General features: G+C 46.6%; 3 protein-coding genes across 3 annotated transcripts; 2 read left to right on the top strand and 1 right to left on the bottom strand.

Annotated features, from left to right (window-relative positions):
- The first annotated feature begins 15,578 nt into the window (after positions 1-15,578).
- On the top strand, positions 15,579-57,896 carry LOC129707623 (chloride anion exchanger-like). The gene is made up of 18 exons (XM_055652753.1): positions 15,579-15,761; positions 19,723-19,862; positions 23,550-23,660; positions 23,748-23,911; positions 24,209-24,373; positions 26,792-26,944; positions 33,613-33,695; positions 34,938-35,085; positions 35,919-36,032; positions 39,299-39,376; positions 41,766-41,861; positions 43,197-43,303; positions 44,545-44,614; positions 44,695-44,787; positions 47,346-47,441; positions 51,177-51,413; positions 53,848-53,902; positions 55,550-57,896. The coding sequence occupies exons 1-18, from the start codon at positions 15,607-15,609 to the stop codon at positions 55,843-55,845; spliced, it is 2,361 nt and encodes a 786-aa protein (XP_055508728.1). The 5' UTR covers positions 15,579-15,606; the 3' UTR covers positions 55,846-57,896.
- A 15,320-nt stretch (positions 57,897-73,216) lies between these two features.
- LOC129707624 (E3 ubiquitin-protein ligase Hakai-like) lies at positions 73,217-88,232 on the bottom strand. Its single transcript, XM_055652754.1, is given in 7 exon segments — positions 73,217-74,758; positions 74,761-75,337; positions 82,624-82,697; positions 84,598-84,681; positions 84,969-85,069; positions 87,364-87,531; positions 88,158-88,232. Coding segments are annotated over 7 exon segments (1,470 nt in total). The 5' UTR covers positions 88,171-88,232; the 3' UTR covers positions 73,217-74,305.
- A 39,792-nt stretch (positions 88,233-128,024) lies between these two features.
- Positions 128,025-133,432, top strand: LOC129707625 (E3 ubiquitin-protein ligase TRIM39-like). The gene is given in 7 exon segments (XM_055652755.1): positions 128,025-128,523; positions 128,611-128,706; positions 130,768-130,804; positions 130,806-131,002; positions 132,138-132,160; positions 132,256-132,371; positions 132,688-133,432. Coding segments are annotated over 7 exon segments (1,416 nt in total). The 5' UTR covers positions 128,025-128,112; the 3' UTR covers positions 133,224-133,432.
- The last annotated feature ends 8,825 nt before the right edge of the window (positions 133,433-142,257 follow it).

Below are 142,257 nucleotides of genomic sequence, written 5' to 3' on the forward strand. Positions count from 1 at the left end.
GTAGATTCAAGAATGTTTACTGTCATATATAAGGTGTGTGAGTCAGTATGTGTGTGTTATTGTGTGTATGTGTGTGTATCTGTGTGTGAGTGAGTGTGTGTGTGTGAGTGAGTGTGTGTGTGTGTGTGTGTGTGTGTGATAGTCTGTGTGTGTGTGAGTGGGTGGAGGGTGTCTGTGTGTATGTGTGTGTGCGTGCATGTGTGTGTGAGTGCGTGTGTGTGTGTGTGTGTGTGTGTGTGTGTGTGTGTGTGTGTGTGTGTGTGTGTGTGTGTGTGTGTGTGTGTGTGTGTGTGTGTGTGTGTGTGTGTGTGTGTGTGTGTGTGTGTGTGTGTGTGCACTCTGCTTGAAATGGTATGAAATTGAAATTGCTGGCCTGCACTCTGCTTGAAATGCTGTGAAATTGAATTTGCTGGCCTGCACTGAATTATGACTTCTGTGGTAAATTCTCAGATTTTCTTTGTTAACATTTTGACTGCTCAATCTCTCTATATTAAAATTGTCTCATTTTTCATCAACAGCAAAGAGACATCAAGAGGCAGTGAGCAGCAGAACACAACAAGAGACACAACAAGAAAGAACTGAAGTTAATAAATCTCATCTTTAACATTTAAATTGTTGTTACATTTTAAGTAATTCACATTTTATTCTTTAATAAATCCTTTTTCCACTTGCCATGCCTGCGTGTTCTTCATCACAATGGGAACCTAATAGGCAGGAATGGCTGCGCTGTCGGAGAGCCACTAATAATGCATGGGGTGGAGGTTGAGGGAAGGAGCAGAGTGGGGGTTGAAGGGAGGGGTGACTGAGTGAACACCAACTGTGAGTGACTGGAATGCCAGCCCACCAGCCATGAGTAAGTAAACTGCCAGCCCACCAACTGTAAGTGACTGAAGTGCCAGCCCACCAACCATGACTTAGTGAACTGCCACCTACCAGCCATGACTCACTGAACTACGAGTCCTCTGGAAACCAGTTCCTTCAGCCCACAAGACCCATACTAGTGCTCCAGAGATCCTCGCAAGGATAGACTTTCCTCATTCATTGCTGTGATCTGTAAAAAAAGATGAAAATGTCTAAAAGTTTCTGACCCTCTCCCCAAGCTCTCTCACAGTCTGTCACCTGTTTTGGGCAGAATTGCTGGCAGTTTCTGAGCTGCAAGCCCGCCAGGCCTGAGATACTGACCAAGAATCCATTCGGCCCACAATGTCCATACTAGCCCTCTGGAAACCGGTCCCTTCAGCCCACAACACCCATGCTAGTGCTCCAGAATGTGCCCCAACCCCCTTCCCACCCACCCCCACCCCCCCTGACCAGCAATATTGGAATTGGTGAAGAGGTGCAATATTGCGTTGGCAGACCAGCCCTCCCGTGGGAAGCTGGGACCCAACTGGTCCCACTTAGTCTAGTATACTATTAAAAGTCTTGTCTTATTTCTATGTGTGTGTGTCTGTGTGATGGTGTTTTCACCCAAATGGTGCATGGTAGCGCTAAAATCTTTACAGAACCTTACTCACCTTTTTCCCATCATCGATCTAATCAAGTGTCCTTCAGATTTGATGTTATATTTCACAAGTTATTGATATTTAAAGATTTGGAAGTGCCAACTTTGAGAATAATAACTGACTGTGAGAGGGAGACATTTCTGGCAGCTTCCAGTGATGATGTCACAATGGCATCTCACGGTCCTCTAATCACAATGGGATCACATTTACACAAGCTGCCGTGAACATTGCAACAGCCGAGAATTACATCACAATGTGATCTCTGCTGCCAATACACAGGCTATGAGAGTGTTTTTACATCTTTGTAACGAGATGGCCGTAGTGGGGGAGATTTAAAAGTTGTAAAGTGACATTTAAAAATTGGATTTCTTCAAATCTGCACTGGCAGTTAGGTAGTTATAATCTCACAATGCCCTACTGGCACAATGTTGCTATTTCAGAACACTGAGTCCTTCACAGCAAATGTCCTTCAGGGAAAGAATCTGCCAGCCTAACCCAGCACAGCAAAGTTTAACGATTAGATTTGGATTACAAAAGATGGCCTTGTCGGTGTCACCTACATCACATTAAATCTTAGTGCAATTGCATTTTTTTTTAAAGTTTAAAATGAGGGTGGGTGAAAGAATGAGCCGACCTGCACAGTTGGGGGCTATGGGTGAGTGGTGGAATATTACATTGGGGGAATGAGTTATGTTGGGGGAATGGGTTAGAGGTGGAATCTTACATTGGAGGAACGGGTTGCATTGGGGAACGGGTGAGTGGTGGAATCTTGCGTTGGGGAATGGGTTGCGTTGGGGGGCCAGGCCTCCCGTGGGGGTTATGGGTGAGTGGTGGAATATTGCGTTGGGGGAACGGGTTATGTTGGGAGAACAGGTGAGTGGTGCATTATTGCATTGGGGACGGGGCCCAATGGGTCCCACTTGGTCTAGTACACCTTAGGATGTTCAGCAACTCCTCGACTGTAACACTGACTGTCCTCATATTTCGCTTGGGCAGCTTACAACCCAGCAGTATGAATATCAACTTCTCTAACTTCAAGTAATCCTTACTTTCCCTCTCTCTCCACCCTTCCTAGTTCTCTGACCAGTCTGACCTCCCCCTTGATTAAATGTTTATCTTTGTATGCTTCATTGTCAACTTTCCCTCGCTAACAATGATCTATTCTTCATCCCCTTTGATGTCCCTCTCCCCTGACTCAGTCTCGACCCGAAACGTTACATATTCCATATCTCCAGAGATGCTGCCTGTCCTGCTGAGTTGCTTCAGCATTTTTGGTTTATCTGTTCTCAAGATACTTCCATTGACTGCGCCAGGATCCCTGGACTTCATATCTTTCTCCATGGTAAAAACACTCATTGAGGACCTTGCCCATCTCCTACAGTACTTGTATCCTGGAACTTTGTTGCCAGACTTGTCCCTAGTTTGAAGAAGTGTCTAGACCCTGTCACCTATTCCTTCTCTCCAGAGATGCTACCTAATCCATTGAGTTACTCCAGCTTTTTGTGTCTGTCTTTGACTTTAACCAGCAACTGCAGTTCCTCCCTCTACAGACCTGTCCCTCTCTTGGTTGGGAACTGACTGTACTGAAAGCAGTTCAACCGGCATCTACAGTATGAAGAGACAGCTGAGTTCATGTTTGATGATGTTTCAGCCTGATGGGGCTGTCCCACTGTACGAGCTAATTCAAGAATCTCACCAGTTTCCCCTGATTCGAACTCGGAGAATTACGGTAATAGCCGGTACTCTGGGCTCTCGTGGACATTTTTCAACATGTTAACCATGTACATGTTGAAAAATCTTCACTAGTCTTCCCGAGCTAACCGTGTTTCCCGAGAACCTGCCGTTAGCGTTACGAGCCGCTAAGAGATGGCCCCAAGCTCCGACGTACCCGCTACATACATTCTACTTGCTTACCACGAGATTTGATTTTTTTTTTAAATTCGGGAGAGCTCTTGAATTAGCTCATACAGTGGGACAGCCCCATAAGACACAAAATGCTGGAGTAACTCAGCGGGTCAGGCAGCATCTCTGGAGAAAAGGAGTGGGTCACATTTCGGGTCGAGACCCTTCTTCAGACTGAGTCAGGGGAAAGGGAGATGAGTGATATAGATGGTGTTGTAGAGAGATAAAAAACAAATGAATTATGCCAAAAAGTAACGATGATATAGGAAACAGGCCATTGTTAGATGTGTGCCAGTTGAAAACCAGTTACAGACAATGAGAATCAACAAGATAATGTTGAAGCTAGTACGCCTTGGGTGGGGGAGGGATGAAGAAAGGGGGCTGCAGGGTTTACTTGAAGTTAGAGAAATCAATATAGAATATCTATTGACTACAGGGTGGTCACGGTGGAGCAGCAGTAGAGTTGCTGCCTTACAGCGAATGCAGTGCCGCAGACCCGGGTTTGATCCTGACTACGGGAGCTGCCTGTATGGAGTTTGTACATTTTCCCAGTGACCTGTATGGGTTTTCTCCGAGATCTTCGGTTTCCTCCCACACTCCAAAGACGTGCAAGTTTGTAGGTTAATTGGCTTGGTAAATGGAAACATTGTCCCTAGTGGGTGTTGGATAGTGTTAATGTACGGGGATCGCTGGTCGGCGCGGACCCGGTGGGCCGAAGGGCCTATTTCCGTGCTGCATCTCTAAACTAAACTAAACTTAACTAAACTAAACTAAACTAAACTAAACTAAACTAAACTAAACTAAAAAAAACTCAGATTGTAGAAGGGTCTCAACCCTAACCTTTACCCATTCCTTCTCTCCAGAGATGCTGTCTGTCCCGCTGAGTTACTCCAGCTTTGTGTGTCTATCTTCGGTTTACATCAGCATCTGCAGTTCCTTCTTATGCGTTTCAGCATAGGTTGTGATGCAAGTTTTTCTATTTGAAACATTCGTACTTCCTGTCTCCACAGATGCTGAGTGTGTCAGCATTTGCAGCTTTTATTTCAGATTTGGAGCTTTTGCAAATTTCTGAAGTGCAGTTGTTGGTTACTGTCATGTTGCCTTTTAAGTTTGTAGTGTTAGCGACTCCTGATGATGCCACGCAACATGAGTTGGTGGAAGCAGGAAGGCCCAGCACAGCAGGCTGGTCAAGGACATCCTTTCTAGTTGGAGGCAAAATGACCGTTGGAACCAAGACTTTAGACTTTAGAGATAGTCGAGCCAAGAGTGTTTTATTGTCAATCGACACAAAATGCTGGAGTAACTCAGCAGGACAGGCAGCACCTCTTCATAGAAGGAATGGGTGATTTATCAGGTCGAGACCCTTCTTCAGACTGTTTTATTGTCATATGTCCCAAATAGAACAATGAAATTCTTACTTGCTAGATCACAACAGAATATCAGGGCCGGATTTAGATGAAGAGAAGCCCTAGGCTATTCCACTTGAGGCCCCCCCAAATCCCCCACCCCCACGACGAAAGGAAGATGGAAGAGTCCACCAGATTGAAACCGATGTGCAGCCGAGAATGGCCAATGAGATAAGGGCTGGAAAGCTGCACTTTTTATTAATTGCCAGTGTTAGTGTCGAGTTATCGGCTTAAAACACTATTATTCTGAAATGGAGGGCAAGGAAAATTACTGAAGTGTTGTTTAGAGACTACAGTGCATTGTGACAGCGTATGTAAGAAAGGCCTATGACAGTTTCAAAAATATTATACACGAGGCCTTTCAAAAAAGGGGGGACATGGCAGGATTACAAAAAAATTATTTGAAATAAGTGCACGCAGCACCCGTTTAAGGGCCCACTAAATAAAACCTTTTTTTAGAAAATGTTTTGTGTGCTGGTTTGATTGCCTGCTACTGTTCGACTGTGTTAGTGTGTGCACATTAAAAATATGATGCAAAATGAGTCGCAAACTATGGAATACATATTTTTCAGTATTGTTAGCAAGGAAAAGAAAGCAGTTCCAATTGTTTGATATTATTCATCCGGAGGAGAAAATATTTGGTCACAAACACTCACATACATACATACACCGAAAATAAACAAATAATAATAGTGTAAAAAGTGTCAGTGCCCCTAAGTCTATGTGGTTCATAGCTTATTTGGAGGTTGTAGTGTTTAATAGTCTGATGGCTGTGGGGAAGAAGCTGTTCCTGAACCTGGATGTTACAGTTTTCAGGCTCCTGTACCTTTGAGTGTGTGGCCAGGGTAGTGTGAGTCTCTGATGATGCTGGCTGCCTTTTTGAGACAGCGATTCCTGTAAATCCCTTCGATGGTGTGGAGGTCAGAACCCGTGATGGTCAGTGTCCACAACTTTGGAAACCGGCGCGGGAAACAGGCCCTTCAGCCCACCGTGTCCACGTCAACCAGCGATCACCCCGTACACTAGCACTATCCTACACACTATGGCCGATTTACATTGGCAGGAGCCTATGAACCTACAAACCTGTACGTCTTTGGAGTGTGGGGGAGGAAAGTGGAGTACCCAGATAAAACCTACTTGGTCACGTACAGACTGTTCCCATTGTCAGGATTGAACTCGGGTCACTGGCGCAGTAAGACAGCAACTCTACCACTGCGCCACCGTGCAGCTGCGCCACCTAAGACTCCATTGCAAGGAGCACCTCTGCCATACCCTGCACTTGTTGCTTCTTCCTGTTCTTTGTCCTATGCTCTGCCTGCCATCATCCCAAGGCCTTGAATGGCCAACAACAGGGTCTGCTGCAGGCTGTAGCCCAGCAGAGGGTTCTCCCACAGCCCTGGTCACCTCAGGTGGCTGTGGACGACACACTCCTTGGCAAGGAGCTTGGCCTGCTCCATGCGCTCTCTTGCTTTGAGGGGCCTGTGTTCTCGTGCTCCCTTTCACCGGGGCCCTAGTGCCCGCATACACATTCACTGGTTTGAACTTGGGTCAGATTGATTTATACTACGGTGGCCACACGGTGGCTCACTCTGCAAGTATCCTACTCAGTACAGGACATGCGGCACAGTGGTGCAGCGGTAGAACTGCTGCCTTACAGCACCAGGCACCCGGGTGTGATGCTGACCACTGGTGCTGTCTGTACGGAGTTTGTACGTTCTCCTCGTGACCTGTGTGAGTTTTCTCCGGGAGCTTTGGTTTCCTCCCACACTCCAAAGACATGCAGGCTTGTAGGTTAATTAACTTCGATAAAATTATATATTGTCCCTGGTGTGTAAGATAGTGTTAGTGTGCGGGGATCGCTGGTCGGAGTGGACTCTGTGGGACAAAGGGCCTGTTTCTGTGCTGTATCTCTAAACTAACCTAAACTAAACTAAACTAATACGAATTCAACTAAATTATCGCAGAGGAGTGAAGAGCAGAACGCATCTCAAAGTGTATTTGGGTGAATCCCGTGTGAGCGGGTTCATCTCAATACTCGTACCCACAACTCCCTCCGTATTACCTCCTGGCCATCGACAAAGTTCCGCATGGTAGGCTGCTCTGGAAGGTTAGATCCGATGAGAACCAAGACGAGGTAGCTGAATGGATAGCAAATTGGTTTCATGGAAGGAAGCAGAGGGTGAAGGTGGAAGGTTGCTTCTCGGACTGGAGGCCTGTGTGCCACAGGGTTCGGTGCTGGGTCAGTTACTGTTTGTCATCTACATCAATGATTTGGAGGAGAACATACAAGGCAAGATTAGCAAGTTTGCAGATGACGCTAAAGTAGGTGGTGTTGTAGATAGTGAAGATGGTTGCCACAAATTGCAGCAGGTGGGCTGAAGAACTGTTGATGAAATTCAATATAGAGAAATGTAAGGTGTTGCACTTTGGGAAGTCTACCATGGGCAGGACCTACGCAGTGAATGGTGGAGGGATCTCGGGGAGCAGGTGTATAGTTTCTTGAAAGTGGCATCACAGGTAGACAGGGTGGTCAAGAAGGCTTTCGGCACATTGGTCTTCATCAGCCAGAGTATTGAGTATGAAGTCATTTTGCAGTTATATATTGAGGTCACAGTTAGAGTATTATGTTTAGATTAGGCCTGATCTAAAGGGACAAGTTGAGCATTCATTCATTTGTCTTTATTCATTGGAGGACAGGAGGATGAGGGGTGATCTTACAGAGATGTACAAAATCATCAGAGGAATAGATCGACGCACAGTCTCTTGCCCAGAGTTGGGGGATGGGTAACATGAGGGCATAGGTTTAAGGTGAGGGGTGGTACCTTTAATAGGAATCTGAGTAGTAACTTTTTTACACAAACTGGGTGGTGGGTGTATGTTTCTTAAACGTTGGGATGGGGTGGAAGATTGCAACCTTCACGTGGTCCGCCCTGTTTCGATTAATGCAATCAACTCGACGTGCACAAACGGAAGGTCAAATAGAACACGTTGTCCAACAACTTTAGGCTGTGCACGCCACACGAAATAAGAAGAAGAAGAAACGTTGGGATAGTCCCAGCCTCACCTGGAGTATTGCGTACAGTTTTGGTCTCCTAATCTGAGGAAAGACATTCTTGCCATAGAGGGAGTACAGAGAAGGTTCACCAGACTGATTCCTGGGATGTCAGGACTTTCATATGAAGAAAGGCTGGATAGATTCAGCTTGTACTCGCTAGAATTTAGAAGATTGAGGGGGGATCTTATAGAAACTTACAAAATTCTTAAGGGGTTGGACAAGCTAGATGTATGAAGATTGTTCCCGATGTTGGGGAAGTCCAGAACAAGGGGTCACAGTTTAAGGATAAGGGGGAAATCTTTTAGGAGAGTGGTGAATCTCTGGAATTCTCTGCCACAGAAGGTAGTTGAGGCCAAGTTCATTGGCTATATTTAAGAGGGAGTTAGATGTGGCCCTTGTGGCTAAAGGGATCAGGGTGTATGGAGAGAAGGCAGGTACAGGATATTGAGTTGGATGATCAGCCAAGTCAAGTCAAGTCAAGTCAAGTTTATTTGTCACATACACATACGAGATGTGCAGTGAAATGAAAGTGGCAATGCTCGCGGAACAACAAAACAACCAAACAAATTATAAACACAACCATAACACACATATTATTTTACATAATAAATAATAGAAGGAAAAAAAAAACGTTCTGTAGAGTTAGTCCCTGGTGAGGAAAGGCGTTTTACAGTCCGAATTGCCTCTGATCTAAAGAAACTCCTTCTCAACCTCTCCATTTCTCTTATTGCATGGCAACGGAGGCGTTTGCATGACCGTAGCGGCTGGAACAGTCCGTTGCAGGGGTGGAAGAGGTCTCTCATGATTTTGTTTGCTCTGGAGTTGCACCTCCTGGGTATAGTTCCTGCAGGGGGGTGAGTGAAGTTCCCATAGTGCTTTCGGCCGAATGCACTACTCTCTGCAGAGCCTTCTTGTTCTTGGCAGAGCAATTCCCGAACCAATGGTAGATTCCCGGACAAGTTGTCCAACAACTTTTCCTGTGCACGCCACACAAGAAATAAGAAGAAGAAGAAACGTTGGGATAGTCCCAGCCTCACCTGGAGTATTGCGTACAGTTTGTCTCCTAATCTGAGGAGTGATTGGACGGAGAACTCTGGATCCTCAAGTATTGCCTGAGGTGGTAAAGGGCGCTGCCTTGCCAAGGGAGTACAGAGAAGGTTCACCAGTGCAGGATTTTCATGAAGGCGTGTGACTCGGCTTGTACTCATGTCATACTCCTCATTCTTAAGAGGTTGGACAAGGAGATGTATGAAGATATTTCCCGATGTTGGGGAAGTCCAAACAGGGTCACCAGTTTAAGGATAAGGGGGAAATCCACAGAGAGTGATGGAATCCCATTCTCTTTAGTTGAGGCCAGTTCAATGGAGTGTATTTAAGAGGGAGGATGATGTGCCCTCCTAAAGTCCATGATCAGCTCCTTCGTTTTTTTGATGTTCAAGAGCCATGATCATATTGAATGACGGTGCAGGCTCGAAGGGCCCAATGGCCTACTCCTGCATCTATTTTCTATGTTTCTATGTTTCTAACTACCTCCTCTGGCAGCTTGTTCCATACACCCACCACCCTTTGTGTGAAAAGTTACCCCTTGCATTCCTATTAAATGTTTGCCCCTTCACCTTAAACCTATGTCCTCTGGTCCTTGATTCACCCACTCTGGGCAAAAGATTCTGTGCATCGACCCGATCGATTCCGCTGATGATTTTGTACATGATTCGTGTACATTAGGCAAAGTTGGAGATAATGTGCAGACTTTCTGCACTTGACTTTGCACTGTCTTTGCTGTTGACTGTTTGATGCTCAGGTGCAGCACATTGAGCTGGCCTTGGATCAAACCCAACCCTGCCTCACACTTGGTACAATTCCTTATTAGATTATTGGCTGAGACAATGGGAGAATTTGACAAACTAAAAATAACAATGCCAAGTTAAATTCTTTTCTTATCAGCAAGGTCTAAGTGCTGCTGATAAGAGTTGCTGATTCACCCGTTCCTCCTTCACTATCTTGTTTATCTTTCCTTCCCTCGCTCCTCTCCAATCAAAGCCATCTCATCATTCACCGTTTACCTCATCTCGTTTTTCCTGTCATAAAACAATGGCTGTTCCAGCAAGATTGATCAATAAGGGACAATGCAATCTCCCTCCCCCACCCCGCACACCTCCCTCCCCCACCCCGCCCACCCCCCTCCCTCCCCCACCCCCTCCACCCCCTCCCCCCACCCCGCACACCTCCCTCCCCCACCCCGCACACACCCCTTCCCCCACCCCCGCACACCTCCCTCCCCCCCCCACCCCGCACACCTCCCTCCCCCACCCCGCACACCTCCCTCCCCCACCCCGCACACCTCCCTCCCCCACCCCGCACACCTCCCTCCCCACCCCCACACTCCCTCCCCCCCACCCCGCACACCTCCCTCCCCCACCCCGCACACCTCCCTCCCCCACCCCCCACCACCCCCCCCACCCCCCCACACCCCCCCTCCCCCACCCCGCACACCTCCCTCCCCCACCCCGCACACCTCCCTCCCCCACCCCCACACCCTCCCCGCCCCCACCCCGCACCCTCCCTCCCCCCACCCCGCACACCTCCCTCCCCCACCCCGCACACCTCCCCCTCCCCCACCCCGCACACCTCCCTCCCCCACCCCGCACACCTCCCTCCCCCACCCCGCACACCTCCCTCCCCCCCACCCCGCACACCTCCCTCCCCCACCCCGCACACCTCCCCCCTCCCCCCCACCCCGCACACCTCCCTCCCCCACCCCGCACCCCTCCCTCCCCCCCCCCCGCACACCTCCCACCCCCCCCCCCCCCGCACACCTCCCTCCCCCCCCCCGCACCCTCCCCCCCCCCCCCCCACCCCCTCCCTCCCCCACCCCGCACACCTCCCTCCCCCACCCCGCACACCTCCCTCCCCCACCCCGCACACCTCCCTCCCCCACCCCGCACACCTCCTCCCTCCCCCCTATCAGACCTTGAAGACCCAATGTCAGTCATAATCAAAATCTGGTTATGGTTAATTATTACCATTGTAATGAAAAGCGGTTGTACCTAAATTGTATAAAAGAGCTCGGCTTATTTAATATTTAAACCGGTGTGTTTGGAAGGTATACTGAGGACGAGAGCGCAGGTAACATTTTTGTTACGTACATGTTGCTGTTACTTCAGATGGGAAATACTGCAGTGTTTTATTTGTGCATTGGAATTCTTTGAAGAGGTAAATAGCAGGGCAGACAAAGGAGAGTCAGTAGATGTTGTTTACTTAGATTTTCAGAAAGCCTTTGATAAGGTGCCACACGTGAGGCTGCTAAGGAAGCAGAGAGCCCGCGGTATCAACGGGCAGATACCAGCATGGATAGCAGGTTGGCTGGATGGCAGAAGACAAAGAGTGGCAAAAATGGGGGCTTTTTCTCGTTGGCTGCCAGTGACTAGCGGAGTTCCGCAGGGCTCGGTGCTGGGGCCGCTACTGTTCTCGTTGTATATTAATGATTGGATCAGGGGATTGAAGGCTTTGTAGCCAAGTTTGTGGATGATACAAAAATAGCTGGAGGGGCAGATGATGCAGAGTAAGCAGGGACTCTGCAGAAGGATTTGGATAGGTTGGGATAGTGGGCAGACAAGTGACAGATGGAATATAGTGTAGCAAAGTGTGGAGTCATGCATGTTGGTTATAGGAATAAAAGCGCAGACGATTTTTTTTAAATGGGGAGAGAATCCAGAAATTGGTGCAATGGGACTTGGAAGTGCTGATGCATGATTCCCAAAAGGTTAATCTGCAATTCAAATCGGTAGCAAAAAAGGCAAACACAATGCTAGCATTTATTTCAAGAGGGCTAGAATACAAAAACATGGATTTAATGCTGAGGCTCAATAAGGTGCTGCTGGTCAGGCAGCATCTGGAATATTGTGAACAATTTTGGGCACCATATCTGAGGATGTGCTGGCTGGAGAGGGCCCAGAGGAGGTTAATGAGAATGGTCCCAGGGTTACATACGATGGCCGTTTAAGGGCACTGGGCCTGTACTTGATGGATGAGGGGGGACCTCATTGAAATCTATAGAATAGTGAAAGGCCAGGATGGAGTGGATGTGGGGAGGATGTTCCCACTAGTGGGAGAATCTAGGACTAGAGGTCAACCTCAGAATTAAAGGATGTTCCTTTAGGAACGAGATAAGGAAGAATTTCTTCAGTCAAAAGGCGGTGTATCTGTGGAATTCACAGGTTGTGGAGGCCATGTCAGTGGATATTTTTACGGCATAGATAGGTAGATTCTTGATTAGTGCAGATGTCAGGGGTTATGGGGAGAAGGCAGGAGAATGGGGTTAGGAGGGAGAGATGGATCAGCCATGATTGAATGGCGGAGTAGAAGCTTGGCTGAATGGCCTAATCCTGCTCCCATCACTTATGAACTTATGCAAACTGGACTACTCGGCCTGACTCTTGGGATGAAACCCCTCATTCCCAGAACCATCCCAGTAAATCATTTTTGTGGCCACACTCGGAACTCCAGATCCCTCCTGGAGACAGACACAAAAAGCTGGAGTAACTCACCGGGTCAGGCAGCATCTCTGGAGAAAAGGAATAGGTGATGTTTTGGGCCGAGACCCTTCTTACTGGAGGTATGGGAAGCTCTTGACCTGAAATGTTGCCTATTCCTTTTCTCTCAACCCAAAACGTCACAGATTCCTTATCCCCTTCCCTGACTCGTAGGGAAACTATATTCAGTTGTACAAGATGTTGTTGACTTAGGGAAGAGTCTCGACCCAAAATGTCCTAGCAGGAGACTGGGGTCGAGAGGGTTAGATAGATCAACCATGATTGAATGGTGGAGTAGACTTGGTGGGCCGAATGGCCTAATTCTGCTCCTAGAACGTATCCCTTGCTTTTGTACTGATTACTTCTTTTTAAGAATCATGTGCTAAAATTGTATGGGTGTTAGTATCGCCATGTTCGGGGAAAGGGTGATATCACTGTAGGGTCGGCATCCCAGGGTAGGGAGCAGTTGATATTTGTATCCTCAGAATCCTTCAGGCTATGGAATGGCATGGTACGCCTGGCTTTAGAATCCCAGCTTTGGGAAACATGATGCTCCTGGTTAGGGAAGGATCTGATATTATGAATGCCAGGACAGAGAATGAGGAGATGGATACTTTTCTGCAGTGGAGCATTCTGCAAATATCACATTAAGAACAGGAAGAGTGGCACGGTAGCGCAGGAGTAGAGTTGCTGCCTCACAGCGCCAGAGACCCGGGTTCGATCCTGACCTTGGGTGCTGCCTGTACGGAGTTTGTACATTCTCCCTGTGGCCACATGGGTTTTCTCCAGGTACTTCTGGTTTCCTTCCACACTCCAAAGACGTACAGGCTAATTTGCTTTGGTAAATTGTGAAAATTGTCCCCAGTGTGTGTAGGTTAGTGTACAGGGTGGTCGCTGCTCGGCACGGGCACGGTGGGCCGAAGGGCCTGTTTCTGTTCTGTATCTGCAAAGCATAAAGTCTATAAGGTGGGTAGGTGTCAAATAGAACATAGGAACTAGTTGTGATCCCACAAGGTCCTAGAAGAATGGTCCTGACCAAAGGCGGACAAGTCACCAGGTCCCCACAGCCTTAACACCAGGTAGTAATATGGCTGCAGAGATAGTAGAGTTCCCAGCTGAAATTGTTGCAAAACTCACTCGTCCCGACAAGATACCATAGGATTGGAAAACTGCAGAGGTGACACTAGAGAGAGAAAAAAAACAAGAAACTATCGTCCATAACAAGTGACACGGGCAAGAAAATGGAATCAATAACCAAGGAAGAAATGGCTTAATGTAACCAAATTAAATTCTGTAAGGAGTTTGTACATGGCCTGTGTGGGTTTTCTCCGGGTGCTCCAGTTTCCTCCCACACTCCAAAAACGTACAGGTTTGTAGCTTAATTGGCTTTAGTGAAATTGTAAATGATTCCTGGTGTGTGTAGGATAGTGTTAGTGTACTAACATTTGGATACAGTGGACGTGGAGAGGATATTTCCACTAGTGGGAGAGTCTAGGACTGGACAATTAAAGGACGTTCATTTGGGAAGGAGATGAGGAGGAATTTCTTTAGTCAGAGGGTGGTGAACCTGTGGAATTCTTTGCCACAGAAGGCTGCGGAAGCCAAGTTAGTGGATATATTTAAGGTAGAGATAGATAGACTCTTGATTAGCAGGAGAATGGGGTTAGGAGGGAGAGATACTGTAGATCAGCCATGATTGAATGGCGTAGTAGACTTGATGGGCCGAGTAGCCTAATTCTGCTCCTATCACTAATGATCTTATGTACGGGGATTGCTGGTCGGTGAGGACTCGGTGGACCGAAGGGGTTGTTTATTAACTCATTATCATCTGTCCCACCACCAACAATGGACCATTGTGGGCTCTACATTCCCTTGATTATCATTGCTTTTTGCATATCTTGCATTCATTTGTCATGTTCATAAGTGATAGGAGAAGAATTAGGCCATTCGGCCCATAAAGTCCACTCCGCCATTCAATCATGGCTGATCTATCCTTCTCTCCTAACCCTAACCCTAATACCCATAATAATCAAGAAACTATCTACCACTGCCTAAAAATATCTATTGACTTGGCCTCTGTGGGAATGAATTCCACAATTCATCACCCTCTGCCTCAAGAAATTCCTCCTCGTCGCCTACTTAAAGGTACGTCCTTTAATTCTGAGGCTATGTACTAAGTATGGGTTATATCTCTTGTTTCCCTCTCCCCTGACTCTCAGTCTGAAGAAGTCTTGTCCCGAACTATTACCTGTTCCTTTTTTCCAGAGATGCTGCCTGACCCGCCCGCTGCTCTTTAGCTTAGTTGAGTTTAGTTTATTAGTTTAGTTTAGAGATATAGCACAGAAACAGGCCCTTCGGCCCACCGAGTCCGCACTGACCTGCGATCCCCGCACATTAACACTATCTTACACACACTAGGGACAATTTTACACATATACCAAAGCCAATTAGCCGACAAACCAGCATGTCTTTGGAGTGTGGGAGGAAACCAAAGATCTTGGCGAAAACACACGCAGATCACGGGGAGAACGTACAAACTCCGTACGGGCAGCACCCGTAGCCAGGATCGAACCCGGGTCTCTGGCGCTGCAAGCGCTGTAAGGCAGCAACTCTACTGCTGCGCCACCGTGTCTGCCCACCTTCTCCATAGTGGCTGAGGGATGGGCTGTGAATGCAGGCATTTCCCAGACAAAGGGGCGGGAGCAGTCAGCAGTGGGGTGCAGGTAGCGTGGGCCTGTGAGAAAGTGGTCAGGGCAACGTTGAGAATCATTGTTTTCAAACCACTCATTGAGAACAGGCCACTGCGCTGGTAACAATATGATATTATCCCCATCCTGAGCACCAGGAAACCATAGGTAGACAAAACTGCTGGAGAAACTGCAGATGTTGGAGAATTGAAGGTAGACAAAACTGCTGGAGAAACTCAGCGGGTGCGGCAGCATCTATGGAGCAAAGGAAATAGGCAACAAAACGTTGCTCCATAGATGCTGCCGCACCCGCTGAGTTTCTCCAGCAATTTTGTCTACCTTCAATTCTCCAACAACTGCAGTTCCTTCTTGACCACGGAAACCATGATCCATGTCGCCTGTCTGTTCACCGGGGCAACGACTGTGGTTTGCTGACGATACGATGGTTTCCTGCTGGTTGTTCACCTTGTAGTTTGGTTTGTGTAGGACTCTGGTCAACGGTGGTGAAGACAATTGGTGGTGATGGAGCCTGTTCCAGGGAAGGGAACCATGGATGGTGAGAAGGAGCAGTACATGATCACCCGAGCGGCCTACTCTGAGGTCAGCTTCAAGGCTCAACACCAACAAATTGAGAGGTATCACAAAACGCCCCTGGATCACCTGAGGATGTATTTCAGGTAAGCAATATGACACAACGGAACATTCCCAGAGAGTGGGAAGAAGGTCTTTAAAATGAGTCCTTAGTTGGTCGATTGGCTTGGGAAATAGTAAATTGTCCCTAGTGTGTGCAGGATAGTGAGAAGGTGCTGGGATCTCGGATCGGCGCAGACTTGGTGGGCCGAAGGGCCTTTCTGTACTGTATCTCCCAACTACACTAAACTAATCCAAACTACACCAAACAATAGACAATAGGTGCAGGTGTAGGCTATTCGGCCCTTCGAGCCAGCACTGCCATTCAATGTGATTGATCATGGCTGATCATCCACAATCAGTACCCCGTTCCGGCCTTCTCTCTATATCCCTTGACTCTGTTATCTTTGAACTCTATCTTGAAAGCATCCAGAAAACCGGCCTCCACCACCCTCTGAGGCAGAGAATTCCACAGACTCACAACTCTCTGTGTGAAAAAGTGTTTCCTCATCTCTATTCTAAATGGCTTACCCCTTATTCTTAAACTGTGGCCCCTGGTGCTGGACTCCCCCAACATCGGGAACATGTTACCTGCCTCTAGCGTGTCCAATCCCTTAATAATCTTATATGTTTCAATAAGAATCCCTCTCATCCTTCTAACTTCCAGAGTGTACAAGCCCAGCTGCTCCATTCTATCAACATATGACAGTCCCACCATCCCAGGAATTAACCTGGTGAATCTACACTGCACTTCCTTAATAGCAAGAATGTCCTTCCTCAAATTTGGAGACCAAAACGGCACACAATACTCCAGGTGTAGCCTCACTAGAGCCCTGTACAACTGCAGAAGTTGCTTCTATGCTCAACTCCTCTTGTTATGAAGGCCAACTACACTTTCGTTTTTGCTTTCTTCACTGCCTGCTGTACCTGCATGCTTACTCAGTGGCTGAAACTACACCAAACTAATCCAAACTGTACTAAATTGAAAAAAAAACCCCGAAAGGATATAAATTTAGGGGAGGGGGTAAAAGATGTAGAGGCGATCTGACGGGAATCTTTTTCACACTGAGAGTGGTGAGTATCTGGAACACAGTGCCAGGGAGAGAGGTGGATGCAGAGTCTCGACCACTGCTGGCAAATTCATTTCACGAATAAAACTTGACTTGACTTGACTTGACTTGGACAGCAATTAAAACTGGTCTAGACAAGTACTTGAATTGGCCAGGTATTAAAGCAAAGTTCTAGGAGATGGGATCAGTGGGTCAGGCAGCATCCCTGGAGAAAAGGAATAGGTGACATTTCAGGTCGAGACTCTTCTTCAGACTGAGAGTCAGGGGTAAGGGGATTGAGAGAATATAGATGGTACCAGAGAAATGAATGGGAGATATGCAAAAAGCAACGATAATCAAGGAAAAGTGGAGCACACAATGGTCCATTGTTGGCTGTGGAATAGTTAATAACGAGTTATACAGACAGAGGAACTCAACAGGGTGAAAGTGAAACCAGTACTATGTCTAGGGTGGGAGAGGGACGGACAGAGAGGGGATGCAAGGGTTACTGAAGTTAGATAAATCAATATTCATACCGCTGGGGTGTAAGGTGCCAAAACGAAATATGAGATGCTGTTCCTCCAGTTTGAGTTTGGCCTCACTCTGACAATGAAGGAGGCCCAGGGTAGAAAGGTCAGTGTGGGAGTGGGAGATCCCAGATCTACACTGGGAGACCTCCCTAACCTGACACTGGGAGATCCCAGACACTGAGAGATCCCAGACACCGGGAGATCCCAGACACCTGGAGATCTCAGACACTGAGAGATCCCAGACACTGAGAGATCCCAGACACTGAGAGATCCCAGACACTGAGAGATCCCAGACACTGAGAGATCCCTGGTATTTGGAGATCCCTGGCATTGGGAGATCTCAGACACCAGGAGATCCCAGATGATGGGAGATTCCAGGCATTAGGAGATCCCAGACACTGGGTGATCTCAGGCACTGGGAGATCTCAGACACTGGGAGATAGGAGATCCCAGACACTGGGAGATCCCAGACACTAGGAGATCCCAGACACTGGGAGATCCTAGACACTGGGAGATCCCAGACAGATCTCAGCGGGGGGGACTGCTGCCCAATGCAGGCAATAAACAGGAATGTTCGGCGAACTCTGGTAACTTTGTTGGCAGCAAAGACGTGGTGACTTGTGCATTGCCCAGGTGAGGTCTGGCATCCACATGATTTTACTGCGTTGTATACAAAACAAAGCATAATTGGATCATTGAATAGATGCCGCCTTCTTGTGGCAGAGCCTCTTGTAGTTGCTTTTAATGGACCAGGCTGAAGCCACCACTTTCTGCAGCTCTCGTGTGTTAATGTGTTGTTGTTGTTGTACCAGGCCCTGATGCAACCAGCCATGAGCTGGGGAGGAAAGGAGGTACTAGGGGCCATTAGGACGGAGACGAGGAAACACTTTTTCTCACAGAGGGTGGTGAGTCTGTGGAATTCTCTGCCTCTGGTGGAGGCAGGTTCTCTGCATGCTTTCAAGAGAGAGCTAGGGCTCTTAAAGATAGCAGAGTCAGGGGATATGGGGAGAAGGCAGGAACGGGGTACTGATTGGGGATGATCAGCCACGATCACATTGAATGACGGTGCTGGCTCGAAGGGCCAAATGTCCTACTCCTGCACCTATTGTCTATTGTCTATTGTCTATTGTCTATTAGCTTAGTCTAGTTCAGAGATGCAGCGCGGAAACATGCCCTTTGGCCCACCGAGTCCGCAGCGATCAGCAATCCCTACACATTGATACTATCCTACACACACGAGGGACAATTTACAATTATACCAAGCCAAATAACCTACAAACCGGTACGTCTTTGGAGTGTGGGATGAAATTGAAGATCTCGGATAAAACCCATGCAAGGGAGAACGTACAACTCCGTACAGGCAGCACCCATCATCGGGATCAAACCCGGGTCTCTGGCACTGTAAGGCAGCAACTCTACCGCTGCACCACTCTGCTGCCCAGTCCAGTGTCTGGAGTCACTGGGTGACATCAATGGGGTAGATGTCATGAAAGGGGTTAAATGGTCACAGGTGGGCAGGTGACCAGGGCCATGAGGGGCCACCGAGTCCGCGCCGACCAGCGATCCCCGTACACTAGCGCTAACCTACACACGTTATGGAGAATTTACAATGACACCAAGCCAATTCGCCTAGTCACTCCACAATGAGGATCAATTAGATAACTATCACATAACTCAATCTCAGCTAACACAAGAGGAACACTTAGCCATGGTCACTGCTTCCACAGCTGTTCAGGGTGTGGGCTTGCGAGACCAAGCGCAGACTGGCCGATCGTTTCGCTGAACACCTTCGCCCAGTCTGACTCAACCAACATGATCTCCCCGTTACCAAACACTTTTACTCCCCCTCCCATTCCCACTCTGACCTTTCTGTCCTGGGCCTCCTCCACTGTGAGAGTGAGGCCATATGCAAACTGGAGGAGCAGCACCTCATGTTTCTCCTGGGCAACTATGAATATTGATTTCTCTAACTTCAAGTAAATCTTGTTTTCTCTCTCTCTCTATCCCTCCCCGCCTTCGTTCTCCGACTATTTCTGCTGTTCTCCTAATTAACATGTCCTGATTGTACACGTCATTGTCACCTTCCCCTCAGCCAACAATGATCCATTCTACACTGCCTTGGACATTGTCCCCTTTGATTTGTGTTTTCACACTTTCCCCTTCTATATCTCTATGTCTCCCTCTCGACTGACTTTCAGTCTGAAGAAGGGTCTCGACCCGAAAAGTCACCCATTCTTTTTGTCCAGAGTTGTTGCCTGGCCCGCTGAGTTACTCCAGCAGCGTGTGTCTATATTTGGTGTAAACCAGCATCTGCAGTTAACTTCCTGCACATTTTGACCGCTTTAAAATCGGGCAGAACCACCTGATCGACGATACACGTAATCTGCCGGCTCATTTTCCAGGTGCTGTAGACTTGTTCTCTGTTTCAGTTGCTCCACTGCAAGAGCGAAGAGAATCGGCCTCTCGTTGCTGCCCATTGTCTCATGGCTGCCAGCGTACAACGTGAAAGAATGGATTGTCAGTGACATTGTGTCTGGTATCAGCACTGGCCTCGTCAGCGTGCTGCAAGGTATTCACCCACTTTAAATTTAGTTTAGTTCAGAGATACAACACGGAAGCAGGCCCTTCGGCCCACTGAGTCTGCGCCGACCAGCGATCTCCGCACATTAACACCACCAATTTTACCAAAGCCAATTCACCTACAAGCCTGTACGTCTTTGGAGTGTGGGAGGAAACCGGAGATCCCGGAGAAAACCCACACAGATCACGGGGAGAACGTGCAAACTCTGTACAGACAGCACCCATGGTCAGGATTGATCCTGTGTCTCTGGCGCTGTGAGGCAGGAACTCTACCACTGCACCACCGTGCCCATATTTTAGTTTAGTTTAGAGACACAGTGCCCTTCGGCCCACTAAGTCCGTGCCGACCAATGCTATGCTACACACTAGGAACAACTTACAACAATTTACTACAGACAACAGTAACAGGGAGAATGTCCAAAGAGTTAGATTGTCTGTAGATAAAGTCTGTTGAAATAGATAATGGGTTAAAGATTGCCACAATATACTGTCTAAATTTAGATATTTTAGTGTGATTGGCCTTGAAGAAGACACCAATTCCCTGTATGTTATCTCTTCAATATCAACGTTTCAAAGTTCACTCATGAATTTATGAAAAGCATCAAAACACGGGATAGGGGATGAAACTCATAAAGATCATTTGATACTCCACACCCTGAAGTATTTTTAGCTGGATGAGGGCTGGATTTCATTGATGATAACAATGTACAGATTAGTTCCTGGTGTCGGCTCGCTCCCAGGCACCAAGGCTGAACAATCAGTGACAATAATCCTCATTCCCGGCACTCATATCTTTTGTGGGAGCAATGATCCAACCGGTTTTAACTCTTCCACTCTTGCCGTGGGGCCCCACAAACGAATGAAAGGAAAGTCAATGAAGGATCATCAATCTAAACTCACAAACAGAAGGATGAAATCTGGCACATCCTTCCTACAGGTGTAGTGTGAAAGGTGCAATCGTTACAGAGTGTGGAGGGAGGGTGTCGCGGGCATAGTAAGGGCGCTCACTGTGTGACAAATAGTTCACACGTTATCGGAGTAGAATTAGGCCATTCGGCCCATCGAGTCTACTCCACCATACAATCCTGCCACATAATCCCATTTTCTTGCCTTCTCCCCATAACCCTTGACTCCCGTTCTAATCTTGTCTATCTCTGCCTTAAAAACATCCACTGACTTGGCCTCCAGAGCCCTCCATGGCAATGAATTCCACAGATTAACTACCCTCAGACTAAAGAAGCTCCTCTTCACCTTTTTAAAAGAGCCCCCCATTAATTCTGAGGCTATGGCCTCTGGTTCTAGACTCTCCCACCAGTGGAAACATCATTTCCACAGCCACTCTATCTATAACCATATAACCATATAACCATATAACAATTACAGCACGGAAACAGGCCATCTCGGCCCTATAAGTCCATGCCAAACAACTTTTTTTCCCTTAGTCCCACCTGCCTGCACTCATACCATAACCCTCCATTCCCTTCTCATCCATATGCCTATCCAATTTATTTTTAAATGATACCAATGAACCTGCCTCCACCACTTCCACTGGAAGCTCATTCCACACCGCTACCACTCTCTGAGTAAAGAAGTTCCCCCTCATATTACCTCTAAACTTCTGTCCCTTAATTCTGAAGTCATGTCCTCTTGTTTGAATCTTCCCTATTCTCAAAGGGAAAATGCTTTTCATTATTCTGTAAGTTTCAATGAGGTCCCCCTTCAACCTTCTAATCCCCAGCGAGTAGAGGCCCAGTGCTGTCAAATGCTCATCATATGCTAACTCATATCCCACTTGTTCCCGAGACCATTCTTGTAAACCTCCTCTGGACCCTCTCCAGAGCCAGCACATCCTTCCTCAGATATGGGGCCCAGATTTGCTCACAGTTCTCCATATGTGCCAGTGGGAATTTTGCGAATCCTGACCAGTGCCTTTTTGAGCCTCAGCATTACATCCCTGTTTTAGTATTCCAGTCCATCTTGAAATAGTTGAATTTGTCTTCCTTTGCCTTCCTTACTCCTGATTCAACTTGCAAATTAAAGTTTTGGGAATCCTGGACCAGCGCCCCCAACTCCCAAGTCCCATAGTGTGAGGGTAGAGAGTGTCGCTGGCAGTGTGAGCACAGTTGTGACAACTAGTGTGTGGGTAGTGCGTGTGTGACTAGTGTGTGGGTAGTGCGTGTGTGACTAGTGTGTGGGTAGTAGTGTGTGACTAGTGTGTGGGTAGTGAGTGTGTGACTAGTGTGTGGGTAGTGAGTGTGACATTCAATATGAGGGTAGATAGAGTGTGTCACACACTCACTCCCCTACAATACTGGGGACACACTCACTAATTGCACACTGCCGATAACGCACTCATTGCTCTCACACTAACAGAGATACACCTACTGCCCACACACTACTAGTGACACATTTGCTGCCTTACACTGCCAATGACACACTCCCTGCTCACACGCTTTCATTGGCAAGCCCACAGCTTTCACACTGCCTGTGACACACTCACTGGACACACTCTATACAGTGTCACTTATTAAACGGCCTGTGCATGGCTGGCAATATCACCGTGCCCATGTTGGCTCTGCTCCCGTTCACCACTTGGTCCTGCCATTGCTGTGTACTCTGCCAAGCAAGAGGCAGAGGAGAGGACTCTTCTCACTGGGCCACCCTCAGCTGCCGATGCTGATGCCACATCGCTCATGCTGCTGCTGGTGTGGTGTTGCCATGCTGGTGTAAGGCCAACCTCGTGCGGCACAGTGATGCAGCGGTAGAGCTCCAGCCTCACAGCGCCGGAGACCCGGGTTTGATCCTGACTACAGGTGCTGTCTGTACGGAGTTTGAACGTTCTCCCCGTGACCGAGTGGGTTTTCTCCAAGATTTTTGCTTTCCTCCCACACTCCAAAGACGTACAAGTTTGAAGGTTAATTGGCTTGGTGTATGTGTGAATTGTCCCTAGTGTGTGCAGGATAGTGTTAGTGTGCAGGGATCGCTGGTCAGTGCAGACTAAGCGGGCCGAAGAGCCTGTTTCCGCACTGTATTCTGGTTGAGCAGGCTGGGAATCTATTCTTTGGAGCGCAGGAGGATGAGGGGTGCTCTTATAAAGGTGTACAAAATCATTAGAGGAATAGATTGGGTAGATGTATTGTCTTTTACCCAGAGTAACATAGAAACATAGAAACATTGAAACATTGAAACATTGAAACATAGAAAATAGGTGCAGGAGGAGGCCATTCGGCCCTTCGAGCCAGCACCGCCATTCATTGTGATCATGGCTGATCATCCCCAATCAATAACCCGTGCCTGATAGAAGGGAAATCAAAATCCAGAGCTCATAGGTTTAGGGTGAGGGAGGGAAAGATTTACTAGGAACCTAGGGGACAAATTTTACACAAAGGGTGGTGGGTGCATGGAATGAGGTAGTAGGTAGTTGAGACAGGGGCTATTGCATCATTTAAAATACATTGGACAAGTACATGGAGAGGATAGGTTTAGAGAGATATGGACCAAATGCAGGCAGTTGGGACTAGCGTAGATGGGACATGTTGGTCGATGTGGGCAAGTTGGGCTGAAGGGCCTGTTTCCACAATGTAACACTCTATGACTCTATAAATGTATCCATCCCCACTACCTCTGGCATTAGTTGCTGATCCAGGTCTCTGCTTCTGCTCCTTGTGATTTGCAGGTTTAGCCTATGCCCTCTTGGTGTCAGTACCAGCTGGTTATGGACTCTACGCGGCCTTCTTCCCCATCCTGACCTACTTTTTCCTGGGAACATCAAGACACATATCAGTCGGTGAGAGATTCAAACCACTTGTGTGAGCTGCTATAAGAGTAGATTTATGGGATGCACCACCACATGACCCTTCCCTGTCTTCCCCAGGGCCGTTCCCGGTGGTCAGCCTGATGGTGGGCACCGTGGTGGAGAGGATTGTTACCGACGGCGATGCCGGGGCCAACTCCACCATTTTCCCCGCTGACATGAGCAGAGAGGATAGGCAAGTGTGGGTGGCTTCCTCTGTCACCTTCCTCGCCGGGATCTTCCAGGTGAGCTACAGGCGGCCATGGCAACAGACCAAGGCAACAGGCATTTGTGGAGCGGAGATTGACAGGTTCTTGATTAGTACGGGTGTCGGGGGTTATGGGGAGAAGGCAGGAGAATGGGGTTGAGAGGAAACAATAGATCAGCCATTATTGAATGGCGGAGTAGACTTGATGGTCTAATTCTGCTCCTGGAGCTTATGAAGTTGTACATGAAGTTATGAGTGCCATTATAGCCAGATGAAAAATATCCACCGGCAAAATAACATATTAAAACTCATCCCTTCCTCCCCTTCTTCTCAGCTGGCTCTTGGATTTCTCCAGGTGGGTTTCATCGTCATTTACCTGTCAGACCCGATGATCTCGGGCTTCACCACGGCCGCTGCCATCCACGTGCTGGTCTCGCAGCTCAAGTTTGTCTTCCAGCTGACGGTCCCCAGTTTCAGTGGGCCCCTGGCCCTGATATACGTGAGTCCAAACCACCTCTGATAGCTGTTAATATTTTCAATATCAATTGAGTATTAATATTCAATTGATATCAATATCAATATCAATTGTATATTAATGATATATGTAGGGTGTCAAACCTCTTGAAATTTGTGTTATTTGCAGATGACACTAATATTTTCTGTGATGGGGACAATTTGCAGCAGCTTTTGGAGGTGGTCACAGCAGAAATGAGTAAACTAAAAACATGGTTTGATTTGAATAAATTATCATTAAATTTAAACAAAACCAAACTTATGCTGTTTGGAAAATGCAAAATAAATACACAAGTAAAAGTAATGATAAATAATGTTGAAATAGAAAGAGTGTATGAAAATAAATTTCTGGGTGTGATTCTTGATCACAACATCTGCTGGAAACCCCATATAAAACATGTGAGAGCAAAAGTAGCACGGAGTATTGGAGTGATGGGGAAAGCAAGGCATGTTTTGAATGAGAGAGCACTGTATATTCTGTACAGCTCACTTGTGTTACCGTATTTAAATTACTGTGTGGAAGTATGGGGCACCACCTACAAAACCACCTTACAATCTCTAAGCACACTACAAAAAAGAGCTATTCATATAGTAAACAATGTAGGATATCATGAACACACCAATATACTGTATTTAAAATTACACACCTTAAAGATTAAGGATCTGGTAGAATTTTGACTGCACAAATCATTTATAAAGCAAAAAATAAACTGCTACCTGTAAACATACAAAAACTGTTCAAAGACAGAGAGGGGGGTTATAACTTTAGAGGGAAACTAAACTTGAAACAGCATTATGCTCGGACCAATTTAAAAAGCATGTGTATTTCCATTTGTGGGGTGGTGGTTTGACGAAACGTGGAAGTGGTATAATTGACGTAATATCGATTAAACAAAGTATGAGGAATATAATGTAAATCTCACAAAACATGTACAAAAAATATGGAGAAATCAGTTTGAGCAGCAAAGTACAGTAATAGGAGGAAGGCCGAAATGTCAAATCTCACATAGAGATGTTAATGGTGCTTGTGCAACCTTCTTCTTGTTCTTCTTAAACACTGTTAATGGTGCTTGTTCTTATTCTTTTCTTTTTTTGTTCTTTTTTCTTAATAGCTTGATTTGAGTAGTTTTATTTGAATTGTCTGTTTAGTTTATTTTATTGAATTTTGCATTTGTTAATGGTGAAGATTGGGGGTAGGACTTGACAAGCATAGGCTTCTTCCTATCCCTTTTCAAACGAGTCTAATGTGTATTATGTTGAAATTGGCTTGATTTTTTAAATTTATATATGTACATATATATGTTATGTATATGTGTATGTGTGTATATGTATGTATATGTATGTATGTATATATGTGTATGTATGTGTGTATGTATTTATGTATATATATATGTATATATATAATTTTCCTTTATTTAATCATTTTCATCTTTTCTATCCTTCTTTTTTTTAATCGTTCGAAATAAAGATAAAGATAAAGATAAAGATAAAACCTCATTGAAACGTACCGAATAGTGAAAAGCCTGGATAGAGTGGATGTGGAGAGGATGTTTCCACTAGTGGGAGAGTCTAGGACCAGAGGACCAGCATCTCTGGGGAAAAAGGATGGGTGGCGTTTCCGATCGGGACCCTCCTTCAGACTGAAAACAGAGGGGGAGAGGGAGGGGGGGGGGGAGGGGGGGGGGGAGGGGAGGGAACTGGGGGTTGGAAAAGACCAGAACAAAGCACAACCCTCCTGAGCCTAAACGATTACTGGCCCTACTTACAGCATCATTTGTTTTAGTAGCTGTTTTTCATTCAGTTGGACTTTACCCGAGGAATTATATATGCTCCTCGTAAATAAATGTAGGGTGGATTTAGTGTCGCTCATTAAACAGTGGAAGCTTTGGAGAGGGTGCAGATGAGGTGGAACAGAATGCTGAAGGTTGACACTAAGTGCTGGAGTAACTCAGCAGGTCAGGCAGCATCTCTGGAGAAGAAGGAAGGGTGACGTTTCGGGTCGGGACCCTTCTCCAGACTGAAAGGGAAGGGGGAAGAGGGTAGGAAAAGGCCAGGGCCGGCAACAGATGACCAAGGAAGGGTGGAGTCCACAATGGTCCATTGTGGGCTGGGGAAGAGGTGATCGTGAAGGCATACAAGGATGCGGACAGTGGAACTGGGAGGACAACTAGGGTGGGGGGGGGGGGGGGGGGGGGGGGGGGGAGAGAATGCAGGGGTTACTTTGTTAGATACAGGGATGCAAATATTGGAACTAGTGGGATGACTAGGGTGCGGGAAGTGGGGGGAGATAGAGAATTCAGGGGTTACTAGAAAGGAGATAAATCACCGTTGGTACTGCTGGGTTGTGAGCTGCCCCGGTTTACAAGTACAAGGTTATTGACATGTACATTGTGCGTTACTTCAGACGCTGAAACACATCTTCACGCACATCACGGAATCCAACGTGGCCGACATCATCATCTCACTCATCATTATGGGCGTTGTGTTCGTCGTGAAGGAAATTAATGATCGATTCAAGTCCAAGCTCCCTGTGCCAATACCCATTGAGGTTATCATGGTGAGTAGGGGCCGTCCACTTGTACGTTGCAACCTTCACAACTCACAACAGCTGTAGAGTGCCCCGGTCAAGCCAATAGGACGTCACGGTGGCGCAGCGGTAGAGTTGCTGCCTTACAGCGCCAGAGACTCGGGTTTGATCCTGACTACGGGTGCTGCCTGTGTGGAGTTTGTACGTTCTCCCCGTGACCTGTGTGGGGTTTTCCTGGTCTCTGGTTTCCCCCCACATTACAAAGACGTACAGGTTTGTAGGTTAATTGGCTTTTGTAAAAATTGTAAATTGTCCCAAGTATGTAGGCTAGTGTTAGTGTACAGGGATCGCTGGTCAGCACCAACCCGGTGGGCTGAAGGGCTGTTTCCGTGCTATAACTCTAATCTTTAAACATAGTTGATCTGTATTTAAGGTCTATATCTATCTTTGTTCCCTTGTCCCTTTTAAAATTCAGCTAACAATACTCGTGTTTTGACAATTTCACAATTCTACCTCGATAGCACTATGGGTGCTGAGTTTGGATTGTCTTATAAGCAGTCCCTGGCAATATCCCTGGCTTACTGTTCCCTCTCTCACAGTCATAATCATACAGCGTGGAAATAGGCCTTGATTTTATATACCTCCATAAGACAACCCATCACAGTCCAATATATCTTATCTTTTCAAACCGATCCTTTGTGACTCCCTCACTGCGGTATGGCGGCGCAGCAGTAGACTTGCTGCCTGACAGCGCTTTCAGCGCCAGAGACCCGGGTTCGATCCCAACTAAAAGTGCTGTCTGTACGGAGTTTGCATGTTCTCCCCTTGACCTTGTGAATTTTCTTCGAGATCTTTGGTTTCTTCCAACACTCCAAAGACGTACAGTTTGTAGGTGACTTGGCTTCGATCGGTCCGAGTAAGCATGGATTTACGATGGGGAAATCATGCCTGACTAAACTTCCGGAATTTTTTGAGGATGTAACTAGGAAAATGGACAAGGGAGAGCCAGTGGATGTAGTGATGTTCCTGGACTTCTAGAAAGCATTTGATAATGTAGTACATAGGAGATTAGTGGGTAGAATTAGGGCACATGATATTGGGGGTAGAGTGCTGACATGGATAGAAAATTGGTTGGCAGACAGGAAACAAAGAGTAAGGATTAACGGATCCCTTTCAGAATGGCAGGCAGTGACTTGTGGGGTACCGCAAGGCTCAGTGCTGGGACCGCAGCTATTTACAATATACATTAATGATCTAGATGAAGGGATTAAAAGTAACATTAGCAAATTAGATGACACAAAGTTGTGTGGCAGTGTGAACTGTGAAGAGGATGCTATGTGGATGCAGGGTGGGTGAGTGGGTAGATGAAGATGCATGGCAGATGCAGTTTAATGTGGATAAATGTGAGGTTATTCACTTTGGTGGTAAAAATAGGAAGGCAGATTATTATCTAAATGGTGTCAAGTTGGGAAAAGGGGAAGTTAAACGAGATCTGGGGGTCCTTGTTCAGCAGTCGCTGAAAGTAAGCATGCAGGTACAGCAGGCAGTGAAGAAAGCGAATGGCATGTTGGCCTTCATAACAAGAGGAGTTTAGTATAGGAGCAAAGAGGTCCTATTGCAATTGTACAGGGCCCTAGTGAGACCACACCTGGAGTATTGTGTGCCGTTTTCGTCTCCAAATTTGAGGAAGAACATTCTTGCTATAGACGGAGTGCCCCCCCCCCCTAGATTCCCTCTCCCCCCCTTACTCTGATAATTCTAGGTTGAGAGGGGCTTATTGAAACACTGACTAATGAGATGCTGGGACCCTCTCACATGGGGGGTCTGGTCCCCAAATTACTGTTAAAACGCAATGTTCCACCTTGACACATTTCCCCAACTGTGCATGCGCGGCTCATTTCCCTCTCATCCCTAGCACTCCCTCCCCCTCCTCTACGGCTGTCCCTCTTTTGGCCACTCTCCTCCCCTCCCCCAACCCCCCCGCTCTCCCTCCCTCTCCATTCCCCAACCCTCAGTCACTCCCTCCCTCCCTCCATCCATAAAAAACAGCACCTGCAGTTCCTTCCTCCACAGGTCATTCATTGTTAGCTGTGGTTTAGATCCCGTTGACATGACGATTGGACCAGTTTGCAGTGTGTGTGTGTGTGTGTGTGTGTGCGTGTGTGTGTGTGTGTGTGTGTGTGTGTGTGTGTGTGTGTGTGTGTGTGTGTGGGTGTGTGTGTGTGTGTGTGTGTGTGTGTGTGTGTGTGTGTGTGTCTCAAACTCTGCGCAAATTGTTCAGTCACCCTGGGGGGGACGGATAGACGGGACCGCCATTGCTGCAGAGGGCGGGCGGAGGAGAGGGGTGAGTGATGAGGGAGAGAGAGACGGGACCAAGGCCTCCACATGGCCTCCACTGAACCCCCACTGTGGCTGCCCCCGGTGGTGGGGGAGATGATAGACAAGTTACTGTGAGGAGGGGAGAGAGGAGTTTGTGAGTGAGGTGGGACAGGTCGCCACCTGTGGGGCAGGAAGGGGCGTCGCCATCTGTGTGGCGCTGACTGATGGAATCTGCACACGCGTGATTTGTTAAAGATTTTTAAACCTCGTTATCTTTCACCGATTGGAAGGAAACGTGTTGCACTCGCAGCACAGGAGAACGGTGAGTAACCTGCCGAAAATTCATAGCGCTATCGTGTACCATTTTTGCGCAAATAGAAAAACCCAGCAAACTGGAAGAGCACAAGATCAGAGTTTTAGTTATGTAGAGATAGATAGATATAAGATTATTAAGGGACTGGACACGCTAGAGGCAGGAAACATGTTCCCGATGTTGGGGGAGTCCAGAACCAAGGGCCACAGTTTAAGAATAAGGGGGAAGCCATGTAGAATAGAGATGAGGAAACACTTTTTCACCCAGAGAGTTGTGGGTCTGTGGAATTCTCTGCCTCGGGAGGCGATGGAGGCCTGTTCTCTGGATGCTTTCAAGAGAGAGTTAGATAGAACTCTTAAAGATAGAGGATATGGGGAGGAGGCAGGAACGGGGTACTGATTGTGGATGATCACATTGAATGGCGGTGCTGGCTCGAAGAGCCGAATGGCCTACTCCTGCACCTATTGTCTATTCTATAAATGTAAATTGTTAATGTGCGGGAATTACTGGTCGCCGTGGACTTGGCGGGCTGAAGGCAGCGGGTTGCCGCGCTGTATCTCTAAACTAAATAAACTAAACTGTGGTTTGTTGAGAGATTTATAGCGGGTGTTGGAGGCACCAACCAGGGTATAATGGTCACCAGAGAGCAGTTCGTCAATGTTGTAAATGCCTCAGATAGAATGACATTTATCTGCAGCAATTTCCTTATCACTGGAGATAAATTAGTTTGGCTTTGTAACTGACTTCCACACCAAGTGGTACAATTACAGCTATTGTTCATGGTAAAATCAATTATTTCGCAAGATTACAAAGAATGTGGAGGGTTAGAGTTGAAGGTGCTGTACATAGACGTACTATAGTATCTCATTTATTGCACCTTGTAATCTGCTGGGTCCGTATAAATTCCAGTTGGAAACGTCTGCCTTGGAATTGTTCCATAGTGTTTTTGTTAAATCGGTGGTTATATGTTACGCCAAAGCTGGTACTGAAGATGGCTTGGCAAGCCAGGGTGACACAGTGGCACAGCTGGTAGACCTGCTGTAGACCAGCTACAGAGACTGTTCAATCCTAACCTCTGGTGCAATCTGTGTGGAGTTTGCACGTTCTCCCACTGACTGCATGGGTTTCTTCCAGGTGCTTGTGTTTCCGCCCACATCCTAAACACGTGCAGGTCTGTGGGTTAAGTGGCCTCTGTAAATTGGTCCTAGTTTGCAGGGAGTGGATATGAAAGTGGAATAGCATGGAACTAGTCGGCACAGACTCGGTGGCTGCAGTGTCTGTTTCCATGCTGAATCTTTACACTAAACCAAACTAAATGAGTTGTGAGATGAGAGCATTGAGTATAGAAGCTGGGATGTAATGTTAAAATTGTACAAGGCATTGGTGAGACCAAATCTGGAGTATGGTGTACAATTTTGGTCGCCCAATTATAGGAAGGATGTCAACAAAATAGAGAGAGTACAGAGGAGATTTATTAGAATGTTGCCTGGGTTTCAACAACTAAGTTACAGAGAAAGGTTGAATAAGTTAGGTCTTTATTCTCTGGAGCGCAGAAGGTTAAGGGGGGACTTGATAGACGTCTTTAAAATGATGAGAGGGATAGACAGAGTTGATGTGGATCAGCTTTTCCCTTTGAGAATAGGGAAGATTCAAACAAGGGGACATGACGAGAATTAAGGGACAGAAGTTTAGGGGTAACATGAGGGGGAACTTCTTTACTCAGAGAGTGGTAGCGGTGTGGAATGAGCTTCCAGTGGAAGTGGTGGAGGCAGGTTCGTTGGTATCATTTAAAATAAAATTGGATAGGCATATGGATGAGAAGGAAATGGAGGGTTATGGTATGAGTGCAGGCAGGTGGGACTAAGGGAATAAAAGTTGTTCGGCACGGGCTTGTAGGGCCGAGTGGCCTGTTTCCGTGCTGTAATTGTTATATGGTTATATGGTTATATGCAGAGAGCAGAATTATCAGCCTTCTCTGTATGTTCCTTGGTGACACCAGTGACGGATTGAGCCCACAGTTTCCCAGTGACATAGTCACACAGCACGGAAAAGCCCCTTTGGTATAACTGGCCCATGCTGGCCTAGTCCCACTTGCTTGCATTTGGCCGATATCTCTTTAAATGTCTTATCCATGTACCTGTCGACATATCTTTTAAATGCTGTTATAGTACCTGCCTTAACAACCTGGTCTACACACCCTCCACCCTCTAAGTGAAAAGGTTTCCCTTCAGGTACTTATTAAATCTACCCCCTCGCACCTGAAAGCCGTGTCCCCTGATTCTTGATTCCTCTACTCTGGGGGAAAGACTATGCATTTATCCTATGTATTCCCCTCGTGATCTAGTACTATAAGATCACCCTTCAGCCTCCTGCGCTCCAAGGAATAGAGAGCTCGTCTTGATGCAAGTGGGGGGTGGAGAGACTGTGGAACAGCAAGTGGAATTAGACAGAAGAGTCCTTCTCCCAGGGAGGCAATGGCAAGGTAGAGGGTTACACAGTCTTTCCTTTTTTGTACCAAACATAATATTAATAAAATATTCAAGAATAATATGTACAATACAAAACAATACCAACAAACCCACCACCATAGTACAAAGTCAAATAGATATTCTTAACTAACAAATACACTCTGTATTAAACAGCTATGTTACAATCCTTGTTAAGGGTACATTCCATCCTCCGCGGTGCCCAGCATTCCCTCTCTAACACCACCCGGGTGCAGACATAACCCCGGGATAAGGGGCAGGTATCCGACTCGGGCAGAGCCCTCCACCGTCTGGCGCCTTGACTTGCGGATGGCCAGCTTGGCCAGGCCCAGGAGCAACCCAACCAGGACATCTTCACCCCTACCCTTTCCCCTACACACAGGGTGTCCAAAGATGAGGACGGTGGGTGTGAAGTGCGGACAGAAGGCAAGGAGCGGTCCCTTTAGATATTGGAATAGGGGCTGCAGCCTCGCACACTCCATGCAGACTTGGAACACAGACTCGTCCAGCCCGCAAATGTAGAGAGGAGATAGTCTTTCACCAAGGAATGCAACATCAAACAGGAGAAGGCACAGCTACTAGATGAGAGTATAAGTTGTGTACAGCAACCAGTGCCCTGGTGCAGATTCCCACTGAAGTCCCATTGAATGTGCCTCACCTCACGTTCTATGGAGCATAGGTACAGAGGAAGTTTATTGGTGAGCTGCGCGAGATAAACTAACAGTTGAATGCATGAAACTAGAAAAGGAAAAGCTGACCCGCTGAGTTACTCCAGCACTTTGTGACCATTTTTTGTTAACCAGCATCTGCAGTTTAGTTTAGTTTAGCTTAGAGATCCAGCGCAGAAACAGGCCCTTCGACCCATGAGTCCACGCCGACCAGCGATCCCCTCCCGCTAACACTATCCTACCACACTAGGGACAATTTACAATTTTCTTTACCAAACCAAATAACCTACAAAACCTGTACGTCTTTGGAGTGTGGAATCCGGAGATCCTGGAGAAAACCCACACAGTCACAGGGAGAACATGGAAACATAGACAATAGGTGCAGGAGTAGAGGCCATTCAGCCCTTCAAGCCTGCACCGCCATTCAATATGATCATGGCTGATCATCCAACTCGGTATCCCGTACCTGTCTTCTCTCCACACCCCCTGATCTCTTTAGCCACAAGGACCACATCTAACTCCCTCTTAAATATAGCCAATGAACTGGCCTCAACTACCTTCTGTGGCAGAGAATTCCACAGATTCACCACTGTGTGAATTTTTTTTTCTCATCCCGGTCCTAAAAGACTTCCCCCCTTTATCCTTAAACTGTGACCCCTTATTCTGGACTTCCCCGACATCGAGAACAATCTTCCTACATCTAGCCTGTCCAACCCCTTAAGAATTTTGTAAGTTTCTATACGATCCCCCCACAACGTACAAACTCGGTTACACACTGCACCTGTAGTCAGGATCGAACCCGGGTCTCTGGCGCTGTAAGGCAGCAACACTACTGCTGGATCACTGTGCCACCCTTGTATAGTTGCTTGTATCTACATCGGCAATTGTTGACTATTCTTCCTTACGTTACAGACAATAATCGCGACGGGTGTCTCCTACGGTTTTAACTTTGAAGAGACCTATAAAGTTGCCATTGTTGGAAAACTACCCAGTGGGTCAGTGCCTCAGTTATACGTTTCATAGAATTATACATTCATTGATCGCACAACGCAGAGAAATGTTCTTTCAGCCGAACTCATCCATGCTGACTGTCATGTCCGCCTGCACCAATCCCAAATGCCTGGATTAGGTCCATGTCATACGTTCAGGAGCAGAATTAGGCCATTTGGCCCATGAAGTCTACACCGCTATTCAATCAAGGCTGATCTATCTTTGCCTCTCAACCCCATTCTCCTGCCTTCTCCCCATAGTCCCTGACACCCGTACTCATCAAAAATCTGTCAATCTTTCTGCCTTCAAAATATCCATTGACTGCCTCCACAGCCGTCTGTGGCAATGAATTCCACAGATTCACCGCCCTCTGACTAACGAAACTCCTTCTCATCTCCTTCCTAAAGGAACATCCTTTTATTCTGAGTTTGTGCCCTCTGGTCCTAGACTCTCCCACTAGTGGAAACACTCTGTCCACATCCATTCCATCAAAATTGCTCACAAATGCTGCCTGACCAGCACGTTATGACGCCTCAGCATTATGTTCCTGATTATTTATCATTTATGATTTATTATTGTTATTGTGTCCAATGTGCCTGTAAAGCTTCAGCAGTGATTGAGTGATTAAAAGATCCAGTATGGAAAGAGGCCCTTCAGCCCACTGAGACCTGACTGACTGTCGGTCACCCGTCCACACTAGTTCCATGTTATCCCACTTCTGAAGTTATTCTCGACACACTGGGGAAATCGACAGGACAATTAATGTACAAACCTCCGGTTCATCGTTGAAGTTCCTATCCAGTGCATGTGACAAATGAATCTCTTGAAAGTCTTGAAAGTCTAACTGCTGTCCCTGAAACGATGGCCAGGCCTTTTTAACCTTGTGCAGCAGTAGAGTTGCTGCCTTACAGCGCCGGAGACCCGGGTTCGATCCTGACTACGGGTGCCGTCTGTATGGAGTTTGCACGTTCTCCCCGTGACCTGCGTGGGTTTTCTCCGAGACCTTCGGTTTCCTCCCACACTCCAAAGACGTACAGATTTGTAGGCTAATTGGCTTGGTAAAATTGTAAATTGTCCCTAGTGTGTGTTGGATAGTGTTAGTGTACGGGGATCGCTGGGCGGTGCGGAGTCGGTGGATCGAAGGGCATGTTTCCACTCTGTATCTCTAAACTAAACTAAAAACAACGGACGGAAGGGAAGGTCTGTGGTGATGTGGATGGTGATGACAATGATGATGTATGTTGCAGATATCAGACGCCTCTGGCCCCCAACACCGCCGTCCTACAGCAGAGCTTTGGAGACGCCTTCTCAATTGCTATTGTTGGCTTTGCTGTTGCATTCTCAGTGGCCAAGGTTTACTCCATCAAACACGATTACGTTATCGATGGAAATCAGGTAGGCAACTAGAAGAGAGACAATGGCATACAACTTGGGCAGCGTGCCGGAGAAGGCGTGTCCGTGGGTGCTGGGGCAGTGGAGGAGGAGGGAGGATTACAGGAAGGTAGCGGGAGGGACAAGGCATCAGGAGAGGAGAAAGGGGGTCGCAGTGGTCAGCCAGCCTGCATGTGGGGAGAGTGAGGCTGACAGTGGTGAGGGGAAGCTAGTGACAGGAGGAAGAGGAAGGGAAGAGGTGGTGAGGGGTGTTTGCGGGAGTGGTTGGTGTTAGGGAGGGGGAGTGGATATGGGGAGATGGTGGGGTGAGGGGTGGTGATGTCCGGATATGAAGGTTCCAGCTGAAGGGGAGAGGCTGGGGAGGGGTTGGGGAGAGCGAGGGGGGGGGGGGAGGTGGGGGAAGGGTTGGGGTTGGGCAGGGAGAGGAGAGGGGGAGGGGAGGTGGTAGGGATTGGGGGGGGGGGGGGGAAGGGTTGGGCATGGAGGGGGGAGAGGGAGCGGGTTGGGGAGGGGGAGAGGGTGTGGGAGGATTGGGGAGGGGAAGGTGGGGTAGGGTTCAGCAGGGCGAGGGGGAGATGCTGGGGAAGAGGTAGGGGTTGGGCATGGAGGCAGGAGAGGGATGGGTTGGGGAGGTTAGGGAGGGGTTGGGGAGGTTGGGGAGAGGTTAGGGAGGGGTTGGGGAGGGGTTGGGCAGGGAGTAGGAGAGGCGGGGAGGGTAAAGGGTTCAGGGTGGGAGTTGGTGACACTGACCAGTCCTTGTGTCATTGCTGTGGGAGGATGAGTTTGAGGTGGCAGATGGAGATGGCCATGAGTGTGTTTGTTACTTGGCTCGGCAGGAGCTGGTGGCATTCGGGATCAGCAATATGTTCTGTGGGGCGTTCCGTGGGTTTGCGGCCAGCACGGCCCTGTCCAGGACGGCAGTTCAGGAGAGCACCGGCGGCAAGACCCAGGTACCTCATTTACCCCACTCCCATCCTGCCCTCTCCTTGGCCCACACCTCCTCTCAGAGGGCAGAGCAACACTAGTGGGGAGAGGAACAAGGCCAGGGGGAGGGTGAGGAACACTTGATCACAAATGTGGGAAAGGGGGGGGGGGGGGGGGGGGGGGAGATAGGGGACAGGTTACAGTAGACACAGTAAAGTTGGGCGGATGAGGGAAGATGGGGAACAAAAGATCACAAGGATAGAGATGAAGCCAGATCATATGACAATTAACCATATAACAATTACAGCACGGAAACAGGCCATCTCGGCCCTTCTAGTCCGTGCCGAACACTTACTCTCACCTAGTCCCATCTACCTGCACTCAGACCATAACCCTCCATTCCTTTCCCGTCCATATAACTATCCAATTTATTTTTAAATGATAAAATCGAACCTGCCTTCACCACCTTCACTGGAAGCTCATTCCACACAGCTATCACTCTCTGAGTAAAGAAGTTCCCCCTCATGTTACCCCTAAACTTCTGTCCCTTAGTTCTCAAGTCATGTCCCCTTGTTTGAATCTTCACTACTCTCAGTGGGAAAAGCTTGTCCACGTCAACACTGTCTATCCCTCTCATTATTTTAAAGACCTCTATCAAGTCCCCCCTTAACCTTCTGCGCTCCAAAGAATAAAGACCTAATTTGTTCAACCTTTCTCTGTAACTTAGTTTCTGAAACCCAGGCAACATTCTAGTAAATCTCCTCTGTACTCTCTCTATTTTGTTGACATCCTTCCTATAATTAGACGACCAAAATTGTACACCATACTCCAGAATTGGCCTCACCAATGCCTTGTACAATTTTATCATTACATCCCAACTTCTATACTCAATGCTCTGATTTATAAAGGCCAGCACACCAAAAGCTTTCTTTACCACCCTATCTACATGAGATTCCACCTTCAGGGAACTATGCACAGTTATTCCTAGATCCCTCTGTTCAACTGCATTCCAGAATTCACTACCATTTACCATGTACGTCCTATTTTGATTTGTCCTGCCAAGATGTAGCACCTCACACTTAGCAGCATTAAACTCCATCTGCCATCTTTCAGCCCACTCTTCCAAATGGCCTAAATCTCTCTGTAGACTTTGAAAATCTACTTCATTATCCACAACACCACCTATCTTAGTATCATCTGCATACTTACTAATCCAATTTACCACACCATCATCCAGATCATTGATGTACATGACAAACAACAGTGGACCCAACACAGATCCCTGTGGCACCCCACTAGTCATTGGCGTCCAACCTGACAAACAGCCATCCACCATTACTCTCTGGCATTTCCCATTCAGCCATTGTTGAATCCATCTTGCTACTCCACCATTAATACCCAACAATTGAGCCTTCTTAATCAACCTTCCATGAGGAAACTTGTCAAAGGCCTTACTGAAGTCCATATAGACAACATCCACTGCTTTACTCTCATCAATTTCCAGAGTAACCTCTTCAAAAAATTCAAGAAGATTAGTCAAACATGACCTTCCAGGCACAAATCCATGTTGACTGTTCCTAATCAGACCCTGTTTATCCAGATGCTTATATATATTATCTCTAAGTATCCTTTCCATTAATTTGCCCACCACTGACGTCAAACTAACAGGTCTATAATTGCTAGGTTTACTCTCAGTTCAGTTGTTTTTTTGGGGGGGTCATGTTGCAGTTGGCGGAAGAACGGTTGATGGAATTTAATACAGAGAAATGTGAGGTGTTGTGTTTTGGGATGTCTAACAAGGGCAGGACCTACACAGTGAATGATAGGCCTCTGAGTAGTGTTGTAGAGCAGAGGGATCTAGGAGTACAGGTGAATGTATCATGAATCGCAGGTAGATAAGGTGGTCAAAAGGCTTTTGGCACATTGGCTTTCATCAGTATTGAGAAGAGAAATTGGGAGGTCATGTTGCAGTTGTATAAGACATTGGTGCATTTAGACTTTGTTCAGTTCTGGGCACCATGTTGCAGGAAAGATGTTGTCAAGCTGGAAAGGGTACTGAGAAGATTCACGAGGATGTTGCCAGGACTTGAGGGCCTGAGCTATAGGGGAGAGGTCGAGCAGGCTGGAGCACAGGAGGACGAGGGGTGATATTATAGAGGTGTACATAATCAAGAGAGGTATAGATCGGGTAGACGCAGACTCTCTTGCCCAGAGTGGGAAAATCGAGAACTAGAGGACATAGGTTTAATGTGAAGGGGGAAAGATTAGTAGGAACCTGGGGGTAACTTTTTCACCTCAACTGCAGACAGAGGAGGTAGTTGAGGTTAGGACTATCGCAATGTTTAAGAAACATTTGGACAAGTACATGGATAGGACAGGTTCAGCGGGATATGGGCTAAACGCAGGCTGGTGGGACAAGTGTAGATGGGACATGTTGGTCGGTGTGGGCAAGTTGGGCCCCGCTTTCCATGCGGTATCACTATGACTCTGTGCTGTCTGTTTGAGCTATCTGGGCAGGGGAAGTAGCGTCCTAAGCAACTTCCTTAGAAGGCTTAGGAAGTTTGGCATGTCTGCGACAACTCTCACCAACTTCCACAGATGCGCCATAGAAAGCATTTTATCGAGGTCGCAGCCCCGCCCATTACGCAAACTAACCTCCCTTCCATTGACTCCATTTACACCTCACGCTACCTCGGCAAGGCCAAGGATGAGTCGCACCCCGGCCACTATCTCTTTTCCCCTCCCCCATCAGGCAAAATGTACAGAAGTGTGAAAAAGCACACCTCCATATTCAGGGACAATTTCGTCCCAGTTGTTATCGGGCAACTGAATCATCCGACCAAGACCAAAGGCCGAAACGTTGCCTATTTCCTTCGCTCCATAGATGCTGCTGCACACGCTGAGTTTCTCCAGCATTTTTGTCTACCTTCGATTTTCCAGCATCTGCAGTTCCTTCTTTCCATCAGAATGACCTCCTCGCTACCCACACAACCTCCCATTAGCCAGGTTCTCAGCATTCATTGACCAGTCCGTATTTCCTGTAACCCTCTACCTTCTTCTCCCAGCCCACACCGCCTCCCATCTTTGTGTTGTCAGCAAAGGTCTATCCAGCACTCATTCACCCCTGGCCCGGGAGTGGAGCACAGTGCATGTTATTTGCTCGTTTACAGAGAGGCCCAAGTGGTCACCAGCTGTTAGTTTAACTCTGGTGGTGGAGTCGTAGCAAGAGTGAAACTAACAATGACATGTGTAGATAGTGTTGAATGTTGAGAATGCCTGTGTCTTGTTGTAGATCGCTGGCCTGTTGTCGGCTGTGATCGTGATGATTGTCACGCTGGCCATTGGCTTCCTACTGGCGCCTCTACCCAAGGTGAGGACCCGCACATCTCTGCACCACGATTATTCATCATGCGTTCCATTCACTGGCCAGTCCAAACAAGGGGAATCCATGAAGCACCGTTGAATGGCATATTTCTCATGACATAGGTCATTCGGCCCATCATCTATGTGCTACCCCCTAGAGCAATCCCATCAGTCCCCTCCTGTAGTTTAGTATAGAGATACAGCGCAGAAACAGGCCCTTCGGTCCACCATGTCCGCACCGCAGACTAACACTATCCCACATACTCTAGGGACAATTTACCGAAGTCACTTAATCTACAAACCTGTATGTCTTTGAAGTGTGGAGTGTACTCACCAACTTTCACGTTTACATGACGTGGGGGGAACTGGAGCTAACTCCACAGGACTAATCCCGCCACAGTGCTGTCCACACAAAGATCATTTTCAATATCTCCATGGAACGCTGCCCTTAACCCTCTCCCACCGCAAGTCTTTCCATATACTTTTTAGCTTAGAGATACAGCGCAGAAACAGGCCTTTTGGCCCACCGAGTCCACACCGACCAGCGATCCCCGTACATTAACACTATCCGACACAAACTGGGGACAATTGACATTTATACCAAGCCAATTAACATACAAACCTGCACGACTTTGGAGTGTGGGAGGAAACCGAAGATCTCGGAGAAAACCCACGTGGTCTCGGGGAGAACGTACAAACTTCGTACAGACAGCACCCGTAGTCAGGGTGGAATGTGGGTCTGCGGCGCTGCAAGTGCTGTAAGGCGCTCTAGCGCTGCTCCGCGGAGTTGCCCAGAAGGCAGGACTCTCGCCTGGTCCATTGGAAGCACATTCCCACCGCTCTGATCTCCGAGGTTTTTAGGTCCTTCGGCGCTTTGGATTCAGCATAATCTTCCAGCGGGCCCTACCATGGTTACAATCTTTGGCATGAATTCCCAGGGTCTTGTAACTGAATAAGATGTGACCTTCTGTAGAGTGTAAAGTTGCAGTCTGGCTTTACTAGGATACGTTTGGTCTTGCCAAATGAACCACTTCTACCTGATCCCAATGGTTCACTAGTGCTTTATTCGTCATATAGCCGTGCCAACCAGCAGTCCCTGCACACTAACACTATCTTACACACACTAGAGATAATTTACAATCATGCCAAACCAATTAACCTACAAACCTGCACGTCTTTGGAGTGTGGGAGGAAGCCGGAGCACCCGGAGAAAACCCATTCAGGTCACAGGGGGAACATACAAACTCCGGGTCTCTGGTGCTGTAGGCAGCAACTCTACCGCTACACCATAGTACAATTGTAAATTGTCCCTAGTGTAGACATAGAAACATAGAAATTAGGTGCAGGAGTAGGCCATTCGGCCCTTCGAGCCTGCACCGCCATTCAATATGATCATGGCTGATCATCCAACTCAGTATCCCGTACCTGCCTTCTCTCCATACCCCCTGATCCCCTTAGCCACAAGGGCCACATCTAACCCCCTCTTAAATATAGCCAATGAACTGGCCTCAACTACCCTCTGTGGCAGAGAGTTCCAGAGATTCACCACTCTCTGTGTGAAAAAAGTTCTTCTCATCTCGGTTTTAAAGGATTTCCCCCTTATCCTTAAGCTGTGACCCCTTGTCCTGGACTTCCCTAACATCGGGAACAATCTTCCTGCATCTAGCCTGTCCAACCCCTTAAGAATTTTGTAAGTTTCTATAAGATCCCCTCTCAATCTCCTAAATTCTAGAGAGTATAAACCAAGTCTATCCAGTCTTTCTTCATAAGACAGTCCTGACATCCCAGGAATCAGTCTGGTGAACCGTCTCTGCACTCCCTCTATGGCAATAATGTCCTTCCTCAGATTTGGAGACCAAAACTGTACGCAATACTCCAGGTGTGGTCTCACCAAGACCCTGTACAACTGCAGTAGAACCTCCCTGCTCCTATACTCAAATCCTTTTGCAATGAAAGCTAACATACCATTCGCTTTCTTTACTGCCTGCTGCACCTGCATGCCTACCTTCAATGACTGGTGTACCATGACACCCAGGTCTCGCTGCATCTCCCCCTTTCCCAATCGGCTACCATTTAGATAATAGTCTGCTTTCCCGTTTTTGCCACCAAAATGGATAACCTCACATTTATCTACATTATACTGCTAGTGTGTGTACGATCGTTTTAGTGTGCGGGGATCGCTGGTCGGCACGGACTGGGTGGCTGAAGGTCCTATTTCCGCGCTGTATCTCTAAACTAAACTAAACTAAACTATAAAAAGCCTGTACACTAGTTCTACGTTCTCCCTCACTGCAAATTATTTACTCCTTCTCGACAAGTATTGTATTAGAATAAATTAAACTACATGATGTCTTGTGTAGTCCGTGAATAACTGTTTTATTTTCATCCCCTTGCAGTCAGTTCTCGGAGCAATTGTTATCATTAATCTGAAGGGGATGTTAATGCAGTTCAGAGAAATTGTCGTCCTCTGGAAGAAAGACAAGTATGACTGCGTGAGTAATCTTGATAACTTTGTTCCCTATTGGGGGGGAAAGAGGGGGATGGGGTGAGGGGAGGTGGAAAGGAGTATGAGAGGGGAGAGGGTAAGAGAGGAAATGGGAGAAGGAAAGAAGGGTGAGGGAAGTGAGGGAAGGGGAAGAGCGGGGAGGGGAGGGGAAAGTGGAGGGAAGTGCATGTGGAAGTTACCTAAAATTTGAGGATTTGATGTTTCTACCGCTGGGGTGTAAGCTGCCCAAGTGAAGTATGAGGTCCTGTTCTTCCAGTTTGTATGTGGCTTCACTCTGACAGTGCAGGAGGCCCAGGACAGAAAAATCAGTGTGGGACTGGGAGGGGAGTTAAAGTGGTCACCAACTGGAGGTCCCATAGGAATGGTGGAGCAGCTGGTTCACGGACGTTTAGCGGAGGGAGGAGGGTATTGGTGAGGGGGGGGAGAGGGTTGGGGGGGGGGAGAGGGTTTGGGGGGGAGAGGGTTGGGGGGGGAGAGGGTTGGGGGGGGAGGGGGGGGGGGGGGAGGGGTGGGGGGGGAGGGGGGGGGGGAGAGGGTGGGGGGGGGGAGAGGGTTGGGGGGGGAGAGGGTTGGGGGGGAGAGGGTTGGGGAGGGGAGGGGGGGGGGAGAGGGTTGGGGAGGAGGAGAGGGTTGGGGGAGGGGAGGGGAGGGAGGTGTTTGTAGATGTTACCTGAAATTGGAGAATTCAATGTTGATACGGTTGTGTTGTGAGCTGCCAGAGTGAAATATGAGATGCTGTTCCCCAATTTGCGTGTGGCCCCACTCGGAATGCTGCCTGGATTAGACGGTTTCAGCTCCGGGGAGAGGTTGTGGAGATGGATTGTTGTCTGTGGACCGTTGGAAGTAGAGGGAAGACGATGGAAGTGTATAAAGTTATGAGCGGCATAGGTGGAAATGTGCAGCACTAGAGGGAAGAGAGAGGGAAAGTTTAATGGAGATGTGCGGGGCTAGTTTTTTACACAGTGGTGGGGGTCATGGAACGCATTGCCAGGGGTGGTTGTGGAGGCAGATACGATAGTGGAGTTTATGAGGCTTATGGATAGATACATGGGCGTGCAGGAAGTAGAGGGATATGGATCACATACACACTGATAGGATCAGTTGAATTTGGCAGTGCTGGGCACAAACATGGACTGTATGGTACTGTTCTGTGTTCTATGGTCGATACATGCTTCCACTGAGAACAGATTCATTGAGCTGGGATGATCATTGAAGCCAGCGTGTGGCTTTGACCAGTATTACTGTGGGGGTCTCTCAGCTGGCCCGGGGGTTAGCCCTTCTCTGGTTTCCGTTGCTAATTGATGGTGTTACTGGTCTGTAGCTGGTGTGGATCATGGCCTTCATCGCTGCCGTGCTCCTGGGCCTTGACATCGGGCTTGGTGCCGCCGTCGGCTTTGAACTGCTGACTGTCGTCTTCAGGACCCAGTTGTGAGTATCGCGCTCGCCAATGTCATCTGCGCCATTCAATGCTGTGGCCACTTGTTACTTATTGGAGACAGGCACAAAGTGCTGGAGTAACTCAGCGGGACAGGCAGCATCTCTGGGGAGAAGGAATAGGTGACGTTTCGGGTCGGGACCCTTTTCAGACTGGGCAATTAGACCTGGGGGGGGGGGGGGGGGAACAATCTCCACTTCATTGGGCTGCTGAGAATAAGGTTGTGTACACTGTTCAGAATCCAGCGACTGTAACCTCAACAGTGAGCACCTGCTCCTGGGCTTCCCCTCCACTCCAGTTCCTAACATACGCTTCACCCCACACTCAACACCAGGCAGTGTTTTATTGCCATATGTCCCAGGTAGCACAATAACATTCTTACTTCCTGCAGCAACAAAAAATATGTAAATATAGTACTGTAAATAATATAATAAACAAGGAAAAAGTCCAGTACACACATACCCACACACACATATTTATTTATTTATTGCTAAAAATTCATCGATAGATGCTCCTGAACACATCATCAGTGATGTAACCTGGGTGCTTCGGGTCTTTCAACATCAGACACCCCCACACAGGCGACCCAGCCGTGGTTGATCAGACCACGACTTGTGTTCAGGTGGCATTCGCTCCTCCCCATGGACCTCCTCTCCTGATCCAGAGCCATCTCGAGAACTTCTCCGCTGCCTCTGTGATGTTCTTGATGGCCCTTCTCCTCACCACTCCGTTGATGCCCAGTGCACTCAAGGCTTTGTAGAGCGATTGCCCTGCAAAACTTCTGCAGCCAACCTCGATGGGCATACACCTTGCCTTCCAGCCCTGCTTGCGGCAGTCTATGACCAGCTCTTCATATTTGGCCATCTTCCTCTCGTGGGCCTCCTCCAGACGTCACACATATGTACACATAAATAACAAACAACAATAGTACAATAATAACAATAATAGTCCATGTTGTTCAGAGCTTAATGGAGGTTGTAGTATTTAATAGCCTGATGGCTGTAGGGAAGAAGCTGTTCCTGAACCTGGACGTTACAGTTTTAAGGCACCTGTACCTTCTTCCCGATGGCAGGGGTGAGATGAATGTGTGGCCAGGGTGGTGTGGGTCTCTGATGCTGCTGGCTCCTCCACTATCCCCTTTAACATGCTCCATAAAGACGGTAACGCCTGTCCTAGTTTTTCATAAATATCGCGCCTCAATCAACCTGTTGCTACGACTGCACTTTGTTTTCAGTCCCCAGTGTTCCGTTCTGGCCAACATTCGCGGCACGGACCTCTACAGAAACAGGAAGGACCACGTGAATGTAAGTGAAGCAGGCAACCACTATAAAACCCGGAGTTCAGCGACGCCCGCACGCACTAACCTCACTGTGTCTTACCCTAGATCTATGAGCCAGAGGGAGTGAGGATCTTCCGATGCCCTTCGCCAATATTCTTTGCAAACATTGACTTTTTCCGGACTAAGTTGACAGAAGCTGTAAGTCGGGGTTGGTCAAAACTTAAACGGGCTCGTTTATCACGGAGTTCCCACAAGAAATGTGCGCACAGATTGATACTTTATTGTCATGTGCACTTGGTACAGTACACAAGTATGCAAAGGGTCGCCATGGATAGGGCACTGACCAAGTTACAAAAGTATTCAATATTGTTCTGATGTTCCCTCTTCTCTTCTTTCTACCTAATAGTTGCCTGCAAAGATCCTATAGCGAGCAAGATAGGTCACTCAACGAAAAAGACGTAGTGCGGCCATGGGCAGATTCATGGGTAATTTTCGGCCCCATTTCGGTAACCAGCTTCCGTCTCCGCACCAAAGATCCCGTAGGATATTAGTGCGGAGACGGAAGCCGGTTACGGAAACATCCTCGTAAAAATAAAAGTTCTTTGGTAAAAATCTTCTCATTTTCAGATTTATAATTTATTAACACAAACTGTTCCCCCGCAACGTTGATTAAACTGCGAGTTGGGTTACTGAAATGGATGAAAAAAAGGCCCACGTTCCGCTCCGTTGCGTACTACATGTCAGCCCATAGCATTTAGGAGTGGTCTATCTTGCTCTGCTATAGGATCTTTGGTTGCCTGAGCCGCTGTGTTTTGCTTTGTGTGAAGAAGGGTCTCGACCCGAAACGTCACCTATTTCCTTCGCTCCATAGATGCTGCCTCACCGGCTGAGTTTCTCCAGCATTTTTGTCCAACTTTGCTTTGTGTTATGCGCTTTGTGTTTTGGTCACATACAATGTCTCGGGAGAACTGCCCGACCACTCTCACCACCCGCTCATTCCTTCTTCCCTCTTCAGTAACGCAGAAAATACAAAAGCTTGAAAGCAGATACCACAAGATTTAGGAACAGCCTCTTCTCCGTTGTTACCAAAGGTCTCCCATAAGTTAGGGTGTTATTCTGATCTTCCGACCTACCACACTGTGGACTTTGGATGATTTTTATCTGCACTTTCTCTGCAACTCTAATGCCATAATGCTGTGAAACTATATTCTGCAGGCTGGTATTTTCCCCTGTGCAGTACCTGCTGTATGTGCATGTGGCTTGATAGTTTTTCTCACATATGAGTGGGTTTGACTGGATAACGCACAAACAAACATTTTCACCGTGTTTCGTTGCACGGGACAATAATAAACCAATACCAAGTGTTTAATTATCTAATCCAATCAGGAACTATAATTTACCATATCGTTGTATGTTATAAGTTGAAGAATCATATTTTTCACACAGGCACCTCAAATTTTATGTTTGAAAAACAGCACGTAATTCAAAATCATGTGAATGAAACATATTCTTGACAACGCTATCAGCAGTAAATTTGAGCATGTGATTCCAAAAGCTATCAGCCCGTAAATCAAACTTCAGAATTAAAGGACCAAACACTTTATTTAAAAAACACATAAATATAAAAACAAAAGTGGCAGCATGGTGGTGCAGCGGGAGAGTTGCTGTCTCACAGCGCCAGAGACCCAGGTTCGATCCTGACTACGGGTGCTGTCTGTACAGAGTTTGTACGTTCTCCCCGTGACCATGTGGGTTTTCTCCGGGAACTCCTGTTTCCTCCCACACTCCAAAGACGTACAAGTTTGTAGGTTAATTGGCTTCTGTAAAAATTGAAATATTGTTCGTTGTGTGTGTAGGGTAATGTTAGTGTGTAGGGAGCGCTGGGCTGTGCGGACTCGGTGGGCCAAGGAGTCTGTTTCCATGGTATATCTCTGAATGAAACTAAACTATAACCAGCTTGTAAATCAAGCTTGGGCATTAAAGCACATAAAAAACACATATATCAAACATGTGTAAAACATGTGGTGATGGTATTGGAAAATATATAATTTATGACCCATTAGCTATTCCTTTACCCATTTTCCCAGTTCATTTAGATCTTGTTGTGATGTTGGATAACTAAAGAAGTTGCAGAAGGGTTCCGACCTGAAACGTCACCCATCCTTTTTCTCCAGAGATACTGCCTGACCCGCTGAGTTAAGGGAAAGTCCCACTTTGACGATTTAATTTTAAAACCTCTGCCGAGTTAAAGGACCTAAAAAAAAATCAAGATTGTGGTAATCTACGAACTCCTATGACCTTCCACGACTGTGTTCACAAACTCCTACGAACCCCTACGAGTATGTCTACGAATTCCCATGACTATTTCGATGCCCTCCTTACGAGTAAAAAGTTGCAATTTCTTTCATCCATTTTTTTACTCGTGGATATTTTTTATCGGGCTGAAAAAAAACGTCCCGACTTAACTGATGCCCCGAGTACCTACGGCTGGCATAACGAGCCGCTACGATATATCTACGAACTCCTACGACCTCCTACGAACTCGTTACGAACATTCTGCGAGTTTGAATCAAGGGGAAAACTCGGGAGAATTTGTGAATTACCTCGTGAAAGTGGGTCCAGTGCTTGGTGTCTGTATTCTGGTTACATTTCTTGCCAATCTAAAATATCGATATGTTTTAAAAAAAAGTAGCATTGTTATTCTTTGATCGACCTTTAGTTGCATTGTTAATCTTGATGTAATTTTTCTCATACAGGTTGGGTTTAATGCTCTCCGCATTCTCCGTAAGAGGAATAAAGCCATTCGAAAAATCAAAAAGATGCTCCTGAAAGGAGAGCTAATGATCACGGCGGTAAGTTAAGGGCCTGTCCCACGAGCACGCGACCTGCATGTGACAAGCGCGACCAAACCGGAAGCGGGGGCCGCGCGGAGGTCGAGTGATCCCCGTACAGGGACGGACCCACCAGTATGCGCCTGCATGCGGCGAGCGCAACCAAACCGGAAGCGGGGGCCGCGCGGAGGTTGAGTGAGTGACGTGAAGTTCAAATGAAGCTGCGGGAAGTTTGCGCGTGACGTACGGCGTCAAGACGTGCGTATGCCGTCGAGATGATGCGCTGCGGGCCAGCAGGCCATTGTCGGGCGGAATTTTTGAACACGGTCAGTTTTTCGGAGTCCCGCGCGATGTCGGGACCAGCTCCGCACAACTCCATACGGCTCCGGCGATTGAAATGGAACCGGCCCCGCGAGGCCGTACGGCTCAAGTGACCACGTTGGGTCGCGCTTGCCGCATGGAGTCGCATGCTCATGGGATAGGCCCTTTACTCATAAACCGAGGCAACGGAGCTCACCTTTCAATTACCTCACTGTAAACCTTGAAGGCAGACAAAAATGCTGGAGAAACTCAGCGAGTGAGGCAGCATCTATGGAGCGAAAGAAATAGGCAACGTTTCCGGTCGAGATGTCGCCTATTTCCTTCACTCCATAGATGCTGCCTCACCCGCTGAGTTTCTCCAGCATTATTGTCTACCTTCGATTTTCCAGCATCTGTAGTTCCTTCTTGAACCATAAACCTTGATATAGTTTTGGGCTCTGCTTTTCACTTTACTTTCGAAATACAGCGCGGAAACAGACCTTTCTGCCCACCCCGACCAGTAATCCCCGTACACCTAACACTATCCTACGCACACTTTGGACAATTTATAATTTTATCGAAGCCATTTAACCTACAAACCTATACGCCTTTGGGGGGGATGGGGAAACTGGAGCACCGGGAGAAAACCTTCGTAGTCGCGGGGAGAACGTACAAAGTCTGTGCAGGCAGCACCTGTAGCCAGGATCGTACCTGGGTCTATGGCGCTGTAAAGCAGCAACTCTACCGTTGCCCCACCGTGCCAGCTCTTCTTTACAAATGAATACTCTGATCACCCTAAGTTTAGTAAATTAATTGCTACAGTAATCCAGCAGAGAAGGTCCACCACTCCCATGCTGACCACTTACACTGAGCACATTTACCAACACATGGGTCGTGGCTTCCTGTATTTTGGTAATTCAATCCCTCGCGCAGATACGTTTAATGTCGTGCGAGTCTCTGTTTCTAATACCCTCTCAGGCAGTGCTTTTCCTATTCTAACCTCCCTCTTATTGAAAATAAATCCTCATGTCCCTCTAAATCGCTTCACTGTGTACAAAATTACGAGAGGAATAGATCGGGCAGACACACAGACTCTTGCCTAGAGTAGGTGAATCGAGGACCATAGGACATAGGTTTAAGGTGAAGGGGAAAAGATTTAACAGGAATCTGGTGTAACTTTTTCACACAAAGGGTGCTGGGTGTATGGAACAAGTAGTTGAGGCAGGTAATATTGCAACGTTTAAGAATCATTTCGACAGGTACATGGTTAGGACAGGTTTAGAGGGATATGGGGCAAACGCAGACAGGTGGGACTAGTGTAGCTGGGGCATGTTGGTTGGCATGGGCAAGTTGGGCCGAAGGGCATGTTTCCACACTCTGTGACTCTGACTTAAACCCAAGCCTGCTGGTTGCAGACATCTCTGCCACGGGAAAACAAAATCTTACTATCTACCCTATCTCGGTCCCTCGTAATTTTGTACACTTCTGTCGGGTTCCACTTCAGACTCTCCCACCGCAATGAGCACAAACCCAGCCTTTTTCTGTCTCTCCTCATAATTGAAACTCTGCAAATCAGGTCAATGTGCTAACAAATGCCCCCTGCACCCTCTCCAGAGAATTCATGTCTTTCCGGCACTGTGGTGTCCCCAGAATGCACACATTACTCCAGAAGTGTCCTCATCAGAGTATTATAGCAAAAACTATATGCCAAAAACTCCCTGTTCTTATATTCTATATTCTAGGTAATTGTGGGGTATCCTAGGACATTAATGAGGCCACATTTAGTGTATTGTGTTCAGTTCTAGGCCCCATGTTATTGGAAAGATGTTGTCAAGCTGGAAAGGGTGCAAAGAGGATTGCCAAGGATGTTGCCAGGACTCAAGGGCCTGAGCGACAGGGAGAGGTTCAGCAGGCTAGGACTTTATTGTTTGGAGCGGGAGGAATAGATCAGGTAGAGTCCTGCACGGAGTCTCTTGCCCAGAGTAGGGGAATCAAGACCAGAGGACATAGGTTTAAGGTGAGGGGGGAAAGATTTAATAGGAACCTGAGGGTGAACATCTGGGAAGCTCGGAGGGGAGGCTGGCTGGACAATGGTGCCTTCCTCACCTTGGTGCCACTGTGTTGTGTTGTGTCGTGGACTTTCTGTTTGTGCTTTTTTTTAAATTCTATTTTATTTTTTTAATATGTTTTAATATTTATTATTTATTTATTTTTATGATACTGACTGTAAAGGGAAATTCATTTTGTTGTCTAATTGAGACAATGACAATAAATTTGAATACAATACAATACAATACAAGGGGTAACTTTTTTACACTAAGTGTGACAGGTGTATGGAATGAGCTACCGGAGGAGGTAGTTGAGGCAGGAACTATCACAATGTTTAAGAAACATTTAGACAGGTACATGGATAGGACAGGTTTAGAGGGATGCAGGCAGGTGGGACTAGTGCGGATGGGGAATGTTGATTGATGTGGGCAAGTTGTGATGAAGGGCCTGTTTCCATGCTGTATTACTCTATCAGCTTTCTTCACCACCCTAGCTATTTATATTCAGGGATTTATGGACATGTACACAAAGGCAATCTGTTCTTTGATGCTCCCTAGGGCTCTACAATTCATGGTATGTGCCCGCCCCTTATTTGTCCTCCCAAAAAGTATCACCTCACATTTGTCAGGATTAAATCCAAACGGCAATTTTTTTTGTCAATCTTACCAACTGATTCATCACATTCTGTAGACTAAACCCACCCTCCTCACTACCATCAGCGCCTGCCTTCTGCACCTATCCCTCGCCAACTCTCCACAGATTCCACAACTCATCTGCACACTGGCGATAACTTCCAGAGGGCGATGAACTCAATGGGCTGTGCATTTTGGGACACGGGCGAGACTGGGGCACTCTTGGGAAACGCACCCAGTCACAGGGAGAACGTGCAAACTCCACACAGACAGCACCCGAGGTCAGGAGAGAGCCTGGGCCACTGGAGGTGTGAGGCAGTTTGAGTGTGAGTTTATTGTCACGTGTACTGTGGTACAGTGACCAGCTTTTGTTGTGAGCTAACTAGTCAGCGGAAAGATAATATATGATTACAATCAAGCCTTTACAGTGTAGAAACGTGATAAGAGAATAATGTTTAGTGCAAGGTAAAGCCAATAAAGTCCGATCAAGGATAGTCCAAGGCTTTCCAGTGAGGTCCACTTGCTGTTTGTGTAAGGATAATCTTCCCCTCACATACGGGGCAAACATCCTCCTCCCAAACCATGGAAATTGGTTGGCAAATTTAGGGTGGCATGGTGCCGCAGTGGTAGAGTTGCTGCCGAACAGCGACAGAGCCCCGGGTTCCATCCTAACTACGGGTGCTGTCTATACGCAGTTTGTACATTCTCCATTGAGGAACCTCAGGCAGCAGCTCTGAGGTTCAAACTCTCACTGCCCGCTTGTGTTTCTGTGCAGAAAGGGTACATTGAGACGACAGACGGGAGTTATTCGAGCGACTCTGACAATGAAGATGAGAAGACTGCTGACGATGTGATTGCAGCAACCGACACCCAGGACTTGCCACTGAAGATTGACTGGAGGTCCCCTCTCCCGGGTGGGATTCAAGTCCCCGGAGTGGACACACACAGCATTGTCCTGGACTTTGCCGCTGTCTCCTTCCTCGACATGTCTGCGATGAAAGGCCTGAATTCGGTAAGGACCCAACTCGCAGACGGTTCAGTGGAGACGGTGATCGTGGGGACGTTAATGGTTTGCACATCGTGCCCTGCTGTTTGTGGCATGTTAAAGACAACTTTAAAACACAACACACAGATTAGGGAAGATAATCAAAGCTTTATTGAAGAGTGCTAAAGATCACTGGGAGCAATCAGGGAGTTTGTTCAATGAACAAAGATTCTTCTCCTTATACACACAATTTTCCTTTAACGTGTGTTTACTGTAGCAGACACTTTAGCACTTTTTCTTCTTCCAAAATTATAAATCATTCACCCCCCCTCCCCAGCAGAGTAAACACAGCCCAATTACACACCATTACAATAGACAATAGGTGCAGGAGTAGGCCATTTGGCCCTTCGAGTCAGCACCGCCATTTAATGTGATCATGGCTGATCATCCCCAATCAGTACCCCGTTCCTGCCTTCTCCCCATATTCCCTGACTCCGCTATTTTTAAGAGCCCTATCTAGCTCTCTCCTGCCTCCACCGCCCTCTGAGGCAGCGAATTCCACACACTCACAACACTCTGTGAGAAAATGTTTCCTCGTCTCCGTTCTAAATGGCTTACTCCTTATTCTTAAACTGTGGCCCCTGGTTCTGGACTCCCCCAACATCGGGAACATGTTTCCTGCCTCTAGCCTGTCCAAATCTTTTACAATTACAGATAGGCAAATGTCCTGTTACCCTTTTGACCTTCTTTTATTGTTTTACGATCGGCATTTGTCCTTTGTCACCAGGGAACAGAATCTGACTAAAGTAGACGGCAGTGAGTGTCAGCTACACATGTTCAATCTCAACCTTCTTTAAAACACAGAATTATTATAACACATGAAGTGGACTTTAAACATTTTTAGTCTGCCCCTATACCTTGAAGCTTTGCAATTTATTTTTGACAGACACCAGCTGAAGTCAAGAAGGGTTTCGAGCTGAAACGTCACCTATTCCTTTTCGCCGGAGATGCTGCCTGACCCACTGAGTTACTCCAGCATTTTGTGCCTCTCTTCAAGCCCAGTTAATGTTGCGTTTATTGGTATGAACACATGTGGCGAGGTACAGCTACGATAAAAGTCTTGCAGCCATGAGTGTGGTTTAGAGATACAGTGTGGAAACAGGCCCTTCGGCCCACTGAGTCCGCACCGACCAGCGATCCCAGCGCACTAAGTGTGCCTCCTACACACTAGAGACAATTTACAATTTTGACCAAAGCCAATTAACCTACAAACCTGCATATCTTTGCAGGGCCGAAGCCGGGTCTCTGGCACTGGAAAGCAGCAACTCTACCACTGGCTCTCTGGAGCCAGCCGGTGAAGGGGCTCCTCACACCCTGCCGACCATGTAGATTGTCTGCATGAGGGGAGGGGGGAGGGGGAGTATACGTGAGCAGGATCATTGCTCTGTGGTGCCCTGCGTGCAGTGAACATAACGGCTCATCTCTGTTGCTGCTGATCACGGTGGCTATTCACAGTAGCTGCTTACACTTGTATCACTGAACAATATGACAAAGAGAGACTCAAAATGCTGGAGTAACTCAGCGGGACAGGCAGCATCTCTGGGACAAAAAGGAACAGGCGATGTATTGGGTTAAGACCATTCTTCAGGCTGGGATTCAGGGAAGGGGGAAACTAATGAAAGGTTCAGAACAAATCAGAGTCGGCACCGATGGCCAAGTAAAGGTGGAGCCCACAATGGTCCATTGTTGGCTGTGGGAGAGGTGATAACGAAGGGGAGCTAACGCAGGGGTTTACTTGAAATTAGAGAAATCAATATTCATACCACTGGGTTGTAAGCTGCCCAAGCAAAATATCAACATTATAATGAAGATAGACACCAAATGCTGGAGTAACTCAGCGGGACAGGCAGCATCTCTGGATAGATGGAATGGGTGACGTTTTGGATTTAGGCCATTCTTGAGATTGAGAGTCGGGGAGAGGAAGACACAAAGATGTGGTTGGGTAAGGTGTGAAAACGAGTGATCAATGGGGACGAAGGTCAAAGATTTGTTTAATTGTTTCCTTGATCACTGGTTTCACACCTTACCCTTCCATATCTCTGTCTCCCTCTCCTCTGACCCTCAGTCTGAAGAAGGGTCTACCATCACCCATTCCTCCCACCAGAGATGCTGCCTGTCCCGCTGAGTTACTCCAGCATTTCTATCTTCGGTGTAAACCAGAATCTGCAGTTCCCTCCTACACATCAACAATATGACTACAGGTTTGCTTCATATAATGTGCCACTGTGTAATGACCCACATTCTCTGACAAGGAATGCATTATCCATCCTGATAATTCACGCAGCTTTTCATCCTTGTCCTGACAAACTATAACATTACAGGAGATTTAAGTTTTTACCAAAAATTTGACCCTCGTTTACAAACCATGTAACCTCTTTTCATCCTTCACTTTCCTTCACAGATCCTGAAAGAATTCATCAGGATTGAGGTTGATGTTTACATTGCTGCTTGCGATGGTAAGTTTGCTTTCCTCTAATTATCTAGCAGCATTTGGAGCCACTTGAAGTGCCCAGGGTGGGGGGTTTGCTGATTATCCTCACCTTTACCTGGAACACAGAAGCCATTAACTTCACCCAGCACAAGGTGCTCATTCCCGTTTCAATGGAGTCATCGAGTACTAGAGTCACCGAACACAGAAACAGGTCTTCGGCCCAACTAGTCCTTGCTGACCAAGGTGCCCCATCTAAGCCAGTCCTATTTGTCCACGTTTGGCCCATACCCCTCTTAAAAATTCATGATTCACGTACTTGTTCAAATACCTTTTAGATGTTGTTATTGAAGTTTAGTTTAGTTTAGACATACAGCGCAGAAACAGGCCCACTGATTCCAGCAATCCCTGCACACTAACACAATCCTATACATACTAGGACAATTTACATTTATACCAAGCCAATGAACCTACAAGCCAGTACGTTTTTGGAGTGTGGGAGGGAACCAGAGCTTCCCAGAGAAAACCCACACAGGTCACGGGGAAATCCGTACAGACAGAACCTGTAGTTAGGATTGAACCTGGGTGTGCAGAGCTGTGAGGCAGCAACTCCACCGCTGTGCCACCCACTTGTCTTGCCTCAACCATTTCCTCTGGCATCTCGTTCCATATACATACCAGCCTTTGTGTGGAAAAAGCTGCCTCTCAAGATATCTTTCCGCTCTCGCCTACCCTGAAAAAAGACTTACACTCATTCAATTATTGGGATAGCAATTCACCCCATGTATCGGGTGCTGTAGAGAGGGCATTCACCTTCTCTATTCAAGGCACCACACTCATAACTTTCCAAGGCAGCTACAAATCTGCACGTCCACCATCTAAAAAGAACCAGGGGACTTGAGTTTAATGGGAGTCATGACCTCGTTGCTCTCCATGTCTCACAGCAGCACTCACATCCATCATCATTTTTTCCATCACCATCAGGTTGAAGTCCTGAACCTATCTGAGACTCTGTACCAGAGATCTGCAGTAAGTGAAGTGAAGGCCAATCCGGTGTGGACAGTTCATAAGTTCTAGGAGCAGAATTAGGCCATTTGGCCCATCAAGACTATCCGCCATTCAATCACGGCTGATCTATCTTTCCCTCTCAACCCCATTCTCCTGCCTTCTCCCCATAACCCCTGACACCCGTAGAGTGTGTCAATCTACGCCTTAAAAACATCCGTTGACGGCCTCCACAGCCGTCTGTGGCAATGAATTCCACAAATTCACCACCCTCTGACTAAAGAAATTCTTCCTCGTCTCCATTCTAAATGTACGTTCCTTTATTCTGAGACTGAGGCCTCTGGTCCAGGACTCTCCCACTAGTGGAAACATCGATAGGATAGATGTTGATGTTGGTAGTGATCAACGTATTGCTCCACAAATGAAGCTGACAATGCACAGGGAAGCTGCTCTTCCTTTCGGGAAGGAATGTTGAGGCGTGTTTGGGAAGAGTGTCGGGTGTTAGCGTGTGGAGCACCGGGACAAGCTCGGAAACCCGTTCAGTCTCCACATCATGCCTGATATGGGGCAGGATCCAAGTCGGAGTTTCCACATCTCAGTCAATGGCTGAGACCTTTCAAACTGGAGATTAAACGTTTGAGATGTAAATGTTTGCTGTGGTTACGTTTAGGTCTACTACTGGAAAAATTAGAAAGATGCGGATTTTTTGATGATGAAATCACTCCGGAAATCTTCTTCCTTACAATCCACGATGCAGTGCTCTGTATATTGGAAAAACACGACTCCATCAAAACACTGGACCTCAGGAATGGAAAGGTGCGTTCTTATTGTTCATGTTCATACGTTCCAGGAGCAGAATTAGGCCATTCGGCCCATCAAGTCTACTCCGCCATTCAATCATGGCTGATCCACCTTTCCATCAACCCCATTCTCCTGCCTTCTCCCCATATTTCCAATAACCCCTGACACCCATACTAATCAAGAATCTATCAATCTCCACCTTAAAAATATCCATTGACTTGGCCTCCACAGCCGCCTGTAGCAATGAGTTCCACCGTATTGATTCACTGTATTGTTTATATTCCTATTGCGGATGAAATAGGATGATGAATCTTTGAAACCGCTGCCCGGTTTTACTGGTGACCACCAGAGTGCGCTTTGGAAGAGAAGGAGATCGCACTCATTCTGCACGTTTGTGGCCACAACATGTCTCAATGTTCAGCGCAGGTCACATTGTAGATCTACAGCCACGCTGTACACAGCACTGTGGTGTCGTGTGAAACACACAGACATTGGCAGAGCACCACTGGGTATCAAGCGATGGCATAGAGGGCAAGGAGGCATGAGAAGGGGAGCAAGCCTTGTGGTTGATGATTGTGTCTGTGCATCTGGTTAGATGTAGAGTACGTTGTGACTTCAGTCATCTTCCTTGATTCCATGACCTTTATTCATCTAAACAAACCCATCAGTGTCAATGTGGGCATCCTTAGGTAATAGCTTTGGCAGCTTCTTTAGGTTTAATTTAGTTTAGAGATACAGTGCGAAAACAGGCCATTCGGCCCACCATGTCACTCTGTCCAGCGATCCCCGCACACTAACACTATCCCACACACACTAGGGAGAATTTACAATTATACCGAAGCCAATTAACCTACAAACCTGTGCTCCTTTGGCGTGTGGGAGGAAACCGGAGCACCTGGAGAAAACCCACGCAGGTCACAGGGAGAACATATAACCATATAACAATTACAGCACGGAAACAGGCCATCTCGACCCTTCTAGTCCGTGCCGAACACATAATCTCCCCTAGTCCCATATACCTGCGCTCAGACCATAACCCTCCATTCCCTTCCCATCCATATAACTATCCACCCACCCATATAACTATTCATATAGATTCTGTACAGACAGCACCCATGTTCAGGATTGAACCCGGGTCTGTGGCTCTGTAAGGCAGCAACTCTACTGCTGCACCACCAGGCCGTTTACAAGTGAAGAGTACATTGTAACTTCAGTCATCTGCCTTGATTCCATGACCCTTATTAATCTCAGAAAACCCAACAAAGTCTGCAGCATCAATTTGGGAATCCTCGGGTATCAGCTTTGCCCGCTTTCTGGGGTGACCGCTTGAGGTTTTCAGTGTATTTTGTGTACTGTGGTGACACATCGCCCTGATAAACTCGCTGCCGCTGCATGCAGTTGGAGCTGGTTAATCCTCCTGCCAACGTCACAGCTACCTAGATTTGGCGCCGCTCCCAGCAGGACAATCTGCAGCCTGCAATGACCTAGGGCTGAGCCCCTGACAACAGTAATGGTGGAGTGAGGGATACAGCAGGCAGCGAGGTTACAACTCGTGGAACCGACACTGCTACTGGTGGCTCTCAGCATCTCGTGAAGGCTCACCTTCAGGATGCCAGATCTGTTTTGCATCTAATGTGTTGGAATGAACTGCAGGGGCTGGTAAACACAAAAAGCTGGAGTAACTCAGCGAGTTAGGCAGCATCTCTGGAGAGAAGGAATAGGTGACGTTTCAGGTCGGGTTGAGACCCTAAAGAAGGGTCTTGACCCGAAACGTCACCCATTCCTTCTCTCCAGAGATGCTGCCTGACCCGCTGAGTTACTCTAGTGTCCATCCTCTGTTCTGCATCTACCCCATCTAACATCACTGTGGTGCCAAACACTATGGTACAGGATGCTCTTGGAGTGGAGGCAGGAGATCACCTCCATAAGGACTGTGCAGTCAATAGGCACTCATTATCCTGCGTTACTGTGGACAGATGTACCCGACTGAGGGCAAGGAGGTTTAGCCCTGGTATTTGTTTAGTCACCACCAGCCTCACATCCAGTCTGGCCACTCTCTCAAAGAATTCATCCAGCCCGGACTGTCGTAGCGTGGCCAAGCCTCTTGTGGTTGGAAGTGATGCAGTGATCCTCTGGCAGTTCGTTCCATCAATCCACCACCATCTGCATGAAAACAATCCACCTGAGAATCCTCTTATATCTTTCCTCTCTCACCTTAAACATATGTGGGTGTGTTAGAGAGAGAGAGAGAGAGAGAGAGAGAGAGTGATTGTAGAGTTAGAGTGAGAGAGAGAGAGAGAGAGAGAGAGAGAAAAAGAGAGAGTGAGTGAGTGTGAGAGTGAGCAAGAGTCTGTGCTGGATTGAAGGGCCACAAGGCTTCCTCCTGCACCTATTTTCTATATAACACTCACTGCCCCTGGATAGTCTTGGTGTGTGGGCGCAGTCACTCACTAACCCAGAATACAGACATAAAAAGCTGTAGTAACTCAGCGGCTCAGGCAGCATCTCTGGAGGGAAGGAATAGATTACTTTTCGGGTCGACCCTTCTTCAGGCTGAGAGTGAGGGGAGAGGGAAATGAGAGATAAGGAAAGAATCTTAAGAAAGAAATTAGAAAAGCTAAAAGAAGATATGAGGTTGCTTTGGCAAGTAAGGTGAAAGTAAATCCAAAGGGTTTCTACAGCTACAGTATATTAATAGCAAAAGGATAACGAGGGATAAAATTGGTCCATTAGAGAGACAGAGTGGACAGCTATCTGCAGAGCCAAAAGAGATGGGGGAGATATTGAACAATTGCTTTTCTTCAATATTCACCAAGGGGAAGAATATTGAATTATGTGAGGTAAGGGAAACAAGTAGAGTAGCTATGGATACTATGAGATTCAAAGAAAAAGAAGTACTGACACTTTTGAAAAATATGAAAGTGGATAAGTCTCCAGGTCCTGACAGGATATTCCCTAGGACATTGAGGGAAGTTAGTGTAGAAATAGCAGGGGCTATGACAGAAATATTTCAAATGTCATTAGAAACGGGAATAGTACCTGAGGATTGGCGTACTGCGCATGTTGTTCCATTGTTTTAAAAGGGTTCTAAGAGTAAACCTAGCAATTATAGACCTGTTAGTTTGACTTCAGTGGTGGGCAAATTAATGAAAAAGATACTTAGAGATAATATATATAAGCATCTGGATAAACAGAGTCTGATTAGGAACAGTCAACATGGATTTGTGCCTGGAAGGTCATGTTTGACTAATCTTGAATTTTTTGAAGAGGTTATTAGGGAAATTGATGAGGGTAAAGCAGTGGATGTTGTCTATATGGACTTTAGTAAGGCCTTTGACAAGGTTCCTCATGGAAGGTTGGTTAAGAAGGTTCAATTGTTGGGTATAAATGCAGGAGTAGCAAGATGGATTCAACAGTGGCTGAATGGGAGAAGCCAGAGGGTAATGGTGGATGGCTGTTTGTCAGGTTGGAGGCACGTGACTAGTGGGGTGCCTCAGGGATCTGTGTTGGGTCCACTGTTGTTTGTCATGTACATCAATGATCTGGATGAAAGTGTGGTAAATTGGATTAGTAAGTATGCAGATGATACCAAGATAGGTGGTGGTGTGGATAATTAAGTAGATTTCCAAAGTCTACAGAGAGATTTAGGCCATTTGGAAGTATGGGCCGAAAGATGGCAGATGGAGTTTAATGCTGATAAGTGTGAGGTGCTACATCTTGGCAGGACAAATCAAAATAGGACGTACATGGTAAATGGTAGCGAATTGAGGAATGCAGTTGAACAGAGGGATCTAGGAATAACTGTGCATAGTTCCCTGAAGGTGGAATCTCATGTAGATAGGGTGGTAAAGCTTTTGGTGTGCTGGCCTTTATAAATCAGAGCATTGAGTATAGAAGTTGGGATGTAATGTTAAAATTGTACAAGGCATTGGTGAGACCAATTCTGGAGTATGGTGTACAATTTTGGTTGCCCAATTATAGGAAGGATGTCAACAAAATAGAGAGTACAGAGGAGATTTACTAGAATGTTGCCTGGGTTTCAGCAACTAAGTTACAGAGAAAGGTTGAATAAGTTAGGTCTTTATTCTCTGGAACGCAGAAGGTTAAGGGGGGACTTGATAGAGGTCTTTAAAATTATGAGAGGGATAGACAGAGTTGACGTGGACAAGCTTTTCCCATTGAGAGTAGGGAAGATTCAAACAAGAGGACATGACTTCAGCATTAAGGGACAGAAGTTTAGGGGTAACATGACGGGGAACTTCTTTACTCAGAGAGTGGTAGCGGTGTGGAATGAGCTTCCAGTGGACGTGGTGGAGGCAGGTTTGATTTTATCATTTAAAAATAAATTGGATAGGCATATGGATGAGAAAGGAATGGAGGGTTATGGTTTGAACGCAGGTAGATGGGACTAGTGGAAAATAATTGTTCGGCACGGACTAGTAGGGCCGAGATGGCCTGTTTCCGTGCTGTAATTGTTATATGGTTATATGGAAAGGTTCAAAGAACACATGAATGAAAGTTATGCAAAAGGACAAATCAAAGCCAGTAAGGTGATCTAGGAAAGGTGGATCCCACAATGGTCCATTGTTGGCTGTGAGGTAGGTGATAACGAGTGATACAGACAATGAAACTCAGCAGGGCGACAGTGAACCCAGTACAAGGACTAGGGTGGGGGAGGGACGGAGAGACAGGGGATGCAAGGGTTACTTGAAGTTAGAGAAATCAAATTTCAGGCATCTGGTTTGTAAGCTGCCCAAACAAAATATTAGGTGCTGTTCCTCAACTCTGACAATGGAGGAGGCCCAGGACAGAAAGGTCAGTGTGGGAATGGACCAAGACAGCCCTGGTGTATGTGGTCACTCATTAACCTGGGACAGCCCTAGTTTGGGTGATGGTCTGTCACTGACCCGGTGTGGGCCAGTCACTGACACAGGACCATCCTAGTGTGAATCTGTTCATTCATTGACCAACTGGACATGAGCTGATTTGTAGCGCATCAGGTTGCAGGGGTGGGTGACCAGTCTGTGAGAAGAGCAATGCTCAGACAAGTGTTCCACGGATGTTTTAAAGCAAACCATTAATGAGTGAGGAAAGTCCAGTTGAATATACCACAAACTCAAGACTGAAAACAGTGGAAGTAATGACCGCAGAAGCTTCAGCAGAGAGATGTAAAAAATTAATATTTCTGGTGAATGATCAGTCCTCAGCGTTGAACATTTTTACCAAAGAAAAGTGACCTTGCATGGGGAATTTTAGACACAAAATGCTGGAGTAACTCAGCAGGTCAGGAAAAAAGGAATAGGTGACATTTTGGGTCAAGACCCTTCTTTTAGCTGAGAAAAAATGAAGTAAGGCAGAGAAGATGTACGCATTGTTTTGTCATCTTGAGACTATTGCCACAAGATGTCAGACACTTTTAATACAGATAAAAATGAGAATATACACCAGAGGTGACCATTCATTCTGATGTTTTGTGCAGGTGAACGAGACCAGGGGAAAGTTACATTCTGAAGGAGAGTTAAAAAAGAGAGGAACCATGGTAAGTTAGAAATGCCGTGCAGTGCGTTCCAGTAGACGGTGTCTTTTCTGTATTAAAGACTGTTGTGTGTTCACTTTCAGGTGCCGTCGGATACAGTTCTGAGCCAGAAAATGTAAATAGAAGCCGACTCAGAAAGAACACATCACGGTTTTGAAAACGAAGTGACATTTAATGATGACCATGTTATATTAATTTGCAGTCTTCCTGTGAAGAATTTTATCGAGGTTCCTTGGCATCATGCTTTTAAACTAATTAATGTATATATAAAATATAAATATTTTTATGAAAAGGATGTGACATGAGAGATGGAACCAAAGAGTTGCTGCAACAAAACTCATTCAGTGTCCTCGTAGCACAGGCAGAATGAGGTCTGTTGATCTAGGTGTCTCGGGTCTGATACAATTAGCCCCTGTGAATACCTCCAAATTTCCTTTCAACATAAAAGGAGACAGTTCGGCCCATTGAGTCCATGCTAGCTCGCACAGCAATCCCATTCCCACACTTATTCTTCCTGTAATATATTATCCCCATGTTTCCCTCAACTCGCCCCAGGCTCCGTACAGACAGCACCCATAGCCAGGATTGAACCTGGGTTTCGGGCGCTGTAAGGCAGCAAACTCTGCCGCTGCGCCACCGTGCCGCCCCTAAGAAAAGTATTAAATATCAATACCCATGAACTGATCGGAATTATTCTATATTCACTTATTATTTTACATTTATTCAATTGCTTGCTTGAGTACTAGGGGTAATATGAGGGGGAAATTCTTTACGCAGAGAGTGGTGGCGGTGTGGAATGAGCTCCCAGTGGAAGTGGTGGAGGCAGGTTCATTGGTATCATTTAAAAATAAATTGGATAGGCATATGGATGAGAAGGGAATGGAGGGTTATGGTACGAGTGCAGGCAGGTTGGACTAAGGGGAAAAAAAATTTGTTCGGCATGGACTTGTAGGGCCGAGATGGCCTGTTTCCGTGCTGTAATTGTTATATGGTTATATGGTTAGTACAAACATGTTGGAGACAATGGCATAATTTGTCGTTCAGTGGTGGGAAAATGTTTAATAATTATGGGCAGTAGTACCTAGAAAGTACAGTTCCTTGTTAGTGTCTGCCTGCCTACGTTTGGTCACAGAACAGTACAATACAGGAACAGGTCCCTCGGTCCACAATGACTATCAAAACTGATGCCCAGTTATAGTAATCTCCTCTGACTGCTCGTGACCACTCTCCCTTCATTCACTCATCTCCATGCGCTTATCCAAAACCCTTTTAAATTGTATCTCCTCCACGACTTCCCCTGGCAGTGCATTCCAAGCAGCCACCACTCTCTATTAACCCAGCCGATTGGCTGGTGACTGGGGAAATGGAAAGGCATTAATACTATTTCTGCACATTGGATGTTCCAAAAGTTTCATGTGGTTTCCGCCTCTCATTGTATCAGACATCTTCAGGCGTATGAAGCTGGATAAATGTCCCGGGCCACAGATATACCCGAGGCCATGGTGGGAAGCAATGGGATATACAAATCACCATTAGACACAGGAGAGTTTCCAGAAGAATGGAGGGTGGCTAATCTTGTGCCTCTATTTAAGAAGGGCTGCATGGAAAAACCTGGGAACTATAGACCAGTGATCCTAACATCCATGGTAAGCAAGTTACTGGAGGTTATTCTGAGGGATAAGGTATATATGCATTTGGATAGACAGGAGCTGATTAGGGTTAGTCAACACAATCTTATACGTGGCACAATTCTGATTGTGTTTTTTGAGTAAGTAACTAAAAAGATGGATGAGAGCAGAGCTGTAGACGTTGTCTATATGGACTTCAGCGAGGCATATGATAAGGTTTCCGCAAGGTAGACTACTCTAGGATGATAGATGGAATGGGATCCAGGGAGAGCTAGTCAACTTGATAGAGATAGGTTTCATGGAAGGAAGCGGAGGATGATGGTGGAAGGTTGTTTTTAAGACTGGAGGCCTGTGACTAGTGGTGTGTCATAGAAAACATAGAAACATAGAAATTAGGTGCAGGAGTAGGCCATTCGGCCCTTCGAGCCTGCACCGCCATTTAATATGATCATGGCTGATCATCCAACTCAGGGATCAGGGATCAGTGCTGGGACCCTTGCTGTTTGTGGCTAAAACCAGCGATTGGATGAGAATGTGCAAGGCATGTTTAACAAGTTTTCAGATGACGCAAAAGTGGGTGGCATCAAAGGCAGCGAAGATAGCTATCCAAAATTGTAGCAGGACCTTGATCAGTTGGGCTGAGGAATGGTTAATGCAATTTAATACGTAATATGTGCGAGGTGTTACGTTTTGTGAAGTCAAACCAGGGCAGGATCTTCACAGTGAATAACAGGGCTCTGGGTGTGTTGTGTAGAGGGATCAAGGATTGCAGGTGCATGGTTCATTGAAGGTCGAGTGGCAGGTAGATAAGGCTTTTGGCACATTGGCCTTCATCAGTCAGAGTATTGAATATAGAAGTTGGGAGGTTATGTTACAGTTGTATTACATTTGGTAAGGCCACAATTGGAGTATTCTGTTTAATTTTGGTCAACCTATGTTATAGGAAAGATGTTATTAAGCTGGAAAGGATGCAGAGACGATATATGAGGATGTTGCCAGGACTCGTGGGCCTGAGCTATAGGGAGAGGTTGAGCAGGCTAGGACTTTATTCCGTGGAGCACAAGAGAATGAGGGGTGATCTTATAGAATTGTATAAGGGGAATAGATCGGGTAAATACAGCGAGTAGGCAAATCAAGAACCAGAGGACATATGTAGGAAAGACGAATGTTTGAAAAGACTAGGCTTTGTATTCACTGGAGTTTAGAAGGATGAGGGGTGTCTTATAGAAACATATAAAATTATAAAAGGACTGGACAAGCTAGATGCAGGAAAAATGTTCCCAATGTTGGGCGAGTCCAGAACCAGGGGCCACAGTCTTAGAATAAAGGGGAGGTCATTTAAGACTGAGGTGAGAAAAAACTTTTTCACCCAGAGAGTTGTGAATTTATGGAATTTCCTGCCACAGAGGGCAGTGGAGGCCAAGTCACTGGATGGATTTAAGATGGAGTTAGATAGAGCTCTAGGGGCTAGGGGAGTCAAGGAATATGGGGAGAAGGCAGGCACGGGTTATTGATAGGGGACGATCAGCCATGATCACAATTAATGGGTGTGCTGGCTCGAAGGGCCGAATGGCCTCCTCCTGCACCTATTTTCTATGTTTCTATGTTACCCAAAGCTTGGTAGTGTATGGAATCTGCTGCCAGAGGATGTGGTTGAGGCAGATACAATCACAACGTTTAAAAAACATTTAGACAGGTACATGAATAGGACACATTTAGAGGGATATGGACCAAACGCAGGCAGGTGGGAATAGTACAGATGGGGGCATGTTGGCCAGAGTGGGCAAGTTGGGCTAAAGAGTCTATTTCCGCACTGTGTCACTATATGACTCTTTGGTTCAGAAAGTTGGAAGTTAAATACAGCCCAATATGATTGGTACCATGTACAGTAATAGGCAAGGAAATGTATAGTTTTGAAAGAGCACCTTGTAGATTAATTTTGAGATTGTGAGAAACCAGAGCTGGTTGGAGATGTTGATGGTTTGCCAGCAATACAGGACTGAGCAGCCGTCTAGCTCACAATCTCTGATTCTTGTCTATGTATTTCCATGATAAATGTTATGAATGTCAAATATGTTAAAAAAAAATCCAAGTGATATTTTGTACCAATGCAACAGTGTGCAGAAGCCTGGCCAAGATGATTGTTGTCTAACATACCTCAGCCTTTGACTCGAAGGATCAATCTACTCACATTCCCAAGACAAATGAAAGAAAATAATTCTGCTCAGGCAATGTGTATATTAAAACTAGGAAATTAAAATATCTAGAAGAAAAAGAGACAGCATTTTGCTTACTTCAGGTTAGTTTTTTGCAGTTATTACCAGAAATCCTGAGGAGTTTTCTTCATGTTAAAGGGCATGGGAATGAGTTGAGTACATGAAATGAGTATGGAGGTTGGGAGGTCATGTTATATAAGATGCTGGTGAGGCTGCATTTAGAGTAGTGTGTACAGTTTGGGGCACCATGTTACAGGAAGGATATTGTCAAGTTGGAAAGGGTACAGCGAAGATTTACGAGGATGTTGCCAGAACTCAAGGGCCTGAGCTATAGGGAGAGGTTGAGCAGACTGGGGTTAGGGTTAGGGTGCAGGAGGATGAGGGGTGTACAAAATCATGAGAGGAATAGATAGGGTAAATGCACATAGGCTCTTGCCCAGAGTAGGGGACGAAGAACCAGGGGACATAGGTTTAAGGTGAGGGGAGGAAGCTATAATAGGAATCCGAGGGGTACATTTCCACACAAACCATATAACCATATAACAATTACAGCACGGAAACAGGCCATCTCGACCCTTCTAGTCCGTGCCGAACACATAATCTCCCCTAGTCCCATATACCTGCGCTCAGACCATAACCCTCCATTCCCTTCCCATCCATATAACTATCCAATTTATTTTTAAATGACAAAGGGTGGTGGGTGTATGGAACGAGCTGCCGGAGGAGGTAGTTAAGACAGGGGCTATTGCAATGTTTAAGGAACAATTAGACAGGTACATGGACAGGCCAGGTTTAGAGGGATATGGGATAAACGCAGGCAGGTGGGACTAATGTAGATGGGGGCAAGTTGGGTGGTGTGGGCTAGCTTTTCACACTGTATGAATTCACGACTCCATGACTCTATCCTATGAGTTGGTCACATCAGTTTCTGCCACACAGTTGTCAGGATGACGCAACTTGCAGAATCAAGATAAGTACTTTACCCTTTGAACAAAGGCTTGGTAAAGGAAAGAATGGAAATCTCAGCATCCATCGTGCAAAAAACGTGAATGAGCAGTCGTCTAAACAACATCATCAGATGTTCGTAATTGAGACAAACCCCAATCATGTCCGACATAGATGTCCCAAGACTTGGCTGTGACTTTGCCCCGACTTGGGGTTGTCAGGCTGCTCCCTGACCGGCAGCCGAACTGGGACTAGCTGTGCAGATCGATGCTCTGTTGGTATCATCATTTACCCAACAGGCTGCACGTGCTAGTGACTCCGAGTCCTGCTCCCTTCCGGTGCCAACAGAGTGTTACAGGGAAGGACTGGAGCGCCTCTGGCCCCCATAGGCCAGACAGAGTGGGAGAAATGCTGCAACCCTGCCAGGTGTTTGTCAAAGGCAATAACGTTTATATGACTGAACGAACCCTATCCCTATTAAATCAGGGGTTTGATCACTTTATTGATATGCATAAAGTTGTCGTCTATTGGAAGGAATTTTCCACAGTCCCCTCTAATGAGCGGAATTTACCATGACGCCACCAGGTGTAGCTCCCACAGGTGACTGATAGGCACAGCTCAAACAAGGCTTCCCAAGCCTAGGAGCTCTGGACTGCCATGGCAGGTCCAATTTCACTACACCTTTTTATTGGTGTAAGTGATAATAAATGTTCCTTGTAATTTATCTCTTTTAAAACATAAACTAAATTGGCATGATAATACATATTTATGATATTGCCAAGAATAAACCTGAACTGATATTATAAACCAAATGATACCAGCACAATGGCGCGGCTGGTAGATGCCAGAGACCTGGGTTCACAGCACCTGAGACCTGGCTTTGATCCCGACCACAGATAGATCTGTGTGGAGTTTGTAGCTCATAAAATGATATCGACTATGATAGTCACAAACGTGACCCTGTGGCAACTGTTATAAATGCCAGGTACACAAAAAAGCTGGAGAAACTCAGCGGGTGCAGCAGCGGGTGTTATAGATGCCAACTCTATTATAGCCGTTCAATTAAAAGAATACACTATATGTGCTCTAGCTGTAGCAGCAACTCAGTTTGGTGCTACAGCAGGCTGAACTTACCTAAGCGGTATTTTTAAAACTCACCTGCTGCCGGAAATCTCCTGCAGTAACAGTCCCGCAATTTACGAATGTAAGTTCCTGAATTTGTAACTCTGGCTGCCTGCTCCCGAATGGAGCTGTGATGTCGGCAGCCTCTATATTTAGGGCCGTCTGCTGAAGACTATAACGGCCACAGCCGCAAACCCAGCGTTAACGAGGCTATCAGTCTCTGAACTGGGTCGTCCCCTGCCGTGCAGAATAACGGCAAACAGCCGCATGAAGCCCTATAACTTCAGCTGACTGCGGTGACAATATAACCTACGTTAGCTCCAGTGGAGCAGCTACTTTTTTGCGGGCCCGCTATAGAACGGCACAAAGAAAACGGACTTACCTTGCAGAGCAGTGCGGGAACTGCTCTGACCAGCGCCATGCGCTAGACGTATGGACGCGCATGCGGTCTGGCGGACTTCTTCACGTAGTCACTCACGTGACTTTGAAATAAAATTAGTATATTTACCAAACCAATTAACCAACAAACCTGTACGTCTTTGGGGGTGTGGGAGGAAACTGGAACACCCAGAGAAAACTCAAGCTGGTGCATGTAAATGTAGATGGCTTGGTTAGTACATTTGCAGATGACACCAAGATTGCTGGGGTCATAGATTGCGAGAAAGTCTGTCAAAGTATACAGCGGAATGTAGATTAGCTATAGTAATGGCAGATGAAGTTAAATTCGAGCAAGTATTAAATGTTGCACTTTGGGGGTTTGAGTGCAAGGGGAATATAAAGAATTAATATCCGGGCCCTTCACAGAATTGATCTTGGGGTCCAAGTCCAACAAACACAAAAGGTGCAACACAATTACACAGAGTGGTAAAGAGGGTGTATGCTTGTCTTCCTTGGTCGTTGCATTTTGTGTAAGAGTCAGGAGGTGATGATACACCTTTATAGGACTTTAGTTAGGCCGCATTTGGACTATTGTGTGCAGATACAAGATACAAGATACAAGATACATTTAATTGTCATTTGGACCCCTTGAGGTCCAAACGAAATGCCGTTTCTGCAGCCATACATTACAAACACATAGACCCAAGACACAACATAATTTACATAAACATCCATCACATCGCTGTGATGGAAGGCCAAATAAACTTATCTCTCCACTGCACTCTCCCCCCCCCATGTCAGAGTCAAAGTCAAAGTCCCCGGCTGGCGATGGCGATTGTCCCGCGGCCATTAAAGCCACGCCGGGTGGTGCAAGGTCGCACACCGGGTCTTGGTGTTAGAGCCCCCGGCGTGCGCTCGCAGAGTCCCGCGGCCATTCCAAGCCGCGCGGGGCAGTGATGTAGGCCCCGCTCCAGGAGCTCTTCAACCCCGCAACTCGGGCGGGGGAAGTCGCCGTTGCAGGAGCCCTGAAAAGCGGTCTCCCTCCAGGGAGCTGCGGGCTCCCGGTGCCGCCGTCCACAGACCTGCCGTTGGAGCCTCCGACTCTCCGGTCGGGCCGCAGCAGCAGCAGCAGCAGCGCTCCTCCACCGCTCCACCCGCTCCGGACTCGGCCAGCCCCACGACGGCGACGGTGAGTTGTAGCACCAGAGTCCCCGGCTTCTTCCTGTTGGAGGCCGCTCCTCGTTGCGGCCCCAACGACAACGGAAACCCGACGAGAAAAGGTCGGGTCTCCAGTGCAGGGAGAGATTTAAAAAGTTTCCCCCCCCCCCTCCCACCCCACCCCCACCCCCCCCACACACACACCCCAACAAAAAATAACAAAAACTACATTAAAACACAGACAGAAAAATAATAAAACGCGGACAGACTGCAGAGGCCGCTGCTGACCAGAGTCGCGCCGCCCACCGGGCAGTTGTGCTTGCCCAAATGCAGGAAGGATCTAGAGGCTTTGGAAAATTGGAGAAGTGGTTTACTACAATGATGCCTGCATTAGAGGATATTAGCTATGGGAGGTTGGACACTTAAGAGATTATTTTCTCTGGAAAGCTGGAGGTTGAGGGGAGACCTAGTGGAAGTGTGTAAAATCATGAGAAACATAGATATGGTAGTCAAGTCAAGTCAGGTTTATTCGTCACATACACATCTGAGATGTGCAGTGAAATGAAAAGTGGCAATGCTTGCAGATTTGTGCAAAGACACTACGAAACAGAATGAAACAGAATCACATATTCACATACTACATATTTGTGGGAGGAAAAAAAAGAAAAAATCAGCAATGTTAAAAAGACACCACACAACAGTAGATTGGTACAGTAAGTTAGTTCCTGGTGAGGTAGGAGTTTACAGTCCTAAAGGCCTCTGGGAAGAAACTCCTTCTCATCCTCTCCGTTTTCACAGCATGGCAACGGGAGGCGTTTGCCTGACCGTAGCAGCTGAAACAGTCCATTGCTGGGTTGGAAGGGGTCTCCCATGATTTTATTGGCTCTGGAGTTGCACCATCTGATGTATATTTCCTGCAGGGGGGCGAGTGTAGTTCCCATAGTGCATTCGGCCGAAAGCACTATGTCCTTCTTGACCTGGGCAGAGCAGTTCCCAAAACAAATTGTGATGTTTCCGGACAAGATGCTTTCCACAGCCGCTGAGTAGAAGCACTGGAGGTTCCTCAGAGACACTCTGAATTTCCTCAATTGCCTGAGGTGGTAAAGGCACTGCTTTGCCTTACTCACCAGTGCTGCAGTGTGTGATGTACCATACAGTCAGATCTACCATTCAGTAGACCCCTCTCCCCCCACCTGACAGAAATAAAGAAACATTTCATGTTTCCGTCTACATTTCAAAGACGTGCAGATTTGTAGGTTAATTGGCTTTCAAAATTGTCCCATATGTAGGATAGAACTTGTGTACAAGTGATTGCTGATTGGTGATGACTCGGTGGGCCGAAGGTCCTGTTCCCATGCTTTATCTCTAAAGAATAATGATCTTTTCTCCCTCGATGGAAATATTAAATACTAGAAGGCATAGCTTTAAGATAGCGTAGTGATGAAGATACGACTGTGGCGTTTAAGAGACTTTTGGATGGGTGTGAGAATATGCAGGGAATGGAGGGATATATATTATGTGCAGGCAGGTAAGAATTGGTGTTGGCGTTGTGTACGGCACAGAGATTGTGGGCTGAAGGGCCTGTTCCTATGCTCTATCGTTCAATGTTCTATCTCCATTAAGGGGAAGAAAAACTCATTATTCACCCTATATAATTTTGTACACCTCTATCAGGACCCCATCATCATCCTCCACTCAATGGAAAACAAACCCAGTCTATCCAATCACTCTTCATAGGTGATGTCAGTGATACAGTATGGAAACAGGTCTTCAGATAACTTGCCCACACTGACCAACACGTCGCATCTACACCTGCCTGCATTTGCCTGCACTCTAAACCTATCCGACCCATGTACTGTGTGTAAATGTTTCTGAAACATTGCGATAGTACCTGCCTCAACTACCTCCTCCAGCAGCTCGTTCCATACACCCACCAGCCTTTGTATGAAAACTTCACCCCACAGGTTCCTATTAAATCTCCCCCCCCTCCATTTTAAACTTATGTCCTCGGGTTCTCAATTCCCCTACTCTTAGCAAGAGATTATCTGCGTTCACCCAATCAATTCCTCTCATGATTTTGTACACCTCTACAAGGTCACCCCTGGGGTGGGAGATTGCAACCTTCTCGTGGTCCGCCCTGTTTCGACAAATGCAATGAACCCGGTGTGCACAATCAAAGAAGATCAAATAGAACAAGTTGTCTGACAACTTTAGGCTGTGCACGGCATACACAAGGTCACCCCTCATCCTCCTTTGCTTCAAGGAATAGTCCTAGCCGGCGGAACCTCTCCCTATAGCTTAGGCCCAGGACAAGGGGTCACAGCTTAAGGATAGAGGGGAAATCCTTTAGAACTGAGATGAGAAGAACATTTTTCACGCAGAGAGTGGTGAATCTCTGGAACTCTCTGCCACAGAATGTACTTGAGGCCAGTTCATTGGCTATATTTAAGAGGGAGTTAGATGTGGCCCTTGTGGCTAGAGGGATCAGGGGGTATGGAGAGAAGGCAGGTACGGGATACCGAGTTGGATGATCAGCCATGATCATATTGAATGGCGGTGCAGGCTCGAAGGGCCGAATGGCCTACTCCTGCACCTATTTTTCTATGTTTTCTGTTTCTAAGTGACCCCCAAGTCCTGGCAACATCCCGTAAACCTTCTCTGCACCCTTTCTAGCTTGACAACATTTTTCCTACAACATGGTGCCCAGAACTGAACACAGTACTCCAATTGCAGCCTCACCAATGTCTTGGAGGTGTGCCAGTATCCTCCAACACTCCAAAAGACATACAGGTTTGTAGGTTAATGGGCTTGATAACATTGTAAATTGTCTCTAGTGTGTGTAGGATAGTGTTAATGTGTGGGGATTGCTGGTTGGTGCGGACTCGGTGGGCCAAAGGGCCTGTTTCCAGGCTGCATCTGGAAAAAAAAACTGCAACCTGACCTCCCAACTTCCATACTCAATACTCTGACTGATGAAGGCCAATGTGACAAAAGCCTTTTTGACCATCCTATCTACCTTTGATGACACTTTCAAGGAACGATGTACCTGCACAACTAGATCCCTCTGCTCCACCACACTCCAGAGCCCAACCATTCACAGTGCAGATCAGATACAACAATTGGTCTGGTGAACAGTTTGGAGATTCTGCGGCCACAAATCAAACTGCAATTTGGTGTATTGCCCCAGTGGTGTCAGGGTCCTGGATGTCCCGGAGTGGCTGCCAAACATTCCCATGGGGAAGGGTGAGAAGCTGGAAATCATTGTGCACATTGGCATAAATGACTTGAGTGAGACCCTACACATGGCATTAGGCAAAATGTTAAAAAGCAGGACAGTATTGTCCAGCTTACTCCCAGTTGTATGTGCTGGTGAAGAGGGGAACATGAATGCCTGGTTTAAAAGTTGGCGCAGGGAACAGGGATTCAGATGTTTGGGATTGGGATCATTTCTGGGAGAGTTCAGTTCAGTTTAGTTCGTTGTCACATGTACCGAGATACAGCAAAAAGCATTTGTTGAATGCTAACCACTCAGTGGTTAGTCATCAATACATGATTACAATCGAACCATTTACAGTGAATCGAGCCATTTACAGTGTATAGATACATGAAAAGGGAATAACGTTTAGGGCCAGCTATGCCAGTAAAGTCCGATCAATGATAGTCTGAAGATCTCCAATGAGGTAGATAGTAGTTCAGGACTGCTCTCTAGTTGCAGTAGCATGGTCCAGTTGCCTGATAACAGCTGGGAAGAAACTGTCCCTGAATCTGGAGGTGTGCATTTTCACACTTCATAACTTTTGCCCGATTGGAGAAGGGAGAAGAGGGAGTTTGGTGAGCAGTTTAGCAAGTGCTAGTAAGAAGGGTTTAAACTAGGTTAACTAAATTAGGTAACAGGGGGATGGGATGCAAGCTAGTCATGAGGGGGGCTGGAAGTAGAGAAGTCATTGACAGAGGTTTAGTGGACAGAGCAGGAAGGAGCATGGTAAGGTGCAAGGAAAGACTATTGGATTAAATTGCATTTACTTCAATGCAGAAGGGCTGACAGCTAAGGTGGATGAACTCGGGGTGTAGATTAGTACAGGTTGAACAATGACTTCCCAGTAACTGATGGTCCTCACCCCTATAATCCGGATAAAACCAGAGCTCAGTTGAAATTCCCTGAGCGGCCACAGATGGCGTTGTGAGTGGTGAGCACTCTTCCCGGTCATGTCCCTCCGTCGTGAATCAACTGAGCTCTCAATCTTCTCTCCTGTTTCGCAAAGACGAAACAGTAAACCCTCATTTTAACAACCCCACTATAACAGACGTGGCGGTCGAAGCTGCCCACCCATCCCCAGCTCCCACCGTCTCCCCGGCTGTGTAGGGACCCGGCTTCCAACATTTTTCCACCGAGGGTGGTAGCTCCAAAATGATGGAGTAACTCAGCGAGACAGGCAGCATCTCTGGAGAAACAGAATAGGTGACGTTTCGGGTCGAGACCCTTCGATAAAGGTTTTGTTCTATTAACATTTTCACCCATGCATGATTTCTTTAAAACAAATGGAGTTAAAATGACATTAAATGTTCAGAATTTTTATTTTGAATTTAATGCAATACAAAGGAACCTCCATTTAAATCTTTTTGGAAGTTTTATTCTTTTCTTGGACATTAAAATAAGTTTTCAATAATGTAACATAATATTCAGCAGGGGAGAGAAGATTTGGGGCAAAGGAAGAAAACCATTGACATAAGAATACGGTACAGAGGATGTAAAGCCATTAAAAGTTGCTAGCAATCACTTATTTTTGCGTTGAATATTCAATTACCTGTGGATTTTGAAACAAATTGACATCCTATTATCTTGCATTAATCTCAAAGCATCCCTACACACTGTCAACTTCAGGTTTTACAAAGAACTCCAGATGCTGCTTTACAAAAATAGACACAAAGCGCTGGAGTAACTCAGGGGGTCAGGCAGTATCACTGTAGAACATGGATAGGCGACGTTTCATGTCGGGACCCTTCTTCATATGGATTGGTGTGGGAGGCGACAAAAAGGGAAGGGAGGTGGGGGCAGGACCAAGCCTGGCAAGCGATAGATAGATACAGATTAGGGGAGGGGGGGGGACAGATAGATGACTGGATAATTAAAGTAAGATTATCTTACTTTCACATGAAAAAAAGCTTCCAATTGGATATTTACAGCATAGTTTACGAATTCAAAGGGGTGAAAGAATGGATGCAGGATATTTCATTAAATTACATACACCAACTATATGCCCTCAAAATGGCATAAGGCACCATCTTGGCTATTTGTTCCTTCACCCAAAACACAACTCATTGCCAGCCCCAGGAGAATATTGAGAGGATTGTTTTCAATGTTTACAAATAGTTTCTTCACACAAGCTCCAATTGTTCAGATCACCCTAATGCAGTTAAAAGCATAGTGGTTATGCAATCTGGAAATTAAACGGCAAGTGCAGAGAAGCATGAAACCTCCGCTGGCCGAGACACAAACTACTGAGCTGTGGAGCCATTCCACTTAATCCTTACACTGCAGTCTCGTTTCTGCAGGCTTCCTTCACGATGTAAAGGGCTTTGGATTTGGTAACCAATGTTAGACCATGAGACAATAAAGAACCTGCATACAATCCGTTTGCAGCTTACAGATAATATGGTCTGTAGCGTGCCTGGTCAGGGTGATGTGGTGCAGGCAGGGGAGGCTGCGGAGGTGGTGGAACCTGAATCCTCGGTGGAGGGGGACCTCTGGGTGCTGGCCAAACACCGATCCCTGGGCTGTGCCCTCCGGGTTGGGAAAACGGAGGACTAAGGGTTCCCTGGTCTTCCGTGTACTGAGGCATGGAGGAGGCAGAGTAGTGATGAGGGGGAGGGGTATTGACGGGAGGCCCCGTGTGCTGAGGAGGGGGTGGTCCGTGGGGAGGATGGTTCATGTAGGGTGGCATCTGGGCCAGGATGTGACCTGGTGGTGGGTTGATGGGAGGCGGTGCTGTTGACAGAGGTGCAGGGGGAGCCTGGTTGTAGACCATGTGGGGGTTGCCAGCTGCCTGCCCTGGGTGCTGCATGGGGTGGTTGATGGGGGGCGGAGGGGGAGGGGGGGTGGGGCATAGTGCTGCTGTGGGGGCAGCAGGTGGTGAGGGTGAGGCACAACCGGGTTGTTCTGGTACTCAGGATGGTGATGAGGTGTGGCAGGCGGGGGCTCACGAGTACCAGAGCTGGATGAATCATCCTGAATGGGAACCGTGATCAGGTTGCTGTGCTTCCTTGTCGTCACGGTGGAAATGCGAAAGGTCTCTTGGTTGACGGACCTGGACGGTGGGGCAAGCGGCATCTCCGAGGGCGGTGGACGGATGTCCTCGTAATGATCGTGCGATACGTGCTGGAGAGGCGGTGGAGGCATCATGATGGCGTGCTGCTTGGGCGGAAGGTGAGGAATGTGATGCTTGTCTTGTGGCATCAGGAAGCGCTCAGTCATCTCTGCTGGGGGCGCCATGGTCGTGTGCAGTTGTTCTTGCTGTGGCCTGATGATGGCTTTGCCGGATCGCATGTGTCTATGGTTGATGTGAGCTTGCAAGTCCCTCTGAGAAAGGTAGGTCCGTTTGCAGCCTTGGACAATACTGCACATGAACAGTGAGCCCCGTAAACACTGTTCAATGCGCTGCACCGGGTCATTGCACCTGAAGAAAGGTACACACGCTCTTGTAAACCTCTGTGCCATGTTTCAATCATCACAATATTTCTGCTTTTAAATGTCATCGCATAATCAAACAGTGTATTATATTTATTCATTGTGGACATTTAAACGAAACTCTGAAACAAGTGTCAACCTATCCATTTGTGAAGATTAACCCACGCATTATAGCCAAACATTGGCTCAAACATTCATGTTTTATAAAAAAGGGATCAAAATTCATGATCACACACCATATCACTTAGTTTAACAAAATGTGTAGGAAGGACCTGCAGATGCTGGTTTTCACTGAAGATAAACGCAAAGTGCTGGAGTAACTCAGTGGGAATAAGTGATGTTAATTTTCTCCAGAGATGCTGCCTGACTCGCTGATTTACTCCAACGTTTTGTGTCTGTCTTCACTTAGTTTAACAACTTGTTTCATTGCCCTTTAAACCAAGTACAATCAAGCATAGTCGGTGAGGCGTACCTTACTGTTGAGGATTAAAGGCCAGGTGGTTGGAACCCGAGGACGTGCGAGAACAAAGTGAACCTACCTGACCCAACTTCATGATGGTACAGGACAACGATATATAGACAGAGTGACCAGTAATTTGTGGCTGAAGCCAGGATATTCACAGCTGCATCACAGAGTGGAGTGTATGCAGTAGTAGATCACCTCACTCACCCGGGACCCGTTCCTCAGTGCCTCTGGTCTAAAGCCACTTCCTTCACTCAGGTGAAGGATTCTATTAATTAATAGAAACATAGAAAATAGGTGCAGGTGGAGGCCATTCGGCCCTTCGAGCCAGCACCGCCATTCATGTGATCATCCCCTATCAATAACCCGTGCCTGCCTTCTCCCCATATTCCTGGATTCCAATAGCCCCTAGAGCTCTATCTAACTCTCTCTTAAATCCATCCAGTGACTTGGCCACTGCTCTCTGTGGCAGGGAATTCCATAAATTCGCAACTCTCTGGGTGAAAAAGTTTTTTCTCACCTCAGTCTTAAATGACCTCCCCTTTATTCTAAGACTGTGGCCCCTGGTTCTGGACTCGCCCAACATTGGGAACATTTGTGAATTTGTGATTATATTTAACCTGTGAAGAAATCACTTCTCACTTCTGCTTCAGGTTGTGTCTCACTAGCTTGATTGAGTTTTTTTAAGGTGATAAAGGAGATTGATAACGGTAAGGCAGTGGATGATGTATACCATGCGCTCCATAATGTTTGGGACAAAGACCCATCATTTATTTATTTGCCTCTGTACTCCAGAATTTGAGATTTGTAATAGAAAAAAAATCACATGTGGTTAAAGTGCACATTGTCAGATTTTATTAAAGGGAATCTTTATACATTTGGTCTCACCATGTAGAAATTACGGCTGTGTTTATATCTAGACCCCCCATTTCTAGGCACTATAATGTTTGGGACACATGGCTTCATAGGTGTTTGTAATTGCTCAGGTGTGTTTAATTGCCTTCTTAAGGCAGGTATTTCAGCACCTAGTCTTTCCTCCAGTCTTTCCATCACATTTGGAAACTTATATTGCTGTTTATCGGCATGAGGACCAAAAGTTGTGCCAATGAAAGTCAAAGTAGCCATTATGAGACTGAGAAACAATAATAAAACTGTTAGATACATCAGCCAAACCATAGGCTTACCAAAATCAACTGTTTGGAACATCATTAAGAAGAAGAGAGCACTGGTGAGTTTACTAATTGCAAAGGGACTGACAGGCCAAGGTAGACCTCCACAGCTGATGACAGAAGAATTCTCTCCATAATAAAGAAAAATCCTCAAACAAATGTCCGACAGGTCAGAAACAATCTTCAGGAGTCAGGTGTGGATTTGGCAATGATCACTCTCCGCAAAAGACTTCATGAACAGAGACAGCACTGCAAGATGCAAACCACTGGTTTGCTGCAAAAATAGGATTAAAAGAGCAACCACTGTTCTGTAAAAAGGTCTTGTGGACAGATGAGACAAAGATTAACATATCAGAGTGATGGCAAAACCAAAGTATGGAGGAGAGAAGGAACTGCCCAAGATCCAAAGCCTCATCTGTGAAACACGGTGGTGGGGGTGTTATGGTCTGGGCATGTTTGGCTGCTTGGCTCACTTATCTTCATTGATGATACAACTGCTGATGGCAGTAGCATAATGAATTCTGAAGTGTACAGACAAATCCTATCTGCTCAAGTTCAAACAAATGCCTCAAAACTCATTGGCCGGTGGTTCATTCTAGAGCAAGACAATGATCCCAAACGTACTGCTAAAGCAACAAAGGATTTTTTTCAAAACTAAAAAATGGTCAATTCTTGAATGCCCAAGTCAATCACCTGATCTGAACCCAATTGAGCATGACCCTTTATATGCTGAAGAGAAAACTGAAGGGGACTAGCCCCCAAAACAAGCATTAGTTAAAGATGGATGCAATACAGACCTGGCAGAGCATCACCAGAGAAGACACCCAGCAACTGGTGATGTCCATGAATCGCAGACTTCAAGCAGACATACATGTAAAGGATATGCAACAAAATACTAAACATGACTACTTTCATTTACATGACATTGCTGTGTCCCAAACATTGTGGTGCCCTGAATTGGGGGGACGATGTCCTCATGTTGATAAACAGCAATAACATTTTCCAAAGGTGATGGAAAGACTGGAGGAAAGACTAGGAGCTGAGAACTCTCTTATACCTGCATTGAGGCATTTAAACACACTTGAGCAATTACAAACACATGTGAAGCCATGCGTCCCAAACATTATGGTGCCCTGAAATGGTGGGACAATGTATAAACACAGCTGTAATTTTTACATGGTGAAACCAAAATGTATAAAAATGGCCTTTAATAAAATCTGACAATGTGCACTTTAACCACATGTGATTTTTTCTATTACAAATCACAAATTGTGTAGTATAGAGGCAAATAAATAAATGATGGGTCTTTGTCCCAAACATTATAGAGGGAACTGTATATAACATTATGAGAGGCATAGATAAGATAGACAGTCAGAATCTATTTCCCAGGGTGGATATATCCAACACGAGAGAGCATAGTTATAAGGTGAGGGGGAAAAGTTTACGGTAGATGTGCAGGGCAGGTTTTTTTTAAAATTGTGTGGTGAGTTCCTGGAATGCATTGCCTGGGATGGTGGTGGAGGTAGATATGATAGTAGGATTCAAAAGGCTTATAGATAGGTACATGGAGGTGCCAACACCAGAGGGATATGGATCATATACAGACAGATGAAACCATCATGAAACCACCATAACTAGGCATCATGCTTGGCACTAATATTGTGGGCCAAAGAACCCGTTCTGAGCTGTACCATTCTATGTTCCATCCTGAATGACCATATTTTAGACTGACTTCTCACGGTGGTGCAGCAGTAGAGTTGCTGCCTTACAGTGCCCAAGATCTGGGTTCGATTTTGATTACGGGTGCTGTCTGTACAGAATCTCTACGTTCTCCCTGTGACCTGTGTGGGTTTTCTACGGGTGCTATGGTTTCCTCTTAAACTCCAAAGACATACAGGTTTGTACGTTAATTGGCTTTGGTAAAAAGTGTAATATGTCCCTAGTGTGTGTAGGATAGTGCTAGTGTGCGCAGAACGCTGGCTGACGCAGACCCGGTGGGCTGAAGGTCCGTTTCCGCGCTGTATCTCTAAATTAAACGAAACTAGACCTGAGCCAGGAGAAACAAGGGAACTGTATGTAGCCAGGCAAGCCTAACTTTCAAGAAGATCACCTCTCATTCTTTCAAAGTCAAGACTAAAGGCCCAGACTGTATAGCAAAAAAAAAATGCTGATACCGAAATCTGAAATAAAATAAGAGCTGGAAATATTCTGCGGTCAGGATATGTGTGATGGAGAAATACAAACAGATTTGGTTTGCAATCCATGTACAGATCGAATCTGCTCAATCTCTCACTCGTCAAATATTCCACCCCAGAAAACATTCAGGCGAATCTTTGTTGCACATGCCGACATTTTTATTTCCTCTTTATGTAGGCAGCTGTCATTTGGCCCATCCAGTTTATACATCCCCCAGACTGATCACATCAACTGCATTTTCTCACTTTAGTTTAGTTTAGAGATACAGCGCAGAAACAGGGCCTTTGGCCATCCATCCGCTCTGACCAGTGATCACTCCGTACACTAGCACTATCCTACATTCTAGGGGAAAGTTACAATTTTCCGAAATCAATTAATCTACAAACCTGTACGTCTTTGGAGTGTGAGAGGAAACCGGAGATCCCGGAGAAAACTCATGCGGTGACGGGGAGAACGTACAAAATCCACATAGACAGCACCAGTGGTCAGGATCAAACCCGGGTCTCTCGCACTGTAAAGCAGCAACTCTACCATTGCGCCTGCCCATGTATCTAAATTATATTATCCTGTAACTTATCTTTCCATCCACCCCACAGCTCTCGAACTGGCCACTTATACAGGGGGCATAGCTTGCAGTGACAGTAGTTATGCAGTCCAGGACTCGTAGTTAGCCAAAGAACTTTGGTCAGAAGAAGCAAAAGGCACATAATTCAACTGAGTTAGAGGTTTCATTGCCATCTGCCACAAGGAAAATCACTTTCAGGATCCATTTCAATACCCTCCCAGTGACCAGGTAGGAGGGGAACTGGGGGAGGATTAATGGACACGAGGAGAGATTAGGTTACGGAGAAATAATTGGGGTTTTGCGATTGCTATAAGGGAATCGGTGAGCCTAATAGAGACACAAAATGCTGGAGTAACTCAGTGGGACAGGCAGCATGGGTGAGAAGGACTGGGTGGAGTTTCAGGTTGAGACCCTTCTTCAGACTGTTCTTCCGCTAAGAACATGTAACAGCTTAGTGGGTATATGACCATGTATTTACAATCAGCAGGGTCTTTTGCCATGTTTTGATTGCCATTGTCACAGAGAGTAGTTCTCCATTCTAGTTTTTGCACACTTCCAGCAATTTGATTGGATCTTGGCCAGCAGACTCCAGGCAGACTCCACGAAACAACTGTATTTCCCTGTCCTTTTATTCTACGCGTTTTATTTGTTATAACATTGTATAACCGTGCACAAGCACAGTAATCAAATACTAGGAGAATGGTATGCTTGCCTTACATCAGTCAGGGCCTTGAGTATAAGGGTCATGGCATCAAGGTACAGATTTGTAAGATTTTGGTTCGGCCCCTTTTGGAATATTGTGTGCACTTCTGTGTGCCCCATTACAGGAAGCATGTGGAGACTTTGGAGAGGATGCAGAAGAGGTTTACCACAATGCTACCTGGATTAGAAGATATTAGCTGTGGGGAAAGGTTGTACAAACCTGGTTTGAGCTGTCTGAGAAGCACCATAGATAGTGTTGAGACATAAAAGTATGTACAATTAGGAGAGGCACAGATTTGGTAGACGGTCAGGGTGAGAGGGCCAAAATTTAAGAGATATTTGATCTTATTTTTTCTACAGAGTGGTGGATGCTAGAATGAACTGCCAGAGTTGGTGGCTTTTAGATAGGCACATGGATACGCATGGAATATAGGGATATAGATCACACACAGGCAGAGATTAGTTTAACCTACCATTATGCTTGGCATGGACATTGTGGGCTGAAGGGCTGTTCCTGTGCTATACTGTGCTAAGATCTAAAGCAGGAAAACAGATGTGAGCCTAAATATACTTGCACAATGTTGTGTGTTATGAAACTCTGCAATAGGCAGTGGGTAGTTAAAGACAGAGTGCTTTTATGGAATTGATAATAATACAACAAAAAATACTGGAACCATCTGCAAAAAGAAACTGAGGCAATGGTTTAGATGAATGTCCTTTCATAATACTCAGTTTCCATGTGTTTTCTCTAGACAGACACTAACTGACTAGTGTTTTCCGGCATTTTTAATCTTTATTTCAAACTTCCAGTATCTGCAGTTTGGGCCATAAGGTAACTCTTTGAAGCAGAAAAGTACTTGGAGCTGGTGGGAATGAACAAGGAATTAGGATAGTTCTGAATGGAATCAGATGCTTGAGAATTGAACGATGGGATGAATCTTAGACTGTTATTGGTGGCTAACCATCCGGTAGGCGGCGCGGCTCTGGCCAGCAGCGGCCTCTGCAGTCTGTCCGCGTTTTTATTATTATTTTCTGTCTGTATTTTAATGTAGTTTTTTGTTATTTTTTGTTGGGGTGTGTGTGTGGGGGGGGGGGGGGAGGGGGGGGGGGGGAAACTTTTTAAATCTCTCCCTGCACTGGAGACCCGACCTTTTTCTCGTCGGGTTTCCGTTGTCGTTGAGGCCGCAATGAGGTGCGGCCTCCAACAGGAAGAAGCCGGGGACTCTGGTGCTACTCACCGTCGCCGTCGCGGGGCTGGCCGAGTCCGGAGCGGTTGGAGCGGTGGAGGAGCGCTGCTGCTGCTGCTGCCGATGCCGCTGCTGAGTCGGAGGCTGCTGCTGCGGGTCTGCGGACAGCGGCGCCGGGAGCCCGCGGATCCCTGGAGAGAGACCGCTTTTCGGGGCTCCTGCAACGGCGAATTCTCCCGCCCGTGTTGCGGGGTCGAAGAGCTCCTGGAGCGGGGCCTGACACCACTGCCCCGCGCGGCTGGAATGGCCGCGGGACTTTGCGAGCGCACACCGGGGGCTCCAACACCAAGACCCGGTGTGCGACCTCGCACCACCCGGCGTGGCTTCAATGGCCGCGGGACAATCGCCATCGCCAGCCGGGGGCTTTGACTTTGACTCTGACATCGGGGGGGGGAGAGTGCAGTGGAGAGATAAGTTTTTTTTTGGCCTTCCATCACAGCTATGTGATGGATGTTTATGTAAAATGTAATTATGTTGTGTCTGGGTCTATTTGTGTGTAATGTATGGCTGCAGAAACGGCATTTCGTTTGGACCTCTAGGGGTCCAAATGACAATTAAATTGACTCTTGACCATGTGTGATGAACTCGGAATCCCCACACAATGAAATGAGAAAACTATAAATTACAATAGAAAATAAGTAATTATTTAGTGCCTCAGTGGACAGAAATATGAGGGATGCATCAGAAACTTGTAACACAACACAATTGCCCTACAAGAGAAAAACATATTTTTAAATGATTACGTGTTTAACCATCTTATTCTAGATTCTGTGTTACCCATACAATTGTGATGCTCAATACTAATGCTGTGTAACCTATAATGCAGTATACCAGTATCTAGTTCTCTATATCTTGAACAAAACAATTAGACAAATAATAAAAAATATTTTAAACAGCACTGTTAAGGATTGTAGTCAGTAGATATGATCTTACCCTGGACATATCCTGTCACCTTTTCTCTCTTGCAAACTTGCACAGTTGAAACAGAAAACATGCTTACATGGAATCTGTGAAGAAATGCACAAAGGAGATAAAAGGGTGAGATTGTGCTTTTATGCTTACCCAATACAAAAATGGCAAATTTTGAGGATAGCTGGCAAGGAAGACATTATTGTTTGACTACTCTCCTGTTCTTAGTATCAACATAAAGGCAGACGTGATCCACATTGTGATACGGTGTTAGGCAGCCTGATGTTTCTCAATCCTGTACCTCACGATTCTCATGGATTCTGAAAAAATCTCCTAACATTGAATATACAACGTGAATATAAAAGCTCAACATCAGACATCTGGAGTTGTTTTTCAGCAGGAACTTGATCAGTTGGTTAATGGTGTCTCATGCAGGTAAGTGCGAGGTGTTGCATTTTGCAAAGTCAAACCAGGGCAGGACCTACACAGTGAATGACAGGGGCTGTGTAGTCCTACCATGGTTTGACTTCTATTAGAGAGAATTCTTCCGTCATCAGCTGTGTAGGTTTTCCTTGGCCTGCCAGTCCTTTTGCAATTAGTAAGCTCACCAGTGCTCTCTTTCTTCTTAATGATGTTCCAAACAATTGATTTTGGTAAGCCCAAGGTTTGGCTGATGTCTCTAACCATTTTATTCTTGTTTCTCAGTCTCATAATGGCTTCTTTGACTTTCATTGGCATAACTTTGGTCCTCATGTTGATAAACAGCGATAGAAGTTTCCAAAGGTGATGGAAAGACTAGGTGGTAAGAGCTCTCTTATATCTGCATTAAGGACGCATTTAAGCACACATGAGCAATTACAAACACCTGTGTCCACTATCCAGGCCTTCTTCAGGATCATAATTTATTAGCCAAGGATGTTTTACAACATGCGAGGAATTTGGTTTGCCATTTTCAAGATGTTAGTGGATGGAGGAAAGGGATGCTATTGGTGTGGCTGGGGAGAGTGTGGAGGGTCACCGATAACACTCAGACTGTCCCGAGGTTGGTTGCCGGAGACACCCTGGGGCACAGAGGCTGCACAGTGGCCGGGTGAGGCGAGGGAGAGCGTGGGTTGATGTGATTGGATCATTGCGTTGTTGGGAGTGGGCTGATGGGACGTCACCCAGCAACCCAGGGCTCGATTAGATTGAGCTCCGCTCCAAGTGACCAATCGCGCAGATCACACTGGCCTGCAGCAGCTCAGAGAGAGAGCAGTTGTGGAAGTAATCGACAACATCGCCTGAGCAGGCTGACATTGCAACCCAGTGCCAACACTAGTCTGAAGAAGGGTTTCGGCCCGAAACGTTGCCTATTTCCTTCGCTCCACAGATGCTGCTGCACCCGCTGAGTTTCTCCAGCTTTTTTTTGTGTAACCTTCGATTCTCCAGCATCTGCAGTTCCCTCTCCAACACTAGGACCAATGGTCTTAATGCCAAGTTAGGACATTGTCATTTTAAACAATGTTTAACTTGAAGGGTACAAGATGGCACCAGAAATGAGGTAGCTATTTGTGTACTGCCTCGATCTAGTCTACTGTTCTTACACTCTTGTGCTTGTGTATGATTGAACTGTATAGAAAACAATAAATTTCACTGTACCTACGGTACACAGCACAATAAAGTACCCTTGACTCCATTCTGCGAATAGTTTACAAGCTGCTGGAAGAACTCAGTGGGCCTGGCAGCATCCATGGAAGCAAAGGAACAATCAACGTTTTTGGTCAACACCAGATGCAAGATTCTTAATCTGAAACTTTGACCATTGCTTTTCCCCTACAGATGCCACAGTTCCTCCAGAAGCTTGTATTTTTTGTTCCATACTACAGTGACTGTCTCTTGTATCTATGATCCCATTAATTATTTTAAACATCAAGAGTATAGGAAACAGCAAGAGTATCATTACACCCACGAGAAAAATCTACCAGATTCACGAATGAGGAAATTAAAATGTGAATTCACCATCCGTCCATATATCTTGATTGGCAATCCACATTTATCACAAAAATGCACAGGGGTGTCATCTTTTTCTCCCAACAAATTTATCTGTAAAACACAATTGAATAGATTACTCTAAATATTTTCTCACAACAAATGTATGTGTAAAACAGAGGAGAGCGACGTCGACTCGCGGGAATTGTTCTGGTACTCGGAGCGGGTGGGCGGCCCAGACTTTTAATAATGGTGCCCATAATGTCGGTGCCCGCATGTATAATATATGCAAAGTGAATGTCACTCTGCATATGTGACAAATAAAGCACCATGGACTATTGAATAAATTACTCCCATAGCTAAATAAATATTTATTTACATAAATTCTCAAAAATAATTACCTTAAAATCCCAGAAAAACTGTAGAGAAAATCGACGCTGACTCCCAAACAGTTCTCCGCCTTTACATTCATAGATCTCATCGTCATTATATTCAAATCCTTCTGGAACACAACAGAAACAATAAAAGGTTTAGAACAAAATCTGTCTTCCCATCATTAAAAAGTATAAATACAGGAGAAGCCACAATGTTACTGAATGAAAGGAAAGCACACAGTTTGTCTCTAGTCTCAGTTGCAGAGCTGTGACAGGGTGGGTGTGTTGGTCAGGAGCCATTCGAATCACAAAACGTGATTACAGTAAAACACAAAAGGAGGGTCACAACCCAAAACATAGACTGCACAAATGCTGCCTGGATAGAAGGAATGGGGGACATTTCGGGACTCGACCCGAAACATCACCCACCCCTTCTCCCGAGATATGCTGCCTGTCCCGTTGAGTTACACCAGCATTTGGTGTCTATCTTCGGTGTTTTGCAGCATCTACAGTTCCTTCTACACAGATGCTGCCTGACCAGCTTTCTTTGCTTTTCATTAACAATCAGATACACTAGTTTAAATGATACAGGAGGGAAGAAACATGAATACAGTTAATTCATCAAAGTTTGAACTGAAGATATCTGTTTTAAAAATCTATCTTACTCACTGTTACGCTGCAGAGGAGAAATTATACTGTTGTTACCCAGTACAAACTATATATGACCATGTAGATAAAACTACTGAAATCCCCCAACAAGCAACACAGTTCCAACAAACCAGTGCTAAAATAATAATAGATGGAACATAGGCACTGGACACGCAAAGGTAAATCTCACCCAGTCAAATGTCAAAATCCCACATGCCAATTAATTAGTATTCTTCCCAACTGAATCTAATCTAGAAGCAGCACCAAAAGCTTGCTCGATGAAGGGCTGCATCATAAATCAGTAGTATAGAAACATAAAAAATAGGTGCAGGAGGAGGCCATTCGGCCCTTCGAGCCAGCACCGCCATTCATTGTGGTCATGGCTGATCGTCCCCTATCAATAACCCGTGCCTGCCTTCTCCCCATATCTCTTGACTACACTAGCCCCTAGAGCTCTACCTAACTCTCTCTTAAATCCATCTAGTGACTTGGCCTCCACTGCCCTCTGTGGCAGGGAATTCCATAAATTCACAACTCTCTGGGTGAAAAAGTTGTTTTCAACCTCAGTCTTAAATGACCTCTCCTTTATTCTAAGACTGTGGCCCCTGGTTCTGGACTCGCCCAACATTGGGAACATTTTTCCTGCATCTAGCTTGTCCAGTCCTTTTATAATTTTATATGTTTCTATAAGAACCCCCTCATCCTTCTAAACCCCAGTGAATACAAGCCTAGTATTTTCAATACAAGCCTAGTCTTTCATACATGCCTAGTATTTTCTGCTAGTTCAGCTGACCTTGCTAAACTCTAAGCTTAAGGATAAGGGGGAAATCTTTTAAAACCGAGATGAGGAGAACTTTTTTCACACAGAAGGGTGTAGTGGTCAGAATGGACCTGTGGGAATTGCCGGGAGAATTATTAATAGGTAAGAACTATTTGGAGTGGCCCTCACCAATTCATCACTTAAAGTGCCTATAGACACAGGAATGGGTGATGTTGCGGGTCGAGACTTTTCTTCAGACTTGAAGACTGAAGGGTCTCGACCCAAAACGTCACCCATTCTTTCTCTCCAGGGATGCTGCTTGTCCTGCTGAGTTACTCCAGCATTTTCTCTATCTTCAGTTTAAACCAGCATCTGCAGATCCTTCCTACACTTAAGTGCTTATGCTAATCATAATATTAACAGCAAGATATCCACAGTACAGTCCTTGTAAAAATGTAAATAATCTTCACAATGAGGGTTCTATCATGCCATCATAATGTATGGAAGTGATTCATAACACACCAAGGCATCAAAACTGTGTGCCGTCGGCTGATTTGAATTCCACCATAATCTGCAAGCAGATAGAGTTGGGCAGCTCAGACTGGTCGTCACATCCACTATCTAATTTTACTAATCCTATTTGTACATATTAGGCCCATATCCTCCTATGTATCAGAAGAAACTGCAGATACTAGTTTATACCATAGACCGACACAGATTGCTGGATCAGACAGCATCTCTGGAGAAAATACCCATCTTCAGACTGAAGGGTCTCGTCCCGAAACGTCACCTATTTTTTTTCTCCAGAGATATTTCCAGAGCAGACACCGAATAGTAAACTAAATGATGGAAAACCTGCATAAGCGAGTACAATTAACGATTGGATCGTTCAGTACATATCAAGCAATGCTAGTTTCTGCTTGGGCCACAACCATCCTTGTCGAAACATTCAACTGTACTAAAACATCTGCAGTTTTCAATAATAACTGCACAATGAATAAACAATTCCGTCACCTTCATCTGTGGGGATCGACTTTGAAGAATTCCTGCTCATGTTTCTCTGACTTCGAGTCGAGACTCGATTTCGGTTTGACTGCTTGGAAATTAACTTAATGGGGATTCGCCTCCGAACATCAACACCACCAAGGCATCCTGAACCTTCAGTGCCTTGCAGATCTTTATCTTTTGAAACAGAAAGACACATTGTCAATAAACATATTCAGCCTGGGGTTAGTTGCAAAGAGAAACAGAAACAAAATGAAAGAAAGTCTGGATGGAATGAAATGACTTGGGCAAGGGGCAGAGTCTAATGGGGCAAGCACAGGCTAGGGCATGGGAGGCGAGGGTCAACCAGGAGTATGGGGGGATGGGCTGACTGGAGGGAATGGGGGGCGGGGGGGTGATCGGGGAGGCATGGAGTGGGGTGGGCTGACCGAGGGGGCTGGGAGGGGGAAGATGGCTGACGAGGGGGTGTGGGCTGACCGGGGAGGAGGCATGGGTGATGGGGAGGGTGAATTATGCTGACCGAGCGGATATGGGGGTACGGGGATAGAGAGTGGGGTGCGGAGAGACAGCGGGCCGGGGGCGGTGCGGAGCGAGGCCGCGGGCCCCGGCGGCGGAGTGACATCCGGACAGGGGGAGCGAGGCGAGGCCGCGGGAAGAGCCGAGAGCTGGGGCGGAAAGGAGCGGCGGTCCCGGGGACAGCACCGGGCCTGGGGAGAGAGGCCGCGGCCACAGCCGGGGTGGCCCGGGAGGGAACAGCGGCGGCGGTGCAGGGCCCGGGCGGGGAGAGCGAGGCCGCGGCTCACCCTCATCCTCCATGTTGGACGTTGCATTGTGGGAAGGAGAGGGCGGGCTCGTCACCCGGGCAACCGAGAGGTGAGGATGAGGATGAGGGAGAGAGGAGAGAGGGATGAGCAAAGATACTAGAGGAGCTCTCTGGTGTCTTTGGGGATGAGGATGAGGGAGGGGAGGATGAGGGAGGGGTGGCTGAGAGAGTAAAATGAGCATGAGGGAGAGATGAGGGGGGGGGGTGAGGGAGGGTAGGATGAGGATGAGGGAGAGATGAGGATGAGGGAGGAGAGGATGAGGGAGGGATGGCTGAGGGAGGGAAGAATGAGCATGAGGGGAGAGATGAGGGTGAGGGAGGATGAGGATGAAGGGGGGATGAGGATGAGGGGAGGCTGAAGGAGGGATGAGGGAGGGGTGGATGATGGAGGGATGACGGAGGGGAGGACGAGGATGAGGATGAAGGGGAAATGAGGATGAGGGGAGGCCGAAGGAGGGATGAGGGAGGGGTGGCTGAGGGTGGAGAAGATGGGAAAAGGGGGGAATCTGATTTGAGTTTTTTGAAGACGTATCCAAAAAGGTCAATGAGGGCAGAGCATGGTAGGCTGCTCTGGAAAGTTGATAGAAAATTGGCTTCATGGAAAGAAGCAGAGGGTGATTGTGGAAGGCTGCTTCTTGGCCAGTGACTGGTCGTGTGCTTCAGGGTTCGATGCTGGTCCCGATACTGTTTGTCATCTGCAGTATATCCATGATTTGGATGAGAACATACATGGCAAGATTAGCAAGTTTGCACATGATACAAAAGTGGGTTTTGCAGATAGTAAAGATGGTTGTGAAAAATTGTAGCAGGATCTTGATCGATTGGCCAGGTGGGCTAAGGTATGGTTGATGGAATTTAATACAGAGAAATGTGAGGTGTTGCATTTCGCGGAGTCTAACATGGGCAGAAATAGTAGAGCTTTGGGGACTGTTGTAGAGCAGGGGGATGTCGGAGTGCAGGTGCATGGTTACTTGAAGGTGGATAGGGTTGTCAAAAATACTTTTAGCATGTTGGACTTCATCAGTCAGAGTACTAAGTATAGTTGAGAGGTCATGTTACAGTTATATAAGATATTAGAGTATTGTGACATATTTAGATTATTGTGTTCAGTACTGGACACCATGTTGCAGGAAAGTTGTTGTCAAGCTGGAAATGGTACAGAGAAGATTAATGAGGATGTTGCCAGGACGAGAGGGTCTGAGCTATAGTGAGAGGTCGAGCAGGCTGGGACTATTCCTTGGAGCGCAAGAGGATGAGGGTGATCTTATAGAGGTGTATAAAGTCATAAGGGGAATAGATCAGGTAGATCAGGACGATGCGGTCTCCCAGGTCTTGCACACCGCTCTCTCCCATCTGGACAGCCAGAAGGGGGGCTACGTGAGGATGCTGTTCATAGACTACAGTTCAGCCTTCAACACGATAGTCCCCACCAGACTGGCCGGGAAGCTACGGGAATTGGGGCTCAACACCTCCCTGTGTGCCTGGGTCCTGGACTTTCTCACCGCCAGGCCCCAGGTAGTCAAGATGGGAGGGAATACATCGAAGTCCCTCACCCTGAGCACAGGATCGCCCCAGGGTTGCGTCCTCAGCCCCCTATTGTACTCCCTGTACACACATGACTGTGTGGCTAGGTTCAGCTCCAATTCAATAATTAAGTTTGCTGATGACACTGTGGTGGTGGGCCTGATCTCAGACAATGATGAGAAGGCCTACCGGGAGGAGGTGGCTGATCTAGCACTCTGGTGCCAGGAGAACAGCCTCCTCTTGAACATCAAAAAAACGAAGGAGCTGATCATGGACTTTAGGAGGGCACATCATCCGAGGACGTACACTCCATTGAGTATAAATGGGGATCCTGTGGATAGGGTGAACTGTTTTAAATATCTGGGAGTCCACATCTCTGAGGATATGACATGGTCATCACACGCCTCAGCACTGGTGAGTAAGGCAAGGCAGCGCCTTTACCACCTCAGGCAATTGAGGAAATTCAGAGTGTCTCCGAGGATCCTCCAGTGCTTCTACGCAGCGGCAGTGGAAAGCATCTTGTCCGGGAACATTACCATCTGGTTTGGGAATTGCTCTGCCAAGGACAAGAAAGCTCTGCAGAGAGTAGTGCGTTCGGCCGAATGCACTATGGGAACTTCACTCACCCCACTGCAGGAACTATACAACAGGAGGTGCAACTCCAGAGCAAACAAAATCATGAGAGACCTCTTCCACCCCTGCAACAGACTGTTCCAGCTGCTACGGTCAGGCAAACGCCTCCGTTGCCATGCAGTGAGAACGGAGAGGTTGAGAAGGAGTTTCTTCCCAGAGGCAATTCGGACTGTAAACGCCTTTCTCACCAGGGACTAACTCTACAGAACGTTTTTCCTTCTATTATTTATTATGTAAAAGAATATGTGTGTTATGATTGTGTTTATAATTTGTTTGGTTGTTTTGTTATTTGCACAAAAGTCCGCGAGCATTGCCACTTTCATTTCACTGCACATCTCGTATGTGTATGTGACAAATAAACTTGACTTGACTTGACTTGACTTGACTTGCATAGAGTCTCTTGTCCATAGTAGGTGAATCAAGGACCAGAGGACATAGGTTTAAGATGAAGGCAAAAAGATTTAATAGGAATCTGAGCGGTAACATTTTCGCACAAAGGGTGGTGGGGGTATGTAACAAACTGCAAGAGAAGGTAGTTAAGGCAGGGACTATCCCAACATTTAAGAAGCAGTTAGACAGGTACATGGATAGGACAGGCAAACACGGGAAGGTAGGACTCATGTAGCTGGGACATGTTGGCCGTTGTCGGTAAGTTTGGCCGAAGGGCATGTTTCCACTCTGCATCACTCTATGACTCTGTGGGAGTAAGAGGTGGGGAGGTGACATGGAGGGGAGGGTTCAGAGGAGAGGAAGGGAGAGGGGGGGGGGGGACGGATAGAGGGGGAGCAGAAGGTGAATTGGGAGAGGGGTGGGGGTGTAGGTAGGGGAGGGGGGTAGGGTGGGGTGGAGAAGGGTGAAGGAAGGCAACAGGGGTGAGGGAAGAGGAGGGGGGGTGAGGGATAATGTAGGTGAAGGGAGGAGTGTGGGGGTAGGGGCGGAGAGGAGGGGGTGTGCAGAAGAGAGGAAGTGGGTGAGAGGGTTTATTTGTGGGGGGGGGTGAGTGGAGAAGGGTGGGGAGGCAAAGGTAGTGGGTGCGTGGATGGGGGTGTTGATGGGGAAGGATGATGGGAGGGTGGAAGAGAAGGGGAAGGGTAAAGTGATGGAGGGAGGTCGGGAGAGATTGGTGAAGGGAGGGAGTGGTTTAGATGTGACGGCATGAATGAGGTCACATGCAAAGTGGAACAACAACACATATTCCTACCTCCCACTCCCCCAACCCACCGGGTCCTCTTCCACCTGTACCTCTTCCTCAGGTCATATTTCACTTCTCTCCTTCCCTCACAGTCTTTTGTGTTTTTATTTCTGGCCATGAGTCCTAGAAACAAACAGCATGGAAACAGGCCTTTTTGGCCCAACTTGCCCACACCTACCAACATGTCCCGTCGATACTAGTCCCACCTGTCTGTGTTGGCTCAAAACCTTCTAAACCTATTCTATCCATGTATCTGTTGAAATGTTTCTTAAATGTTGTGATTGTATCTGCCTCAACTACCTCCTCCGACAGCTTGTCCATATACCAACCACCCTTTATGTAAAATAGTTGCCCCTCGGGTTCCTATTAAATCTTTCCCCCTCACCTTAAACCTATGTCCTCTGGCTCTTGATTCCCCTACTCGAGGGGAAAGACGTGCATTTACCCTATCCCCCTCATTATATTATCCACCTCCATAAGATCACCCCTCTTCTGCGCTTCAAAGAATAAAGTCCGAGCCTGCTCAACCTTTGCCTATAGCTCAGGCCCTCGAATCCTGGCACCATCCTCGTAAATCTTCTCTGGACCCTTTCCTGCTTAGCAATATCTTTCCTATAACATGGTGACCAAAACGGAACACACTATGTCTTGTACAACTGTAACATGACCTCCCACGTTGTATTCTTCTAACTGATGAACCCCAATGTAATAAAAGCCTTCTTCACTACCCTATCTATGCCACTTCCAAGCAACTATGAACCTGTACTTCTGCTATTCTGTACCCTGCCATTCACTGTGTAGGTCCTACCCTGGTACGACTTCCCAAAATACACCTCGCACATCTCTGTGTTAAATTCCATCAAACATTCATCAGCCCACTTGCCCACAAGATCAAGTCAAGATCCTGCCGTGGTTTACGGCTGGCCGGGATACACCTGGCGCCTGGTTCTTAGCATCCTTTCCAACTTGACAACAGCTTTCCTATAACATGATGACTGAAACTGAACACAATACTCTAAATGTGGCCTCACCAATGTTTTATATAACTGTAACATGACCTCTCACATCTCAACTTCCATGCTCAGCACTCTGACTGATGAAGGCCAATGTTACTGAAAGCCTTCTTAACCACCTCATCTACCTGTGACGCCACCTTCAAGGAACCATGTACCTGCACTCCAAGAGCCCTCTGCTGCACAACACTTCCCAGAGCCCTACCATTCACTGAGTAGGTCCTGCCCATATTAGACTTACCAAAATGCAACTCCTCACATTACTCTATTAAATTCCATTAACCATTCCTCAGCCCAAATGCCCAACTGAGCAAGATCCTGCTGCAAGTTTTGACAACAATCCTCACTATCTGCAATACCTTTGCATCCAAATTATGGATATAGATCAGAGGTCGGCAACCTTGTTCTGAATAGGGGCCGGGACGCATGTCTGTGAGCGGATGGCAGGCCACATCTATCACGTGTACACATGGATCCCACCCCCATCCCGCCCCGGATGGCAGGCATCAAATCATGTGTTCACAGAAGGTTGACAAAAATGCTGGAGAAACTCAGCGGGTCATGCAATCCTTGCATGTCTCACTCGCTGAGTATCTCCAGCATTTTGTGTCTACCTTCCATTTTTCCAGCATCTGCAGTTCTTTCTTAAACGTGTTCACATATAGACGATAGAACAGCATAGGAACAATGGTTCAGCCCACATTGTTTGTGCTGAACATAATGGTAGGTTGAACTGATCTCACCTGTCTGTACCTAATCCATATCCCTTTATTCATTGCACTTCCATTTGTGCATCTAATAGCCTCTTTAACATCACTATTGTATCTGGTGTCAACCACTACCCCTGGCAGTGTTCCAGGCCTCCACATACTCTGTGTAAAAAAACTTGCCATGCAGTGCCCTCTAGTGTTGGATCATGATCACAACTCCATAAGTTTTAATATTGTTTTGAACAGGGACATGCCTGCGGGAAGAGTCAAGTGTTTTAATTATAATTGTAATTAATTTATTAGCCTAGTATGTAAACATACAAGGAATTTGATTTGCCAACAGTCATACAAAAAAGCAACAAGATACATAACCCCGTAAAAATTAAACAAGACTTAAACACCCATCACAAAGGCGTTTGAGAATCCCCAGGGCACACAGCATAAGCAGAGACCCACAGCCATCAGTTCAATGTCCAGGCCACACACACACTCCTTCACTGTGATGTGACCAGAGTTGTACCGACCGCTGTCACTGTCTCTGCAGTCGCTGTCCCGCCCGAACAGTCAGAAAGCCGCCCGCACTCGCACTAGACTCCTGGATGTCCTCATGGAGCCATGTCCCCGCAAACACCGAGATCACTGCACTCACTGTAGCAATGTTACAAAATTTTGAGATTTTAAAAATCAAGTCTGCAATTTATCCCATCAGATAAAGCATAACAATAAGTTTAATTTGACACCAAATTCACTTTCATATCTCAAGTATTATAAAAGTTATGGCCATTTTCATACTCGGAAATTAGCATCTTGTTCCCTATTGATTTTCAATGGACATTACAAAAAAGCTGTGATCTTGGATAGTCAAAAGCCCATTTCTTAAGGAAAGATTAACATTTTTAAATAGCCTAAGTGTCCAAAGATTATTCACAAATAATTCACAATATAACATGATTTTTATATCTAATTTACATTAATTTATAGGCCAAATGGAAGGAATTTAGTGTTGCTGTAAATAAATGCCCATTTAAATCGGCTTTCTAGTGGGTTTCTGTGAACGCGCTGGTTTAGAACGTTGACATCGCGCTGGATTAGTGCCCTCAAATGCCGAGAAAAATACTGCGGGATATAAAAAGCCCAAAATGAACTACTCGCTATAGATAACTTGATATATAGGGTTATATATATGCCCCATTTAATGTAAAAATAAGGTACATACCTTTAATTGTTTGCTTTATAAAACCCTGGGGCTGCGAGAGGTTGCGGAATGAGACAGTAATTTTAAAATTATTATAACTATATTATCGAGGCCTATAAAACTAATAATACCTTTTGCGACCCGGTCTTGCAGCGATTTTTCGTTAATGATTTACTAGGCTGAACATCTGCGATTAGTACAGCCTAGTAAAAATCGCGTTTTAAACCCGCCCCCTCCAAACAGCGCCAAAATCGCGGACCTGGCTGTGGGCAGATTCCCAATGACGATTCAGGTAGGTTTTGTAACATACCTACTCACTGCACTCCCACTGAATCACCACTGCAGGCAGCACTGATTTTTTTTGTTGTTTTTCGGCAACCTCACATTCCTTACTGTGATGGAAGGCAAAAAACATACCTTCTTTCCTCCTTTTCTCCCTGGTCTGCATCCCAGGGTCCTCAGGGAGGTGGCTCTAGAAATAGTGGACGCATTGGTAATAATTTTCCAATGTTCAATAGATTCATGATCAGTTCCTGTGGATTGTGTAATGTTATCCCACTTTTCAAGAAAGGAGCGAGAGAGAAAACGGGGAATTACAGACCGGTTAGCCTGACTTCGGTGGTGGGAAAGATGCTGGAGTCAATTATTAAAGAGGTAATAATGGGACATTTGGATAGCATTTGGAATGATTTAGAAGATGGAATTAGGAGCAACACTAGCAAGTTTGCGGTTGACACAAAACTGGGTGGCAGTGTGAACTGTGAAGAGGATGTTAGGAGGTTGCAGGTGACCTGGCCAGGTTGAGTGAGTGGGCAGATGCGTGGCAGATGCAGTATAATATAGATAAATGTGAGGTTATCCACTTTGGCGGCAAAAACAAGGAGGCAGATTATTATCTCAATGGGGTTAAGTTAGGTAAGGGGGAGGTGCAGCGAGACCTGGGTGGCCTTGTACACCGGTCACTGAAAGTTGGCTTACAGGTACAGCAGGCAGTGAAGAAAGCTAATGGAATGTTGGCCTTCATAACAAGAGGATTTCAGTATAGGAGTAAAGAGGTTCTTCTGCAGTTGTATAGGGCTCTGGTGAGACCACATCTGGAGTATTGTGTACAGTTTTGGTCTCCTAATTTGAGGAAGGACATCCTTGTGATTGAGGCAGTGCAGCGTAGGTTCACGAGATTGATCCCTGGGATGGCGGGATTGTCATATGGGGAAAGATTGAAAAGACTAGGCTTGTATTCACTGGAGTTTAGAAGGATGAGGGGGATCTTATAGAAACATATAAAATTATAAAAGGACTGGACAAGCTAGATGCAGGAAAAATGTTCCCAATGTTGGGCGAGTCCAGAACCAGGGGCCACAGTCTTAGAATAAAGGGGAGGTCATTTAAGACTGAGGTGAGAAAAAACGTTTTCACCCAGAGAGTTCTGAATTTATGGAATTCCCTGCCACAGAGGGCAGTGGACGGCAAATCACTGGATGGATTTAAGAGAGAGTTAGATAGAGCTCTATGGGCTAGTGGAGTCAAGGGATATGGGGAGAAGGCAGACACGGGTTATTGATTGGGGACGATCAGCCATGATCGCAATGAATGGCGCTGCTGGCTCGAAGGGCCGAATGGCCTACTCCTGCACCTATTTTCTATGTTTCTATGCTTCCGCAATTGTTTTTTTTTTTTGTTTTTTTTTTTTAATTTTATTTTTATTAGAAGTACGGTAAATTACAATATTACACAACACATATATGTTAATACAGTTTTTGTACCGCTTCATTTTTTTTGAGCTTTAAGAAAAAGATAGAAGTAAGGCAAGTAAAGAAAGTGCGCAAGAGTCGTGAAGTGCAAGAGTGTTGGGAAAAGAAAGCCCTTAGAAAAGAAGTTAGAGAAGGAAGTAAGGTGAGAAAATAGACCCTAGAAAAGAAAGAAAAAGAAAATAGGAACAATCGCTCTATTATAACATTAAACTCCGCAGAAAAGGGACTACCAACCAAGTCTGTTTTTGTTGTTTTACCTCCCGTCACCAGGTCCTGATACCATTTATTTATTTATTTATTTATTTGATTTACTATTGCACCTCATACTTGTAATAGGTCCAGAAACATAGACCAAGTCTTTTGGAATTGGTCTGCTTTACCTGCTAAGAGGAATCTCATCTCTTCCAGGTGTAATGTTTCAAACATATTTGATATCCACATTTTTATTGTTGGTGTTGGTGCATTTTTCCAGAATTTAAGTATAAGCTTTTTTCCCATTATTAGCCCGTAATTAAATAAATTCTTCTGAAACACGTTTAGTTCAGGGTTACCTTCCGATATTCCAAAGATAATCCATTCTGGTTTTGGTACCAGTTTTATTTTGACTAATTTTGAAAAAATATCAAATATTTCATACCAGATTCCGCAATTGTGGCGCTCCAAGCTCCTGCAGGTTGGAGCTGCCGCAGTCGATCCCTAACAAAGAGACCACCAGTTCCACGATGTTAAAGCCGCAGTGCAGACGGAGATACGATGATTTATTAAAAAATAAATAAAACAGTATAAAGTGCTAATAGGTCTGTGCCGGGTCGATGTGTGACGTGACCATTCGAGGGAGACAGTTCATGGAGGGGGGGGGGGGGGGGAGGGCCATTCAGCAGCGCCGGTTCAGAGCAGCTATAGCTCTGGGGATGAAGCTGTTCCTAAGTCTGGAGGTGCGGGCGTAGTGGGCCTTGTAATGTCTGCCGGAAGGTAGAAGTTCGAACAGACTATTGCAAGGGTGTGAGGAGTCTTTGTGAATGCTGACGGCCTTCCTGGGGCACCGTGTATAGTAGATGCCCTCCAAGGCTGGTAGCTGTGTCCCAATTATCCTCTGCGCTCTGTGGACAACACGCTGCAGAGCTCTCCTCTCTGCCTCTGTGCAGCTGAGATACCACACAGAGATGCCATATGTCAGTATGCTCTCTGTGGTGCAGCAGTTGAAGGTTGTCAGTAGCTGTTGGGGCAGACAGACTTTTTCAGTATTCTCAGGAAGAACAGTCGTTGCTGTGCCTTCTTGACCAACGCAGCGGTGTTGGTGGACCATGTGAGGTCCTCTAAAATGTGTGTGGCCAAAAACTTAAGCTGGCCACCCTCTCCACACTGTCCCCATTGATAGAGATTGGAGCATATTCTCCATTATGTGTCCTTCTGAAATTGAATTTGGTGTCCTGCATTCTGCTTGAAATGCTGTGAAAATGAATTTGGTGGCCTGCACTCTGCTTGAAATGCCATGAAATTGAGTTTGTTGGCCGGCACTCTGCTTGAAATGCTGTGAAATTGAATTTGGCGGCTTGCATTCTGCTTGAAATGCCGTGAAATTGAATTTGGTGGCCTGCACTCTGCTTGAAATGGAATTTCAAGGAATAGCTGTGAATGACTGATCTGCCAGCCCATCAGCCCTGAGTGACTGAGCTGCCAGTCCACTAGCCCCGCGTGACTGAGCTGCCAGCCCACCAGCCCTGAGTGACTGAGCTGCCAGCCCACCAGACCTGAGTGACTGAGCTGCCAGCTCACCAGCCCTGAGTGACTGAGCTGCCAACCCACCAGCCCTGAGTGACTGAGCTGCCAGCCCACCAGACCTGAGTGACTGAGCTGCCAGCTCACCAGCCCTGAGTGACTGAGCCGGGGGGGGGGGGGGGCAAAGGCGGGGGGGAGGCGGGGGCGGGGGCTGGGGGGGCAGAGGCGGGGCAGAGGCGGGGGGGGGGCAGAGGCGGGGCGGGGGCGGGGGGGAAGAGGCGGGGCGGGGGAGGCGGGGGCGGGGGCGGGGGGGGGCAGAGGCGGGGGGGGGCAGAGGCGGGGCGGGGGAGGCAGAGGCGGGGCGGGGGGGGGGGGGGGGGGGGGGGGGGGGGGGGGGGGGGGGGGGGGGGGGGGGGGGGGGGGGGGGGGGGGGGGGGGGCGGGGGCGGGGGGGGGGGGGCGGGGGGGGGGGGGGGGGGGGGGGGGGGGGGAGGGGGGGGGGGGCGGGGGGGGGGGGGGGGGGGGGCAGAGGCAGCGGTGGCTGGGACAGCGGCAGCGGCGACCAGAACTCGGAGCTGGGGCGGCGGCAGTGGCGGCCTGGCCCACGCTGTTTTTATACTCACAGCTCCAGGTAACCCCTCCTCGCTCCAACGGCTCCCCGGGCCTCTTAATTTTATTTAAAAAATGTATTCAATAATTTTTTTGCGCCCCTAAAAATTTAGCGCCCGGGGTAACCGCCCCACTGCCCCCCCCCTCCCCCACGCTACGCCACTGTACCTGTCACATGCCTCCTCCTCACTCTTGACCAGAGAATCAATTTCCCTCGCCATCCAGGCTTCCTTATGCCTTGCCATTCACTCTAACAGGGACATGCATGTCCTGAATTATTATCGTGTCTGCATACTTTTAAAAACATCCCACTTAACAATTTAGCATTTTTACTCATGGGCCTGCTTTTTCCCTATCTATAACCATCTGAAACCTCATACTACAGCGGTCGCTGTTTCCAAAAGGCTCATCCATGAACACTTCATCATTGTGCCCCATCAAATTTCCCAAGGCTAAATCATGCGTTGCCCTCTCCTGTGTAGGACCCTCATTATATTACCTGAACACATTTAACAAATTTCACCCTGTTCACACTATGACATTCTCAATCAAACTTGTGAAAATTAACATCCTCTACTACGACACCCTTATTAGCCCTGCAGCTGCCTGGAACAATTGCTCTTCTAATTTGGGGGTCTGTAGTACACCCCCAGCAAGGTGATCATCGCTTTCTTGCTCCTCAGCTCCATCCATATAGCCTCACGAGATCAACCGTCCGTAATGTCACCACTGACTACTGCCGTGACATCCTCTTTAACCAAAAACGCACCCCCTTTCTCTTTTACCCTCACACCTGTGTCTCTTGAAGCTCCTGTACCCTTGAACATTGAGCTGCCAGTCCTGCCCCTCCCTTAACCAGGTTTCAGTCATGGCTACAATATCCCAGGCGCTCGTACCTATCCATACCCGTCAGGCCCTTTGCATTAAAATACATGCAGTTTAAACTAACTTCCTTCCACTCTCCCTGCCTTTCTCCTGTCTATTCGGTTCTCCATACTTTCTCTCATCATCCTCCACACCAACCTCTGACCTCTCTAAGGCCAACGAACCAGCCTACCAGGATGTTGGCCCCCCTCCAGTTAAGGAGCAACCCATTCCTCTTATAGAGGTCACCCCTGCCCCAGAAGAGATCCCAATGATCCAGAAATCGAAATCCCTGCCTCCTACACCGAATCCTCAGCCACACATTCATCTCCCCTATCTTTCTGCTCCTACCCTCTCTAACACGTGCCACTGAAGCAATCCTGAGAACTATCCTGGAGGTCCTGTTTTTCAGCATTTAACCGAATTCCCTTTATTCATGTTGCAGAACCTCCTTCCTCTTCCAACCTATATCGTTTGCGCCAACATGCACCACACCTTCCAGCTACCATCCTGGAGTCTCACCTGTCTGCACCACTAACTATAGAGTCGCCCACTGTTATGGCTCTGCCAGACGTCATCCTTCTCTGCTGAGCCTCAGCGCTAGGGTTGGTGTCTGCGGTGGAGCTATTGCCTTACAGAGCCAGAGACCCAGGTTCGATCCTGACTATGGGTGCTTGTCTGTACAGAGTGTACGTTCTTCCCATGACCTGCGTGGGTTTTCTCAAAGATCTTTGGTTTCCTCCCACACTCCAAAGACATACAGGTTTGAAGGTTAATTGGGTTAGTATGTGGGAGTAGGGTAACATTAATGTGTGCAGGGAGCACTGGTCGGTGTGGACTTGGTGAGCCCAAGGGTCTGTTTCCGTGCTGTATATCTAAACTAAACTAAACCAAACTATACTAAACCTTTCGTGTGACGAACTTGCTCTAAGGTCCTGTCCAGGAAGCTCTTGTTTCCCCAAATGGTCCTGAGGTCATCCAAGCTGCTGCTCCAGTTCCCTAACATGGTCCTTCACAAGCCCAGACACAGAATACCCTACACTCTCTATCTCTCACACACTCCATCCATCTCATTGACACACTCCATCTATCTCTGCCGTTGCACATCAGACAGGCCCCCTTACTGTCCATCTTTAAATCCAGTGTTAAAACGCATTTGTACTCCCTGGCTTTTGACCATGCCTGAGGCTTTGCTTCTGTTTTTGGTGTTTTTGATGTTTCTTTATTTTACGTCTTTTCCTACTATTTCTTTTGATTGTTATTTTTGGTGTGTATTAACTTTTTTGTCAATGATTAATGATGTACATCACTTTGTTGCAGCTATGTTTTTAAAGTGCTCTATAAATAAAAATATTATTATTATTATTATCTCTCTATATGACACACTCATTCTATCAATGAAACTTCATCTCTCCCCCTCTCTGCCACACTCCCTCTCTCTCACAGAAACACTCCATCTCTCTCTAATTCCCCTAATTCCCCATTTACTGGTGCCCTCCCCTAATTCCCCATTTACAGGTGCCCTCCCCTAATTCCCAATTTACTGGTGCCCTCCCCTAATTCCCAATTTACTGGTGCCCTCCCCTAATTCCCCATTTACTCTCACTGACACATTCCTCTTTCTCTCACTAACACACTGATACACTTTCCATCTCCATCTTCAGGACCTGGACAATTTCTACAGGCGTAATGGGTGAAGGCATCAGCAGTTCGCTGATCTCCCACATCCTTACCTGCCATTACCACTGCAGCCAAATGAATAATTCAATAACAAGACTAAATGTGATATTTCAGCTAATTTTTGTTAATTACTTTGCAAACATTTCTAAACACCTGTTTTCGCTTCTTCATTCTGGGGTATTGATGATCATTGATGATCAAAAAATTGCATTTCATCCATTTTAAAATAAGGCTATAACTTAACAAAATGTGGAAAAAGTGAAGAGGTCAGAATAATTTCTGAATGCTCTGTATTCTGGCTGGAGGTCTGTGACCAGGGGAGTTCTGCAGGGATCTGTGCTGGGACCTCTGCTGTCTGTGATATATTTATAAATGACTTGGATGTAAATGCCGATGTTTGGTGAGTAAGTTTACTGACGGCTTCAAAACTGGATGACAGACAGGAGGAGTTGCAGGCAGTCAGGGAGGCTGTCAGAATATACAGTGGAATATAGATCTGCTCCAGAAATGGGGAGAGAAATGGTAGATGGAATTTAATCCGATAGTTTGAGGTTGTACTTTTGGAAGTCATATCGTTTGAATGCCAGGAACTAAGAAATGATGAACTCTGAGACTTTGATTAGGCTTAACAAATTATTTCTCACCCCACTGTCATTTCTGAGGACAGACTATCGCCGAGGGAGATGGTGTGAAAGTGAGAGAGTATCAGTGAAAGAAAGAGGAGTGTGTCAGAGAGAGAGATGGTGTTTCTGTGAGAGAAGAGATCGAGTGTGTCGGTGAGAGAGATGGTGTGTCAGTGAGGGAGTGATGGGGAGAGAAGGATTGGAGGTGGAGAGAGGGAGTGTGCTAGTGAGAAAGAGAGAACAAGATGAGAGAGATGAGTGAGAGAGATGGAGTGTCAATGAGAGTGACATAACAATGGGGTCAGTGAAAGAAAGAGGAATGTGGCGAAGTGAATGGGAAATTAGGAGGGCACAAATATATGGGGAATTAGACAAAGAGATGAATGGTGTGGTTTATGAGGGATGGACTGTCAGTGAATGTGTGTGAATTAGGAGTGAACTAGTAAATGGGGAATTAGGAGTGGGGACCAGTAAATGGGGAATTAGAGGAGGGCACCAGTAAATGGGGAATTAGGGGAGGGCACCAGTAAATGGGGAATTAGGGGAGGGCACCAGTAAATGGGGAATTAGAGGAGGGCATCAGTAAATGGGGACACCACAGCAAATTCAGTACCACCCAACTGAAACAGAGCCAGAGCAAATGTAATGTGTCAGTGAGAGATATGGAGTAAATCACTGATAAAGAGATGGAGGGAAAGTGTATCAGTGTGTTAGTGAAAGAAAGAGGAATGTGTCAGTGAGAGTAAATGGGGAATTAGGGGAGGGCACCAGTAAATGGGGAATTAGGGGAACTAGAGAGAGGGAGTGTTTCTATGAGAGAGAGAGAGGGAGTTTGGCAGAGAGTGGGAGAGATGGAGTTTCATTGATAGAGGGAGTGTGTCATATAGAGAGAGAGAGAGATGGAGTGTCAATGAGATGGAGGGAGTGTGTGAGAGAGATAGAGAGACTAGGGTATTTTGTGCTCCATCTGACTTTACTCAGATAGGCACAGTCAAAAAAGCACAACAGAGGATGTACTTCCTACGGCAGCTGAGGAAGCACAATCTGCCACAGGCATGATGGTCCAATTCTACACAGCCATCGTAGAGTCTGTTCTCACCTTTTCCATCATGGCCTGGTTTGGCTCAGCCACCAAGCACGACACCTAGAGGCTGCAGCGAATCGTCCGATCAGCAGAGAAGGTTATTGGCTGCAACCTCCCCTCCATTGATGAACTGTACACTTCAAGGGCCATGAAACGAGCGGGCAAGATCATCTCTGACCCCTCTCACCCTGGTCACAAACTCTTTGAATAACTTCCCTCTGGAAGGCGACTCCGGACTGTCAAAGCTGCCACAGCCAGACATAAAAACAGTCTTTATCCACGAGTAGTTGCTCTACTCAACAGCCAAAAATCGGTAGCCTCCTTTTGATCTGGTATTTTGTTGGTTCACATGCTTGATCAATGGTGTTTTATCATTAATGTTTTATTAGTATTAATGTTTAGTGTTTTCTGAATCATTCGTAACTGTCACTGTATGTCATGTTGTTACTTGTGGGCGGAGCACCAAGGCAAATTCCTTGTATGTGAATACTTGGCCAATAAACTTACTTACTTACTCACTGAAGGCTTTATCGATCTACATCAGGAAAGTGTGAGGAGACTCAATCTGCTTCAATAAGCAATAGTAACTATAGGATTTTTATATCCTTACGACAAAACGGTGATGTGAAGTTGAAATAAAGCATCATTCATCAATGTTTCTGTAACATTACAACTTTATCTTTCGCCAGAGTTAACTTTAACCTTACATTTCTTGTTTTGAAAATCTTTCCCCCATATATCTAACAAATAGATAACATGAATATCAAAGGTACACAAAAAAGCTGGAGAAACTCAGCGGGTGCAGCAGCATCTATGGAGCGAAGAAAATAGGCAACGCCTTTTTGTGTACCTTCGATTTTCCAGCATCTGCAGTTCCTTCTTAAACATGAATATCAATGTCCCTGTGGGGAGAATTGATTCTACCCGCTAAATGGGGACCCCTCATTAAAGACGTTGTTCGTTAATCTTTGGAAGACTTGCCTGTTCACCCCTTCCACCCCTGCAACGGACTGTTCCAGCTGCTACGGTCAGGCAAACGCCTCCGTTGCCATGCGGTGAGAACGGAGAGGTTGAGAAGGAGTTTCTTCCCAGAGGCAATTCGGACTGTAAACGCCTATCTCACCAGGGACTAACTCTACTGAATGTTTTTCCTTCCATTATTTATTATGTAAAAGAATATGTGTGTTATGATTGTGTTTATAATTCAGACATAAATAATACAGACAGTACGTCTAATGAGGCTATACGGGTGGAGCTGAGGAACAAGAAAGGGATGATCACCTTGTTGGTGTGTACTACAGACCCCCGAATAGTCAACGGGAATTAGAAGAACAAATGTGCCGGGAGATTGCAAGACAGCTGCAGGTCAAATAAGGTTGTTGTAGTAGTAGGGGATTTCAACTTTCACAATATAAGCTGGGAAAATCATAGCGTGAAGGGTTTAGATGGGGTGCAATTCATCAACTGTGTTCAGGAGAGTTTTATTAAACAGTGTGTGGAGGCCCCCACACATGAGAGGGCAACACTGGATCTAGTATTGGGAAATTGGGAAAGGCAAGTTAATGTAGTGTGTGTGGAGGGGCCATTTGGGTCCAGTGACTACAGTTCGATTAGGTTTAAGATAGTTATGGTAGGGACGGCGAGGGTCCACGTGTTAAAATGCTCAACTGGGGTAAGGCCAACTTTGAGGGTATGAGAGAAGGTCTCGCTCAAGTTGATTGGAGCGGGTTATTAGAAGGGAAAGTAACATTGGCCAAGTGGGATGCTTTTAAAAGTGTACTAAAGAAAGCTCAGGATATGTACGTCCCCGTTAGAGTGAAGGGCAAAGCAGACAAACGTAAGGAAGCTTGGCTGACGAGGGAAATTGAAACGTTAGTCAAAAACAGAAGGATGCATGAGACAGGTATAAGCAGCTGGGATCAAGTGCATCCCTGGAGGAGTTTCGGGAACTAAGGAGTAAACTTAAAAAGGAAAAGGTCAAAAAGGGGCAAGGAGATAGCTCTGGTGGGTAGCATTAAGGACAATCCCAAAAGATGTTATAATTACATAAGGGGCAAAAGGGTAACTAGAGGAGAGTGAGACCTCTCAGGAATCAAAGCGGTCGCCTCTGAGTGGAGCCACAGGAGATGGGCAATGTCCTCATGGAGTATTTCTCCTCTATTTCACAGAGGCCAATGTCGGGAAATCCTTCAGAGGGGTGAACCCCCGAAAAGTACCTGGTCCTGATGGTATACCCGGTCGTGTTCTAAAAACCTGTGTGGACCAACTGGCTGGAGTTTTTACAGACATTTTCAACCTCTCACTTCTGAGTTCTGAGGCCCCACCTGCTTTAAAAGGGCATCAATTATATCGGTGCCCAAGAAGAGTAAGGTGACGTGCCTCAATGACTGTCGACCAGTGGCACTAACGCCGGTGGTGATGAAGTGCTTTGAGAGGTTGATCATGGAGCAAATCAACTCCTACCTCGACAAAAACCTGGACCCACTGCAGTTCGCGTACCGCCACAACAGATCAACGGTGGATGCAATCTCGCTGGCCCTCCACTCCACTCTGGACCACTTGGACAACAAAAACTCATGTCAGGCTGTTATTCATCGATTACAGCTCGGCATTTAACACAATCATCCCCTCCAAGCTGGTTACCAAACTCACAGAACTGGGTCTCTGCGCATCCCTCTGCAATTGGATCCACGACTTCCTCATTCACAGACCACAGTCTGTTTGTATTGGTGGAAATGTGTCAGCCTCGATAACAATCAGCACGGGAGCACCTCAAGGCTGCGTGCTCAGCCCCCTGCTGTACTCACTCTATACTCATGACTGCGTAGCCAGTCACAGTGCGAACTCCATCATCAAGTTCGTTGATGACACCACTATTGTGGGGCGTATCACTGATGGGGATGTCAGAATATAGAAGAGAGATCGAGCAACTGTCCATATGGTGCCAGCGCAATAACCTGGCCCTCAACACCAGCGAAACCAAGGAACTGATTGTGGACTTTGGAAGGAGTAGGAGGGGGACCCACAGCCCCATTTATATCAACGGGTCGATGGTTGAAAGGGTCAAGAACTTCAAATTCCTGGGCGTGCACATCTCTGAAGATCTTTCCTGGTCCGAGAACACTAATGCAATTATCAAGAAAGCTCATCAGCGCCTCTACTTCCTGAGAAGGTTACGGAGAGTCGGATTGTCAAGGAAGACTCTCTCTAACTTCTACAGGTACACAGTAAAGAGCATGCTGACTGGTTACATCGTGGCTTGGTTCGGCAATTTGAGTGCCCTGGAGAGGAGAAGACTACAAAAAGTAGTAAACACTGCCCAGTCCATCCTCGGCTCTGACCTTCCTTCAATCGAGGGGATTTATCGCAGTCGCTGCCTCAAAAAGGCTGGCAGCATCATCAAAGACCCACACCATCCTGGCCACACTCATCTCCCTGCTACCTTCAGGTAGAAGGTACAGGAGCCTGAAGACTGCTACAACCAGGTTCAGGAATAGCTACTTCCCCACAGCCATCAGGCTATTAAACCTGGCTCGGATAAAACTCTGATTATTAATAACCACTTTCTGTTATATGCACTTTACCAGTTTATTTATTCATGTCTGTATATGTTTATATTATGGTATATGGACACATTTATCTGTTTTGTAGTAAATGCCTACTATGTTCTGTGTGCTTAAGCAAAGCAAGAATTTCATTGTCCTATACAGGGACACATGACAATAAACTCACTTGAACTTGAACTATTTACCAAGGAGAACAACACTAGGACGGAGGAAATTGGAGCAGTCACTGGAAGTGTCTTGAGAGCAGTCAGGGTTACTGTCGAAGATGTACTGAAGGTACTGTCGTGTTTGAAGGTAGACAAATCTCCAGGGCCTGATCTGATATATCCGAGGACATTGTAGGAAACTGGAGAGGAAATTTAAGAGTCTTCCTTAAATACATGAGAGGTGCCGGAAGACAGTAGTGGCAAATGTTGTGCCTCTTTTCAAGTAGGGCTGCAGGGAAAATGCTGGGAACTATAGGCCGGTGAGTTTAACATCTGTAGTTGGTAGGTTACTGGAGAGTATTCTGAGGGATAGGATAGACAGGCATTTGGATGGGCAAGGGCTGATTAGGGACAGTCAGCATGGTTTTGTACGTGGGAAATCGTGTCTCACAAATCTGATTGATTTTTTTGAAGACGTGAACAAAAAGGTTGATGAGGGCAGAGCTGTAGATGTTGTGTACATGGACTTCAGTAAGGCATTTGACAAGATTCCGCATGGTAGCCTGCTCAGGAAGGTTAGAACGTATGGGATCCAAGGAGAGATAGCTGAATGGATAGCAAATTGGCTTCATGGAAGGAAGCAGAGGGTAATGGCTGAAGGCTGCTTCTTAGATTGGAGGCCTGTGACTAGTGTTGTGCCTCAGGGTTCGGTACTGGGCCCGTTACTGTTTGTCATCTACATCAATGATTTGGATGAGAACATACAGGGGAAGATTAGCAAGTTTGTTGGTGTGACTGCATTTAGAATATTGTGCTCAGTTCTGGGCACCATGTTAAAGGAAATATATTGTCAAGCTTGAAAGGGTTCAGAAAATATTTACGAGGATGTTGCCAGGACTAGAGGACTTGAGCGATAGGGAGAGGTTGAGTAGGCTGGGTCTCTATTCCATGGAGCGCAGAAGGATGAGGGGAGATCTTACAGAGGTATACAAAATCATGTGACAAACCGATCGGGCAGATACACAGAGTCTTTTGCACAGAGTAGGGGAATCGAGGACCAGAGGATACAGGTTCAATGTGAAGGAGAAAAGGTTTAATAAGAATATGAAGGGTAACTTTTTCACACAATAGATGGTAGGTGTATGGAACAAGCTGCCAGAGGAGATAGTTGAGGCTGGGACTATCCTGTCATTTAAGAAACAGTTAGACAGATACATGGATGGGACAGGTTTGGAGGGATGTGGACCAAGCGCAGGCAAGTGGGACGTGTAGCTGGGACATTGTTGGGTGGTGTGGGCGAGTTGGGCCGAACGGCCTGTTTTCACACTGTATCATTGTTTGACTCTATCTCCAGGGAGCCAACCCCAAACACTACAATTCCAAAATATCCAAGTAACATTTTCTCTTTCATAATACACGGTTTGCCCTATCATTAATATAGCTCCAATTGTGCAGGTATGTACATCATTAGCAAATGTATCCAGTCAAATAATTTTCCTCTTATTCCAGTTAAAGCATCTGATGATTAAACATTGTCTTGTTGGAGCGCTCATGATTCTAGCCTGATGCATGCATATCAGAAACCTGGTGTCGATTTCCTCAAGCTGAATAGTCTTTGTACAGCTACGTTTTAGGTGAATTGTTGCACCAGAACAGACAGGAATTCGGGGTTTTTGAACGGACCTTTTATTTTAAAAAAAGAGAACGACATGATGGCAGCATCCACGGGCTACATCAGAAACCTTGGCACTTTTGACTAGAGTAGAGAGCCCTTCAGCTCCTATACGGAGAGAGCAAGCATGTTTTACACGGCAAGCAATATATTGGAGATGAGTGTTGAAGGAGAGATAGTGACTGAAACAAATAAGGCCATTTGCGAACGCATGAAAGCAATTCTGCTCACGGAGATCGGTCCTGAAGTGTACGGCACACTCGTGAATCTCCTTACACACTTAAAGGCAAAAGACGTGCCAATCAATGACATTATAAAGAAGTTGGAGGAGCACTTCAACGCAAAGCCTCTGGAAATTGCAATAAGCTATAAATTTGGCACTCGAAACCAGAAGCAGAATGAGGCAATCAATGAGTACATTGTTGTCTTGAAAAACTTAACTGTACACTGTAACTTTGGACCCTTTCTTGGACGAGCACTACGAGACAGATTTGTTTGGTCTAGTGGATGAATGAATTCAGTCCAAACTGATGAACACTCCAGATCTCACATTCGAGAAAGCATGCAAGATTGCTACCACAATAGAGATGGCATCAAAGAATGCTCGGGAGTTTCGTCCACCATGGACTGCAGTGGCCGTTTACAGTCACAAGGCAGTGCCTATGGCCAAACCAAGAGGCACTAAACCAACAGTATGGCGGGGAGCCGAGTTCAGCCAGTTGTTATCATTGCAACGGTCATCACTCATCCCAATTTTGTCAGTTCAAAATGGCCAAGTGCTATAACTGCCAGAAGAAAGGCCACATCGCCTCAGCATGTCGGGCCAAGCTTAAAACAGAAAACTAACAACCTGCGGGAAAATAGCGACAACACCAGAAAGGAGTTCATAACTTGGAGATGAACCCAGATGAAAATGAACTTGGGTTGTACACTATTTATGCAACCAACATCTATAAGCCTACAACCAGCCAAGGCAAGAACTTTCAAACTAAACTAATGATCAATGAATAGTTAATCGATATGTGTATTGACACGGCAGCAGATTGTTCGGTCATTAACAGAGACCTGTACGAAACAAAGTTCCCACCGACACCATTGTTTGAGAGCAAGGTCAAGCTGAGATTTAGCGGGTTTAGAGGATAATTTTTAACTTACTATAACAATTAAATGAACCACTTAAGTTTAAAAATAGCTGCAGCGAATGAACCTCGTAGCGATTTTTCATCAGCAACTAAGTAGGCTGAACAACCTAGATTTGAATAGCCTAGGGAAAATCGCATTTTAAACCTGCCCCCCTCTCAACGGCGCCAAAATCACGCACGCGGGCAGGGGCAGACCTTCCGGCCCGCTGAAGGTAGGTTTTGCAACATACCTATCTAATGGGGTGGTGGAAAGGTCTGTTAGAGTTGTCAAAGATGCTCTCAAGAGACAGGTTTTGCAGGGTAGTTCAAAGCTCAGCATGAAACGTCGATTTCCTCAAGCTGAATAGTCTTTGTACAGCTACGTTTTAGGTGAATTGTTGCACTAGAACAGACAGGAATTCGGGGTTTTTGAACGGACCTTGTATTTTAAAAAAAAAAAGAACGACATGATGGATGCATCCACGGGCTACATCGGAACCCTTGGCACTTTGGACTAGAGTAGAGAGCCCTTCAGTTCCTATACGGAGAGAACAAACATGTTTTACATGGAAAACAATATATTGGAGATGAGTGGTGAAGGAGAGATAGTGACTGAAGCAAATAAGGCCGTTTACGAGCGCATGAAAGCGATTCTGCTCACGGAGATCGGTCCTGAAGTGTACGGCACACTCGTAAATCTCCTTACACCCTTAAAGGCAAAAGACGTGCCAATCAATGACATTATAAAGAAGTTGGAGGAGCACTTCAACCCAAAGCCTCTGGAAATTGCAGTAAGCTATAAATTTGGCACTCGAAACCAGAAGCAGAATGAGGCAATCAATGATTACATTGTTGCCTTGAAAAACTTAACTGTACACTGTAACTTTGGACCCTTTCTTGGACGCGCACTACGAGACAGATTTGTTTGGTCTAGTGGATGAATGAATTCAGTCCAAACTGATGAATACTCCAGATCTCACATTCGAGGAAGCATGCAAGATTGCTACCACAATGGAGATGGCATCAAAGAATGCTCGTGAGTTTCGCCCAACACGGACTGCAGTGGCCGTTTACAGTCACAAGGCAGTGCCTATGGCCAAACCAAGAGGCACTAAACCAACAGTATGGCGGGGAGCCGAGTTCAGCCAGTTGTTATCGTTGCAATGGTCATCACTCATCCCAATTTTGTCAGTTCAAAATGGCCAAGTGCTATAACTGCCAGAAGAAAGGCCACATCGCCTCAGCATGTCGGGCCAAGCTTAAAACAGAAAACCAACAACCTGCGGGAATCAAGCAACAACACCAGAAAGGAGTTCATAACTTGGAGATGAACCCAGATTAGAAATGAACTTGGGTTGTACACATTTATGCAACCAACATCTATAAGCCTACAACCAGCCAAGGCAAGAACTTTCAAACTAAACTAATGATCAATGAATAGTTAATCGATATGTGTATTGACACAGCAGCAGATTGTTCGGTCATGAGCAGAGACCTGTACGAAACAAAGTTCCCACCGACACCATTGTTTGAGAGTAAGGTCAAGCTGAGACCCTACTCGGGTGAAGTTCTGGAGACATGCAGACAAATGAACTGTAAAGTTCAGCATAATGGTCAGTCAGTAACACTGCTCATCATAGTGGCCAGCTACAGAAATAAACCAACCCTCCGTGGAAAGGATTGGCCAAGTAGAATAGAATTAGACTGAAAGAACATTTTCAGTTTCGATTTGTCCAAATCACATCTTGAAAACATCATGAGCAAACATGCAGACATTTTTGCTGACAGTGACACGGGAATAACAGGGTACTCTGCACACATTCAAATTAAGTAAGATGTGAAACCTGTGTATTGCTGACCAAGACCTGTACCATATGCACTAAAGCAACAAGTGGAGGAAGAACTCGACAGGTTAGAACGTAACGGAGTACTCGTGAAGACAGACCAGAGTAACTGAGCAACGCCAATTGTGACCGTACCCAAGGCCGACAAAATGTTCGACTATGTGGTGACTACAAAGTCACAATCAACCAAGACGTTGATGACGAACAATATCCGTTACCAACCTCGCAAGATCTGTACGCAGAACATAGCAGAGCAAGAGTCTTCACTAAATTGGATTAGTCTCACGCTTACGCCCAACTCAATGTCGACAAATAAAGTCAGCAGTACTTGATTATCAACACACATAAGGGCTTGTATTCATATACAAAGATGCCCTATGGTGTGAAATCCTCCCCGAAAATGTTCCAGTCTGTCACGGATCAAATGTTACAAGGCATTCCGCACTGTGTGTGCAACCAGGATGACCTATTGATATTCACTGAAGGCATGGCAGAACATCTGGAAATTCTCGAGCAAGTTCTCATGCGACTGAACTGCTACAATATCAAACTGCGTCAAAGTAAATGTGCATTTGCACAGTCAAGAGGTGGTTTACCTTGGACTCAAGGTAGACGCCAACGAACTTCGCCCTGTGAAGGCAAAAGTTGAAGCAATTGTGAATGCTCCAAAACCTAACAATGTGTCAGAACTACGATCATTCCTTGGGATGGTGCAGTTCTATGCACGATTCCTTCCAGATTTAGCAACTGTGCTAAAGCCACTACATCATCTGCCACAAAAAGATGTGAAATGGACGTGGGGAAAGGAACAGCAACGTGCATATGACATCTGCAAGGAAAACTTGATAAGTGACAAACTCCTTGTTCACTGCGACACGACATGCGAGATGAAACTTGCTTGTGATGCTTCAAGTTATGGTGTAGGTGCAGTGATCTCCCACATAATGTATGACGGACAGGAAAAGTCCATTGCATTTGCATCCCGCACCCTATCACCGAGTGAGCGCAATTATGCACAGATAGAACAGGAAGCACTCAGCATCGTGTTCGGAATCAAGAAATTCCATCAGTTTCTTCTCGGCAGACCATTCACCCTAATGACACAATCCACTACTAATGATACTTGGTCCCAAGTCAGCTATACCTTCCATGGTGGCATAAAGGATGCAGCACTGGGCAATTCTGCTGTCCCAGTATGACTACAAGGTGGAGTACAGAAGTCCCAAGTGCAACACAGTTGCAGATGCGTTGTCCCTGTTGCCCCATGAGAACTCTAACGTAGGATGTGAGAACTTAATCTATACACTGCAAGTTGTAGATGAAGACTTTCCAGTGAGTGCAACTGAAATTGCAGCATAGAAACATAGAAAACAGGTGCAGGAGTAGGCCATTCGGCCCTTCGAGCCTGCACTGCCATTCAATATGATCATGGCAGAAACAAAGAAAGACAATGTGATGAAGTGGGTCTACGAACAGACATTGAACAGTTGGACTGAAATCGATAGTAGATTGAATTCAGTTCTGAACTCAGAGTTGAAGCCTTTCCATAATCGACGCCATGAATTATCGTGTCAGCAGGGATGCATTAAGTGGGGTTACTGAGTGGTTATACCAGTCTTTGAGAAACAAAATTATGAACAAATTTCATGCCAAACATCCTGGCAGAGTCAGCATGAAGTCAATTGCTAGAAGTTTTGTGTATTGGCCTGGTATTGACAGTCACATTGAGTCACTGGTGAGCAAATGTAGCGTCTGCCAAAATTGCCGGAGTAAACCACCAAAATCACCACTGCAACCCTGGTCATGGCCAAGTAGACCTTTGCAGAGAGTTCATGTAGATTTTTGTGAAAAGGGTATTGATCATTTTCTGGTACTAGTAGATAGTCATTCCAAATTGATTGAGGTCAAGCATATGGGGTCAAGCACTACTACTGAGTGTACCATAGATGAGTTGAGAACAATTTTGTGTGCCATGGTTTACCAGAAGAACTTGTTTCTGATAACGGGCCACAGTTTCGTTCAGAACAGTTCAAAGAGTTCATGCAGCGGAATGGTGTAAAACACACACTTGCTCCCCCATACCATCCAGCCTCTAATGTAGCAATGTTACAACATTTTGAGATTTTAAAAATCAAGTCTGTAATTTATCCCATCAGATAAAGCACAAAAATAAGTTTAATTTAACAGGAACAGAAGACAGGAACCCACTAGAAAGCCGATTTAAAATAGACTTTAATTTACAGCAATTGAACACTAAATTCCTTCCATTTGGCTTATAAATTGATGTAAATGAGATTTAAAAATCATGTTTTATTGTGAATTATTTGTGAATATTGTTTGGACACTTAGGCTGTTTAAAAATGTTAATCATTTATTAAGAAATGGATAGATGTTTGGATCTAGTAATTGAAGTTTGAAATTAGCTACAATTGGGTAACTAACTAATTATATGCTTTAATTTCAGGTCATCCAAGTAAGATTATTTTATATTTGTTTCAGAATGCTTCAATCTATGATAACTGAAAATTTCATTCAGTTCTCTTAATTTTTAAGAAGGTTATGGGCTTTTGACTGTCCATGATCACAGTTTTTTTGTTATGTCCATAGAAAATCAATAGGGAACAAGATGCTAATTTCCGAGTATGAAAATGGCCATAATATTTTTATTACTTGAGATATGAAAGTGAATTAGGTGTCAAATTGAACTTATTGTTATGCTTTATCTGATGGGATAAATTGCAGACTTGATTTTTTAAATCTCACAGTTTTGTAACATTGCTAGATAGAGTTAAGAAACAAGGATAGCACCCGGAAAGGATGGAAATTATTGCAACTAGAATGCCAGTGGGTAGAGGAACAAGAGAATAGAATTAAAAGACAGACAGGAGGTGAGAAACAGGTGATGGTTCGTAAAAAATAAACCCAGTACTGGTAAATCCTCTGGAGGAGACTTCAAGTCTGGCACGATGATCCTATTTGGTAATGAAAATGAGGAGGAGTTAGATTATCTTGTGAGATGTCCACCTCCCTATGCCCTACCAGTAGCAATGGCATCTTTACCTGGGACAGTTCCATCAGTAACATCCCTATAACTGGAAGTTCTGACCTTACAAAGCTCTCCAGGATTGGGAGCACGGGAATGCCTTTCTGTGTGTAATTTGTTAAGGCATTGATGCTACCAGAACAGCTGATCATTATTAAATGTACTGCACACACTGGTGCTGGGGACTCTATAGCAAAAGGCAATGGGTTGCTGATAGTGTATCCAAACAGGCAGCCTGTACATCCAAATGCATAGTGACAGCAGCTAAACAGATGCTAGCAAATAGAACGGTCCTGCCAGATATGAGGGAGGTATGTACATTACAGAGGGACGCCTCTTGTATATAATAATAACTATGGAAACAAGTGGGCTGTGCCATTGATTCAGCACACCCCGCTTGGACAAGTTGGTGTATAACGATACATTTTTACCCGTCTTACCCATGCTGGTAAGGAGGGAATGATAGGATAACAAAGGAAATGTGGTGGCAGGCCTCTGAATGTAAAATTTGCCAATGAAATAATCCAGGCAAACCAATTAGGATACCCTCAGGGGTGACGCCAATGCCATAATGGTCGTTTGAATGCATACAGATTGATTTTATTGAAATGCCAAGGGCCCAGTGTTATAAATATTGCGTAGTGATTTTAGATTTATTTAGTAGGTGGAGTGAAGCTCTACCAACCACTATTAATAAGGAAAAATGTGCACATTTTAATATCCAACAGCAATTCACTGTACACACCACCCACAGGTATCTGGGATGGTGGAAAGAGTCAATGGGGATTGCAAAACAAAATTACCCCGGAGGTAAATCCTTTTTCTGACAAGCAACTATGTTATAAAAATTGGGGATTAAGGAAAATTCAATGGAGAAATGAGGATAGGTAGGGAGACTGAAAAGTCAAGGGGAGTCTGACTAATCATGATCTGGATCAATGTCCAATTAGGGTTAGGTAACCAGGATTTTGGTAAACAGAAGTCTTGTCAGAAAAAGGGAAAGTAAATTACAAAGAGATGTCTTTGAAGATGAAATATTATATACTGCTGGTAAAACAATGTTTTTGTATATGTACTGCTTGTAAAACAATGTTTTTGTATGTGGAATGTGTGAAATTAGAAGCAATGAGCAAAGTTGTGTGTCGCCTTAAATAGTTTGTCCTGTAAAATGCAAATAGACAAAGTTTATGGTGTGCTAATGAGTTGGTTGATTATAAATCTTTTGAACCAAGTTAAAAAAAAGACTCATCCCGATTAAAGTGTTAAATGAGATTGGAAATGTCAAAATTACAGAGAAAAGTAAATGTATTATTGATTACTGATTCTGAATGAGTTCTTTTGGGAAAGTTTGTTTTGATATGATAACAGAGGTTGTCTTTTAAAATGTAAATGAAGCAAGATTACTGTTTTCAAGCAAACAAAAAGATGTTGAAGCATGTGCTGTGTGAGTGAAATGAAGGTAGATGAAAAATTGTCTTATGACTTACAAAAGGAGGTTTGGGGGAACTCACAATGAGGGATGAAAGGTGAGAAGATAAAGTAGATTGGGGAAGAGAACATATTTGGAGAATTGAATATTCAGGTAGAGAGAGCCTCTTCGGATATAATCGGATTAAAGAATAAATTCACAGCGAAGTAAGTGTTAGGAAGGAACATGCAGGATCAAAGATAGACAAAAGTGCTGGAGAAACTCAGCTGGTGAACAAGATTTACAACTTTTTATTGCCCCTGGAGAGTGGGGGGAAGCCACTTACAGACCCTGGGCAATTAACTAATTATGTATGGTCGGCAATTAACCCATGTCTTGCCAGATCTACATTCCCAGGTTGGAGGAGCTTTGCTGGAAACCAGTGACCAAGGCCATAAAAGCTATACGATGGGACAAGAAGAAATTGAGACTGTTGGAAGAACAACCAAGTGTTGCTAACAACATGAACTGCTGTGAAGATGAAAGATCATCGTCGCTGGATACATTTGATTGACTGTGAACAGTTTGTGGAAACAAGGACGATGGGCTATTGATGCTCCCTTTATTCTGGGGTGGCCCAGCCTACATGGACTGAACTTTCTTCAGAATGGCAAACTTGCGGACTAACCCACATTTAAAGGATGGTACACACCTCCTTTTAAACAAGATTGAAGTCAAACATGACAAGCGCAGCAAAGATACCCTGACTACAGACAGTAAGAGGCCTGCAAAGGCCAGTTAAATCTACCTGTTTTTGCCACAACCAAGGCACTGGTGTATTTTAAGGAAACAGTATGTTGGTGACAGGGCATTGTTATGTTGCAAATGCAGTGCCACACAAGAGAAGCATGAACCAGTTACACCAGCACACGGGGAATTCCAAGCGAAGCCGAATAAAGGCTGAGCAATTTTTATGATCCTTTTCCTGTCCTATGGTAGTATCTTAGTGTCACGTCCGGGGGAGGTTGGTGGCCATTTAAAATGTTTGGAGGGACTTGTGAAACGATTGTCCACTATGAATTGATTGGGTTACTAGTGTACTATTAATTTGTCTGATGAGATGCTTATGGTCTTTCGTATGTACTCAGGAAGGACTGTAGTTGTTATCAAAATTTTGATAAAAGGATGGAATGATGAAGCCGAGTTTTAGTTAAAAATATAAGAAGATATTAAATTGGTTTCTGGGCTAGCTTACAGCTTACATTTAGTGTCAAATTAGGGTTTCCTCAGGTTGCGGGGTGTGTGAGATAACATTGTCTCCCAAGTGAAGGAGCTCGAGAGATATCTTTGAAAGTAAGATACCATAAACCAAATGACCAATGTTTATGGGGGAGGAGGCAATAAAGGAAGAGAGAAATAGACAGTCACATCTTTGTAAACAAATGACCTATGTTTATGAGGGACCAAATGACAGAGGAAGCAGCAAAGAGAGCTAGGGTGGTCTATTTGGAGATAAGGCAAATGGCCAATGTTTTCAGTATATCTTGTACCATGTAAAAAAAAGGTTTGATGTGATGCATTCTGTGGAAACCTTTTCCAGTACCTCTGACCATGACTAATGTCTGTGGAATGTGATAAGGGGACAAAAAAACCCTATTTAAGGCAATGTAATTCTGTTGTTAAGAGAAGGTGACTGAGCACAGTCAAGTGTCTGTGTTGGTCACTTGACTGGAGTTCTCTCTCCCTTCCATCGGCCGATGTTAAGTAAAGTTTTGAACTGGTCTACCAAACAGTTTGTGTGCTGTCTGTTTATTAAGAAGCGAACCTGGTTTAGTAGTTAAGATAAGTAGCTTTTTCAGGATCCTGTGGAACTCTGTGGAACGCGCTGGTTTGGAACATTCCCATTGCGGTAGATTTGTACCCCATATGTCCAGAAAAATACTGCGGGATTTAATGGGGCCCCAAATTAGCTACTCGCAACATAAAACTTTGTATAAAGGGATCTTAAGAAGCGCTTTTTAATGTAAAAATAAACAACCTATCTTCCGTTGTCCCCTGTATGCGATCCGTCCTGTTGTCGGCGGTTGCGGGTTTAGAGGATAATGTTTAACTTACTATAACAATTAAATTAACCAATTAAGTCTAAAAATAGCTGCAGCGAATGAACCTCGCAGCGATTTTTCATCAGAAACTAAGTAGGCTAAACAAGCTCGATTTGAATAGCCTAGGGAAAATCGCGTTTTAAACCCGCCCCCCTCTCAACGGCGCCAAAATCACGCACACGGGCAGAGACAAACCTGCAGCCCCGCTGAAGATAGGTTTTGCAACATACCTATCTAATGACGTGGCGGAAAGGTCTGTTAGAGTTGTCAAAGACGCTCTCAAGAGACAGGTTTTGCAGGGTAGTTCAAAGCTCAGCATGAAACGTCATTTGGCTTGTTTCTTGCTGAAGCACAGAACCACACAACACACAACAACGGGTTACTCCCCTGCAGAACTGTTGATGAAGAGAAGGGTAATTATATGCCTAAGTCTGGTTCAACCCAATTTGGCTTTGAGAGTTAAACCAAAACAAATAAGTAAAAAACGGCATTTTGACTCACAATAAGGAGAGGTGCATCAAGCCAAATGAGCAGGTTCGTGTTCTCAGTCCTCCCAACAAGTCCAGTCGAGACAAATGGGATATTGGGAAAATAGTGGAAGTGTGTAGAACAAAAAGATACTTAGTTGAAGTTGAGAGGATCAAAAGTGTTCATGTTGATCAAATGATTCCAGCCAAAGATGAACCAACAACTGAGCATGAAGTCCTAATCCCTGAGTCTTTATCTGAGAGTGAGTTGGAAGAGACCACTGAGACCACTGTGATTGAAACACAAAGCAGATTGTGTGCCTTCCACCACAGTGATGAATGCTGTGGTGGATGTTTAAGTTAAAATTTTATTGTGTTTTTGTGTGTGCTCTTCATCACTGTATCGCTGCTGACATATCACTTCACTTGCACTTTTTGTGCAGTGTGGCAAATAAACCGTTGTATTGTTGTATTGTATTGTATTGTATAGATTCAGTGTACTAAAACAGAGCCAAACAAGCCAACAGTTGAGTCAACACCTAAACCTGTTACACCTGTTAGACGATCAGACAGGATCCGTAAACCAGTAGTCAGATTAGGTTTGTAAGTTAAGTAACCCACTGTATTGGTAAAATGAAAATGTGTAAATATATAAAATAAATATATAACGTTATCATTTAATATTTCAAGAATACTGGTTTAAATCAAGTATCACAACAAGAAAATGATAACTGTGTACGTAGATTTAATACTTAAAAAAAGGAGAGCAGTGTAATGTATTCATGCATATTCATGATTATGTTAATCAGTTGGTGTTGTATATAAGTAGAGAATGTTGGGTAATAAATCTCTCTCGTGATCCAGGCAACCTGCGTGTAAGTTGTTATTCATTCTGCGAGAGGTGCTTCTGGATCATCTCTTTTCTCTAAAAATATCCCAAATTACTCTTTATTACAATTGACTATAGCTTGTACTATGGATCCCTCGAGCCCCATTTGATGTCAGCATCTTTCTTATCAGTAGCCATCCTCAGCACATTGAATGCCCTACAGGTACATTATATTATTTTAAACCACCTTTAAGTTTCCCATCATCATCAGCTGCGCTCATGTCTGCCTTACCGCACCAGGGGCTAATGTCTACCTGCACTAGAGGTTGATGTCTACCCGCATCAGAGGCTGAAGTCAGGCAAAAGAGAGGCTATCTCATGCAACCTGTTGTGTTAGTACCTGCTATCTTACACTACCTTTGTGACAGTATCCAATCTCTTCATTAGTAACAAATGTCTGACACCTTCACCGATCTTGTCAGGTAAATTCACCACATTTTACTTTTTTTTCTTTACCGCCACTTTATTATTTTGATACGACAACTTATCGTCGCTGGACAACATTGCAGTATCTATTCTTCTAACTATGGGTGGTAAAATTAAACATACCTAATTAGGAGCCACATTATTTACAGTCGTCCCGTGTAATATCCTGCCGACTACGCCAATTGTAGGAGATACTTTTGTGCTATACCCATACCCTATATCTGGCTTCACTCAGATAGGTGCAGGCACAACATATATCAGTTTGTAGATCAATGGTGAGTATCGAACAAATCAGTTTATTAAAGGCCTTATCATTGTCCATCGCGAAGCAGTGTGAGAAAACACAGACTGCTTCAACACGCCATAGTAACTGTACATTTTTTATATCCTCATGACACAATGGTTACTTGTGGAGTTGAAATAAATCATTAAACAATGTCCCTGTTGCCTTCCATCTCTGTCTTTCCCCAGAGTTAACTTGAACCTTACGTTTATTGTTGTTTTGAAAATCTCTCTTCCATATATCTAACAAATATATACCATAGATGACAATGACCCTGCAGGGAGAATCGATGAGGACTACACGTTAAAAGCGGTCATTCGTTAACATTTGGGAGACTTGCCGGCCCACAGTGACAAAGAGCAGCTGTAATCTCAAGATTGCTACAGTATATATAAAAAACCTCCCCGCTCCTCTGACCATGTGTTATGCAATATTCAACAAGCCAACCTGGACAATTAGTTTGGTGTGACAGTTGTGTAGGAAGAAACTACAGATGCTGGTTTAAATCGAAGATGGACACAAAAAGCTGGAGGAACTCAGCGGAACAGGCAGAAATGGGTGACGTTGAAAAAGGTGAATTTATTATGGGGAACAAGGAAATGGCAGATGAGTTGAACAGGTACTTTGGATCCGTCTTCACTAAGGAGGACACAAACCTGATATAGTAGTGGCCAGAGAATCTGGGGTGACGGAGGAACTGAAGGAAATCCACATTAGGCAGGAAATGGTGTTGGGTAGACTGATGGGACTGAAGGCTGATATATCCCCAGGGCCTGGTGGTCTGCATCCCAGGGTACTTAAGGAAGTGGCTCTAGAAATACTTGATGCATTGGTGATAATTTTCCAAAATTTTATAGATTCAGGATCAGTTCCTGTGGATTGGAGGGTAGATAATTGTAGATGGTTTATGCATGCAACCAATAATATAGCTACCTCAGTACCACTAACCACGCCTTAGTTATCAAGTATAATAACTCTCTCTCTCTCTCTCTCTCTCTCTCCCCTGGTTCCAGCACGGTGATAGACTGTATGCAGTCAGTGCTGGAACGTGTCTAACCTGTGTGATCATTAAACGTTAAGTAAAGCTACAAGTGTGTCAGACTTAACTTCTTTACATGGTGTCGGCAAATTGAAATGCACGCCTCCTGTTTATCGGGTTTTATTTCTTTGAAAGTATTTCTTTATCGGAGTGTTTTGTACCCCTTGCCACCATGGCATCCTCGTGCCGTAAACCCTCGCCCCTGGTCTTTGATGCCGACATAGCGGAGCGCTGGGCGACTTTTGAGATGGATTTCACACACTACATTAAGATCGTTCATCGCAACGATCCCGATGCCGTCAAAGCCTCTCTTCTGCTGAACCTTGCTGGTCCTGATGCAATGAGGAGAGCACTAGCCTTCACCTGTAATCCCGCGGTCCGGGATGAAAATGATCAGGTTCAAGCGGAATCTGCCAACGACCCGGTATGTCTGTTGCGAACGTTTGCCGAGATTTGTGACTTGCCCTCTAACCGCATTTTAGAGCGAGCTAAGTTTTTTACGAGGAAGCAACAGCCTGATGAACCAGTTGAATGTTTTATTGCTGATCTGCGCTATCTCGCCCAGAGATGCCGACTTGAAAATATGATTGACCAGCTTACTAGGGACATTCTAGTGACAGGTATGCTGGATCAGAAACTGCGATCGGAGCTATTGAGAAAGCCAGATCTTACTCTGACCGAAACAATGCATGCATGCAGGTTGGCTGAAGTCGTTGACCCGCTGTTCGGACAGCGGGAGTCTGATAGTCCCCGGCGGGCATGTAAATCGATCAATTTAACTGGTCTCAACAGACTGCGTCCTAAAATAGACAACACTAGACCTGCGCCGCAGGCAAGCTACGTCCCTGGCGGGCATGTTGTTAAAAAATGCCCTAATTGTAATTATATGCACTCGATGCAGTCGCAGTGCCCGGCTTACGGAAAATCCTGCAATATCTGCAAGAAATTGAATCATTTCTCGGCGGTCTGCCGCTCCCTTGGGAAATTTTCCCCAGCTTCCAGACAAGTGTTAAAGAACCTGGTACAAGTCGATAACGAGTTTGGTTCCCAGTCCTCTCTCGACACTGCCCACGACTCTGAGCCAATTAGTTCTCAAGGAGGCGCTAGTGTATTCACACTCCTACACACATCTGCTCGACTCCCTGATCCATCGGTCCTTGTTACTGTCAACAATTATTCTTTCTCAGCTAAGATCGACACGGGGGCAATGGTCAATGTTATGTCAACAAGCCTGTTCAGAAAGATTAGACATAATGAGCTACTGACTGCAGACCGCTCGACTTTACATGCTTATGGGGGTGAGGTGCTGAAACCGGTGGGGAAGGTCACTTTTAATTGCGTGCTGAAGAAATCATCGCGGGCTATCATGTTCTATGTTCTCGACTATGACTGTGTGACTCTGTTGGGCAACCAGGCATGCCAGGACCTGGGACTAGTGTCCTTCGACCATAATGTCCATGAAGTGCAGGTGCTGCTGGATCCGATATGTGAGTACCCGGACCTGTTCGATAATGAGCTGGGCAAGCTGCCTTTCGTTTACAAGATCGCCACCAACCCGAAGGTGGTGCATGTGATCCGTGCACCACACAGAGTATCCCTCGTTATGAAGGATAAAGTTGAATCGATGCTGAAGAGCATGGTCGCAATGGGAGTGCTGGAAGCGGTTAGCGAGCCCACCGAGTGGGTCTCCACCATGGTTGCCACCCTGAAAAAGGACAAGAACGAGATACGAGTGTGCATTAATCCGAAGGACCTGAACCTCGCGATCAAGCGACCACACTACCCCATGACAACCGTGGAAGATGTTGCAGCTCAAGTCGGGCAGGCCACGGTCTTCTCTGTCCTTGATGCTAAGAGTTCATTCTGGCAAATACCACTCAACAAACGCTCCTCCGACCTGACAATGTTTGCCACTCCTTATGGCAGATTCAAGTTGCTACGGATGCCATTTGATATTAACTCTGCCAGCGAGGTGTTTCAGCAGTCCATGGACAGCTGTTCGCCGGCATGCCGTGTGCCATCACCGTGGATGATATCCTAGTCTATGGGAAGAATGCCGCCGAACGTGACAAGAACCTCTGCCAGGTCCTGGACCGGGCCCGGCATATCAATTTAAAACTGAACCCAAAAAAGTGCAGATTCCGCGTCTCTGAAGTGCCTTACGTCGGGCATATCTTCACTTCTAATGGACTGAAGCCTGACACGCAAAAGACCAATGCAATCACCGAGATGCCAGCCCCAACCGACATCCTCAGTCTGCAACGATTCCTGGGCATGGACAATTACCTCGGGAAGTTTATTCCTAATCTCAGTGAGCTGAGCTCGTCCCTGAGGCAGCTAACTAAAAAAGACACTGCCTGGTCCTGGTTTCCACAACACCAGCAGGCTTTCGAATGTCTGAAGTCTAAGCTGACCAGCACCCCGACACTGAAATTCTTCGACCTGCGCCGTCCCATCGTTGTTACCTGTGATGCCTCTCGTTTTGGACTAGGTGCTGCCTGCCTGCAGCTCTACGACGGCGGTTCGCTGTTACCGGTTTCACCATATGCCCAGATCGAGACGGAGCTCCTGGCGGTGGTGTTCACTTGCTCCAAGTTTAAAGATTTCCTCTTCGGCAGCAAATTCACAGTCGAAACCAACCACCAGCCATTAGTGACTATTATTAACAAACCCATACATGTTGCCCCTGCCAGGCTGCAGCGCATGATGCTGCAGCTCCAGCATTTTGATTTCCAAATCATATACAAGAGGGGCACTGAGATGCATGTGGCCGACACTGTCTCGTGCCCCACGAGCCTCCTGTGACCATCACCCTTTACGAGCAGGAAGACCTGGTACTGAACGTCAACTTTTCCCAACCAAGCAGCTGCAGTGCCTGACCGAGCACACCGCCGCTGACCCTGCTTTGCAGCAGCTCGCAGCCGTTATCAAGCGTGGGTGGCCTGACAGACGCACCACTTTGCCGTCGGGTGCCCAGCCGTTCTTCCTGGTCCGCGATGAGCTGGTGATCCAAGATGGTGTTATCGTCAAGGGCCACAAGGTCGTGGTGCCGGCCTCTCTATATGATCTATACTACAACGCAGCCCACAGCGGTCATCCTGGGTCGATGCCACTATTTCTCATGCCCAAGGACAATTCTACTGGCCCGGTATGGCCAAATACATCAGGGACCGAGTGTCCTCCTGTTCCTCCTGCAACAACCTCGCCCCACACCAGCAGCGTCAGCCCCTTTTGCAGCAACCGGCGCCCACCATGCCCTGGATATCGCTGGCTGCCGACATATTCGAATGGAGGGGCAAGCAGTTTCTCGTCCTGGTTGACTTGTACTCCAACTGGTTCGAGGTGGGCCTCCTTCCTTCCACCACCTCCGAGATGGTCATCAGCAAACTGCGCAGGCACTTTGCCACTTTCGGTGCCCCTGTCCGCTTACAAACTGACAATGGCCGACAATTTACAAGCGCCGAATTCAAGGCTTTCGCTGCCAGGTGGAACTTCCATCATTACACCAGCAGCCCTGAGTACCCTCAAAGTAACGGTATGGCCGAGCGGGCTGTGCGGAGGGCTAATGGTCTGCTGGAGCAGTCCCGCCTGTCCAACTGCGATTTCTACCTGGGCTTACTTAACCTACGTAACATCTCACGGGACCCGACCATGGGTTCCCCTGCCCAGCGTCTGATGTCGAGGATGACAAGACCACCTATGCCAGTTGCCCAACAGGCTCTGCTACCCAAAGTGTTTGAGCCTGCCTCTGTCCAACAGCAGATTGAACAGAAGCATGAGGCTCAACGACGTTCCCACGACAAGTCCTGCCGGCCGCTGTCACCTGTACTGCCCGGGCAAGTCGTTCGTATGCAGACTACCACCGGCTATTCCCGCCTCGCGACCGTGGTTGGTGTGGCTGACTCTCCCAGATCTTACCTGGTAGACTACGATGGGACTGTCTATCGTCGGAGCCGTCAACACCTGCTGGCTGTGAACGAGCCGAAGCCTGCACCTGCGGGTCCTTATGCTCCTCCGTTGCTGTTCCAGCCTGCTACTGCCGATTGCCCTGCTGTTCCCAGCATGCCCCAGACCCCTCGCCTATTGCGTCCTCCTCCTCCGCTGCCACCAGGTTTTGGCCGGGTTGCTTCCCCTCCTGCACGTTTGCCTTCCCCTCCTGCCTCTCCTGCTCCGACTGCGTCTCCTCCTGCTTTAACATTCTCGCCTGCTTCCGCTGCGCCTTCTCTTCTTTCCGATGGGTGGGGGGGGGGGGGGGGGGGGGCGCTGTACGCACCCGTTCGGGTCGCATTATTAAGCCGCCTGTTCGCTACGGGGACTTTGTTTAAACTCGCATGCTTTGTGTAATCACACTGCCACGGCGCCAACTCTGTTTTAATTTCTAAGGGGAAGGATGTAGATGGTTTATGCATGCAACTAATAATATAGCTACCTCAGTACCACTAACCACGCCTTAGTTATCAAGTATAATAACTCTCTCTCTCTCTCTCTCTCTCCCCTGGTTCCAGCACGGTGATAGACTGTATGCAGTCAGTGCTGGAATGTGTCTAACCTGTGTGATCATTAAACGTTAAGTAAAGCTACAAGTGTGTCAGACTCAACTTCTTTACAATAATGTTATCCCACTTTTTAAGAAAGGCAGGAGAGAAAAAAAAGGGATTTATAGATCAGTTAGCCTGACATCGGTGGAGGGAAGATGCTGGAGTCAATCATAAATGATGAAATAGCGGCACATTTGGACAGCAGTAACAGGATCGGTCCAAGTCAGCATGGATTTACGAAGGGGAAATCGTGCCTGACTAATCTTCTGAAATTTTATGAGGATGTAACTCGGAAAATGGACAAGGGAGAGCCAGTGGATGTAGTGTACCTGGACTTTCAGAAAGCATTTGATAAGGTCCAACATAGGAGATTAGTGGGCAAAATTAAGGCACATGGTATTGGGGGTAGAGTGCTGACATGAATAGAAAATTGGTTGGCAGACAGAAAACAAAGAGTGGGGAATAATGGATCCCTTTTGGAATGGCAGGCAGTGACTAGTGGGGTGCCGCAAGGCTCAGTGCAGGGATCGCAGCTATTTACAATATACATCAATGATTTAGAAGAAAGGATTCAAAGTAACATTAGCAAATTTGTAGAAGACACAAAGCTGGATGGCAGCGTGAACTGTGAAGAGGATGCTATGAGGATGCAGGTTGACGGACAGGTTGGGTGAGTGGGCAGATGCATGGCAGATGCAGTTTAATGTGGATAAATGTGAGGTTATCCACTTTGGTGGCAAAAACAAGAATTATTTAAATGGTGTCAAGTTGGGAAAAGGGAAAGTACAATCGGATCTGCGGGTCCTTGTTCATCGGTCAATGAAAGTAAGCATGCAGGTACAACAGGCAGTGAAGAAAGCGAATGGCATGTTGGCCTTCATAACAAGTGGAGTTGAGTATAGGAGCAATGAGGTCCTTCTGCGGTTGTACAGGGCCGTAGTGAGGTCACACCTGAAGTATTGTGTGCAGTTTTGGTCTCCAAATTTGAGGAAGGAAATTCTATGCTATTGAAGGAGTGCAGCATAGGTTTACAAGGTTAATTTCCAGGATGGCGGGACTGTCATATGCTGAGCGAATGGGGTGGCTGGGCTTGTATACTCTGGAATTCAGAAGGATGAGAGGGTATCTTATTGAAACATATAAGATTAGTAAGGGTTTGGATACGCTAGAGGAAGGAAACATGTTCCCGATGATGGAGTCCAGAACCAGGGGCCACAATTTAAGAATAAGGGGTAAGCCATTTAGAAAGAAGATGAGGAAACACTTTTTCACACAGAGAGTTGTGTCTGTGGAATTCTCTGCCTCAGAAGGCGCTGGAGGCCACTTCTCTGAATGCTTTCAAGAGAGAGTTAGAGTTCTTAAAGATAGCGGAGTCAGGATATGTGAGAAGGCAGGAACAGGGTACTGATTGTGGATGATCAGCCATGATTACATTGAATGGCAGTGCTGGCTCGTAGGGCCGAATGGCCTACTCCTGCATCTATTGTCTATTGTGTATTAAGACCAGTGTTTCCACTTTAAGGGAACTTACCTGAAATTCGGGAAATTCTGGTTGTCTTCGGATAATTTTAGGGAAATGGAATAATTTCGGGAAATTTCCGCATCCTGCCCGCCAATGGGTGAAAAAAGGTAATTCACGCCGCACTGCTGGTTTGGTGCTCAAAGGTTTAAACACGGCGCTGTCAGTGTAATGCGTGGGAATTTAAACAAAGAGCTGTCGGCTGCAGCTATGGGTCACAGATTGTTCGTGAAAACTCTCATATAACAATGAGTCTTTGGAAGGTGCACAAAAATGCTGAAGAAACTGAGCGGGTGCAGCAACATCTATGGAGCGAAGGAAGTAGGCGACGTTTAGGGCCGAAACCCATCTTCAGACTGAAACGTCGCCCATTTCCTTCGCTCCATATATGCTGCTGCACCCGCTGAGTTTCTCCAGCATTTTTGTGTACCTTCGATCTTCCAGCATCTGCAGTTCCTTCTTGAACAACAATGAGTCTTTGGAATTCTCTTTCTCAGTGGAAGTTGAGCCTTTGATTATTTTTCAGGCAGTGGTAGAATTCTGGATAAGCATAGTGGTGAAAAGTTAGCCGTGTGCGGTGGGATTGCAGTTACATTGGGATTGGCCTTGATTTTACAGAACAGTGGGTGGGCTCAAGGGGCAGAGAGGGAGGGGTGGAGAGAGGGAGGGCGGGGGAGGGAGAGGGAGGGAGAGAGAGGGAGGGAAGGAGGGAGAGAGAGGGAGGAGATTTTGTTAAATTAATTCAGGGGGAGTTTAGATTAGTTTAAGAGAGGGAGAGAGAGAGAGAGAGGGAGAGAGAGAGAGAGGGAGGGAGGGAGAGGGAGAGGGAGGAAAGGAGAGCAGAGACTGAGAGCATGAGACATGACACATGAGAGCAGGTTGACAAAACGAAGAGAATGAAAGCTGTTGGAGGCAAAGCTGCCTTGCATAACACAGTACAAGTGAATAACAGAAGCAGGCAGATACAGTATAGTTACGTAGCTCTGTTTTGTCTTGTTCTTCTTTGTGTTGTTGACGTGTGCCCGCGAATAAAAAACAACAACAAATAGCACGCAGGAAGCAATTTTGAAAATTTCAGGAAATACCATCAAATTCCAGGTAATTTGGTATTCTATTTCAGGAATATTTTTTGTTGAGGTGTGGGAGCGCTGATTTAGACGCCAGCGTGCGCAGTGGACACTCGCGGTACTGCAGAGCTCTATGATCTTTGCTGCAGAGGGATCAGCTGCTCCCCGAAATTGAAAGCATTTTGAACTAGGAAGTGGTGGGAGTTAACATGGCTTCCAAAGATCAGATCGAGAGTTTGACCGAGGAGGCAATTTGTCCCATCTGCCTGGATTTCTTCAGTGATCCAGTCTCATTGGAGTGTGGGCACTACTTCTGCCGCTCCTGTATCACACAGAGTTGGGACAGGGAGAGGAAATACTCTTGTCCGGAGTGTAGAGAGGAGTTCGTGGACCGCACCCTCCGGGTTAGCCGGGCCTTGGCGAGACTGTCTGAGAAAGCGAGAACATTGAGCCTGAATCGGAAAGAGAAGGAAAGTAAATGTCACTGCGAGAAACATCAGGAAGAAGTGAAGCTGTTTTGTGAAACTGACAAGAAACTGATGTGTGTGATTTGTGCAGCTGGACAGGAACATGTAAAACACCGCTTCATGCAGATAGAAGAAGCTGTTGAAATCTACAAGGTAAATGCCAGCCGGTCTGGATTACATAAGTCTTTATCTCCTATATTGTCTGACATATTTATTTTCTGATCTGAAACCCAACCCCAGGATCAGGTTAAATCTTCCTTTGAATCTCTCACAAAGAAGATATTGGAGATCCAGCAAATACAGCAGCAACAGAAACGGAAGATTTCTGACGTTCAGGTGAGGCTTTTCAGTTTCGATTTCCTGATCTTGTATACATTTGATCCCTGTGACGCGTGGCATGACTGCACTTTTCTTTCGCTCAGTAGTCTTGGGAGAGGATGGACAGGCAAGGACTTTACTCCTTGGAGCGCAGGAGTCTGACGGGTGTTCTTATGCATGCGTGTATAATATCATGAAACGAATTGAGAGGGTGGATGCAGTAGGCTTTTACCCTTTGTAGGGGGACCAAGAACGCTAGGGTAACGTTTAATGGTGAGATGGGAACGTTATAAGATGAACTAGATGGCACCGTTTTCATACAGAGTGTGGTGGGTATACGGAACAAGCTGCCAGAGGAGATAGTTGAGTTGGATACCACCACAACATTTAAAAGACATTTAGGCAGAAACATGGAGATAAAATGTTTAGAACAAACTGGGCCAAATGCAGGCTGGTGGGGGGGCAGTGTTAGCTGTGAGGAGGATGCTAGGAGGCTGCAAGGTGATTTCGATAGGTTGGGTGAGTGGGCAAATGCATGGCAGATGCAGTATAATGTGGATAAATGTGAGGTTATTCACATTGGTGGCAAGAACAGGAAAGTAGACTATTATCTGAATGGTGGCCGATTAGGAAAAGGGGAGATGCAACGAGACCTGGGTGTCATGATACACCAGTCATTGAAAGTAGGCATGCAGCAGGCAGTGAAAAAAGCGAATGGTATGTTAGCATTCATAGCAAAAGGATTTGAGTATAGGAGCAGGGAGGTTCTACTGCAGTTGTACAGGGCCTTGGTGAGACCACACCTGGAGTATTGCGTACAGTTTTGGTCTCCTAATCTGAGGAAAGACATTCTTGCAAGGTTCACGAGACTGATTCCTGGGATGGCAAGACTTTCATATGAAGAAAGATTGGATATTCTCGGCTTGTACTCGCTAGAATTTAGAAGATTGAGGGGGGATCTTATAGAAACGTACAAAATCCTTAAGGGGTTGGACAGGCTAGATGCCGGAAGATTGTTCCTGATGTTGGGGAAGTCCAGAACAAGGGGTCACAGGATAAGGGGGAAGTCTTTTAGGACCGAGATTTGTTTTCACACAGAGAGTGGCGAATCTTTGGAATTCTCTGCCACAGAAAGTAGTTAAGGCCAGTTCATTGGCTATATTTAAGAGGGATTTAGATGTGGCCCTTGTGGCTAAAGGGATCAGGGGGTATGGAGAGGAGGCAGGTACGGGATACTGAGTTATATGATCAGCCATGATCATATTGAATGGCGGTGCTGGCTCGAAGGGCCGAATGGCCTACTCCTGCACCTATTTTCTATGTTTCTATGGTGGAACTAGCGTAGATGGGGCATCTTGTTCGGCATGTACATGCAGGACAGAAGGACTTGTTTCTGTGCAGTGTGATTATATGGAATCTGTGACTAATTAGTGCTGCTGTCTCATAATTCTGGTGATCTCATTTGAACCTGACCTCTGGTGCTGTCCCTGTGTTTCGTGCGTTCTACTTGTGACCGCATCGGATTCATTTCACCTCCCAAAGACATGCTGGTTAGATGGTCAATCGCTACCTATAAATTATCCCTGTGAAGGTGGGTGGTGGACAATTTAGTGGGAATTAAATAGAAATCAGAGATTGAGCAAATGGAGCAGCAACATCAACTGATGGTTTCTGGAGTTCTGGTGAGGCTTTCCAGTTTCAATTTCCTGACCTTGTGTATATTTGATCCCTGTCTTGTGTGTAGTAATAGCATAGCCCTCTGTAAGTCAGGAGTCTAGGACATGTGGAATGGAATTGGCTGTAGGGAATTGGATTTTGGGAATGGGAATGATGGAACTGTAGACTACTTGCCTAGAATTTCAGAAGCTATTTCAGAAGAATTTCAGAAGCATTCCAAGGTAACAAATGCCATGGGACTAGTGTAGATAGGTGCAGTGGCAAGCCCGGGCATGGTGGGCTGAAGGGCCTATTCCTGCACCACATGTCTCAAGGTTGGGTGGGCAAATGCGTCCATGCATGCCTTGAGAAAATACAGTGGAATCACATATAATATATTGATATTCACCTTTCATCTGACAGGAACAGTCATACAGCCTTCAGTTAAAGATCAAATCCCCAGTTTGCTGAACTGCAGCAGATTCTCACTGAGAAAGAACAGCGCCTACTGGCAGATATCCGTAAAGATGAGAAGAGAATTGTACATAAAATGGTGGCGAATGTCCGAGAGATTCAAGATAATTTAAATTCAGTTCAGGAGGAACTCGCAAAGTTACAGGAACAGATGGATCAAAAGGACAGTGTGATATTTCTGAAGGTGAGCTGTTACAATACAGTTTGTCAAAATGAAAGTGCATTCACAAAATGATGGATGAAATTCATGAAATAAATGCCGCATTTACCAGTAATTCAGAACTGGGTAAATGGTCCGTCTGTTCCAGCGCTGTGCTGCTGTTGTTCCCAAACTAAACGGCCTTGCGTATAATCTATGGGATTTCAGTATTGCATACAGACTGCCTGGCAAGAATTTGCTGTAATCTCATCACTGTGTGATTATTTAATATTTTCTCGCTAAGGGGAAATCTCCAGGAATCATAAGACCCTGGGAAAAATTTACCACATGGTCAATTTAAATGGATAATTATTTTGGGGCTCTAAACCAGCCCAAAGCTAGGATACACTTAATAAGTCCCATGGATTTATTCAACTGGCCGTGACTTACGCGTCACCACTTGAAGGGATCTATACTTTCTCCAGTTGTCCTTTTCAACTTAGAGGGAGCTGTACTCTCCCTATTATCCCTTTGCTGTTGATATACTTATAGAATCTGTGGGGATTCTCTTGTTTATCAAAGCTATCACATGACTCTTTTTGTCCTACTGCTTTTCCTCTTAATTGTGCTCCTACATGCTTCTATACTCCACACACACACACTAATACACTAGAAAATGGCTTGATGACAGCAACTTATACCTGGCCAGTGCCCCACACCTTTATGGGTTCCTTAATCCTTCAGCCACTGAGCGCTTGGGTCTATTCTGCTCCTGATATTGCCTTAGCCTCTCCTGCTCGAGTGAGCTTAACGTTCTATTTATTGTATTTCGTATGGAATTTATTAAAGACCATGTTTCATTTCATCTTTGACCTTTTGTCTCGTAAGGAGATGCAATATTATTACTAACTCCTCCCTTTTAATTATATCGATATGTTAAAATTCTTTCATCATCCAATCATCCCTAATAACTTCATCAGACAATATCCCATGAGCTGCACAGCCCTCCTGTAAATTATATATTCTCAATCATGAACATTACGTCTGCTTTCATCTCTGGTTCTCTGTCCCCAAGGCAATATCCACTTTCTGTCTGTGTGACTTCAGAGGCTTGTAGTAATTTGGGTGAAATATCTGCTGACGTCTCCTTCAATTCGGATTTGTGTTTTATTTATTTCAGGAGGAACTTGGTCGAAAGAAGAGGTAGGACATTCTCTTGACTGAAACACTATATATTTGTCAAAAAAAATGTTTTAAAAATTGATGCCAGTCTACACCATGCTGTTAACTATTTGCAGGGTTAGTGATGAATTCAAAACATTGTCGGTGACAGATGGAGCCTTGCAGATTGAAACATTTGATCACCACTTTTTGATTAGCACATTGTGGAGAGAAATCTACGCCATTAAGCGAGGTAAAACATGTAGTTTCCTTTTCTCATATTCTTCCATAATATGTGATGGACAGATACATAGTTGAATGATCGACCTTGGGCGTTATTGGGAACTCGCACAGAAGAGGAATCGGTGCCAGTTTACATCAGTCATGATCACATTGTATGTTAGGACAGACCTCAGGGCGGGGGCCTACTTCACTTCATATTTGCTCCCCCCTGGGTCCTGGAGCCCTCGCTGCCCGATTCTCCCTCCCCCCCCCCCCCCCCCCCCCCCCCCCCGACCCGCACACCCCACCCCCCTGGGGACTCTCTGATTCTCTGCTTCTCCCCCCAGTCTCCGTCACCCTGGATGTGGAAACAGCAGGTCCGAGGCTCGAGGTGTCTGAGGATCGGAAGAGCGTGAGATCTAACTGGGCCGTTGGGAGTCTCCCTGACACCGGGAAGAGGTTTACGGTCAAGCCGTTTGTGCTGGGATCGGAGGGATTCACATCGGGGAGACATTACTGGGTGGTGGGGGTGACGGCGTCGAGTTGGCACTGGAGTCTGGGAGTCGCCGCAGAGTCTGTGGAGAGAAAGAGAGGTGTCACACTGACCCCGGAGACTGGATTCTGGATCATCGGGCGGTCGTGTGGTGATGGGTTTGATGCATTCACCTCCCCTCCATCCCCACTCAGCGACCGTCCCGTCCCCTGGAGGGTGGGAGTTTATCTCAGTTACGAGTCCGGGACAGTTTCATTTTACAACGCGGACACCAAGTCCCATCTCCACACGTTCAGTGGGAATAAATTCACGGAGAAACTTTATCCTTTCTTCAGGAGTAATGATAGATGCTTGCTGAGCATCTGCTCCGGTTCTGCTCCGGATAGGTAAAATGGTCGGGTCCCAGGAGCGGCATCAGGAGCGGGGCTCAGCCTGGGGCTGTGGGGCAGAAACCCGGTGGACAACACGCCGGCGCTGAACGATCGGCTCCCATTTAATCCCCAATTTCCACGTCGTGAAACAAGCCCCAGTGAGTGCGGGAATAAAATTAGGGGCAATGTAAATGCGGGAAGAGTAAAATAAACAGCAACTTAAATCAGAGCTGTCGATCCGATCATTTTAACGCGTTAACCGTGTCCGTCAATGGAACAGAATAACTTTTGTGAAAATATAAAGATTGAAACAATCGCATTTCCCGCGGGTTCAGCAACAGTCGTAGGCGGCGGGTCCTGAGCTGTGGCCGGGTTCCCCCTGGTCCTAAAGTCCGCTGTATCATTGTGTTTATATCGTGTGAGCAACGTTTCCTCTCCACACAACAGATTCATTTTCTTTGGAACGGATCTTTGAAAGAATGGATCCAACCGAATGACTGTTTCCAGGTAGAAGCCCGTCGTGATCAGGCTCTCCCTGCCCCCCCCCCCCCCCCCCCCCCCCCCCCACTGTGGATACATGGAACTCTCCGTGTTTCCCTCCCTCCCCTCTCTTTCTGCAACTTGATGTCTCGCTGCTACTTCCTCTCTTTTCACCACACTTTAACTTTAGGAAATACAGAAGCCACTTGTCAGGCACGGGCATTCACAAACGGAGGTTAAAATCAAGCTATAGATTTCAAGTAGTTTGGGTTATAGTTTTATTGTGATATATGACTGTAAGTGGGTGTAATTTTCAATAATCCAATCCCTTTACACTGATCATCTGCCTCGTTCTTTTCCCTTCCTTTCAAATATTTATTGTCGCCCTCAAGCTGAGTGAGGGGGAGATAATCGGTGTGTGGGGGGGGGGGGGGGGGGGGGGGGGGGTCAAGTGAATTGTCTAATGTACCGAACAACGGAATAATGGGATTCTTACTTGTCCCAAAGCTGAACTTGGATCTATATCGCTCCTCATGACTTTCTCTCCCTAAACTACGGGACACGCAACCTTTCTTCCTCACTCAGGCCTTTCCATCGACCTTCTCCTTAAACTTCCAGGTGTATAAGAAGGATTCCCATCACCAACAAACCCGTTTGCAAAATACCCAACTGATTCCAGACCCTGGAGGTTCTAGGAGGTTAGACAAAGCAGCTCAGAGAGTCCGTGGAATTGGAATGGGTCTGCAGTTGGCCAGGCAGGATGTGTGGAGAGAGAAACTGCGTTACAGTTGCAAGTCCTTGATCGGAATTTGTCTTAATCTTGCCTAAACTGCTGCACAGTTTAAACATATGTTGAAGATCTACAAGCACCCGATTTGTTTCATGAGATAATTTAAGGTGGTTGTTCCTTGTTCTCGTGCTGAATACATGGAGATCCATGAGTCAGCAGAAGCTGTGTTCTGCAATTCTACATCTTTTCGTCATGATTCAGCGTTCTACGCCCTCAACGTAGATCAACTATTATACTTCATCAATGCTTCTTGATCCTTGATGATGGGTAGTCTGGTCTGTGATCGACTTGGCTGCCTCCACGACTCTCTGCAACCTGTCCCCAAACCAAGCTGTGAAGCAACCCACAGTGTGCTTTCTATGGTGCATCTAGGGCCCATCAGTAAAGTAGCTGAACTGGAGTGGAAGCGAGTTGCACTCAACCGCCGAACAAGAGGATCTGATTGAGAGGAAGGTCCCAGTGTGTGCCCCAGCAGTCTTTCCACTTTGAAGGAAATTACCCGAAATTCGGGAAATTCTGGTGGTCTTCGGGTAATTTTAGGGAAATGAAATAATTTCGGGAAATACCCGCATCTGGCCCGCGAACAATGTAAAATCTGGGTGTAAAGGTGATACACAAAGCACTGCCAGTTTGGTGCTCAAAGGTTTAAACAGAGCGCTGTCAGTTTAACGCGTGGGAATTTAAACGAAGAGCTGTCGGTTGCAGCGCTGTGGGTTTTAAATGTAGCATTACCTGCGGGAGTGCTATGGGCTTTAAACATAACGCTATGGCCACAGCCACAGCCAACAGTCACAGACTGTTCTGGAAAATTCCCGTATAACAATGAGTCTTTGGAATTCTCTTCCTCAGTGGAAGTTGAGCCTTTGATTATTTTCCAGATAGTTGTAGAATTCTGGATGAGCCTGGTGGTGAAAGGTTACCAGTGGGATTGTAGTTACATTGGGATTGGCCTTGATTTTACAGAATGGTGGGTGGGCTCAAGGGGCAGAGAGTGAGGGAGTGGAGAGAGTGAGGGGTGGAAAGAGGGAGAGAGGGAGCAGGGGGAGAGGGAAAAAAGTAAGGAGGAGAGAGTGAGGGAGGGAAAGAGGGATGGAGCAAGAGTGGTAGAGAGAGAGGAGAGACTGAGACACATGAGAGCAGGTTGCAAAAACGAAGACAACAAAGCTGCGGCCCCACTCTATGCAGTCCCGTGTGTGGGCGCTGCCGACCCACAGCCCGTGACAGAGCGGCCCACAGGGGAAGACGGGGCAGAGGGCGGCCGGATAGAGCTGGCCCCTGGGGGAAATGTGGGGGCTGTCCTGAGGGATGCGCTCCTTCGGCCGCTTACACCTTGTTGCTCGGGCTCAAAGCAAAGATACTAGAGCATTTGGTTCAAGCACTCACTCACCCTCCACAATTATTCACAGCGCAAAAATTGACCATTTCGGCGGCTTTTGACAGGTAAGAAAATACGCGTTTTGTGTGTTAACAGTGTATGCCGGAGGCTGCCGTCCTCCAGAAGGATTGAGCTGCTCCGTGCGTCATGCTCTTTGACCTGGTGACCTTACATGCAACTATTTAAAACTAAAGAAAAACTGAAACGTAACATCCTGATGAATCTTGCCTGCAGCCTCTGCAGGTGCAATGCATTTCGCCGTATTAGCAATGACTCGGTCTGCTTCGAAATAGGGGTTAGGGCTTGTCCCAAATCTGTTGGTCCCCCAGTAGAGTGATATAGCCATCAGGAAATGTTGCCGGCTGGCCCATTCCAGCATGGCAGTGGTGATCGTTACTCTCATGAGATATAGACCAGGAACCTGAAAGAGAGGTACAAACGACTTCATAAACGAAGGCTCATAGTACAAGAGCAGGACGTTACGGTGAATCTATATATAACAAAGGTTTAGCCCCAAATGGAGAATGAGGTCTATTTCTGGTCACCAAACTTAAGGAATGATGTGGGAATCATTGGGAGGATGCAGGAGATATTGAATGTAATGGATTTAGGGATAAGGAGTTCCTGTTCCGTGGTTGAGACGGAGGAAGCGGATCCTGGTTTTCCATGGAGCGGGGACGTTGCGAGGAAGTTTAATATAGAGGCATAGGGTCGGGAGCGTTTTGGAGCCGGTGAATGGGTGGAAGCTGTTTCCACCAGTAGAAGGAGCAAGGGGTGCAGATTTGCAGAGAGTTATGTGAGGATAAACGTGCTGCAGTGGCGGTGGAAATGCAGCCAATGAAGCTTTTCGAACTTGGATCTCCACTCTCTGACTGTCGCTGATCAGCAGACAAAGTGAACCTTATCAACCTGGAATAAATGTCAAAGGATCTTATAATGTCTTTTAAACATGCACCGTGTCTCCGAATACAGAGTGGCCCGATGTCTGGTGCATGGGAGGCATTGCACTGTTGTGGATTAAAATCAGACCGGATGGAGGTCTACGTTCACCAGGGGCATCGTACGATGGCAACTCTGCCGGCAGTCTGTTCGTTTTTTCATCTTTTTTAAATTTTTACTGTTTGATAAAAGTTTGTTTTAATGTTCTCCGGTTTGTTTTATGTGGGGGAGGGGGATGGGGTCGGGGGAAACGTTTTTTTCCAGGTTCTTACCTTGCCGGAGATGTGATTAATTTTTGGATCACGGCGCTCTGCAGCCTTCCATCGATGGAGCTGGAGGCCTCCTCGAACTGCCGTGAGCCCCACCGCGCGGCGTGGACTTAACATCGCAGCTGACCCCTTGCCTGGGATCGCTCCATCCGCGGCCTGCGGACTTACCATCAAGAGCTCGCAGCTCGAAGACCCATCATTTATTTATTTGCCTCTGTACTCCACAATTTGAGATTTGTAATAGAAAAAATCACATGTGGTTAAAGTGCACTCCCCACCCACCTCTCCATTCCACTGTCCCACTCCCCGTTACCCAGTCTTTCACACATCACTTCTCACTGATGTTCGCTCAGTGTTTGAGTACATCAATGTGAGTGCGTACATGTGTGTGAGTGTGCGTCACAGTGTGTGAATCTGTGTGTGAGTGTGTGTGGATTTGTGGGCATGTTAATGTGTGTGGGTGTGTCAGTATGAATGTGAGACGTGGGACTGTACAATGTGAGTGCGAGCGCGCAAATGTGCTCGCTTGTGGGCATGCGCGTGTGTGAGACTATTAGTAATTATGTGAGTGGGTAAATATGTGGCTGTGTGAAGTTGTGACATTGTATGAGGGTTTATGAGCATATGAGAATGGCTCAGTATCTGCAGGAGTAGAGTGTAAGAACGTGTCAGTGTGTGAGCATGTCTGACTGGATTACTATGAGTATATGAGCGTATGTTTTCATGAATGAATCTATGAGCATTTATAAGTGTGTGTGTGTGGACATATTTGTGTTTGTGAGTGAACGTCTGTGGGTACGTAAGAATATCTGCCTGCAAGACCGCTTGTGTGTATGAATGAGTGTGTACGATTTTGAATGTATCATCATGTGAGAGTCCGAGAGTGTTAATTGAAGAAGATAGACACAAAATGCTGAAGTAATTGACAGATGATTGTAATTGTAATTAATTTATTCGCCAAGTATGTTTTCCGTGAAAGTCGGAGAGAAGCAGCAGCGAGAGCGAGTATTGGCAGGAAGTAGGAGGCAAAGAAGATTTAAAAAGAGTGCCAAAGGCCCAGCTGCGAGTAATCTACTAATTAGCCATAAAGTCGTTGATTAGGTAGCAGATATAAGAAGTGGAGCTGTAGTGGAGCGGCCTTGTTGAGGTGAAGTGCCTTGGTGAGTAAAGTGTAAGTCTTTGGCTCGAGGGTGTTCGGCGAGGAGGCTGAGGCAAGGAGCTAAACTTGATCGAAATTTGTGATTTTTGTTCACTGAAGAAATAGACAATAGTTGCAGGAGTAGGCCATTCGGCCCTTTGAGCCAGAACCGCCATTCACTGTGATCATGGCTGATCATCCACAATCAATACCCCGTTCCTGCCTTTTCCCCATATCCCCTGACTCCGCTATCTTTAAGTGCTCTATCTAACACTCTATTGAAAACATCCAGAGAATTGGCCTCCACTGCCTTCTGAGGCAGAGAATTCCAGATTCACAACTGTCTGCGTGAAAACGTTTTTCCTCATCTCCTTTCTAAATGGCTTGCTCCTTATTCTTAAACTGTGGCCCCCCAACATCGGGAACATGTTTCCTGCCTTTAGCCTGTCCAATCCCTTAATAACCTTATGTTTCAATAAGATGCCCTCTCATCCTTCTAAATTCGAGAATATACAAACCCAACCGTTCCATTCTATCAACATATGACAGTCCCGCCATCCCTGGACTTAACCTCGTGAATTTACGCTGCACTTCCTCAATAGCAAGAATATCCTTCCTGAAAATTGGAGACAAAACTGCACACAATACTCCAGATGTGGTCTCACTAAGGCCCTGTACAACTGCTGAAGGACCTCTTTGCTCCTGTACTCAACTCCTCTTGTTATGAAGGCCAACATGGCAGGCATGTTAATTGTAAATGACATCTGCGCCGCCGCATTTACTAACGTTTCATACAACGAAGCTGATATAAGATATAAGGTACATAGGGTGGGTATCAATTAATTCTAGACAACAGAAAATAATCTAACCCCATTAATTCACTCATTATGATGTGCTCTACTGTATGATGTGTGCAGCAAAACCTGAACTTCCAGAGTGGTCTATCTTGTCGTTTCTTCAGCGGACCTCAAATTTATTTTAAGAGCAAAACATACAGCGCTGGAGAACTCAGCAGGTCAGGCTGGATCTGTGGCTCGTCTGAAGAAGGATCTCGACTCAAAAAGTCACCTGTTCCTTCTCTCCAGAGATGCTGCCTGACCTGCTGAGTTACTCCAGCACTTTGTGTCTATCTATGGAGGGAATGGTTAGACGAAGTTTAGTGTCGGATCCCTTCTTCAGACATTTTTAAGGGGTTCGGAAAGATCGAAAATTTCACGTATTTAAATAGGAGGAGTGGGGGGGGGGGGGGTGGAGGAGGAAGGGGGGAATGTGAGTGGGGATTGGGGGAGGGGGGTTGAGGGGAGGGGGAATGTGGGGGGGTTGAGAGGGGAGGGGAATGTGAGAGGGGTTGAGGGGAGGGTTAGGGGTAGTGTGTGTGAGGGGGTGAGGAGATGATGGGGGCGGGGCTATCGGCGGGACTGTCAATCTACTGGCGCCGTCACTCCGCCTGCTTTCCGCCCATTGGTCGCGCCCCGCTGTCCATCAGTCCTGTCCCGCCCCTGGCCGCAATGATTGGCCGCTGCACCCGGTTGTCATGGCGGCGGCGCGGGGCCTCGAGAACAGCGGGCGGGCGGGAGAGGAGTGGGAGAGTGGAGAAGGAGAGAGAAAGGTAAGGAATTTAAGGGTGAAGGAATGGGAGGTTTGAATGAGATGGGAGGGGAATGATGGGGGGGGGGGGGGGGGGGGGGGGGGGGGGGGGAGGGGGAGGGGAAATGGAAGAAATAGGAAGTGGGAGGGGGAGGGTGTGTGGACCCTCGCTAACTGCTGCTGCTTGTTCCTCCCGCCCACAGGCAGACGCTGCCCCCCCTCCTCACGCCTGTGATCCCCACCCCCAGTGATGGAGCGTCAGGCCCCCGGAGAGCGCGGTCACTGACTACCATGTGCTGCAGGTGATCGGACAAGGCTCCTTCGGCAACCGTCTACAAGGGTCGTAAGAAGTTCAGTGGGCAGATGTGTTGACCCTTCACGCTACACCCCGATCACCACCTCCCCCCCCCACCCCACCCAACTCCCTCACCCACCTCCACCCCCCCCCCCTCCCCCCACCCAAACTCCCCCCCTCCCCCCTCCCCCACCCCCTCCCCCTCCCCCTCACCCATCCCCACACCCCACCAAACCAAACCCTCTCCCCCCTCACCTACCCCACTCCCCCTCACCTACCCACCCCCATCCACTCCCCCCTCACCCACCAGCCCCGCCTCACCCACCCCCCTCTCCCTCGCCCACCCACCCCCCTCTCCCTCACCCACCCACCCCCTTCCCCTCACCCATCCCCACCCACACCCCTCCACCCCAACCCCCTCTCCCTCACCCACCTCACCCACCTCACCCACGCACCCCACTCACCCTCTCACCCAGGCCCTTGCTGACCTCTGCCCTTCCACAGGTGGTGGCGCTGAAGTTCATTGCCAAGCGGGGCCGCTCGGAGCGGGAGCTACGCAGCCTGCAGCGGGAGATCGACATCATGCACGGGCTGCGTCACCCCAATATCATCCAGATGCTTGACAGCTTCCAGACCCCCACCCAGGTGGGCAGCTGGTCACCCCATCCCCCAAACCCACAGTGGGGGGCATCGGCTCTGGCCGTGCCTCATGGTCCCGACTGCACCCCCTGCTCCAGACACTCAGCCTGTAGACTGTAGTCACGGCCACCTGCCTGTAGACCCCGAGATCAGCAGTCCCACTGTAGACTCTGGGATCAGCAGTCCCACTGTAGACTCTGGGATCAGCAGTCCCACTGTAGACTCTGGGATCAGCAGTCAGACTGTGGTCACCTCACCTGGGCATGGCATGGTGCGGGGGGGAGGGGATGTTTGCATTGTGGATGGTGTCCATGCGGGGTGGGAGGGCTGGGGTTGGGGTGGGGTGAGGTGGGTGTATGGTGGGGAGTGTTTGGGTGCGGGTATTGCGGGGGTGGGGTGTGGGTGAGGTGCTGGTAGGAGTGGGGAGTGTTTGGGTGGTGGGGGGTGGGGGTGAGTGTTGGGAGGGTTGGGTTGGGATGTGGTGGGCTTTGACTCCCTCCCCCTCATTGAGCCTCTGCCTACCCCGCAGGTGGTGGTGGTAACGGAGTTTGCTCAGGGGGAGCTCTTCCATGTGCTGGAGGATGACGGCAGCTTCCCCAGGAGCAGGTGGGCAGCGGCACTTCCCCCAACCCCTCCCCACTTCCTCTCTCCTCCACCCTGTCACCCCTCCACCATCTCCACCTCTCCCCGTCACCCCCCTCTCTCTCTCTCTCTCTCTCCTCCCCCCCCCCCCATCACCCTCCTCACTCTCCCAGTCACACCCCCTCTCTCCCCTCACTCTCCCCCTGTCACCCCCGCTCCCCCCTCTCTCTTCCCGTCACCCTGCCTTGTCACAACCCCCTCTCTCTCCCCCTGTCATCGCCTCTCTCTCTACCTCTCTCACTGTCACCTCTCTCTTTCCTCATGTCACACCCTCTCCTCTCCCCATTGTCTCCCCTCTCTCCCCCTCTATCACCCCATCCTCTCTCTCCCCTTGAACATCCCCTCTCCCTCCCCCTGTCACCCCCGTCTCCATCTCTCCTCTCCCCTGTCACCCCTCTCTCTCTCTCTCTCCCCCCCCAGGTGCGGGGGGTTGGCAGGCCCAGCTGGTCTCTGCTCTGCATTACTTGCACCTCCCACCGCGTCCTGCCACCGGGATCTCAAGCCGCAGAACGGCTCATCGGCAAAGGAGGCGTCATCAAGCTGTGCGACTTTGGTGGGTGGGACTCGCTCCTGATTGGTGATGTTTCGGGAAAGGGGAGGGAGAGGGGCGGGGAGTGAGAGGGGGCGGGGAAAGGGATGTGTCGGAGAGAGGGGGAAGGAAAGGGGAGAGAGAGAGGGGACATAGATGGGAGAGAGATGTTTGGCGGAGAGATGGATGGGGGGATGAGAGGGAGGGTGGGGGTGGAAGGAGGGGCAAGCGAGTTGGCGGAGACGGGAGGGAGGCGCTTTTGCGGTAGCCTGGGCGAGCCCGCGGGGAGGTCGGTGGTGGTGGCCCTGGTGGGAGGCCCGTTTGGTGGCGGGCCCTGGCGTTGTGCTTTGGTCTGGCTCCTGGTCGCGCG

Source organism: Leucoraja erinacea, chromosome 22, assembly GCF_028641065.1.
Source record: "Leucoraja erinacea ecotype New England chromosome 22, Leri_hhj_1, whole genome shotgun sequence".
In the NCBI taxonomy this organism is placed as follows: Eukaryota; Metazoa; Chordata; class Chondrichthyes; order Rajiformes; family Rajidae; genus Leucoraja; species Leucoraja erinaceus.

Coding starts and splice junctions, on each gene's coding strand:
- LOC129707623 (XM_055652753.1), top strand. CDS start 15,607: ATGGAGCCTGTTCCAGGGAAGGGAACCATGGATGGTGAGAAGGAGCAG. Junction 24,374..26,791: donor GGCCCCTGGCCCTGATATAC/GTGAGTCCAAAC, acceptor GCGTTACTTCAG/ACGCTGAAACACATCTTCAC. Junction 26,945..33,612: donor TACCCATTGAGGTTATCATG/GTGAGTAGGGGC, acceptor CTTACGTTACAG/ACAATAATCGCGACGGGTGT.